Source organism: Rhopalosiphum padi, chromosome 4, assembly GCF_020882245.1.
Source record: "Rhopalosiphum padi isolate XX-2018 chromosome 4, ASM2088224v1, whole genome shotgun sequence".
NCBI lineage: Eukaryota > Metazoa > Arthropoda > Insecta > Hemiptera > Aphididae > Rhopalosiphum > Rhopalosiphum padi.
Genome location: NC_083600.1, coordinates 13030280 through 13174458, shown reverse-complemented (window position 1 = coordinate 13174458; position 144179 = coordinate 13030280). Strand labels below are relative to the sequence as shown.

General features: G+C 31.6%; 1 protein-coding gene across 2 annotated transcripts; it reads left to right on the top strand.

Annotated features, from left to right (window-relative positions):
• The first annotated feature begins 47616 nt into the window (after positions 1–47616).
• LOC132929473 (zinc finger protein 235-like) lies at positions 47617–138848 on the top strand. 2 transcript variants are annotated; one of them, XM_060994850.1, is made up of 8 exons: positions 47617–48341; positions 80650–80791; positions 81047–81202; positions 89523–89834; positions 90912–91081; positions 104758–104923; positions 133044–133127; positions 137272–138848. In XM_060994850.1, the coding sequence occupies exons 1-8, from the start codon at positions 48129–48131 to the stop codon at positions 137508–137510; spliced, it is 1482 nt and encodes a 493-aa protein (XP_060850833.1). In that variant the 5' UTR covers positions 47617–48128; the 3' UTR covers positions 137511–138848. The 2 variants fall into 2 exon arrangements, with proteins under 2 accessions (XP_060850833.1, XP_060850834.1); XM_060994851.1 differs by having other exon boundaries at positions 104758–104927; positions 137272–137414.
• The last annotated feature ends 5331 nt before the right edge of the window (positions 138849–144179 follow it).

The following is a 144179-nucleotide window of genomic DNA, read 5'->3' as shown; positions in this document are numbered from 1 at the left end:
TTGGGGCAAGGGCTATTAAGTCGTACAACCGCTCAGTTTAATTTTAAATACAATATATTATTATAATTTAATCTAGTGGTATATTTTGTACTTAATCAAAATGTGTTTTTAATACCTACCGAATTGATAAATTAAAAATTATTATATTTTTAATAGCTCACATAAAATATACTTACACTGGATTGTTCAACTTTTTTAATCGAAAATAAATCAAAATAAACACTACTTACCTATTTGATTTTTTTAATCGAAATCCAGAAATCAAAAAAAGTACAAATACAACAATTAATATTATGAAGAGTGATTTATTTAATAGCCAACACTTGCTACTGCTCATTATCAGGTTATCTCGAAATGTATTATATTTTATGAAAATATCTTTAAAACCTTTTACATAATCATCAATAAATAATTATTAATAAATTATAACAAATTATTACAAATTTACTATTTTAAGGTTTACATTTTATTTAATAACAACGTACATTTTTGATTTCATATTCTAAATAAGAATATTTTTATTAGAATTTAAATTTATAAAAATCAAAATTCAAACGATTACTGAGTAGTTAATTGGTTATAACATGAGTATTTAACTATAGATAACTATAGTAAAATGATGGGTTGTTGTAATGACTTCAAATTACCTAAATAATTTATTTCAAAAAATGTAATGCTTTTATAATAATGAGTTTCGATTGTTAAAAGTATCGCCTTTATATATTTATATAAATGTTTTAATGTTGTACTTCTCTTTTATTTTCATGATTATGTCATTATATTATTATTTTATTATATATTTGCAAGTAATATAAGATATTATTATATTCAGCAGCAGTACCCTTTGCTACTATAATACAAAAATGAACATAATATAGGTATTCATATTGTACATTTTGTATATTACAAAAAAAAAAATAATAAAAAAATAATAAGATGAAAAACGTGCAAATATCTTCAATAAACCGTAGTAAACATTAACTCAACATCTCTAACATCCATATATAATATCATATTATGCACACCGTTCAGATCTGCCTTTCGCATACCAACATTACCTTATATTACGGTTTTTCAACGAACAACAGTCTTAAAGTCATATTTATCAAACTCTTAATACTAAATTCAAAGTATATATGGTGTGTATATACTTGAGTGAACGTTTTTGTGATATACCTTATACATTTATACAATACCTACATATATACAAATATAAATACCGATATATGTGTGTGTACAATATGTGCCCTGCGGATTATATAATGCGCGTGTCAAGTTCAAAATCGTTCGATATCGTATAACCCTCTGTTCCATTCCGGTATTCTCCACTTAGCCATCACTTTATACATATATATATATGCTTTACCGGGGTTTTTGCGTCATGAAATTTTGTTTTCCGTATATACATCCGGCAATTGTAATGTTTGCGTTGGCTACGTAAAACAACAGTGTACCAAATGAATTATTCAACTACACGGCAAATTGATCAATAGCTTTTGGGTTTCTCTCCGTTATCCTCGCGTACGCGTTATATACCCCTATATCTACCTACCTACCTACCTGACCCCGCTGACGCCACCACCATTGCCGCATCGATAACGACGGCTAACAAACTCGTATATAATATGACATATATTTTTATGATTATATGGCCGCAACCACACATATTGTGATTGCAATAACAAAAGTAATCATGCAAGTAGTGAAAATTGTGGCAAAAACGATGCGAAAAAATGTATTTTTTTTATTTAGATATAAATGACATTATAATCACCGACTTTAAAGTCAAACGATAATAGTTAAATTTTGTTTTAAACATTTTACAGCAACTTACGACTGTAAGTAAGACATAAAATGTTGCTGCCGTATGTACCGTAGTCAATATTTGTACATTATGATTATAATCAATAAATAATATAGAGTAATGATTGATTTAAACCGATTTAAATTGTCAACATTTTGCTAACGACATAGTTTCTAAATTATAACTTAATATAATATAAATATTACTTTTAATTTGTTTTGCATTTAATTATTTTTAATTGAACAAAGAGCTTAAACGATTTTTAGTACTTATTCGAAGTTTTGCTAAGAGATGTAAAAGTAAACTATAATAGTATAATTAGTGGATCCTAATTTTCTTCGCACAAGAAAAGGATGCAAAATTCGATTTATTTAAACTATATACATTAGATCTAAATATAGACACTGTATAAAATGTATTCTATAATAAATATGTTTACATAATAAATTATCTTTAAGCATATCAATATGATTTAAATATATTACTATCAACGTTAATATAAGTGTGTTAATGGGTACAAATTTACATTTATTTTACTGATAAACCACAACCAAGAACATTTTTAACACAATTCTAAATACTGATCTATAATTTATATGAAAAATAAAATGTTATATGAATATATATTATAAAAATATTAAGATCAATCACTAAATTATTAATAGAAATAAATAAAATATCACAAACTCTTTGAATAAATACCACAGAATGAATGAAATTAATTAAATTATGAATAATATTATATTCACGTATAAAAAATAAATTTATTTATTTTATGTAAATTTTTAGTTTTTTAGATTCTAAACGGAGCGATAAATAAATTGTATTAATTATATTATGAACCATCAAATATTAAAAATATATTGATTTGAAGATAGCAACTCTATATTGATGTAAACATACTTTTAATAATAAAAAAGGAACTCTTCCTATACCTACACTATCTACTTATTTGAGTGATATCTAATATATCTGCCACTAAAAGCGATCAATCAACTACCGATTTAGGAAAAAATGTTAGAGAAAATATTATTTTTATAAACGTAATAAAATTTAATATAATTTAATAAAGTATTATATTGAATAAAATTATTCTATTGAAAACATTAAATAATTCTATAATTTAATGATTTACGCAATATGTTTTAATTGTATATAAACCTAAATTAACAGCAGTATGATGTTGTATAAATAGGTTTTATCACTATTATCTATAAATTAATCTACATATTTTAAAAATCTAATTGTGATTGGTAAAATTCATAAAATACATAAAAAGTTCTCAAAAGTAATATGTTTTTAAATTAAAATAAAATAATGAATATAGTTATCCAAAATACCAACTAGCAGATCTAAATTTCTACCATAAAACCATCCTCAAATTTAAAATCGAAGCATTTTTACTGCCTAAAAAGGCGATGACTGACAAAAAAATTAAAAATTAAATTAAAATTAAATTACATCTTGGAAAATGTCATCATCATCATGTAGTAAATCTAGCCAGTAAGTGTTGCCACTAAGTGATTACTTCATCATGTCAATCATTCCAACAAATTAAATTTAAATCCTCAAACATGCTTAATATAAAATTTATTTATAGATTCCGTGTATTAAAAATAAAAAGATGTGTAATAAATAATTATATTGAGATTAATGAAGTAATTAATGAATAATATTTTTGAGTTACAATCAAATAACTAAAATCGTTATTCTTTAAACATCTCATAATATTATTAAAGTTTTAATTTCATAAATCCATAAAATAAAATAATATGATTATTTATTTCTTAGATTTTTTTCGATTAGTAATATATGAAGAACTTAAGAGAGGCCTTGGATTAAACTTGTAAACTTTTTGACGGAGCAAAACCAATTTAATTGAAATTAAAAAAAAATAATAATAATTGTCTATAAATGCCAAAAATATCATAATTAAAAAATACAAATCACAGTTAAACTAAGTATAATCCATTGACACAAAAACACAAAATCACTAAGTACATACTTATACTAAGTACCAATGGTATTTTAGAGAGAAAATAAAAACCATGTCAACAGTCATTCATTACATAATTTATTATATTATTGGTTATAAAAAAAAATCCAATTTAATAAATTGAATTACTTAATAGTTTAAACCAGTGATTCCTAGCTTGTGAGGCGTGAGGGAAATTAAGATTTATACATAATAGATTATGACATATAAATACATAATGAATATTATACCAAAGATCTACTTACATTTTTTTTTTACTATATTTCAATTGGATAATCATTGATTAATACACAATACAGTAGTTAGACATTTTCTTATAATTTGAAATTTGAATTACATTTTATTGTATATATTATTCAGATAAAATTGTACTTATAATAATATATTATTATATATTATATTATTATTATTACTTATACAGTATAATTCTATAGGGTGTGGGTATTTTATTTTTTTAACAACCAACGTTCATTTATTTGAATAGTATTAGCTTTTTTCAAAATTGTCTTTTCGGAAACTTGAGTGTACTCATTATTATTATAATAACAGTTTGCACTGCTCTAATTATTTCCATCCTTGTATTTGCTTTAAAAATGACTATAAATATTATAAAATCGCAGTATATATTTATTATAAACCCAAAATTAAATAAATAATATACAAGCTACAAATAATAATATTTTAGAATAGTACAGCAAGGAAGTATTTAATATATTGTATTAATAATAAGTTATAATATAAATAAATTGTTGTAGAATATTATCTATAACCATATTGATTATAATACGTATATATTAATTTTGTTATTTTGTAGTTTTAGTATTTAAATCAACACAAAAATAATACATTAATTTATATTATATATACTTTGTATGCATATTAGTCATGTGCATTTAAATAATTATAATTATAATTCAAAGATATCGACATTAAACCGCTTCTGACATTCTGACTTTAAAAGCACTATAACTTAATTGACACAAATGAAAGGCCTATAACAAGACTAAAAGATAGAAACGTATCGAATAGTTGAATAAATGGAATTTAGTTAATATTTCCGTCATTTTAATTGAAAGATATTTTACCCAATACCTACATTAACATTATAAATCGATATTCTAATTTTATGAATAGAATATATTAAGTATGAATATGAATAGTATGATAGGTAAAACTACAAAATTCTATGTGTTATTTAAATATATTGTATTAATGTAAGGTCTACGCGTTTTTAATTTACAAAACATTACAATTTCGTTAATTTGTTATGAATCATGATTAAAAAATAACATTTAAAAGTAAATTTCATGTTCACCGATTTTTTTTTTTTATGTAAAATAAACTTTTAGAATTTTTAAAAATGATGTTTTTATCCAGTTTTATTGTTTTAAAATGTATAATTATTATTTTTTTTTTTAAATTATAAGCTAAAATCTTTGTTCACAGTTAATCATATTTATGTTAATGGTGAGCAAACATTAAAAACTATAACTATTCAATTGTCTAAAAAGTTGTCATCAAGTTTTCTTATGATCGTTTTAAGTAAAATAATAAAAAGATCTTGGTTACACAATAAAATTATTTTTTAAATTGAATTAGTAAGTTTTAAGTCAAAATGTTAACACATTTAATTACTAGGTTACTCGTGTGTTCATTACAATATCTTTAATGAGTAATATAAAATTAGTAAATAGCAAACCGAGTTACACCAAAAATTGTTTTTTATTTTTCATATAATTGATTCTTCAGTCAATTATATATACAAAAAAAACAATAAAAGTATTATTATAAAATAATAACAGGTTTATTGATTATTTGATGAATATACATTATACTGTACTGATAAACGCATGGAGTCGTGGGCTACTTTAAATTGACTGTTCGCATTACGGAAAGGTGAAGAATAATTGTTTTAATAATTATAAATCCATTTATAGAAATTATATAATAATATTTAAACAAAAATATTTAAATATTCTACATTGTTGCAATTTTATTATTTTGTTTATAATATAATTTATTTCAATTATTTAATTATATATTTAGTTATGTAGTCACCACTCACCAGTAACGTCAATAACTTTGATCTTAATGTGTGTATTATATAAATAATAATAATAAAAAAAATAAAAATGAAAATAAATTTTATATAACCATGATAAATAACATAAAATTAGTCTAAATTAGTGAATGAAAATTCCATTGTGTGTGAAAGATGATATTATAAAAAATAGTAGAATGTTTCAAGATATTAAAATGAAGTTTTTAGAATCACAGAAAAATAATTAAAATTGTTAGAGTAAAAATCATAATTCATTAGGTATTTCACACATACAAATACATAATTTTAAAATTTCATATGCCTACATAATTTGTACATTATATTAGAAAAATTTATGAATAACTTTGTATTACAATTTCAAGCTTATAACCAAGAAAATAAAATTGTATCAACATAAATTGAAATAAACTAAAAAATTTAATTTACTATAAATAGCTTAAAAAAATTCAAATTATTTTAAAAATGTTACCATATTAATAAAATAATAAAATGCTACATGTTTGATAAAAGTATCAAGATAAATTTCATAATTTATCCCCAAAACAACTTATAGACTAGCAGAAAACTCAATATAAAAGCAAATAATTTAAATATAATGTTATTAGTAATCTATAAATAGGTACATAATTTGTTTCATTATTATGTAACACGGTTGCTTCAAAACTCAAATTTTTATTTAGCATTTTTTATCATTATTTGGCCATTCTGTTGATTTTAATTCATATTTTTTCAATATACTATACAAACTCGGCCTATTTTAAATATTATGTAAAGATGGTTTTCATGATATTTAAGTTGTTTATGTTTAATAGGTTTATCGGGTAAATGTATATGTAGAATGAATTATAATGCCCAATTGATATGCGTATCAACACCATCGTCACATCAAGTCAATTTTAAAATTCCTGTTTTTTATTTTAACAAATTAATAATTATACCTTATTTATAAATTACCAAATTGTATAAAAAAATGATGGGGCATTTTTTAAAGCCATTTTTGGCTATTGTTTAGAACATATAATTCAATATTTGTATGGTTTTAAGCCTTTTAAGGGCATTTAAATCTGGGTCCTAGTTATTACTTATTACTTTATTAGTAAATAAGTTTATTAAAAATGTAAAATAAATTTTATTTTGGTACCTATGTTTAATTAATAAGTTTTCTTTTAAATCGAAATATTTTACTAAACTAATAATTGTATTACCTTTTAATGATTGTTATGAATTGTGATATTGTGCATTTTATGTAAATAATTATTTTTGAATAGGAACTGATTAATGAACTATATTCATTTGAAACAATATTAAAAATGTAAATATTAATAGTTTATATTATATACTTTATTAAAATTATCATATGTTATTGTGGTATACAGTTTAGATTTATATATAGTATATAATAGAGAATAAAAATGAAACGATCCTACTCTAACGTTTTACGAGGACACTTATCCCAGATTTATATGTCAACGTTTGAGGGGGTATAATAATATGTGCTAAGCAGTGGAGTACACACTGCATAGTCACAACATATAATATATAATATATATGTTAATGAATAATGTGTAAATGTGTAATCTATACATGTTTGACAAAAATATCAGCATAAAAAGGCATATTTAATACATTATCACACCACTCAAACAACTATCAACTATAATATTATATATGTTCATCACTCGATCATATAAGTGTTAATTATAACCATTATCATTGATCTTAAAATTATTCAAATAATAAGAAAAATAAATTAACAAAAATATTTTACTATAAAAATAAATTAAATAATTATAAGCAATTTAAAAACTACCATACTTTTTCTTTCTAACTATACACGTTTGAGTTTTTATTAGTTACCTAATTAATTATAATTTTAAGAACATATTCAGTGTCAAATTGTATTTGAAATAATTGAATGGTCTTTACTTTATAATAAATTCAACTTTATTTCCCGTAAATATTTTCAGACGCACAATGATAAGCCTGATAATATGATGTGTACTTGACGTAAAAAAAATAAAAATAAATGAATGCTATTTTTAAGAATCTGTTATCCCATTGGCAGCGTAGAAAAAATTCAACTTTTCAGCTCGAAATTCTACAACACGAGATCTAATTTAAAAATGAAAGTCAGTAGAATAATCTTATTTCGAATTCTTCTGAATAAAGTAAACTTAACTTAGAGTTTTTGTTGGAATTCGCGTCTTTAGGACTACCCAATGTTATAAATTTATTTCTTGTAAATAAAACTAACACATACATATGGAAATAATATGAAAAAATCCATACAATAACATTCAATAGATGAATATCATACTTTAAACTGTTATTGAAGATATAAAGGCAGCAGGCTTAGGACAGAGACTCGTGCTTTTATATGCTATTAGAAAATTGAAATATTTTCTATCCAATATATTATTTTTTTTTTTTTTTGTTGATAAAGATGACGAATTTCACATTTCGACGTCGTTTGCCACTTGACAACTGACAAGGCAGTGAAACCAAGAGTTATTTGAGTGAAAACCTCATGGACAAAAGCTCAAAATATCTGTTTAGTAGTGGTACTTTTTTTAACAAAAAAGTAAAATATACAGTAAACAGCTGTTTCTCTGCCAATACAATTAATACATACATACCATTAATTATTATTGTATCATCACATTAATAGATTATTCATATAAGAGAAATACAACCGTCATTAAAGAGTTTGGAATAGACAATTTTTATAAACATTTGAAAAAAATTTAAATTAAAAATATATTTATATTCTAATTCAATATTAACTTACAAATGATACCATATTAGTATTATTGTCCGTTGTTGCATAGACTATGGTCTGTGGTTCTTATGTAATAAAATGGTTTCGATATAGAAGAGCGATTTCTCATTAAATGTATTTATGGTGTAAAAAATAAAATCGCTACGACATAGCATATAGTGTCTTCCATATCGTGTATAACCTTGGTTTCTCAACTATGGTCTATGGCTCTATGCCGTCTATGGCTGTAGACTGTGGTTATTGTGGTTCTATCTCACCCGAAACGGTTTTCACAAACAATTTATGGGCGTGTGTATACGAGGATATTTAGTATTTACAAGTTCATGGCATAATTGCATTACAAATAATTAACAACTATTCAGACTTCATTAATTTAGATAAAACATTTGTAAATCATATGTCTAACATTTTCATATATTATTATGGTAGTGGTACATACGGTACGAGTAGGTCTACAGTTTACATCATATATACTATTGTAGTTAAACCTTCAATAATTTTCCTGAATGAATCACTATCGTAGCGTCGTTAAAGGCGAATAATTATAATCAATTGAATGCTGAAAGTAAAAAATTGGTGAAATCCCCACTCCGCAATACGCACAAATTCATACAGTACAGAGCTAAGCCGTATAAATTTGGTGTATCTAAATCAACATTTAAACTAGTAGTTTAGAAACCATTCATCATTATATTTGTATACTAAAAATAATAGGCCAAAACTTGAAACATTGAAATGAAAGATACATGGAGTTAATAATGATTTAAACATCATAAAAATTTTTATTAATCTAACTCAATTTTATAGTTTGTAAAAATTGCCTTAAGTATAGGTACCTATATATTATATATAGACATACCTATACAGTATACATAGATCCAATAATATTTTAAGTATATATTTTTAAACAATATTTTTAACCTGATTCTAGCAATATATAATATTCAATGTTATTATTGACAGTTCTAATAAGTCTGTATTACATAGATAGGAAAATAATGTATTAACATCCGACGCAATTCGTTTGTTAGAACTACAAAATGTTGGTTCTCATTTAAAGAAAAAAGAAGTTTGTACTGTCACAAGACATTTTTTAAATGGTATATAAAATCTATTTAATTTAAAATATAGCTCATAAGTATAAGCACTTAAAAATTCCAAAAATCAGAACTTGAATGAATTAATTATTAAAGAAAAAAAATGATAATGAACATACTTGGTGAAACACTCTGTACATATATGACTCTCGAAAAATTGTTGTGTATAGTGGTCCCGTTTAATCACATCACTATCAGTAATTTCAGGACAATTTTGAATTTAATAAATACACTGTACAATTCAGTTTATTTTATTTAATAACCAACACTATAATATTAAGTTAAGTTAAACATTTTACAATTCGATGTGTTTATTTTAGAACTAAAACTATATAATATTAACTTAAACAATTTACGATTTATAATCACATCCAACTAGACAAACTATACTAGAGGATAGAACGAAATAACGAATATTAACTGACAATGTGACAACTGAACTGGTTTTTAAAAATAAGAGACAGGTTGGGCAACTTACTACAATTGTCTGTGTTTAATACTAAATTTCGCGTTTATTCAGGCTGCAACGGAAAATCGACCCGAGACAACGGTGGTAGTTGGAGATATATTGTTATAGTCATATATAATGGCCATCATCACAATAATTTTATAACGCATATATTAGTAACTATTTAGCTAATAATATATCAATACAGTCTACACCTACACTCTACAGGTAAATCGTTAGTGACATATAAAAAAACAACATATTTTTTACGATCAAGCAAAAATAAAGAGTACTGTAACTCCTGTTATTGTATTTGTATAGATATTTTAGGATATGTATACAATTATAATTGTCGGTAAGAAGTATTTTTATTTTTACAATAATGATAATATTGTATCTATGTGACGTAATAACTTGTCAACATTATTTTGTATATGATATTGCTAAAAAATCGATAGATAATACGCTATAAAAAATATGTGGTCAGTACTGGTATTAAAAGATATTATGTGACTACAGATTGAATCGGTTCAAGTTGTTTATTTATTTAAGTGTACACTGTACTGTTTATTACTGCTCAATATATTATAATATATTATATTGTTACTTTAAGTTTTATAACGTATTATTTATTATACTAAATAAATTATTTCTCTCACTCTTAAATTATTATTATGATTACTGATGGGCTAATGTAACCTACATCATTTGTAAGCATAAAATAGCTAAATTTAAAAAAAGTTAAAATAGTATGGTGAATGTTGAAAATTTAATATCTTCTAAATTTGATTATTATAATAAAATATAATAATATACTAAATATAATTATACGATAATAATATTACAAGTACCAACGTCAAACAATGTATTATCATATACCATCGATTTTTTTTTTTAATTATAGAAAATAATTTTTTATTAAATAACAAACTAATACATTTTATAGTGGGTTACTGGAATAGGGTTATTGTAGTTACCACAATATACCCTCTCCCACATTCAACCGGAAACTTATTCACCCATTCCGACCGTTCTGTACTTAATATGATTGACAATATTGGACTAGAAGTTTATCATTAATAATAAACGATATAAAAGCGAGAATCCTGTAAGTCACTTTTTTTTTAATACGATTTCGAAAGACTGAAATATTTAATATCATATCATATTTTACAGTGTATAATAATATTTAACAACCTACTCTACAGGCCAGCTACCGCAAAAATCGATTCATTGTATACTTTTATAAATATATATATATACGTAATATATATAGTACGGGCTTAAGTATATAATAAGAAGACATACCCCACATAAAATACATATATAACCTACAGCTAACCTACGAAACACACCGTTTTATTTTAAATTTTTAATAACTCTCGAATGGAACTAATGATGTATAATACATAACATAAAGACAAAAATATAAAACGGTATGTAGTAAATAATAAATAGTAATATTATATTATATGCTTACAGTAAGTCGCAAGTATATAACATCACACGCCAATATTATGTAGGTAGTGATAGGGTGTTATTATTCCTGAAATATTCGTGTGTACCTGTAGGACGTAGTTCTTTAATATAAGTGGGTCGTTGGCCCACTATTATACAAATTATATTCATAAGTCCTCTGAACAATATAATATTATAATCAAACGAAGTTAAATATATATGTGCATCAGTATTCAGTATTATAATATACATTATAGTTACATTGTGTGGTAGGTACAATACATTATGCGGTATATTATATCATTATCACCCCTAAAAAAAAACCCCGACCAAGTCAATTCTATATATTATATTTACATTTGTTTTGTGTCTAACACACTCAATTATCGCCCTTGAAGTGGCTATCTGCAGTTTTGGTTGAACAATTTTTATTATATTATATTCGATATGGCAAATAAGTACCACCGTCGTATATTATTGTTACCTATTAAATATTATAGAGATATTATAAATTATTTAAAACTAGGTGTTTAAACATTCACAAAAACCGACCTACTCATATTTTATGTATGTATTTTAATGGTATATAAAACCCAAAGTGAATTTAAAAGGTTCGTATAATATTAAAAACTTTTTATTTCTCTCTACGCTTATATAACATTTTACCACAACACGATCATGAAGACGATACTCGTTTGCGAAATTTGTTTATGTTTGTGAGGATTTTCTTCTCGTGAGTTTGTCGATGAATAAATTTTATACAGATAAAATGCAAAATGCGTACCATTTTTTTGGTTATAGTAAATTGTAATTTCTACGTATAACATAAAACATCCTCGTTTATTAAGTAACAACTAAAAATCCTCAAGGCTATAATAACTAATAAATATACTAACTACATTTCATTAACACATTGCATATCATGCTGTACTGTGATGTCAAACTTGAAATTACGAGAACGACATAATGCTATAGACTTTAGTGATTACTGAAATGTGTAACTACCACGCAGACAACCTAATTCGAACATTTTGCTGACTATAGATTTTCTTCGTAGCAAGATAAAAACATAACAGTTAGATTTTTTTTGGCTTCATCGAGAATCTTTAATTTAAGTTATTATTAGTTTTAGCTAAATAAAAAAATATATATACATGACTACTTGAGCTTTTTGAACTATATATAAGTCTACAGACGAGTGACGATGACATTTTCCTATTACATTAATATTAAAAGTATTCAAATTAGAAGGTTCATGAACATCATTAGTACCAATGAGATAACTGAAATTAATAATTAGAAAATATATATTGTACTTTTTTATATTCACCAAAATTATTTAATACAAATTATTGTAATTTTTAAGCTGCAGCTAAATAGTCTATACATATATGATATATATGTATTTAGTATTATTTATAAGTTATGAGTAGTTATATAAAAATATGCGAAAATATATTTTATAAATTGGTTAGGTTTTACTGTTCTTGTCTTAATAATATTAAAGGTGACCATATTATAAAATAACTTTCTTTGCGGTGTACAGATGCTTAAAGTCGTATAATCGTAATATCGTATAGAGTTAATTTGATAACTGCTCGAAAATTTCCCATGGGACGCTATCCCGATTGCCACTCTCAATCATTAGACCAACTGGCACGAAAATGTAACTTTTTCACCATATCACGTCAAGTTATAAATATAAATATAACGTCTACAATTATCACCGGAAAACAATTGTAAAACTGTTAAAAATAACCTCTGACCATCAACAATTCTCTTACTATGAAATTACCACTTAACACTCAATCGTATCTGTATGTATGTCCTAGGTCATTATAATTTTATTATATATTTATAAAAGCAATCTTTGTCTGCTCTAAATTATACAGGTAAATCTCTTTTTTTTTACACAATGTATAAATAATTTTATTACCCCGTCGTCCTTATCGTACTTTTCATAAAGAATGAATCAATAATTTAGTTACTCTATTTTATACTAAAACAAAATAATACTAATCTATATTGATAAAAATTAATCTACACCCACAGACCTGTGCTACAGTCAATAATACAATATACATATCAAATTATAATGTACCTAATACATTTTTTACTATTAAACAGACATCGTTCCTTCACATCAGTAATGAAATATATATATATATATATATATATAATACCTATGATGAATAATTACCTTATATTTTTGTAACGAAAAAAATTTATTTATTAGATTTTGGAACCTGATAATTTTATTTCAACTATGTCTTTTTTTATTCAGTTATTATCATAAGAACTTCAATTAAACATATGAGTACCAATAATAAAAAATAATAAAATAAATTTTATAGTGGAATATTTTGATGTGTTAAGTATATAACCTGAGTGGTTTTGTAATTAAATCGTGTGATATCATATTGTCTTTTGATAGCACCTGGTGAAAGACACGCTGACGCATAAGTACTAAAGTACATAACTACCTGTTGAAATCGATATAAAGGCTAAAGCTGCCTGGCTAAACATTATAGCAGCCAAAACATCAACGAATACCAGACCACTTTTCAGTCGTCTAAATGTCATCTTTTAAAATTACTATAACGTTCATTAATTGTTATCTATGATCGAACCATAAATCATCAACATTATGCTTTTTTCAGATTTCTGACAATAAGTGTAGTATAACATAATAAATAATAATTATTGTATTGAAGCACAATATTTTTATTTTTTATACGTACATCTTTATTCTAAACCCTAATATTGTTAAATATCTATGTATCAAACAATATTGACTTACATGCTATGATAAAACTATAAGTTATAGGTAAGGTCTAATGTTGGTTTTTATGATATTTTCATTTTTAAGCCCACAAGTTCTAAGAATTTTTCAACTGTAATAAATTAGTAACCAACTAATAATTTCCTTAATAAAAATATCAAAAAAAACTTATGTAAAATACTAACACATACAGTAACATAAAATATGTTCTTACCTATATAAGTTTAATAATAAGCCAATTCCCTATAATGTGCAATTTCGTTTTGAAATAATCATTATTTTAGTAAAAATGTTTAGTTAGCTCGTCATTTCATTGCAACTTCAAAGAAATTAATTTTGTTTGTGAACGTGATGTGGGCTTGGAGTTTTAATTAAAAAACGATTGGATTGGATTTTTATCATTAAAACTTTTGCAATTTAATAATCTATACATTATTATTCTACTTCACTTAAAACCATTTTATATCGAAGAACATAAATGCTTTAAATTTTATAATATTTTTAATGTTTATATAATAAAGTATACACAGATTAACTGTGAAACAAACGTCGCTATCTTAAAATTGGAAACATCAATTAAAAATGTAAAACATAGTATGAAATTTCATATTTTACAAAGTATACATATTTTGAATAAGTACCTAACAAAATGTTTAATTAAACAGGTCTACTTATTGTACCTACGGGATGATACTTCAACAACAGAAAATTTCGAAAAGTTACATATTAATTATTGAAACAATGAATGTTCATTGTTAAATTATAATAACCCCATATATTAATGTTTGTGTGGGTAAATTATTAACTCATGACCTCACAATCCTCGCGGAAATATACACTTTGTCTGTTACATTTTAAAACAAACTAGTGTGAGGTTATTTATACATTCATTGTTGTTCACCTTGTTTCTGATAATTTTAGTTACAACAATACGTTTTTACTATTTCCCTGCCTTTTTTTTTTTTTTTTTTTTTTTTTTCCGTTTGAACCGACAGCAGAGGAGGATCTGTGTGAACACTACTACTCCTCTGCTGCCATCGTTTATTAATATTTAATAAAAACATTAATACATGCACATTCTTAACATATAACTAGTTATGGTTGCTTCACCTTAAAAATAACATTAATACAATAGGTACAATACAATGTAATACAATGCGATACAATAATAAAGTCAGTCAGTTGGAGCGGCTGCCACTGGATTCGCTCTTCGTTCGGCCTCAGCTACCCTTTCATCACGCTCCTTGCAGCTTAAAATGTTGTCAACCATGTCATAAAAGGACTGAGTGGCACGTTGGGAGGCAGCCCGTAGCCGGTCGTTCTCGCTGAACGGGACATCAGAGGGGCCGCACAGCAAATCCTGAACGTCTCCCGGAGTTATATTTCGGTTACCAACAAACATCTTCACTGGCAGCCGAAGCGGATCCCAGTAAGCACAATCAAATATCGTGTGTTCCACAGTGTCCTCAGGGTGTTGGCAGTACAGACAAGCCGCATCAGGAGCGCGCTTCATCCTGTGTAGGTAATACCTGAAACACCCGTGTCCAGTAAGAGCCTGTGTTACATGAAACGTGAGGTCTTTGGGGCATCTTTTCGTCCATCTCATCAGGTCCGGAAGAATCGTGCGCGTCCAGGCGCCTCCAACGCCCCGACTCCATCTGTTCGACCAGGCAGCAAGCAAGATGTCTCGCTCTGCTCTCCGGATTTCATCCTTAGAATCAGCTCTGTCCGGGTCGTCAAGTTTACTTCGGACTCTTTTGCGTTCCAAAGCAAGAAGATCACCCGGAGGAGTTCCCGCCAGAAATAAGGCTGCCTCAGCCGAGACTGTGCGGTAGGCCCTCGTGACTCTGAGAGCCGCAATCCTCTGTGCCCGGATCATAAGGTTTCGACAGATAGCGTACTTGCATGCTCTTTCCGCCCACGTTGGACAGGCGTACAGCAGCCTGCTGTTCACCACAGACATTAGCAGCGTTCTCTTAGCCTGTGAGGGTCCTCCAAGGTTGGGCATGAGCCGTCCTATAGCCAGCGCTGCCTGGGACGCCTTCCCCGAAACAGTAGTGAAGTGTCCACTGAAAGTAAGGTGCGAGTCCAGATGGAGTCCCAGGTATCGCAATTTCCTTAACAAAGGAACTGTGTGACCCCCTACAACGAAAACCGGATCCCGATACGCCCACTTCTTAGTCAGCATGATGGCCTCTGTCTTGTGCCGTGCTAGTTGAAGTCCGTGAGCGCCCATCCAGCCATCAATAGCGTCTAATGTGGGGTTGACCACCTCTTCCAAGGTGTCTGAAGTCTCTCCAACTGCGAGTAGGGCTAGATCATCTGCGAAGCCGACAAGCTGAACCCCCTCCGGAACGTCCATCCTGAGAATGTCATCATAGAATACATTCCACAATGTGGGGCCGAGGACCGACCCCTGCGGAACACCCCCTGTGACCGGCCTGTCAATGCTGTTCCCATCGGTTGTTCTAATGGTAATTGTACGATCCTCCATGTATGACCGTAAAATTTTTAGGAGGTATCGGGGGACTCCTCTGCGTCGAAGAGCCTCATCCACGTGCTTCCATGGCGCAGAGTTGAAGGCATTCTGAACGTCGAGTGCCACTAGGACGCATAGTTCCTGATTTCTTGAGGGTCCATGATTGGCCCACTTAGCCAGGTCAAGAACCTTTTTGATGGCGTCCTCGGTGGAGCAACCCCTTCGGAAGCCAAACTGGTTGATACTGAGTCCACCAGCCCTCTCTAAGTGATCGTTAAGCCTGAGTAGGAGGATCCTCTCAAATAATTTCCCAGTGGTGTCTAGCATGCAGAGAGGCCGAAAGCTAGATGGATTAGATACTGGCTTGTCCGGTCCTTTATGAAGAAGTAGGAGTCTGGCCCTTTTCCACCTAACAGGAAAAACTGACTCACTTAAACATCTATTGTACATTTTAACAAATATATCGGGGGACCTATTGGCAATCAGCGAAAGCATCTCATTAGGAATCCCATCCAGCCCGGTCGCTTTACCCCTTGACAGTCGTGAGACTGTTAGCCTGGACTCCTCTGTGGTTATAGGTGGGCACTCATTACCATGATTTAAGTTGTAACCTTCGGCAGTGGTGGTTGGAAAGCTAGGATCTACTTGGCTATCCATCGGCACACATTGCCAATTGATAATTGGCATAGTGGGAAATAGGTGATCAGCAATCTCGTTTTCGCGTCCTATTGCAGCTAAACCTGGTGGCTGTCTGCCCAGCCGCCCCGAAACAATTCTGTATGGCACACCCCAGGGATCGTTATCTACCGATGCGCAAAGAGCAGCCCAGCTAAGCTTCTGTGACTTACGGATGGAAACGCGTAAAGCCTTGCGTGCCTCTCTGAAGGCAATTCTTTCCGCTGTACTGCCATCAGGGCCTTGTCTCTTAACCACTCTGAGATATATGCGCCTATTCCTTATGCATTTGGCTCTAAGGTCGGCAATCTCATGGTTCCACCAATGAACTGCTTTCCGTTTGTGGGCTCCGTAGACTCTTCTGGGCATACAAGAATCGCAGGCATTAACCAGATAGTTGTTGAGAACCTCTGCTGCGTCATCCACCGAAGCAGGCTCCTCCAAAACCGGTGGTCCCTCATCCAACTTTCGAGAGAGCGCAGCATAATCGAGCTTACGTGTGGCCCATCCTAGATGTACACCCCGTCCCATGGGTACGTTATCGTTAAGTGTTCGCGAGTAGGGAATGAGGTTGAATGTGATGTAGTTGTGGTCGCTACCGGAATAGTCATCGAGGACCTCCCAGTCCACTACCTCGTAGGGGCCCGGGCCCGAGAAGGTTACATCAATGACCGAAGAAGACGCCCCTCTCTGGAAGGTAGGGTGGCTTCCAACGTTGTTGGCCCAGAGTCCAAGACTTGCGGCAAAGGATTCAAGAGCTTCTCCTTTACTATCATCTACACTAGAGCCCCAGTACGTGGACTTAGCATTAAAGTCACCAGCAACCAGGAGAGTTTCATTCTCTCTTTCCCCCTGTCTTATAGCTTGTTCAAGACCATCCAGGAATCCCTTAAAGGCATTCAGGCGGTCCTCTGCAGAGTCGCCGTTGGGGGTCCAGTAGCAGCTGAATGCTCTAACATTCCCAAATCGGAGCCATGCAAAGCCCGGGCCAGAACCAGTCTCCTCCGCCACAATGCCCGCAATGGTGGTCAGTGCTATTGAGCACCTCCCGTCTGAACTAGAAGCCCAGCTGGGGTGGTTACATGGGGATCTGTTGTGCTCACTGAGGATGAGGAGGCCAATGTCCATGTTCAGCACGGTTCGGGAAAGTAGCTGTTGGGCAGCCCAGTCGGTGTGGAGGTTGATTTGCAAGCAGTGAATCATTGCTTCGAGCGTGATCCATCTCCGCTGGCTTCCCGCCGAGACTGCGCTTGCGAATTGTGCCCAGCAAGTATCTTGAGCGCCTCCTTCCTGGCTTTGCACATACCTGAACCTGGCTTATGTTCAAAACGTTCAATGCCTGCTCTCTCACATGCAACACATCGGTCCTTTTCCGCCAAACAGTCTTTAAGTTCGTGTCCTGGTTCTCCACAGCGTCTGCAATTCAACGATAAGTCGGGCCCGGAACAATTATCACTCCGATGACCGAATCCGTGACATCTAAAGCACTTTTCGGGTTCAGGACGCCTAGGACGAACGCGGCACATTGTCCATCCAATAGGGACGCGAGTTACAATAGCGGCAGAAGCTCTAGTCATTCTGGCGGTAGCAATTTGCTGGCCGGACATGGTGGACCAAAGGCCAGTGATTTGAACTGCCTGTCGTTCGCAAATTGCAGCTTGGTCATCTTCGGATCCGGGTATTGCCGCCCGCAATGCCGAAAGAACCTCACCCTCGGTCGTCACTGCGTCGAGGTCAACAATCTCAACAACAGTAAACTGGCTAAGCTGTGACACTCCTCCAACCGCATCACCCAGCCTGGTGGCTATGGCCGACGACAATTTCTGGGCTGCTACTACAGATCCCGCACCTTTGGCTAACTCAACCAGCAAGTGCCCATCCCTGGTTTTGCGCATGCCAGTAACCTGAGCTCCCAGCTCAACCAAGTTCACCTCGCTGTTATTCCTTACTGCACGAACGGTGTCAGCGTACGACGAGCCGGCAGCCACCTTGACTAAAACCGCCGGAGGCTTAGCCCTGAACTTCGCCCCAGTCCTCATAGGTATAGGAAGGCCCATTGCTCTTCCACTGTGCGGAGCTGCAGTTGCTTTCCTGCCAACAACTTCCCTCCACCCTTCGCCATCCGTCTCCATCGCCGAATCAGCTCCAGTATCGGCATGATTTTCCACTGCTGATGGCCCCCGTGCACCTGCCTTGGCTGCGCGACGTCTTGACGACTCCTTCTTCCGGCGCTCCTGCTCACTCTCCCACCAATTAGGAGTCAGAACGGTGTCAGTTCCGACGTCCACCATCTCCGGCCTGCTGAGGCCCTTGTCCACTGAGCCGGTCACTAGTACATCTCTCAATTTCTTAGCTGGGGGGAGAAGTGGTGATCTCAATTTACCCTTTTTTGTTAGCATCGGAGCCACGGTGTCATAGATATCTTCAAGCAACTTCATGAGTCGGTTGGACGCCGATTTATCGCCCCCTGATCTCACTTCGTTCATTGCTGTTTTTAGCGAAGATTTTATGTACGCCAGTCCAGCCTCAATCTGGTTCTCACTGCCCCCCACAGTGGAGGTGAGTGTGGGGATTGTGCACTTTCTTTTAATACCCATCACTGGTGTCGTTTCCCCGTCGGTACACGATCTAGCGCCCACCAGTCCGGGACTTGGTGGCCCAGCCATCCCGGCACCCGAGACACCAGATTCAATTTCCATGACGACATCATCGACCTCGAGGTTGCCGTGATTCATGCTCCTGCGGCTCAGAGCTTTCTAACTACGCGTCACCCTGTATAATATACAGTGTGCAGGTAGTCTGAGCGGTTCCGTGTGCTATTTGTTTATATAGCTGTTTCAGCTGCGCGCCGCCCGAAATCGCGATAACGAGCTCGGCGATAGCGGCGACGACCGTTCGCCGGTTGACCTTTGGCCGACCGCGGGCCGATAAGAAAAGTAGTAAATGTTACTCTTACCTTAATCAGTAGTCGTACAAACCTAACTTAAAACTGCCCTTATGGGGAAAGTTCTTATAGGACCGACTCAAAATCGACACCGATCCTCGCGCGCACTTTTCAGGCACCTCTAGGTACAAAAATCACAAAAAACTGTTAACAATTGTCAGCTGGAGGCGCAATAATATTAGAACAGTGCTATTACGCATGCTACCACTAAGACAGCCACCGCTGAACTCTCTATTTCCCTGCCTTGCAAAGTTTAGACATGATACCGTTCAAAATCTGAGAGAAATGTAAATTATAATTTTATGTTATAATAATTACAATGATTGTCGATAGGTAAATATTATTATTGTTCAATAAACAGTAAATGTAAACAGGAAAATGTTGATAATAATATATTAATACTTATATGACTTTATATTATATAATACTTTATAATCATATATATTATTTGCCCATAATGAATACGGAATATAGGTTGACAGGGGTAGGTATTATTAAGCCAAAGCTGCCGAAGCTTATTTTTGGAAAACCATCCATATAGTGTCACCAGTCATAACATAACTCATCAGTGACAGCATGATTACCCTTGAGTATGAATTTGTATAAACACAAACGTAATGAATAGAACATTTTGTCGGGGACACATAATAAGTTCTTAATTCTCAGTCGAATTAATTACTGAAGTAAAAGTAGTTGTTCAATATTCATTTTCATATTCTCAGATCAAGATTAATAATCTTACTTCACGGAGAAAACAATTCAATGAAACTCATTACATAATATGTATCGATTAATAGTACAGTGAATAATTCCATTGTTATTATAATATTATAGTAAGATAACTGTAAAAAAAATTATACAATACGCCTTAAATCATTTTATCGGAAAAAATATTAATAATTATTATACTCCTGTAGTTTTATTTTAGGATATTTAAATTGAATATTTCGATATATAAAATTATTTTTCTAAATACTTAAAACTTCTTATATATTCTCAACAGAATAAGTAAATAGCTCGACGGATTCGTAAATATAATTTTTACTTTGCAAACTTTAAAGTAGGTACAAAAATATTATAATAAATTATAAATAATACTTACAGAAATGTTATTAAAATTAATTCGAGTTTTTATCACATTGATCAATGATTATTTCACTTTGTTAAATTATTATTTCTTCGATGAAAGTTTAAGACTATTATAAGCTTTTGCACTCGAGATTTATTAAAAAGTATTTGCTTTTTTTTTGTTGTTGAAAAAACTACATTATGAATATTATTTTTAATGAAGTTAATTTTTTAACGAATTACTATATGCCGTACTGTAATAAAGCGAAAAATATGCACATAAATACATAATAAAACCATCCGCGGTAGTTATATTGCCATGTTTTTTTTAATAATATATTTACACCGTAAACTGTAGGAAAATGTCATATGCAAATTAGTATGTTATAAATACGTTAAAGCATAAAATAATTTTATTATTTTAGATTCTGGGTGGAACGAGGAATGTATTGACTTTAGAATGATGTTCGATAACAAATAATTGTTATAGTCAGTATATAATAAAAGGCTTGAAAAAAACTTATGTTGAACAATATAATAAAAACAGACTTGATGTTGATGCATTAAGTATACATAAAACGCGTAAAAAACTAGGTATACATTAGTAAATAATATTATGAATAATGTTAACACTAATAGTTTAAATAACCGATTTACCAACGACCAACGAGTAACTACGATTAATAAATGAACGCTATTCAGTTCTCAGTAGGAACCGTACTTTATATTAATTTTGATATTGGTTTGCAAAACACAATTTCATAAAATATAATCTTTACTATTGTAATATTATAGTATTATCCAATTATATACATAAATAAAGGTAATAAACAGCACGCTGGTTTCCGTTTGAGCAATATAATGTGTTGTTATTTTTATATTATATTAATTTCAAAATTGTATAAAATAAGTAAATCAAAAAATAAATTTCGATCAATTATCCGTACAACGATAGAAACATTAAAAACAAAATTTAGATCTAACATAATATTTTTTAACCACAAAAATATCGACTCTTATATAATATTACGTTTACAGTTTACCTACTTATTAGTATTATATAATATAACTCACAGCGGGAGTATATTACGGGAAACACCACAGTCAGAGAAACGATTCAAAAATAACGTTTCTATAAAAACATTATTATTAAAGATAAAAAAAAAAATCCGTAACAGACACGATGTTCATGGCGTTTAAAGTAGACAGAATATAAAAAGTACCTATATGCTTATAATGTTATATAATAGTTTTATGTACCTATAATATTGGTATGCTACAACAGTAGGCGTTTAGTTTTCTTTTTAAACATAATAAACGTCCGTTTCAACTGCATTATTTCACTACGTAATTACATTTTACATACTTACACATGCATATTTTATTTGTATCTTATACATATACTAAAATATATAATAATAATATATAACATGATTAGCCAGCCAGAAATAATTTAAGGTTTGTAAAAACAACGACTGATATATTGTAGTAAAGTAATCCAGTCAAAAACTAGAGTAGGATAGTGACGTCATTTCAAAGTTATGAAAAAGGAGTAAAATTGTACTGGCTTCTTGTTGATTAAACAGTTGTTATTAATACATCAATTTTACTACTTTTAAATAAAAAATCTCTATACTATATTATGTAAATATTAAATATTAAATCTGTAGAAACATACCTCGATAATTGATAATTACATTCAAAGGTGTGTATTAAGTAGTTTACATTTTTAAAAGTTGTTTTAGATTCTAAACGGATCAGCAATAAATGTATTGGTTTTACAGTGTTATTTATTTATTTTTCTATGTATGTTTACTTGTTATAGTAAAAAAAGGACTTTTTAAACATCTGCAGATGGTTTTTGGTAAAAAATTTGAATCTATTTGGTATTTGGAAAGGGGATTTTTATACAAAACAAGTATTCAACTAAATCAATTATGTTTTATTGTTATATTTTAAAAAAGAATAATTATATAAACTCGAAATTTTTATTAATATTTTTTAAACATGATATAATTATTAGTATATTTTCGCTCTATTTTTAATATTTATAAACATTTGAAATTTTCTATTTTTTTTTTTATTTATGCATGGTATTTTATGTCATTGTTGTATTTGCGTAAGAAGCTTGACAATTTAATATAAGAATCCTCGTAGATGTTTTTACCTCAAATTAAAAAAATATGTACAAAAATGAAGTGACATTTTTATTATAAACATTTAAAATTTTAATGATAAAATTCAGACGATTTTTTTATTTAAATGCATAATAACAATTTATACTCTAATGATTCTTGTTATTATTTACAAAATCTACAACTACAGGCTTATTGAGCTGAGCTTAAAATTATAAGAGTAAAAATATCCCTTTTTGATCACTTATCCGCCACCGCACGATGCATAACGTGTGTATAATCGTACCAATGACTCTTCGAGTTATTTAGAATTCAAAGCGACAGAAGATAGTATTCTATAATATATCATCATATTACACATATATTACAACGTCGAGTCTGCGTATTCTGCTTTGGAAAATTTCTATGTATAGTATATGGCACATGCAAGACCCGTCAGATACTGATCGTATAATAACCGTCAATCGTCTCGTGTAAAGAATCATCGACATCGCATAAAAAACATCATTCGAATGTTCCATCACCGATAGTAATAAGTAATAACTAATAATATCATAATAATAATATTATTGATGGCGAGCCTCAGACGGATGTTGAGAGGATCCCGCAGAGATTATCAGCCGGGACAGAAGGGATTTAATGTACACATTATTACCAAATAGCAGCAATGGGGAAGATTCCGTTTGAACCAATATTGTATTATATAAAAATATGACCTGTATTTCGGAAAAAATGTTGTGACAATATTTATTTGTATTTTTTAGGTAAAATTGCAATAAGTATTTAGTATTTGAACCCATTTGGGCTAATTTATAATTAATGCCTATGTCAGCACTGACACAAAGAGTTATGGAAAACTATCGGGAAAGGCTTCGTGAATGTGTTAATAATGGAGGACACCACTTAACCGATATAATGTTTAAAATAAATAATTAAAAATGGCAAAATATTTATTAGTAAAAAATAAAATAATTTTTTCTATTTGTTTGTTTGTGTATTTACAACTGCCTCTTGAAATATGGAGGGAGGTTTTTTTGCCGGACCCTGTATTATTATATTGTTTTAGTAACAATTAGTTTTCTTTTGCTTTTTTCTGTATAAGTTTTATTGCACAATTGTGATTTTGATAAATTTTGAAAGCCACATAGCTCCATCCCCTCACATCGACATAGAAGTGCCTATAAAAGAATGAAAGATTATTGGAAAATGTATATAAAACCACTGTGTCTACTATGCGATCATCTCTATAAGTGTTTATAATTTAGTCAAAACGGGTTGTTTTGAAATCGGTCGATAATTATCGATTGGTCCAAACTCGCTTCCCTCTCCCCACCCATCGACCACCGGAAGCTATGTCGAGGAGTCACGTGCGTGTGTGTGTGTGTGTGTGTGTGCAGAGTGTTTATGCGGGTGTGTGTGATGGGTAGTGAGCACGGAGGTGGGTTTATGGCGGCGAATAATCGCGTTATCTGGGCCTATGCGCGATCGTCGTCGTGAAAGTGAAATCGTGGCAAAAGGCCGACCGGGGAGCGCGCGCGCGCCAACCGACGATCATCACGGCGCAACGCTGTTATATTATTCTATATGTATCTTTTTTTATATATTATTACGACGCCGTTATGTAGGCTTGGGCGTATATCGATTTTGGCGCGCATGTCCGACCACTACACGCATTATTATACTATAAAATACTACTACCGCCACTACCACCACCACCACCACCCTCCATCACCATTACTACTACAACAACAACAACAACTACTACTACTACTACTACTACTGCTACTACTACTACTACTACTACTACTACTACTACTACTACTACTACTACTACTACTACTACTACTACTACTACTACTACTACTACTGCCATCACACGCCGGTGCTGCTGCTGCAGACTGCCAACGCTCGTGTATTACATATATGTATATTTACAGGTTGTTGAACAGATATGTTTCGCATGAAGGAGCTGCAGGCGCATCGTTCGATATTTTTTATTGTTTTAATATATAATACTATGTACTCTTATTCAGACCGACATCATGTATACACGATCGGTTCAAGGTCGTAGGTGCCGGCTGTTGATGGAGGCAAATTTAAACAATGTCGTGATGTGTAAGCTGGTAAACAACCGAGTGCAAGATATCCCCAATTATAGTAATGGGCTTATCTGGTAGTCAGTAGTAATGTATCTATGTCAATATACAGTTTCGTGTTCTAATATAACAACATATTTATAAGATTTATCCGAGTGACGTGCATTTTGTTGACGGACTGGCCACCTGTAGGCTGTGATAGTAATATAATATATTGTTCGCGCAACGGCAAAAAGCCAGAAATCGTAATAAACATAAATAGGTACGGCACCTACTCATAATATTATGATGTATATCTGGGGTAAAGAACTTAAATTTAACAAAGTTCAGCTTCCAAAACTTGAAAGTACCACAGTGCGACTGCGGGCCAAATAAAAAGGGTACGTCGGCCACCTGTTGTTTCCAATTCTTGTAGATGATCATACATTATAGGGTCACGAAAATAGGCAGATCTATATTATTATAACACAAAACTTAAACATTCGACTTTATGTCGTACAATAAATCGAATTCAACTAATGAAATCAGCGACGACCATTTAAAAATCGTATTTTTCGATAGAAAAAAAACGTTGTGCGTTATAACAAAATAGATGAGATGAGTTTTTCAATCATTTTCGCGGGTGGCAAACAGACTTACGTTTAAAAATAAATAAATTACACATCATATACCGCCCTGCCTATAAACACCTGCACACGTTCGAGCGATACAGCCGACGTATACAATTGAAAAACATACCACGACGAGTTCACGAATGAAACATTATGTCGAGTGAGCGAATAAGATATAATATTATAGGTACCTACGCGTGTATAATAATTAATGTCATAATAGATAGAGCACACACGCGGATCGGCGGCGGCGGCGGCGGCGGCATTGCCTTCCGCAAGTTTATGTTTCATAGGCGCGTAACATAAATAACGCGCGGTGACCCTAACCCATATAATATGCAACAACCCTGACGGTCGGGGTGAAACACGCCGCACATAATACGTCGTATATAACAATATCGTGTCGCGGTATATTTGTATAGCCGATGCGATAGTCGCGGTGGTGAGGACACATTATTGTCATCGTATATTATATATATACACACACGACGATAATATCATATTATACATTTTATATTTTGTATTGTTTATTGTGCACGGCCGACAGTGTGCACACATCACGCAGACGTCCGGAGAAATATAAAGAAATGAAAAAATAATAACTCCCCCCCCCACCACCACACGTACGCGTGCCGTCGGTCCGCGGGCCGCCGCCGATCGCGTATATTGTTCGGGCCGGTACGCGGCGGCGCGCGCAGGGAGGGCTGAATCTGACTTTTGCGGCGGCGACAGTGACATTACGCGGCGCGTTCTAGTGCACTCGGCGAAATCAATATGAACGTAACGCGCGCGCGGTGGCTGCGTGGCGTCACGGACTTGTTGCTACGTGCGCGCGCGACCCCTAGGTATGCCGATATCGAGCCGCCCCGGCCGTGTGTCTCGGCCTCCCGATCAGCGCCCGCCCGCCACCCCCCTCCACACCGTCGCGGCGATATAATATTTAATACCGTAACGACGATATTATTCGCAGGTTAGGTACATTATGTATAATATTATTATGTATACTATAATATTATTATTATATACAGTGCGACCCGGCGACGTTTTCCCCGACCGGCATAGTATGATGTGTGTGTGCGCACGCGCGCGCTCCGTATTACACGATACGATAATATTATTATGTATACATATATATATATATATAGTTACCTGTCCACCTTTATATATGTATATAATAAATATATTACGCAATATAAAAAGCAATAACATTGTAATATCATCATCGTCGCCGCGGACGATTTTCGGTGCATCCACCGCTCGCAGCAGCCAGCACCAGGCGCCGCGCGTTTTTCGCCGACCGACATCGTACTTTGTTATTTATTATTAAAATATAACAGGGCCGCGGGCCCGGGCTATATTCGCTAAATTTATGACACTCGCGCGCCAACAAGTAAATATACACGTTATATAATACATTATATATATATATATATATATATATACGCTTTCGAGAGTCGTATTTCTATATAGCTTATTTTATCCCGCCGCCCATCTGCAGCGAATCATGTGTATATTATATATAAAGTATGTATGCAACCACATTTTCCGCCTCCAACGCGACCACTTGTCTTTTGTAATTCGTTTTACGCTTAAAAAATGTTTTGTGTACAATATGGTTTTCGAGTATAAAAATTAAACTGTATAATACACTTTGTGTTTATACGTTGTTTAAACGGCAATAATAATTACATGACGTTATATGACAGTTCTAAAAAAAAAAATGTATTCAAAATATTTTTGAAAGTAAATGCCTGCATTCAAAAAAGTAAAACATTTTGTTTTTTAATCACTTGAAATACTTTTAAAAGCGATATATATGTATTTTTTTTAGATCCAAAGAGTGATTCTCCGTGTGTATTTTTGTGTGTATACATTTTAATACGTAGTAGTGAATAATGTGACGTTAATACTTAATATTCATATAATACTAATAGTATGTAGTAATATAGTTTTTAACATAAATTAAGTTATATTTTTATATTTTGTAACTTATTTTATTTTATTTTCTTAGCTTTAAAAGCTCAATAAAATATAAATGTTGATAATTTAAAATTAAACTCGTCACATAAACAATACATACAAATTAAACTATTATACTGTTAATTAAATGGCGTCTTAAAAAAAATACAGTACTATAGTTCCACATAATTCTCTTTATACCTAACTACCGATATTGAAATTAAGTTTTTACTTTTTTAATAAAAACCATTTAGCGTGAAAATAATATACTCGAGCTCAAAACTATTAATCAATGTGAACGAGTTTTTATTATTTTTATTTTTTGATGCTATCACAATACAAATAAACTTATTAGGTATTGTTTTAAATTATTAAATCACGCTATTTTTGTGTTTTTTTAAAGTTATGTATGTAGTAAATGTAATTTATTTTGTATTAATTATATTAAAAAAATAAAAAAACGCCATCACATAACAAATATTGTCTTATTGTGTATCGTGTAAATATTTTTATTTTTTTTAACTGTAGTCACAAAAAATAATTCTTTTTCGCACGAAACCATTACTCTGTAATATAGTATAATCTTATAATATTCCGCAACGATAAACAAACCATTGTTCGTTGTTGACATGGGACCACTTGAGAGTTACTTTGAATTATTATTTAAATATATACCAAACTTATTATTTATTTATCTAGTAGTATATTCATAATTTTATTTATTTTTATGAAATTGTATTCCATTCATTTATATGTAGCATATGAGCCTTTTAAACAAGTTTTTTCTCAGAAAATATTTCATTATAAGAAATTATAATTAAATAAAAAAAAGTATTTTCAAAATTAGATGAAAATTGCATTTATACTATCATACTCCTTAAAAATCGAGTAAATGGCATTTTCTTAATATATTACATTATTGGATGAGCAAAGCAGATCAGAAATTTTATAATCGGTAATGACATATGTAGGTCTTATGTATATATATATCGATCCAGATGAGATGTAATAATTGTATTAAATATAAATAAAATACAACAAATATAGAAGATAAGACTGCAAGCGCCAATAAATATGGTACCTATAACATATATATTATATAATATCATAAACAGTAAAGTCGTATTATAGGTATTATACGAAAAAAAGTTTTAAATTAATGTATTTTTTAATTTAATTGTTATGGGCTTATGGCTATAATAACATTGTGATTTAACATTCTATATATATATATAATATTACCTATTTATGTCACGCGAGGTCAATGTTAACAAAAAAATAATACATTAGTACGATAAAAAGGAAAAATATTTTTAGTGGGTTATATTAATTTTAGATCTAAGCGCATTGATTGTAGTAAATAGCTAGGCGATAGCTTTTACAACGACAAATATCACCTTAAAGAGTAGTAAATAAGCTAAAAGATTCAAATTTGAAGGAGATTTTTTTTAAGAATTGAATTAAATTATTGGTATTTTGAGAAATACTTTATTTAATTCTCAGTAATTTTCATGAATTGTGAAAAAAACACAATTCTGGTAAAACAAGAATTTTACGCAACACCGGTTTTAAACAAATCTTGGTTTTTTTTATTATGACTCAAAAATGAATAAAAAATATTCAGTAAATCTATTATTTATTGAGTCATTTAAAATTTGTTTATTTTTTTACCGAATTAAGTTAAAAATCTCAAACATTTTACAGAGGATTTCTCGTAAATTATTCTTATGGAATTTAAAAATATACAAATACATATACACAATTTTTTTTATGAATATATTAAATTCAAATGTTGATTAAAATATTATATACCTATAATAGGTAGAAAAAAATTAACTTTTTTGGTTATTTTGTTAAAATTCATAATTTATTTATGGATATAGTTTTAGATTTAGGTATAGCATAGATATACTATTGATACTTTTTTAATAATCAGATGTTAAAAAGTCTTGATATGAAATTGAAGTTTGGTTTAACAGTAAACAGCGCAGCTGAACCAGCTAAACAATTTATTTATTAATTTTATAATTATCTTCTAATGTATTTATTTTTTGTATTGTAGTTTTATTATAAATTTGTTCAGTATATTTAATAAAACATTATATGAAACACAAATTAAATACTGGAGATATTGATGACCTAGACTGTTAAGATGGTTGGTCTGGGGGGAGTGAGATGGCAAAGCAAATGTCTGAAACTATAGTTCGTATTAGTTGAAGTAAATATAACCTAAACATACAGTTTTGTAATTTTGGTAAGTGTATAATACTATATCTGATATGATAACTGCCATTTACAACAAAGCTATTTTACACTAATATACGATTTAATTGTATAAATAAGTTTCAAATAAATCGGTATATAAGTCTTAGTTAAGCATAAGTAAATATAGTATTCATGGCAATAGTTACATATTATATTCCTATCATAAACTTCAAACGGCAGAGATAAAGTAGGGGTGTGCCAAGCAAATGTGGAAAATTTAATCACGATTTTAATATTAATATACGGCTGTGTTGTTTTAACCTGTATACTGTTAATACTGTATCTTTACCTAATTGCGGTTGGAAATCATATACGAATAATAATATCATTCATTCTAACAATAACGTGGTGTGGATTACAATATACAGAACACGTAATAAATTATACTTTTTGTTTGTAATTAATAATTATTATGAAGCTCGACGGAGAATAATAATAATGGCCAGTGGCCACCCAACCTCAAGTTTGTTGCAATTATTCTTATTTAATTTAGATTGTTTTCTTAAATTTATTGGTTTTTAACGAATTGTTGATTAATATTTAATATTTCCATGTCGTCAATAACGCTGAACCGTTTGTAGATGTTCGTGGCTGCAAGACGTGCAAGTTATTAATTTTCTCGACTATACTATGAATTGACAGGACCGTATCAAACGAATAACGATGTTGTCGAATCATATAGTGAATTGTGAAGTGGTATGGACCTCGGTCCTCGGCCTCGGATGTCCGGCTGCCTCGATAATATCTACGGGGGCAAAAGCCTGCACGGACATATCGTGGCGAATGTTCAACCGGAAAATGGATTTCGGAACGTATGCAGTAACCGTGAACACGGATAAACTAAGACGTCGGTCATTGTGGTACCGCGGACGGCGGACAAAGAAATTCGTAAGGCGCATGTTTAACTGCGCATAGTCCAAGCGTCTGCTATTGTGGACCCGAGGTGACGCAGTGATGGTTTATAATATACTACAGAAAATCTATATACAACAAAAATTCTATATTGTTATAATCCCATAAATTACGTAATAAACTTAATATAAAATACATTATTATTATTAATTATATTTAATAATATGCGTAAATTATTAATTGTTTTTTATTTAAATAAATAAAATAAAAATATTTAAAATAATATACATATTTGTGTAAAAAAATATATATATTAAATTGAATTTTCAACGTTGAATAATTATGATTAAAATAAGTAATTTCTAAAATATGTACATAAACATTCAATATCAATAGGTATTAGTGAAACCTCTATATAGCGAATATTATAGGTATAGAAGAGTTAAAATTGTTGTAGGTGTATCCGCTTTTAGCCGGATTATTGTTTCAATTATGAGGAGTATAGAAATGTTCACTTTTGCACTATTGATAGTATTACTATATTGCAAGTTTCTCCATTATCAGACGTTTCGTCTGTATAAGAACCACTAGAGTCAGTACAATATGTTAGTTATGGAATTAAAAGTAAATTAAAATAATTATTTTATATCATTGTATCTTAAATTTAAAAATAATTAATTTACTACAATTGCCAAATATTTTGTAGAAATCTATCCGAAAAATGAACGAAATGTTTTTTATTTGTTTTATTATATTTATGTTTATAAAACGATATGAATTTGTATTAAAAAATGGATAATTTAAAAAAAAATGATGTAGCTCTATTAAATTAATTTTATTTCAATTAAAACTATTGATCAATTTACTAAATTTTAGTAAAAATTATCATATAGAAAAAAGCACTACCTATAAGAATCCATATAGCAAATATAGTTATTATCATTAAAAAAAATAAAGTTGATTTAACTATCGGTACAACCGCGTGTTTAAATTTAAAATGTTAAAATTAAAAACATTCATGCTCAGTATCTAAAATTGCCTATTATATAAAAATAAATAAATCTGTTTTCCAGTTTTTTTTAAATTCCATTTTATTGATCCCTTACCATAACAAAATACTACACGTACAAGTACAACAATGACATACGATACATTTTTTATATAAAATATACGTGTTAGTATTGTTTATAGAATATACTATTTTATAATCAATACCTCAATGGTGTTAGGTATATTATAAATCATAATATAATATTTCAGACATATCGTATAAACAAAAATAAAAAATAATATGTTAAATGCACATCAATAATTTAATTATTTAATTATATGTATTTGTGCTGTATAACTCCTATGTTATTTATTACTAAGAATATAATAAGTTTTAAACAATTTTCATATATTTTAACTTTTTGGTCATTCAGCAAAATAAATTTAGTTTTAAACATTCGTAGAAAACGATATACATACAAATTGGTATAAGATATTCCTATAGTTTCACTTTCACTAGTTCAAAGCAATGATGAAGTCTATACCACATTTTCAATAAACATCAATTTAAAGATTTCGATGTATCTAAGGTAAAGCATATTATATGACTTGTTATTCAAGTTTTGTATTTATATTAAACTATATTAATTTATTATATTTTCATCAATATACAAACGTTTTCTTTGATATAATTTAAACATAATATAGGTATAATTATATTAATTTTTTCGCATTTCTCAGAACATCAATAAAAAATAGTGTTGAGTTAAAAATGTCTCTTTACTCGAAACAGCTGAATATATTAGTTGCAATTTTTATAAACAAATTTTAAGTCATTTTTAAAAAATCTTATATTTTAAATTTTTTGATTATTAATAGTTTTTTTAAATATTTAATTTTTTATAAGTAGGTATTATAATTCCAACCAATAACCATCATTGATAATCTACGCAGTAAACTACGCATGCAAGCAGTGTTAAATATTAATATACATTTTCAAATATATAAATTATATTTTTATAAATGATTATACATTTATACGTAGTAGGATTCAGAAAAGGATTATACAGATTTTTCTCGTGATAAAAATAATTTTGTAAAATACTAAGTCCAATATTATATAAGCAGCAATATATATTACGATAGCTAATATTGGATTTTGCCATAAGAAAAATAAATTATAATTCTTAAATTTGATGATTCAAAATATACTGCCAAGAGTTAAAAAAAAAAGAAAGAATAATAATTATAATAAGTATTTGGGAATTGAGGGTTCAATTTATAATTTTATACATCCACTTAAAAATATAATAATAAAATATAATAAAAAAAAAGATTAAAATAAGATACAGTATATAATATGGTATCCGAACAGATCGTCAAAATAGACAATTCGTTATGAGGTTTATAAGTTAAATCCATAATTTATTAAATAATACAATTGGCCAAATAATACTATTATTTGGTTTGTTTTAAAATTATGCATTCAGTGTTCACATCCAATATAAAATAAAATAAAACTATTTCCTTATCTTCCCATTAGTAAACAGATATATTATAGTGACTCCTTGAAGTAGTTCTATTATATACTTTGACCTATGTATCTAACTGTCCTATAGCTGTTGTTTTATATACCATTTATTCATCAATTTTAATTAGGTACCTAGGTATATTGATATTGTACTACATTAATCAAAAAAATTTACACCAAATTATTGACGACTATAATTTAAAAAAAATATATTATTTATCAATAAAAATATATATTTTTTTATGACATTTATTATAATTTAATTTTAGTGCTACAAATAAAAAACTTTTTTCGAAATTAAGTACACACATAAAATATTTTTATTATTGGTGAATAGGAGATAGTTAGACAAAACGTGTTATTGATAAATTAGTTTTTGACGAATGATGTTTGAAGAATTATCTTTTTTGATGAAATGTGTTTGACTATTAACTAATAATCAATCATATAGAAGTAATACAATAACTGTATTTGGCCTATTTGGGTCATCAATAAGCCATAAAAAATCAATAAATAATTAAATCAATGTCAATAAACTAAAAGAAGACTTAATAATACAATCATATGAATCATATGATAAAGTACATGGTTATTTTAGTTAGGTATACACACCTTATTAGGAAAATAACTAAAAATATCATTCAAAAGCCAAAATTAACATGTCTCGTTTACTCAATTTCATAATTTTGACAAAAAAAAAAATAACGAATCTCAAAATACTTAAACATTTAAAATAGAAAAGTGAACTAATCAAACATTTTTAAACTCATACCTAACTCTTTTTAAACTCATGATTTCCACGCTTATCCTCACTTTCAAAAAGCGACTAAAATAAGCCAAACTGTAATATTCCAAACTCGATAAACCGTTTTAAAACCTTACTCCTCCTAATTTTAAAACTTATCAATTATCTCTAATCCTCAAAATGCTCACAAGAAATAGACCCAACGGCAATGACCATAGGACTATTCATTATATCAGTAATTAATACAACACATACATGATACACCCCTTTATACTAAAAGATTGTTCGAATATAATATCAAAGTGCCGTCACTAGACGGTTCTCCTCCCCCCTCGATAACAAGTCGAATATCATCTAATGATTTTTGTATTACACGGGTTTAATAGATTGTATACGTTTTTAAATAAAAATTTAAAAAAGAAATGTAAATGACCGCGACGATAGGTTGATGGATTACAGTGCAACTTGTTGCAGGAATCTACTGCGAAAAAGTGCGTTGTATAATTTTAGTGTTGACGGTTAACGATCGAACCGAATAAATACTAAGAATTGAATATTGTGATATTTTTAGATCGTTGATTGGTTTTCGTGGAAAATCGACATACGGTGACGTGAAATACTTGGAAATCTCAGTCACGTCTCTTGACATCCGAACATTGTATATTATTTACAAATGTACCTATATAATAATATTATTCAGTGGCCAGATTACAGCGAATCCTGATGATAGAAGCCACAACGACCTCCGATCGCGACAACGGTAATTTCCACTAACGTATAGTAACAAAAAACCGGGTTGTACCATTGGGAAACCGTGCTAATTTGTGTTAATCCATCGGGTTGCTCTATACAGGACAAACAGCTGAACACATTAAGTCGTATAAGGTATCAAGGTTAGGTTAGAATCAGTTAGAAACATTGTGCATATAGGAGCAGAGGGACTCGCGTGTAGATTGGTTAGATGGTTTAAACGTTATGACTTATGACCAAAAATGTTCAAGTATTTTTAAAACCGATTTTTCATATGTGACGAAAATATCGTAAAATATGTCGCCCGGATCCACCGCTTAACCATCCCACTACTTACGTAGGCCCACGACGTTAGCAGTTTCGCATTGTCATAGCTATTATTACTATATATACCTATACTAATTTATAAAAATCCATTTTAAGGTTTAACAAAGTCAAATAAAATTATTTAGAGCGATAGCCGATGGCACTTAAATAGGAGTAGTTTGATAAGCACATTTGGATTTCGAATACTTGTGATTACGCGCGTAATTTTTATTGGACCTAACACGAGAAAAAAATGTTTTTGTTAAAAATCGCAAACGTATAGGTACTATAATATACTTTTACTTACTTACTAAATAGAGGTGAGCACTGAGCTTGATTGGAAAATCGCCCTGTATACACAATAAAATATTATATCAATATATATTATGTACCTACCTATATATAGGTATTAGGTAGATCGTAAATACCTACTACAGATATGGTATTCATAATGACATAATGTTATAAACACAGTTTAACTTGCAATATATTAACTGATTTAGATATTATTAACAAAAATTCGATCGCTATATGGTTCCCTCAAACAAGACTAGCTGCATCGTATTATAGCAATATACTCATATTATTAAAATACATATTAAATACTTTTAGATGGTATAGTATAATATTATTATTATCTCATAAAATAAACAAAAAAAAAAAAGAATAATACTAAGGATATAACGATAGCTGATTATAATAGCAACATGTCAAACAGTAATTTAATTATTTTGCAAATCGTCCAGTAATTATTACTAAAATTGTTAGTTTTACCTAAATATTACACCTGTATTAAAAACAAATTAAGCAACGACAAATTTTAAGATATTTAAAATTTTTATTTTCACAAAATATCTTTGCGTTATTAATAAATTTCAGTTATAGTACAGAGGAAAAAGTAGCATACATTATTATTACTGTTACTATTAATTATTATCATTATATTAACAACCATGCTTCGAATTCGCACTTCTAAGCGGTAATCCCGTAGGCGGTTATACTGATTTACTAGATGTCAATATAAAATTTATCTTATTATTTTGAAAACGAAAATACTTTATTATTCTTTGACGTGTATCTGGTAGAAAGGTTACCTACTCACTAAACATATAAATAGTGAAAATACAATAAATAAAAAACCCTTTTTGTTATTTTCCGCCAGCCTCCGGGAATTGTGACCGCACATCGCGTATATCAACATTTGTGTTATTGTATATTATTATTATTGTTGCAGTATGCGATGCGAGTTATTGATTATAAATACATTTTCATTATATTCCTGTATAAAAATAGTATTACGTAATATGTTTGATACAACCTAAAATTGTTTTCAAATCTACTTGTATTATGTTCAATTGTGTATGTATATGTTACAGTTAAGACCCGAAATCCACCAAAAGTAGTTTCAACAAATCCCTTTTTAGTCAATTCTGGTTTTGACTCGTTAAAACTTGAATTAACCGCAGATTTTAATAAGTCAGACAAATCTAATTTTAACTGAAATGCATGTATTCGAACTTGTTAAGATAATTAAGTAATCTTATTCATATTTTGGAAAAATCAAAAGTAAAAATACTCAGTAATTTTCAAATTAATAGGATATACAAAAAAAAAAAAAATTTTAGAGACTTGAAGTTTTCACCATATATTGATATTACTGATATTAATATAATATATTATGATAAAGTTTTAAAAATTTTGTCTTTGTTTGTCCTATTACTGCTATTTATTATAGATAGTTTAACTTTTAGAATTAAAAAAAAACAAATTAATTTTATGTTTGACCAAATTTGTTTTTGATACTTGACAATTTAACATAAGGTTTCTCGTAAATTTTTGTTTAACCTAGCAAAAAAAAAATTCAAAAAATACAGTCACAATTTTAATTTAATCATTTAAAAATTTAAAATTTAAAATTAAAATTATGAATTTATTCAAAATCACAAACATTTGCAAAGTATATAATATAATATATAAATCTAAATTAATATAAATAAATAGTATATAATATCTAAAATATATAAAATTCATAAAATTTGATACAATATTCCGCATAAGTTTATGGATTGGAAATTAAAAAAATAAAAGTCAATATAAAAAGTGACAATATAATCTTTTGTTTTTTGTCATTTTATTATTATTTAAAAATATTGATCGTAGAAATTTGAAATAATATTCTCTGTTACTTAAGTTATTATTTTCTAAAAGTACTGAGAACAATTTTCAAAATATTAAGACAACTAAATTTAAGCTATATTTAAGGTATTTTAAATGTCTACAATTTTTTAGATTTGTTAAAAATGGGATGATAAAATTGAAGCTGGATTAAAAAGTTTAAAAGTGTAAACAAGATCTAACATTGTCAGTGCGATTCTGTTAGTTATAGTCGTCGTACTTACGTGTTTATTTCTAATTTTCTCTAGTTAAAACTAGTTTAATCTATCAATTTAAACATTACAGATTTTCATTAGATAATCCTAGTTTTCGACAATATTTATTTTAGACACAACTAGTTACAACTAAACAAAAATAATTTAAAACTAGTTTTAACGGTGAGGGCCTTAGTGAATTCTAGTTTTCACTAGTCAAAACCAGAATTGACTAAAGGGATTTGTAAGAACTAGTTTTGGCGGATTTTGGGTTTTAACTGTAACATAATATACATAAATAATAATATGTATCATACATCCATACATTTTTAGAGCTAACAGATGATGCAAGAAGAAAATCTACAACTAAGGTTTTTTATCGCTTCATTCGCTTCTCAAACTTTACCACAAAAGGCTATAGCCAAAATGCTTAAAAAATACGATAATAAGGCCGCAAAAAGATAAGATAGTGTAGATTAAATTAATGTGGTGTATATTTCAACTAGGTATAAAATTATTTAAAAGCAATGGAAAACACCGTAACTGGGTTAATTTTTGGAATTCGAAATTTGGTCTAAGCTCCGATAAGCCACACAGTAGGTTATCTATTGTAGGTAAGGTTAGATTAGATTAAGTTATAATATTAAAATATTTAAACCCAGTATAATTCCAATAACTCACTCATAATATAATTGATTTATACTTAATGTCTAGAATCAAGATGTATAAACATTAACATTACATGTGTATTTTGGTACCGGTTTATATAGTTTCTGAAAAAAAATAAGTACCTATAGCTATAACCTAATGGTGTTTCATAATACATTTGAAAACTGTTTGGACTTTATTTATAGGTTATGCGTGCATTTGTTCACTTAAAAACGTGTATTAAACTATTAAATATCTCCGTGTTAATACCAAATTGGTTAAATTAAACATTGTGTTCACACATTTGTTTATGCAATAATTATAACATGCAACACCATTTTAAATATCGTCTATTATTATCGGTTTTTGTAATCTGAGTTGTACTTCAACTTTAGAATATGTGGCTCCATCTAGCAATAATATTAAGACGCTAACGAGTAGATGATTATAGATATTAACAATAGCAATAACAAAATAATGCATATCATAATAATATTTAATTTAATTTATCTGACAACACAATCTAGACCATCTGGTATTTGTTCTCATTTAAATATGTCATTAAAATTAATTACATTAATTCTTATTAAAAAATCTAATTGATTACATTCTAATAAAGCAAAATATATAAAAGTCAACTTTATTTTTGAACTATTAAAATTGCTGAGGTATTTGAGTTTGCCGATTTCATCATAAAAGAAAAATCAGGTAAGTGTAGGCACTTGTAGAAGTTTTGATTTAAATCTTACAAATTTCTAATTAAAACTTTCTTTTTCATTAATGTCATTGAAAAAGTTTGGATATATCTTTTCCTTTAAATTACGGTACACTTCAAAATCGTATAATACTTTTATAAACTGTGCTGAAAATATTAGCAAAAACAGTTTTAATTTATTGTGAAAACTTCTCACTTATTTTGTACATGGATGTGAGACTTATCAAGACATAAATATCGCAATATACCTAAATAATAATTAAATACTAAAATTAATGACTCACATTTTTTTTGTATACAAGTATAACTTTTTAAATAATGGGTATTCTTATATTCTTAATTCTTTCCACGGAAATGTATTGGATTATTATCTAAGTTGAAGCTTAATTGATTGCTGATAATTAAATTACAACATACTATAGTTCACCCAACATTAAATATTCATATACCTCCTACAGCATTATTTTGTTTATTTAAAAATCTCAAATGTATTAATACTTTATTAATATAATATAATATAATTACTGCAGTACAACAGTATAAGCATGGCCATTCAGAAGGGTGGGGGGGCTACGGGACCATTTTGCCCCAGACCCCGAGTTTGGAATATTTTTAGAGGGCCTCTTTAGAGTCTTAATATAAAAATACATGTCAGGATTTAGGATTATTCGGTGCTACCCATACAATTCATTGGAACCTATTATTTTTTAATACTTTTTTCTTTATGAAATATCAATAGACAATAATACAATTGTATTACATCTCTGTAGACTAGTCTGTTATAATTATAATATGTAAATTGTAAGTATATATATAGATAAACACGCGACCCTTTTCAGTTATTTTAAATGATAATAATTACAATGGAATTTTATTGACTATTTTTGTCGTAGTGCCGGAGTGTCAAGTATGAAGAGATAAGAATAATATATAAATCAAATTACCAATATTTTTTTCGTAGGAATTCGCTATAGCGTGACATACCAGATGGGTTATTTATGTAAAATAATAAGTAAATTAATTAATTAATTCATATTTCATAATATTATATGATATTTACCCATGGTGTACCCCATACCCGTAGTGTCGCTAGCTACTCGTTAATAAAGTCGACATTAGAAACTATCATACTTTTTCTAGAATATCTGCATAATACTGAAGAGTGAGTAGTGAATTAATGAATTATAATTAGAACTCGGGAGTTCATGCACATTTGCATGTTATTATTTAATGAACTAAAAAATAATAAAATTTATAATTATATTTGTATTTCTCAGAGTTCTTATTTTTAGACTAAAATGTATTTTTAGTAAATTTGGTAATATATAGTTAAGAAGTTATTTCAAATGTACCTAACGCATAAAAAATGTACCAATACATAAATTTTAATAAGATTGGTTGTGGTTAAGATTTGAAAAACTACTTTTTGAAAAAATTGTATTGATATCAATGAGTATTTTTTTTTTTATCATATCGTATTATGATGGTCTAAGAGCCCCCACATTAATTTTCCCCTGACCCCAATAAACTTATAGGAACGACTCTGAGTACAAGACACATATTATACCATACTGACTATAATACAATATATAAAATCTAGAATATAGTTGTTCTTAAGTCTATTGTTGTTAGGTCTTGTTGACCAATCTCTTATGAACCACTTATGGAAATATAGTTACTAAGTTATACTATACAATTTACAAGTAGATTTTAAGTGCAAGGCGATGGAACTATACTATAGTAGATACACGACTCTAAATAGTGCCAATAATAATATCACTAATACCTGACCATGTTACACACGTCATCATAATAGTATTTGCCATATTATTAGCTGGTTATTGCATCACGAAAATGCAACAGTAACGGTTTACTCACATTCTACATTTCTGCAAAATATTATATACATTTTAATAAATGACAATTGAAAAATAGAGTGGAGTGGACCCATTTAAAAGTTACTTTGAATCTTTTGCATATATTATTATGTTTGCAGTCTTTTTTTTAGAACCGTTTTGAATCGTTAAAAAAAAACTAAAAGCTATAAATAATATAATATTTAAGGAACATATTTAGTAACTCGGGATATATATGAAACCGTTACTAATACGTTATTGGCAAAAACATATGTTTTCGTCACGCCGATACTTTTTCTTTAAACAATAGTCAATAGATATCTTTAAAAATATTTTATTTTTAATAATCAATATTATTATTGTTTTTACAACGTATCGTGTATAAATACTCGAATAATATTAAAGATTATTAAATCTAAATAGTAAAAATATGAAAATATTATTGTCTATGATTTATTGAAACTGTGTGTAATGTTACATATAGAATTAAAGCTGCACGATTTAATAGTATTTAGTAAGTAAAGTAATATAGTTAGTAGTAAATATAGTAGTTACGGAAATAATTAAACGATTTTAAACATCAATCTATACAATAGAAAACTAGGATGGAGTATGGAATATGTATGTAAACTTCATATTTAAGAACTTGGTTATTGTTTACTCAACAAATAACGTATAATAAAAAAAGTTTTTTAAAGTTGATATTGTGTGATATACGGGGCTAAATATAGGCCACATATAATGCGCACACGATTTGTGGTGTTTTGAAATACGGATAAAAACAAACCAAAAACACGTACTATATTATTATAAACATAGTGCCATAGTCATAAAATGATATTTACATTTGAACAAAAATTAGTATAAACTTTTAACTGAGATACTTCGTTATGGCAGTCATATATTAATTTAAGTTGTGTTACCAAGGTATTATATAGGTATTTTAGTGGACAGCAGTACAAGTTTTAAATTTATAATTAATGGCCTTTTGTATAAATGTAAAAATATTTTTTCATATAAATATAATATATTATAGTTTTCTTTCGCTGTTGACGGTGTTATATATATATATATATATATATATATGTATATTATTGAAACATTTTCAAAATATTCAATTGTATAAATTATTATGTTTAATGGGTAGAAGGCCCCGTCATAATTTCATTTTTCATAACAATATTGTATCATAATATTATTCAAAGATGTATCCAAAATATTCACGCTCCAGTGCCATTTTATTTTGTACCTCCTGCCATACATAGAATTTATTGAATTTTGAGTTGGAATTGTTAAATACATCTATATTTAAAGTCTATTATAGGTAGGTATACTTAAATATGTCTTTTCGCCTAATTTTAGAATTTCGCAAACACACAACTATTTTATTAAGAATTTATTTAAATTGTTTGAGTTTTAAAGAAGTTTCAATCGAGAATCTGGCAGTGCGGCAGTGGCGTAGCCATGGGGTGCAGTGGGTCATGCCCCCCCCCCTAATTGGCTGTATCAACTTAATAAAAAAATGAACTATTATTGTTAATTTTTGATTATGTTTTTTTAGCATTTTAGGTTTGCCCACCTCCCATTTTAAAATCCTGGCTACGTCACTGCCATGTGGCCCCCGACTGTTTTATCAAATAGCGTCTGCTCACTCTGTTTTTCACTTAAGTCGGATTTCCACTACACCGTTTAAAGCTGACTATCATAATATAATGAATCGTGGTTATCTGTGATTGTATAAAATATTGTATCATGCAAAAGTCTTTGATAAACGCGATCGTCACCAACTATTTATTCTGCTTCTATTTTATTGTTTGATTCTCGATCTACCATTTTTACATCAATGTCCGTGAGTACGTAGTAATAAGTAATAATAGTGGTGTACAGCGAAATTATTATTATACTATTTAACTCGTGCATATCATTATCATTTTGTAGTTCATAATATTATATAGTATTTATTAATAACATAATAATGGTATATTTAGTCACTTTATTTACCTAACCCTCTGGTACCGATAAAACCTCCGCCTGTTTTCCAATAACAATTATTGAGAGCGGCACATAGAGGTATAATAATATGCATATCGTATTACCTTATTATATATTATCCGAACGTTTTTTATATAGTATTGTAGTATGTTTGGATAAATAACATACGTTATTCATAGGTCTCGTACGTTTCTAGGTATATTTACATTTAATATAATTTATCGTATATTTATTATATGCTTATATTTATCTATTTATATGGACGGCCAAGATGTCCAATAAAAATAAATTATAAGATGGTCGGTAGTGTATAATTTTTAAAGATAGTTTGTTAGTGGTTACAATATACCTAATAAGAAATAGATTGTACATTATTGAATATAAATTAACATAAGTTAAATTAAACTATTTACAATATAAATATATATTCGTTTGTAAAAATAACTTTGACATAAATTAAATTAAACTATTACAATATAATTATAGCACATATAATCATAAGTTCTAGGTTGTTTCTTACATTATATTATTTGATTAAATTATTTAAATATTGCGTTAAACATATCAAAACTTCCACATGAAAATAAATCAATGTTTAATATATTAAATTTAATTCCATTACTCTATATAATACGAGTATTTTGACCATAATTGGTTGACTGGAATGGTATGTAGAAAGTATTTAATTGTCGAGTATTACGATTAGGAACCAGAAAGTTAAGGTTTGAAAGTAATTCTGGACAATATATTTGTCCATTAAGTACATATAATTTAAAGATAAAACAGAGGTCTAACCTTGCATGTTTTCTCTTGTATCTTTAACGATTCTATGTTTAGAAGGGATAACAGTGGTTGTTAAAAAGTGTAAGGTAGTCGTTGAATGTCGCAGTTAAAGGATACTAATCTCAAAAACCGACTCTATTGTTTGTATCAGACCTACTAGCCGACCAAATAATAAAGTTTTACTATAAAATATTGTATTATAATATTTACATAATATATACAAACTATAACGGTTTATATAATTAATGCTAGACCTTAGTGAAATAATAGCGAGAATATATATAGCTATAAGTAAATATAGAATTTAATAAAAAAAATATATATATATATTAATAAAGAATGAGGGTTGATCAAGATTCACACATACATGTATATTGTATACTGTATATAGTATTATTATTGGAATCTTGATTAAGATAGTCGAATACGTTTAAAAAAGATTTTCAGTAGTATTCATCGTATAAACTAATATATACAGGGTGATTCAAATTTATGTTACAGCCATTTTAACACATCGATATTTAAAATATATAACAATTTATGATACTGTTGTTTTTTGATTTAGAAACATCCGAAATGATTTGTACATTTTATAATTTTTTTTTAAATATTTTAGAGGTTTAAGGGTTAACAATAAAAATTTAAATGGGAACTTATTATTTTTTTAATAGACACAATATAATGGCTGTAATATCAATTTTGAATTACTCAGTATATTATATATATAAAATATAATATTATACATTACTTTTATTATAGTAATTTAACATCTTACATAAATAATATAGAAACAGCAAACTATTTCAGTAAGGAAAATAAACTATTATTTACTTAATTCAATAAGAAATATAAATCAATATTCAATACATATTTACTTAAAAGGTATGGAAATAATTAAAATATGTTTATAAATGTAATGATCAATATATAGGTGTAATAAAGTAAAAATTAATTTTAATAAATAGAAGATAAGCTAAGATTATAAAAAATGGTTAAAAACAGTTATTATATTATATGTTAATATTTATAATTATTTAATGTTTTTGTCGTAAATATGTTCATATAATATATTATCAAAAGTAACACCAGGGGCGATAGTCCGCCTTCTTAATACGTCTCCGATTTGATTATATTTTGTAACATTATGTTCAATATTCAGGTCTTATATAGTTAGCCTGCACTACCAACATACTCATTCCCCTTTAATGCATTTATTCAAATTTTGATTATTAATTATAGATATAATTCTTATAAGTATAGGCACTTATAATAAGTAATAACCAAATTTTCATATTCATATTAATAAGGCTTTATATACCATTAAAGTAATGTAGGTACTGGTGGTTTAAATTACTGTTAACAGTAAGTTTTAAGTACATAGATAATTGTTTTTTTTAATTCTGATCTAAAACATAATTTGAACATTTTGAACGAATGGTTTCTATAGGTTATTAAAATGTTTATACAAGACTATAGAAAAATAATAGTCCTTATAATGATATTACATAAAATATAAAATATTATACCAAGTTTAGTACTTACTTTTTTTCTTCAAATTACAAAATGTTAATTGGTATAATTACATATATAAAATAAATACTATAAATTAATATAATTTTCAAGTTGTCATAAGCAGTCATAACTTAAATATCTTCAATAAATCCAAACTTGTTATCATGAACACATTAATGATCTATACCACATAAAATGTTAAATAACTTAAAAACGTTTTACCCGAATTTCAATTTAAATATATCAAAATTGTAAATAAAATTATCAGCGTAATAATTTTTAATAAGAGGAGTACATTTTCATTAAAAAAAAATGAGTTAATACCCCCATAAAATACTGTTTTAATAGTATAATAAAAAATAATAAGAATATATTAATATAATCCATAAAAATACTTAATAATTTAAAAAATGAGAATTCTGATTTTATAGTTTATTTGTACTTTTTACTTAGAATACTACTATAGTTTCTACCATAACGACTAGGTTACTTATGACTATTACGTATGGAGAACTCGTCTCATTAAAACTAATATTGTCTTGCATTTGAAAATATATAAAACAAGCGAATTGACGCATAAACAAAAACCACAATCCGAAAGCGTTTGACCGTTTGGGGCTGGAAAAACGTAGGTACGTCAAAATTATTGTAACAATAATTAACAAAATAAATTAGAAAATATTGATCTTTAATTTATAAAATTTATTTGTTTAATGCATTAAATATACATGAACGTTTAAAGCTAATAGTACCTACCTATTCAAAAATGTTAATTATAGATTATTATATTGTAGACAAAAAACTGTAATACTCTATATATTACATATTATAATTATATTATAGTCAGTTACAGTCTATATTAGACAGTTAGACGTATTCACAAGTCTTAAATATAAACACTAAAATACTATATATATTTACCTATACTTAATATATCTCTATGGAGTGTCCCAGTGTTATAGTATATTATTTCATCCAGATGACTGTTTATCGAAATTAAAGATTAAAGGTATATCGTATATATGATGGTATAATACTTATATGGTTATCAGGATGCTACTGATTCCATAGTTTAATTTAATTTTTATGTTATAATGTTATTAAAATTTACAATATATTTTATTAAGGTATAAATATTTAAAAAAAAAAATTAATACAATATAATATAAATTAAGTCGTACCGTTATACTATAGGTAGGTACTTGATCTATCAATATTTTTTTTATACGAGTAAACCTAATTTATAAACTAAATTGTTATTCGACATAAAAATAAAAACACGTACCTAAAGCTATAATTATAGTGCATATATACTACATATTATACGGGGCTAATATAAGGTTGAGCCAAAAGCTCTGCAAGTGTGACCCATACCAAAGTTTCGCATATATAGGTATATTATACCCGTGTTTAAATATCGCCTGCTATTGAAGAATTTTGATGTAAAATTACTATATATAGTTATAGAGTTATACTGCTTGTTACTGTAACAAAACGACGTAATAAGACCAGAAGCGATCGCATCAGCCAAAATCGTTTCAAGATAACAAAAAACGCGCATGCACACGAAGCGTATAACTTTTTATCACACTGCAGGTAGTTATAGGTAATAATTGAGTAATTTGTACATTAATTAAACCTATAATATAATATAATAATAATATCGTATTTGTAAGCGTATTATACCAATACCATACGTATACGCACAAAACGCGCGCCACCTCGGGCGGCGGGAGAACTCGACCGCGGCGCGCGGTTGGCCAAGACGCCGGCAACCGGTCGGGGGCCGTCGATTGGCCCACCGGTGTCCGCGCCCACATCTTCGCCGTCTTGCCCTCCGGGGGAGGGGAGAGGGTAATGCCCACGTGCTCGCTCGACGGACCTCCGCCAAGGCCTTGCACTTCTTCAGTAGTCCGATAGCCGGTCGACCGACGTCTCGCGCGCGCGTAACTTCCTCCAGTCGCCGCTGTTTTCTTGTGAAGAAGTAGCTGTTGTCAATATTATTATTGTTGTTGTTGTTGTTGTTGTTGTAGTACTAGTGGCGGTGTTTGTGTATGTGTGTGTGCGTGCGTTCGCCAGTAGTCGTTGCCGCCGCCGCCGCTTCAGTATAGTACAATTATTGCAGACGGGTTCGGTCGGTCACCGTCGTTTGTTTTGATTTTGCGGTTTCGATTTTGAGTTTTTATTTTATCCGCTCGTATATACGCACTATACATTCGAAAAGTATATTATTTTATTGTTGACAAATATTGAATCGCATTCGCCAGTGAGACGAAACCGCGCGTGGACATGGGACAAATGTTCGATTGACCGAAAATAACGTTCCCGGTCCCTCCGCCCGTCCGTGCACAACGCGTTAACCGGATAAACCGCACCACGTGCGATTTTACGACACACAAACTGTACGTTTCGGTTTTTGACATGGAAACGTGCGTGCTCATACCGAAAGAGCTGTCCTTGCAGGCGGTGCCCGTGGCCAATGTGCAGCGGTCCAACAACAACAGGCACCACGTGGAACCGGAGATCACAGTCATGACAAACGTCAACGTGCCCAGGGGCACGCTCATCTACCCGTTCCAGGGCACGGTGCGCATGGACAAGTTGGACGTTTTCTCGTTTCTGGATGACACAGACGTGAGTTACGATCTTTATAATTAGATATATTAACATACCTAATATTATATCATTGTGCTCTTGCTACAATTAACACAATCGCTATAAATACGGCACGACATTTTATAGAGGGCATATATTTCTATATAAGCGTTATTTACCAGTTTCAGTTTTTTTAATTATTATTATCTGTTTGGGTTTCAAAATAGTTAGTTATTATTCAAAAATAAAATATATATATTATTTATGATTCCGAAACGTCATATTGTGTATACGCATATTATACTAATTTATTTTAAACTATTACCATTTTCTCAAATATATAAAAAATAATCAAGTCGTAAACCAGCAGCTTTTGTCCATATGGTTATACCACCTATTATACACATTTATAAATCAATTATATAAAATAGAAAAATAATAATCTATTATTAAATTTAATATACGTAGACAATTTCACGACCAATCTAAAATTGTATTTTTTCATTAAATACCAATCAATATTTAAGAAATTATTAAAAAAAAAAATTAATGAAAATTAAGTGTTATATAATTATATTTTATTAATGGAATATTGTATGTCTGTATTCATGAATTGCAAATTAATAGGTACCAGCTACCTATATTTTGATATCTTGTTCTCCCATGACCTCCTAGGTGGCACATAATATGATAATATGATTAAACAATTTTCGCGTAAGTTCATTTAATTATCGAATCGTGCCATTAGGTATAATAAATTAATATTGGTATTCATTATAAATATTTATATCGTTTATGTTAGTCGGCAATACCCGTAACTAAAACCACGTACGGTATGGAATTTATGATAGCATTACTAAAAAAATAACAAACAAATGTTTATTAGATGTCATAATAACTATTGTACATAATTTATCATAAATTCAATATTACTAATAGTTGCGTATTACTAAATAGTCTATAAATATGGATGTCAGCTATTGGCCGCCCACTGATATAATCGGTCGCGCGGACATTATTTGCGGTGTCATCGCCGAAGCGGTTCAGTGCGTTTCGCTACAATACAGTTTATCTTAATGTAAAAATTATCACCTTACACTTAATACATTACAACAGCTATTAAGTAATACGTATTAATAGTTTATCGTTCCCCTATTTGAGTACGCAGTCATGGCGATGTACACACGCGTGTGTAGGATTTCCCGTGATTAATTGGCCGTGGGATATGCGATGTTGATTCTGATGATGGTTGATGGATAGAGCACTGAAATTAATTTTAATTATAACACGCAATAGATATACGCATATACTATATAAATACACATTTATACGTTTATAGAATATTTTTTTTAAATGATTTTCTCGTGAGGTGTCTATAGGCTGTTGTTAAAAATATATATTATTGTTACATAGTTCTCTATAATAGTCTTGATAAATAAATAAGTATTGTAACATATTTTCACTATTTAATTACCTATATATTTCTATGTACTCGTATTACATTTTATCGCATATGGGTGCAATTATTGATGAGAAACGACCGAGGAAATTTCCTTGATGAATCTTTGTCGGAATTTATTGTCATCAACTATGGCGTGACGCAATGTTATCTTATTGTACTATCGCTTACCTACAGTTTTTTCTCATATTAAAAGAAATATGAAAAAATAAACATGTGTTGTTTAACTAGATAATAATATATATATATATATATATCCATTGATTGATTCATGAGGAAACAACCGCGCAATGGCATTGTTGTGGTTAGAGGCGCTCCCATTTAAAGCGGAAAACACGTTATTACCCGTTCGCCGGAGACTTAAACGGTGGCGCACTATCATTACTAACGAGTCTTCAAATAATATCATAATAATGTAATGATGTAAAATACAATTTATTACTATATTATTTCGATAATAAATTTCTTGTGTATCTATAATTAATACACAAAATTTAATTAAAATAATCCAGTTTTTTTTTGAATTGATATACTCTCATTAATAATACTTATTTTAATAAAATATACGCATATATAATATCAGTAAACGGAGTATTAAGATTATTATAATCGTTTATTCATCACAAATTATACATTTCAAGTTATTAGTTATTACTAATTATTTATAGTACGTATATTTTTTTTAAGAAATACCTAAATGTTAGTGATGTATGAATAAAAATCGTTTATTTATATTTGAATTACTCTAATAAAAATAAATAAATATCTTTGAGTCATTCAATTTTTTTTCAATATATTTATACCCAACTACATTTATATTTGAGTAAAATTTGATACAGTTCATATTAATTATTATTATTATTGTTATTATCATTTACAACTATTTTGATTACCAAAAAAAAATAAGTTGATTCTTATTTTAAGTCTGTAGATTTAATTGATTTAACGAGCTGTTAAATTATTTATATAATATATAGTAAAGCATTAGTCTAATAAAAGGTAAAATTATTTTTTATTGTATATAGTCAAATTTCATAAATTTACATAGAAATTAGTTACTGAATACGTATTAGTTGTATTTATTTGGTTATAATGTATAGTTTTGCGTTAGTATTCTGATTTTAATTAGCCTTTTAATCTAGCATCTATAGGCATTGTTATTTCGTAGTAAAAAGAGAAATTTATAATTCTATGTATGACTTATTGCATGGGTATTTTTATGTCATCTTAAAGGTGTTGAATTAACAAACTAGATCTACGTATGTATGTATTTAAAATAAAAAAAGTTTTCTCACAAAAATATTCTTTCGTTTCTTAAAATATATTATATTATAATAAGTCGCACTTTTTGTGCATCAAAAAATTTAATCCGTTAAAAAACTGCGTGATGAGTAATTTGAATAAAGCACGCACGCCTATATATTATGCCTGCAGCATATTATAATTGACGTGTACATCAAAATAAAAACGGGAAAGAAAGCCAAAATTAATTTTCCCAAAAACAATATAGTAATCAAGGGTCTAGATGCGCGTGTTATGTGTGTGTACATAGTTATATGTATAGTTAACCAGCGAAATCTTACTAGTTTCTCATAATTCTCACACGTGATTACTGTTTTCACGTGTGTACACACTCCGGTGAAACCGCGGCGGTCATTGTAAACGCGAACGAGCAGTACCAGTGTATTTTTTCCACCAGAAATACACGTAATTATACTCGACTTACACGTTTATGTCTTATGTGTCCATGTGTGTGTGTGTGTGTGTGTGTGTGTGTGTGTGTGTGTATGTGTTGTGTTTCGCTTGAGTTCACGCTATACATAATAATATATAACAGGTAGGTATATATCTACAGCTATAGTACTTACTGTAGCAGGTACATGCGCACATTAGGGGAAGATCATTACTGAAAGTGTTTAATTCTTTTATCTAGTTTTCACACACAAGTTGCATAGATATTAATTGCTCCCCGCGAGGTTTATTATGAGACTGCACTGTGAATTATTATTATTATTATTATGTATGTACGGCTTTCGACTCATGTGTGGCCCCGTCGCTGCCGCGTCGTTATTATACTTCCCGTATATTACGTTCCCACGGCGGAATGTTATATTTTTGTCTTCTTCATTGTAATCGAGTATATATTATACGCATTACACACATACATATGTGTATGTCTGTGTATACATATAATATTATGAATCATAAAATAATTACAATTATATAGCCGCGTATGTTGTTAATTTGCGCGGGTTGTCGGACATTGTTTTGCGACCAGCATAATATATTATAGGTGCCTAATTGTGTTATGGGCTCAAAAAACTTCGCTCCTGTAGTTTATAGGTAAATATTATCCTTTTAGTCTTTCAGCAGAACGTTAAACTTTTTATAATCAATAACTACATAATTTCTGTCTTGTTTTTGCTTTATATATTTCAATTCCATCACCGAACCAATAGCGATTTGGTTGGAATTTATTCACACGTACCTATTGATAGACGTATTTCGCGGTTATTCTACGTTTATTTAGCTTCAATTTTTTAAATGTTTAACATATTATTTTGTAATTCTCTGTCTATATATAAACTATCTACATCAAAATTAATTTGATATCTTGCACGATGAGATAAACGTATGAGTCACTTATAAATGATAACATATTATAATATATTTTATAATTTTATAAATTCTTTGAATTTTTCCAAAAAAATATTTCGTGATACCTACAAATCATAGTTTTTAATTTTCATAAATTTGATTCTGCCGTGTTACATTTAAACAGCACCTATACAATATTATAATATTAAGATTATTTAGTATAAGACTCAAAAAGTTTGTTTCTTATTGACCATCGCACAAATTGTATAAATATTATATACATTGTGGTTCAGCAGCGAAGTGTAGTGGAGGTCCAGTTCGTGGTGATTGTCATCGGTTCCGGCAGCCATTAAAATACATCTCATAGATCGAAAATGGTCCAATTACCTCGGTATGGCACGTTATTATATGTTCATGGCTATATAACATATCGGATTTTTTTTCTCGTTATTATTATTATTCTTTTTTGTCGATGATCCTCGTGTTCTAAATATAGAGTCTTCCTTGCGCGCGCGGACAATGATAAAATACAAAACACAACAAAAAAGCCGCATTGACTCGAATGTGTGTGTGTATGAGAGAGGTTCGATTTTTCACGGTCGGTTCGTGTACACTGTTGGCACGTACCGACACGCCACGTTTACTCGCGCGACGATCTCCCAATATACCTACGTTGTTGATAAGGACGCGACTGACCAGAGAATAGAAGACATCACTAACAAAAAAAATTAAATAATACAGAACAAGAAAAAAGACTTTACCGTTTTCATAATATTTTTGATTTTCTTCGTTGAAAATAAAGATGAAAAAAATTGAGTAAAAATGTCAGTATTTTCCGAAACGTTTAACTTTTTTGCCCAATATTGATGTACATTTTAAATATATTTAGTACCATATATTATATAATAACGTGCGCACCACATTCGGCCAGAAACTATACGAGTGATATTTTTTCAATGATAGGTAATAAAATAATATATTTTTCTTACTATACTATTTCATAGTAATGTATAGTTTGATACATGCAAAAATGGAAAGCAAAATTAATCAACATAATGTGTATGAATGTGTAATATGTAAATTAAGATGCTGATAAGCACGTTGTGACTGAACATTTTTTATACTGTTAATCTTGTAGTATAATCGTTTAATACATATATATATATACTATTTATAGTTAAATAGCTATTATTTATGACATACGTATAAAACAAATATTTTTTGTATTCATCTTTAAACCTATACTTTTACGTATTATTTGGACACAAACAATTTTTATAAACATATTTAATGTATATATGACTATTTTTTTTATAATGACTACCTATATTATTTCATATAATTTAGGTACTGTATGTACTAAATAAGTCACTATACATATTAAAGATATGTTGTGAAAACTTTTAATATTATATCTTTTTCTTTATTTTAATTTAAAATATGGAATACGGATTTAATAACATATCTTAAATTTAGCCTCTGGATACGCTGAGTACAAAATTTTAAAAAAGGTACTTTTAATAGATATTCAACTATATGTATAAGTGTATAACATTTAGTATATAATAGAGGGACGCCCAGTATATCATTTGTCAGTGTTACTTATTCTGTGGACGCGTATAACAAGGAGAAAACCAGATGATCTCGATTCGGATCTCTATAGGAACACATGTGATTCGTTCTCATTAAAAAAAACCAGTCCGACGATTTGTTTATTGGATTAAATGACTGATTGTCATTAATCATTAGATTTCTCTTTGAATAAGTAAAAATGAAAAAAAATCTAAGCATTTTGACGATTTACTCGAAAATGAACCATTATGGAGGAATCTTTTGATAAAAATCAAACCAAATTAGTTGTGATTTTTTTGAATTAGTATAACTGGTTATTGTACTCATGTATTTAGAATTCATTTTAATGTATAATCTAAAAACTGTCAATAAAAAATAATACGTTGAAGTCAATAAAGAAGAAAAAGGTATCGAAGAATCGCTGAAATTCTATAATATTATAATTTATAAGTTATGTTTATATCTATATATGCATTTAAGTATTAAACAGAAATTTATGATTTACTAATTTTCTTTCTCTTGAGTTAGTAAGGAATCTTAAAATTAATATTAAACTGCATCAATAATAAATAAGTACTATAGGACTATAAATACGTTCAAATATTAACAATAGTTAGTAATTATAATTTATAAGTGTACCTATTGAAGTAACTGCACCCACAATAATTATCATAATAACAGATATAAATAAATGTATATGTATTATAACCTTATTATGGTGTAAGATCAAAACAAATCAATAATATTAAACAACAATATTGTAATAGCCACATTTTATACTTGTGAGTTATAATATGTGCCAAAACAATTAAAACAAAAATAAAAAATTTTTAATAATTTTTCGTTAAGACCGAATTAATTTGCAAATAAAATCATACATTTCGTCTATTACAACTTTGGTTAAGACTATAAAACTATAATAATTTCCATGTTGGGTGCGCAAGTTGTTCTATAGGTGATTGATGAGTGATATGTCGATTGGACGATTGAAGATTGAAAACAAGAAAAAATATATTTGTTTTTATAAATCGATGCGCCTACAATTCATATAGATTTTTCATGTCTACATAGATTTGGTATATATATTATTTAACAAGAAACTAACAACTGATGCTTATTCACAAATACGATAATTATTAATAAGCATGTTTGAAACGAAAATTAATAAATATACCACGTTACTTTCATACCGTACAGTTTTGATATTATAAGACACATACCTCTTCATATACACAGTACACACGCAGTACACACACACACACACACACACACATATGTATGTATAAACCGATTCAATTTTTTACTCTGGTTTCGTATGGTATTTTATTTATTATTTTTTTTTTCGTCTAATTAAAACGGTCCAAATTGTTTGCTTTGTGACTGCGCACCGGTGTGAGTTTTAAACGCTGAGTGGACACAAGTGAAAACAAAAAAAATCGCCGCCGTCGCCGCCACGGAATGCGTTTTTTTCGCCGCTTCCAAAAACACACACACCAATATAATACGTGTATTTATATTGTATATAATATGAGGTATAGGTATCTCTATAAACCAATATAACTGCTTATAACTATCTACTTATATGTACATATTATATACATACACCTAGGTCTTACACCCTTCCACCAAGCGCGGTGAACATGTTTTTGTCACACGGACATTCTTTCGCGGATGCGTCCATGTGCAGAATTCAAAAAACGTTTTATCGGACCGGGCCGCGCGTAATACGTATCTCACGCGGTATGATATTATTATATTTATACACATACATACTATTATTATGTATACAGAGGGCGGCGGAGCATTTCGTAGACCGATAATGTTTTTTTTGTCGTCTTCATTTCTTTTCGGCTCACCTTGGTGTTAATGGGTTCTTCAACCGCCGCCGCTGCCGCCGCCACCACCCGAAATTCCACTGTGTTTGCGCCTTTTTGCGACCGCCCGGCCCATGCGAAGACAACGATGATGTGACCACTACTCGGAATCTGCGTCTACCCGCTGGATCGTTTATCTTTGTATATCTTCTCTATCACAGCCGTGTCGTAGTCTATGTGTACACACTACACAGTGTATATACAATGCATGTATGATATAAGTATATTATGATCATATAATATTACATGTAGCTACAGTGCTCTGGTCGTCACGATGGCGGTCACCGCTTGCACTTAACCACCGACTCGTGTACGCATATTATACGTATTATTGTAAGATCGCTGCGAAAACCCTCGGCATACACTGTGCCGCAGCAAATAAATCATATACATTATATATAGTATACGCATACGAAGAGACGATGACAACTCGTGTGCAAGGGAGAACCGGGCCAAGTGATGCATGGAGACACGGTGTGTTCATACACACAATAGCATGTGATAATATTGTATACAAAGCGAAGCTTCGGCGTGTTATGAAGTACACGTACACACGCTCATGCAAACGCATACGCACACGCAAACACACACATATATGTATTATATAGATCGAGAAACTGAGAAGAGGAGACGTGATATAAAGTGTGGTCCACGTGTATGCTATATATATGACGCGTGCGATGCTGTGGAAAACATTCTGTGCACAGAACAAATCATAAATAGCCGCCTTCCGTCGGACCACACCAAGAAGAGAGACATTCCTATACGATCTTAGCGCGTGCGTGTGTGTCATCGTACACGTCGCAGCCTCACTGCATTTGTCTGCTCACCTCCGTATATTCTCTCAATATAAATCAATATATACCTATACATACCTACTTTTACTTATAGGTAGGCTGCAGTAGACACACGGGTGTTGGCTCCATTTCGGATCGCTAGAAAACCGTTATAATATATTATTATGAATCACGATGATTATGAGTACATACGTGTTTATGGACGGTGGAATAGACCAAGCTAAAAAATCAGATGATAGAAAGAGAGAGAGAAAACGATTGGGATGAAGGAATGATAATATTAATTATTATTTTATATGCGTCCGACAGAGCTAAAATATACAGCTATATGTTATAATATTATGTACCTATGATGCGACGACTTTGGCACAATGTAAGCTTTTGTGAAACTAAACCACTAAGAAGAGATGTAACGCGTGTATGTAATATATGTAGGCTTGTCAAAAACTATATAGTGTTTACGGCATATTCACGGTGTGTAAAAGACCGTCGACAGCGTCAAAATCACAACATATTATGCGCCTCGTTCAAAATGCCGCTCATGTACTACAAAACCGAAAATACCGATCCGTACATTTTTTTTCTCGTTCCTGCAGAGTGGCTATAATATTAATTCGTACGCATACGTGTATAATATTATAATGATGTGATGTGAAAATACCGCCTAACCGCTTTTGATCTCTGCAGCCGTTGCGCCGTTATTACAATAATATATTATATTATGCACTTGTCGTGCTGCTGCCACTGCAGGTGAATTAAATTCATAATAAATGCAGATGTATTAAATATATACGATGATATTCAATCGCGGTATAAAAACATTTTGTTTATAATATATACGATATACCACTATAGGTATCACAAGCCATTCGCATTATAATATATCTTATAATTGTATATACCCGATATCCAACAAATGTGCAGCAAGTGCAGTGTTTTAGCGATGACACAACGATACAAGCTTTAATAAAAATAATATATATGTGTATATGTATAAACAATATACATATATATATATATATATAATATTATATTTCTCATAATTAATTATAGGTATTGAAGTGACGGTGATGCGCAAATAGCATCGGTAAAGCGTGGTAAATAGTGCTGCATATTGTCGCACGGTTTCTATAATCGTGATTTGAAATCGCGTACTCGTGTCATCCAAATGGGGTAAATTTGAACTCTACAGCTTTAAAAGTTTCACTATCTTTGGAAAAACCGACAAAGCCAAAATTAGATTTATCCCGGTAAGACAAAAACGGAATTTATAGAATATAAAATAAAATTGAAAAACAATAAAATGATCTATACTCGATGTCAGTAGTAGCGGCAGATACGCCCGACGAACAAGAACAAATAGAGCGTAGTGTATAATATATTATAATAATATAATACCGATATACCGTGTGCACCTATGGCGTTCGATTCATGAGAGGATTCGATTCAATGGCCAAGGGAGTGGCGGGATTTTTTTTCATTTCGTTGAAATGACCATGCGCTCGCGTATTACATAGGCATATATATATACATAATAGGTAGTAGTTCGAGATGAGCTGCCGCGCGTTATGTAAATTATCGGCAAAGAAAATGGAAAAAAAATAAAATAACGGCTACCGAACAAAAGCCGCCGCGCGTAGTACCACGCACTCACTCGCGCGTTTATATACATATTATATAAAATATATAAATAAATAAAAGAACGTATTATTTTGTATACATATATGATGTATATTTATTTATATATAAATACCGTTTAATGTATATACTGCATAGTAAAAAATAAATGGAAAGCCGCAGACTGTCAACAGCGCTACACAGCACATTATATATACCTACCCCCCATTATAATCGATTCGTATCCGTGATCTTTTTTTGTTTTTATTTTTTTATTGTATTTATATATAAACTGCGCCATAATAAAATAACATGATACCTATATAAACACAAACAGACCGTTGTTTTTGGTCGATTGGACCTCATTAAACGCCACTACCGCCGCTACCTGTAGTCGATTTATTTTGTTCTGGTATAATTAAAACGCCGTGTCGTTCCCGCGAGACGGGCGCCCGCCCTCGCCCCCGCACACACCGTCGGCACTGCCGCTCGACAAGAACGGTTTTTTCTTCTACTCCTTTTCGTTTTAATTAAATCGGATTTATTCGTATTCGGTTCGGTGGATATGCGTGGTAACCATAATATAGTTATAGTCGGTAACCCATACCTAGCAGCCCGTGATAGGTATACTGAGGTACATATATAATACATACTATCATGGTATACCCATTATAATATTATAATATATACCTACGGAAGACACCAGTGTGGTCGATCTGCATGCTTATAGCGGAAAACAGGCTTCGACATAACAATAATAATGTTATAACTCCCTAGGAGTTGTTTGTTTCGTTATCATACTTGTCACTCATCTGTATAACCTGTAATCAATAATATTATTCTTATATACCAATACTTTGATAATGTCATAATATTACTATTATTATAATGATTACTGAGAACTGCCGCTGAATTCCGGTACAATGAATCGCGGTCTGCGGGGATTAACTAATACAGTGTGCGATGTACCCATACAGCCCGATCAACTGATGACGTGTTTTCTTCGTAGCACTATCTTATAATATTATGCAGTACTCAGTTTCGTGGAAAATAACATAACAAAATAAAGTATAGGTTATAGGTATGGTGTATACGTAGCTACGTATATTATAATATTTTATACGGACACGTTTCCGACGAAAAAGGAATTCAATCGACACCGACATGTATAACTGAAAAAAAGTTCTCACCAAGGTGTCAAATATCCATTGCGTAATGCCGTACAATATTATATCTAATCGGACACTGACAAGTTGTCCAATAACAATATATACAGGCCTAACCGATCGAGGTATATTATCATCGTTCATAACTTAACCCATACATTTTCGGTAATAAATTATGTCGTTTCTAAGACCACTTAAAAAACAAATACGGACTCGAATATTATCGACAAGGGCTTAACCGCTTAACAGCTTATACGTACCATCTACATAACATAATAATATAAATAATATTATAATGCATGCGTTGTGCGGCATGCTTTTTGTATTTTGTACGTGAAAATCAATATGCAAAAATCAAACAAGATGTTAGTTGAAATGTTTAGTTCACTGTTTTTAATAATAATGTTAATACATGTAGAGGTATACTTTTATGAAAGAACAGTTTTTAGAGTTTTAATTTATTTATACTATACAATATGCTTGCCATACCTTTAAAATTGATGATCTGATTTTTATTTCGCCCCGATATCATAGGATATCTGATTGGTAATCTTATTAGAAGTTCTATTTAAAAATTAAAATAATGGATTAGGTTACTTAAATGATTACTAATATCAGGTATACGGTAACAAATAATAATTCAAAACAACTATATACCTAGTCGTACCAAGTACCTAGGTAGTAAAACTAGTAGGTGTACAGATTACAAATTAAACCACTGTTGCCGCGCATAAAAAAAAAAATATTTATTATCTTTGATATATTACGAGTATGTATGTCATATTCCTCTCGTTTATTCGAATTTTCAGTTGGCAATAATATTATGATTTACCAACCGATTCTGATAAGTTGGCAATTAATTTTTCACAAAAATAGTTTTGTTCACGAACGACTATTCTGTAAAAATATCTCGAATTGATCAATAAAATGTATTTATAACCGTTTAATCGAACCGTAATAAACTAATAAGTAGGTACTACATGCTGTCAAGCTTTCAAAAGAATCTTTGAAAATGAATATTTTTCAAGTAGCAACTGTAGTGATGTTTAATGGTGGTCGGTGGCGGTGCAGGTAAGCCCTATATATACAATAATATATTATATAACTCATTAATCCAAGTATTCTAGTATATATTTTGTATGGTAAATTACAATAATAATTATATTATTACAAATACTCTATCATATAATACATCCAAAGGTGCTTTTATTGACAATTCGCATTTACTATAACTTATAAGTAAACGGAAGTAGGTATGCAACAATATATATCGTCTATAATAACTATCAGCTTTACTGCTTTAGTAAATGTTAACTTTATGCATTATGTTAACGACTTAACGTAAAACAACCGCCGGCCTTTATTTTAAGACAAATAAATGCGTATTTTTGTTTGTCAAATGATCGTTGAAAACTTCGCCTCTCGACTATAAACCTAAAATATTATGTGCACATAAACTCTGACTCCACCTGATGGAATTATACGTATAGTCAATTAACAATTTAGTCAAGTTAACAGTGCATAATATTTATTTATTTTAATATCAGAAAAGATAACTGGACCACACTGAGTTTAAAACTCATGCGAACACCTAGGAATTATCTTGTTTACAATATACATATTTTATTATATACAATAAAACAAAAAAAAATCAAAAATATAAATTAAAACAGCAAAATTAAAACAAACAGTTATATAAGAATGATAATTTAACAATTTAGGTATTTAAGCATGGTATATTTGTTGCATCGTATTCATAAAATAGTCAATAGATAATGTAATTTTCACGACACCCTGTTTTTTAAGGCTATTTTAAGGAGAAATTATTAGCTTCATATCTAGTATTGACCTCATGTCCTCATGTTTTATATGAAATAAAAAATTATGTTTTAACCTGTGTATATGAAATAAAACATTTTGCAAAACATTTTGAATATTTTCGTAGCTACCACAGCCCGTGGTACCGTACGTAATACGTACCTATACTATATACATATAGTTACGGTATACGTAATATACATTTTTAATAATTTAGTAAAAATATTATTGTAAGCCCGTACGACGACGAGTCGATTTGTTCATTATCGGGATCGATCAATGCCATGTCACGGCCTCGACGGAGAACTCGCGCGCGCGCTCGCTTCTGGTCAAAGGGGCTCCGTCGTCGACCGCCGCCACCGCTGCCAATGCCGCTCGCCGTCGACCATCGATCATCGTCGGGCTCTCCTTCCGCACGCGTATTATATAGATACACTTTATTATTGTGGCTACGTCGTCGTCGTGGTCGGATATGCAAATATTCCTATAGTGTACGTATATAAAATGGCGTGTAACAGCCACGTTAATTGGTAGATATACGGCGTCGTATATGCCTATAATAATAATAATACATATACACACGGCCGGCATTGCCGATCGCGTTCTTAATTATTTAACTGCAGACCCCATTAGCATCATATATTATATTATGTATATTGTATATATATATATATATATATATATAATATAGGAGTTATACATATTATTATTACTACCTATAGGTATTAGGTACATAATATATGTATATATACTGTATATACATGTTCGTATGTTCGGTGCCGTTTGTATTTAATACTGTGTACCTACAGCTTGTAACAGCGGACGGCGACCTCTGTAAGTTGCAACGGCGGTCGCCGCATATACCAACCTAATAATAATAATAATGAAAACGGCGGCGGTCGATTTTCTTTTCTCGTAACCTCATCAATTACCAAAGCTACCGCCCGATTGCAATATCCAATCGATATAATATTTAATAGTCGGATTATCGTATCCGGTTTACCACGCTCATATATATCACTGCATGCCATATCTACGGGGATAGACGCTATGGGAAACTCAATAAACGACTTTAATTATATATAATATGTATTATCTGTTTTATCGAGCTGCTAAATATTCCAGTCGAATTTCAAAATTCGTCATCAACGGTAAAGTTATTTTTTAAATTGTTGAAGTACTCGTACATCGAAATATCTGTTATGTATAAATATAAATATTATAATAATACATAAGTATTTCGTTTCGTCAGCCAATGAAGTTTGATTGATATTAGCCGTAAAATATTATGCCGTAATTTAAACATTTACAATAGTCAATATAACTATGCCAATGTATAATCACGTTTTTTAAATGCAACGACTATTAGCCGAGATTAATAAAGAAAAGTAAAATCCTAATTGCCCATTCCAGTAGAAATCGTAATCACATCGTATATAATATACACGAGTACAAATATATATATAGTTTAAAAACTGGAGTATGGCACATTGTCCCGATGACCTATTATTGCACCGTGGGTATGACGGGTGGAAGATGCTTACGGAAAGACGATTGTAAAAAAAAAACATTGTATAAAAACCAAGAGTATATAATGTACTATATATAATATATACCTAACTAGTTCTGCACCGACGTGAGTGGACTATATGTGTCCGAGCCGTAAAACACCGTGTTCGATCGCAGACGTTGCAGCATCATCGGTACATTATCGTCGTCGCTACTGTATCGGCTTTCTCTTGTCCGCCATCGCCATCAGTGTACGTATGCGTATATAGATGATTAGAACGTTTATCCGTGTATAAATGTACGTAGGTTATGGAAACTGGATCGAGTGATTATTGTCGTCTACACGCGGCCGGATATCAACTACCGAAGGAAGTAGCCGATTGCTGTTTGAGTCTGTGTATATAATATGATGATATTATATATAACACACATTATTTAGTATAGTTTAATGTATATCTATACACTGTCGGCTGTCATACCTATTCTCGCAGTCCGAGACATAAGCCGAGAAGAAGACACGAAGAATGTCGGAAGCGAAATCACTGCACAAGTGGCCGATCCACGCGAATGGCGCGTGCCTTAACCAAACCAAACCATTTCTATAATATTAATTTAATATAATATCGTGTCTGCACGTGTATAATAATATAATAGGTATATAATACGCATATGAGGTTTAGCTGCGTCCTACTAGTTTTTTTTTATAATATAAACATTTCCTAATACGGCCAACATGTTATTTCGGGTTATAAGTGCACATATTATATTCTCGTATATTCTGCATTACCTGTCACCATCGATGAAATGGATTCCAATGTTTACTTTTCAACTAATTACCTAAAATAATACAATATGCATTTTTTTAATACCATAATCCATTATATACGTATTAGGTATTTCATCTTTGATTAGGAGGCACCTATACTCACTAAATGTCAAATAATGTACATATAATAAGATTTTAATCATAAAATATTATATACAAACCTCAGTAGATATACCTATATTGTAAGTTTATTTTTCAGTTTTATTGTCGGCTGTCGCTATTATTATTTTGCGAAAGTCCATTCAGCATTACAGTCGTTCATTATGCAATATGTTTATACGAGTATGTGGTCAATATGTTAATGTAAATAATATATATAGTATCTTCCATTGTTCTGTTTGAAGAAAGGTCATCGAGAATGAAGTAATACAGATTGCATTTTTTTACATCTCACTTATTGATTTACGGCTTAATTGGTTTAAAATTAAGAAATACGGGTAAATTGAACGACTTGTTTTGTAAGGTATATGATAATATTGATAATCTTAAATAACGTTGAAAACATTTGATTACTTACATTTTTGTACTTAAAAAAAAAATCCATCTGATAATTATACTATTAAATCATAACTCATTCGCCGAGTCTTGCACACAATTTAGAAAACCCTGTTAATAATAGGCTGTTATTAAAACATACTATTGGTATTTCAATTCTGTATTGAGTAATTTAACAGTAGACACTATTTTTATTTTATACTCTATAGTCTATAGGGAATAAAAATGATGTATTAAACTATTAAAGTATATTTTATGTCATCTCCACCTGTCGATGAAATTCATAAATTATATGTTTGCATAGTGATATCTTTTCATTATTTCTCAATATTTCGTGGAATTTGCGACGTTACAGCGATAAACGCACTAACTGATATACAAGAAATCATAAAATATTATCTTAACACAAAGTAATTTAACCTTGGCAATATTTTATTTTGTTTCACTTGTAAACTGAGGTATTACGGATCGATTAAATTGAGAGCTATTAGTGGACGTACGCTTTAGTCTAAAATACATATTATAATTATTACTATTTCTTGTTCATCTACTGTTTGTGGGTTAATATATATAATAATGTATGGTATAATGGTCTCGGCTGTTTTTAGCCACCAGAAAAGCGTGCCTGGTTGCATTACACATAATATGTATAACCGGTGTGCATAGTTGGTCACGTGAAAAATGACCTCCGAGACGTACGTACGACTAATTATACTGGGGACTGAGGAATAAGTTTCAATCGCTTACCCGGTAATTACACTGCTGCTGCCGCTGCAGAGAGTACAGGAAAAAAACGTGGAAAAGCGAAATTACCCACTGGCCGCTGTCATATACTCTTGTATATCTGTGTAATCCACTTTGCTGCCAGGTGCCTTATGCACATCAGGAATACATTAAAAATAGGAATAGGAGTATAATATAGAAGACACGTATGGAAGAAGAGAAGAGAAAAAAAAGGTATACGTTATTATTATTCAAGTAAAGTGGTCCGGCCAGGTCATTCATGACATGAAGATAGGTCCATCGGTGTAGATATATATATATATAACACGCCCCAGGCGCGTTATACTGCAACGCTTGGCGTAGTGCAGGTATAGTAGCACTCCTACTTCTTCTCCGTCTTCTCACCCATAAGTCAACCACCGCTGTCGTGTTATTAAGTGTTATTATTATTATTATTATTATTCTGCTGGGAGACCCCTTCGGCGGGACTACGTGGCCACTGAACGTTATGGTAAAAAAAAAAAATAATAATAATAAAAATGTAAAATTACCTGCGAGACCCTCACCTGTCGCGAGTTGGATGAAACTCTCGGCAAATCTAGTTTTTTTTTATTATATGTCTGTACCTATATATTATGCGTATTTGATACGGTCTAGTATATAATATATATATAATAAATCCAACACGTCAAGTATATTATATATCTGATAAGACACCCGCGGTGAATCGGTAGCGAAACTTATCAGTCGACGCTATACGACCGCCACCGGTAATAACCGTAATTATTGTACCATACTATAATATGTTGCTGCTGTAGTGTCCGATCGCGGTCTTGTCTCAGTCGTCAGCAACTATACAAAAGCGGAATAGAAATAACAGCAGCAACATGGTCAAACATATTATATACCTGCGCCGAGAAGACGAAATCTGGAAAGTGGTCTACTAATTATCGGGTTAGAGAAGGAATAATATATGTAATATATATATGTGTATGTGTATATGTGTATATGTGTGTGTGTGTGTATATAAAGATAGAGAGAAAAAGAAAAAACATCAGGATTTATATACGTCTCAAACCGGTAGTACTCTCAGGCTCGTATTAACATTTCGCCCGGAGGCTGTTGCTTTTAATAGCACGACAGACGCGCCCGTCCGAGTAAAAAAATATTCCGTTCATTTTATATTCATTACTTTTTTTTTGTCTTATGTACAAATTTCCGACGGCTTCTGTGCGTGTGTGTGTGAACTTTGATCATCGATTTTTTTTCTCATTCCATTCAATGCATATAACTATATCGCATCATTGACGTTTCTGTGAGTTTTGATTATATATATATAGGTACCAACGAATAGGCGCTCCTCCTCTAACGTATAATCAGATAACAATAATAATCTTTCTATTGAGGTATATTTAAAACATTATACATACGTGATATTATACGGTCAGAAATTGTTGGATGCAGACTACCAGTCATAATACCGAATTTAATAATAAACGAATCAGCAGTATAATACACTATATTATTGTCATTAATAAAAATATAAATTGTGTTTCAATGTGAACACAGACTTTAATATTACACAGAGAAACGTGCAGCGCGTAGTTGGTAAAACACGTTTCACCTGTTCATTAATAATATTGTTGTATATAGATGCGATCGGTTTTTATAGTAGCCCGATATATTCCATCATATTATATGACTTCCAGCTATTATTTTCCACTTACCGCGTTCAGTTTATCTTTATACGTGTATACTGCGCTCGAACAAGTGGTTTATATAAACGCACCACACCGAAATATTCTAATAAACATAAATCAAACTGTAGCCTCACTGTTGTTCTTTTTTTCTAATCAAAATCATTCGAACCGTCGTGTGGACCGTGTGGTACGTCCTACTAATTATTAAAGTAGCGATAGGGATACAAATAAAATCATTTCCAATAGTTGATGCGCATAACGTAATGCGGGAAATGATTTCGGGGAGTGGAATATCTACGGCATGGTGATAATCATTACCTATATAAATTATGTATAGGTTTGGAAATAATATACACCAACTGTAGTAATATAGGAGGAATAATACATACTTAACGAATATACACTATAAGATTAATATTATAAATTCGTTAATGCTTCTTTTATTTCGATAAAGTCCTGAAGTAAAAAAAATAATAATAATAATAGAAATAAAAAAATGATGTGTGTAATGGAGTATTATATAGATTCGATAAAACAGTTACATATTATGTCGATCTTTTATTCCACGATAGACCTCTGCAGTTTTGCGGTAGGCATTTGACACGTATTGAGCTGCGAACGGCAGCTGTCGTTTTCGGAATCCAAAAATATGCAATACTGCAATCAAGATAAGGATCATCGTGAAATAATAATAATAATAATAATAATAATAATAATAATAAAAATAAAACAAGCCTATAAAATAATAAAATGTATTATTATATTCCGTTCTTATCACGCACGATCGTTGAACGCCGTCTATATATAATATCTACCGGGTCCATCTGCACAAACACACACCGAGATGCGTAGATGCGTTATCCGACCGTTTACAAGACGCGGCCAAAGTTATTGCTTCAGCCGACGGATTATCAGTAGAGAACCCTTACTTTATATATTATAATATATAGGTATTGGCGTTTGTGCGTTTGTGTATGTGTGTGTAATAAACACCGATGGCCGTATAGCTGCCGCCGTGGGAGTCGACTCGACTGTGGCGGCGATCAGTACATACAGGGCGCACAAATAAAACGTGTAAATATTGTATATTATTGCGTTTATAAATTGTTTTAATAAAATACCGATTGGCTACCGCAGATAATGTTTGCTTTTTTATACTCATGACCGACCGGCGACGACAGCGGTGTGGCGGTGGCTGACAAATAACGACCATAAGCCCCGTGTATACAGTTATTGCACTTGCACTCGCACACACAAACACATAATATTATAATAGTGTGTATCAGCAGTACGGAAGGTCGAGTTCATAATGTGTATTATGTTTTTGCGTTATTTTTTTTATACCCTTTTTACTCTTTTTTTTTATTTTTACTTTAGTCTAAAAAATGTTTGATCAATCGTGCATTATTATTATATTTATGTAATATGTTATAGGCAGTAAGCACTAACGCGCTATGCCAAAAATATGAACATGGAAACAAATACACTTACAAACCTATACATATGCGTTATATAGATATTTATAATGGATAAAAAAATTAGTATCGTGAGTCTCTATATCTGTACATATAATATCGTATATATATTAAATATATCCGTTATCCCAAACATTCCGAAACCGACTTTTAGGTATACCTATACCCTTCGTAGTTCTATGTTGTAACTGCTGGTTTTTTTAATCGCTTTTATATAAACATTAGTTTTAAAATCAATTTTCGCCTACAAAAATATTTAAGTCTATACAACTGTGCTGGTGTATATATATTGCTTATCGCATACAAAGTATGAGTAACTAGCTTAGAAAGAAATTTTTATTTTCATACTTTATTTTTGATTTAATATTTACTGATCAAGACGCTATTTTGGCATTTATCTTCGCTGTATAAATATATTATATGCATATTGCATAATATGATAGTATTACAATTTTATATTTTAAATGACGCACAGAATATTATTTACTATATAATTCTATCGTTACACTCAAATATTTTTTCGGAAAGATATTGTTATTATATCCAAGTAAAAATTGAAAATAAACTATCAAATTGAACAAGGTATATTAATTTGGTGTTTGGTAAAAGTGTTATATGGAGACTATAGCGTAAGTTCAACTGTATGCTAACACAACTGTATAATACCAACCTTGAAATTAATTTTGTATAATATGATTTTATTTCATTATATTATATAATTTCTTAATTTAGTAGCGAAACAAAGTAATAAATTATAGAGAATTAAAAATAATATGTTGTGTTTTACTTATCGTTTGAAATTATTGGAGGTGTCATGTAATAAATTCTATTTGTAAATTATTACTAACTCAAATAATATTTTTATTTTAATAATGAATTATAAGTGCGAAGTATAAGAATATCACGTATATGAAACCCACCAGTTTTCCGCATAGTACTTATCCCACCATACATCTATCAAATCATATAATTATTATAATTATTATAAAAAAAAAAAACAAATACAGACGTAATTTTTTTCATTATTATAATTTTATTTTTACAACAATATAATTTTGTTCGTATACAACGACATATTTATCGTCTCCCCGCGCCCGTATCTAATAATTGCAGCAACAGAAGACGGCGTACATGAAAACGTGTTTTATATAATATTGTGTATACCTAAATTCGCGTTCTAAAGTTTAATACAAACGGTTGCATTTAGGTATATATTTATGTTTTGAATGCGATATATGCACGTGAGTTTATATTATAATATATGTTTTTTTTTAACGCTAAGCTCTTGTCAGGTGCCGATTGTGCCAGCGGCTGTGTATAATAATAATAATAATAATAATAATAATAATAATATAAAATGCAGTATACGTGTTTGTATGTATGTACATATGCTCCTTATATATACTGATAAGTCCCGATAAACGTGTTTGTCGAATCAGCAACGGCAGCAACTAGCAGCGGGTAGAACCGGACCGTCGGATGTATCGCTCCCGGGTTACATTTTCAAACCCACGCCGCACGCTGCTGATCGCGTATATAATATTATACACGACGAGTACGTTATGATAAATTGAATGTAGAAAAAAAATAATAATAAATATGAACGAAAAAATGTATACCTATATATGCACGCCGAACAGTTTTTAACTGCCTGTTAAAATTCCGTTGCGTGGCCTATGCACACGACGCTTAATTAAATAGCCCGCGAGATCATTGGGCGTGACCTTAACTATAATATATTATAAATTACTATCGCGTGTAATCCGCGCGTACGACGAATAGGTACCTATACAATAATATTATAAAATAAAACTGCCATGGATAATATAATATATAATATTAAGTGTACCTACGTATGTGCACGTGGTATTCGAACATTTGGTAGGTACCTACTACATTCAGTCTTTGTAGTAGGATAACATAATATATTATATCCGGTCGTTTGCCGCATGGTTAAAATGCCATTACAGAATAATTATTAAAAATTTGATTTTTTTGATGTTTTTGCGAAATTTAGTGAGATTGTAACTGAATTTTAATATTTTTTAAACGGGCGCTTAACGTTTTGGTTAAAATATACATCCAGGTACAGTCGTTTAGGTACTCTCTTATACCATACAAAACGTATAATTATTACCATTATTTATTTTATTTAAACTTATACACATATCAGTATAATTTTAGATAGATTCGTAATATTATTTTTATTCGATTAATAAATACTATAATGTTACCCACTCTGTGTGATGAGTGTTTTGAAACATTTTAACATATTAAATAATTTTTATGGAGATACCTAGATACGAGTATTGCCACAGATCTATCAATGGTTTACTGAAATATTCTGAAATGTCGTTTTTTATTCAGTAACTAACTCGGTATTCGGTCATCCGAATTGTAATATTCTATGTATGAATTAAATGAAAAAAATGTCTACTCCAACAAGTCAATGGTACCTATAAATATTATGCATATCTTTAGTGCCGTGTAGTGAGTGAAATACCCATAGGATAATAGTAATAAATAATAATATTTTAATTTATAATATAAGAATGTAATGATGACTTATGCTTCTGACCGAAATGAAGCGATTACGAAACACCAAACGCGAAATGCACAAAACATCATATTATACATACTATATTATGCTTTTATAACATGTTACGTGCGGGTCACATCTCGTTGATCAGTCTGATAAAAACTTCGGATAACGAATGCGTGGAGAAAATTTTTAAATGATTGACGCGAGCGCTCGCGATGGGTTTTGCTTAATAGCTTTCGGCAGACGTTTTCGTAAATGCAGCGCGCGTGCATTTTACTATTATGGTCCATCAATCATACAATAATATACTGTATATAGTAGTACTATATAGTCGTATATTTATATAGTAAGGCAGGTACGACCGCCAGAAGTCGTTGGATCGAAACTGAATGTTGTAGCGCAAAGCCACTGTAGCCAGTTATCGATCCTCTAGATCATGGCAGCGGCATGCACTCACAAAAAAAATATAAAAATATATCGTCATACCCGCGGGATATAGAGGTTAAAAGTAATAACAATAATTTGATTTTTGTTCTGTCTCATTAAAAATATCGAATTTGTTGCGTGAAATTGTAAAACAAGCCGTATAGAATTTTTCAAATCTGTATTCCCGAGGACCCTCCGTCCCCATCCGCCTATTCAACGTGCAATAATCTGATACATATTTTATTTACTTATAGTATTCTATAATACTTATGTAGGTACTAATACACGTACATAATATACGACGACCCTCGACGGGGGTATATGTATATTAAGTATATGGAAAAATATACATACGCTTATAATAATAATAAAATTGTCGTCGTATTATCTTCGCACGATGTGTAAAATGAGTAATGATGTTTAGTATGATTATTATGCTGCGAAGGTTCATCTGTCGGTTGGTCGGTCGGTCGGTATAGGCACTAGGCAGCCACTACTAGGCGGCGAACGACTGACGTCGTCTGTTAATTATCAACTGCCGCCGCCGATAAATTGAAATTGCCTCTATCGTCTGGTCGCCGCTATTATTACCATTATAATACCCAGCAGCTACTATTGCGCGCCTGTATTTATGTATAATATTATACATTTATACGTGCGCGCGCATACACACACAAACAAATGCGCGTGAGAGAGCCGTTCATCCGCTGAACTCGTTTAAATTGCTCACAAATTGCCCTCCGGACAGAGAGCTGTGTGCAATTTCGAGCACCTCGTCTCTTCGCCGCGTGCTCACTGTGCGATGTATATAATACTTAATATATACCTATCTATATAGATGTATACTGTATAATGTATATTTCACGCATATTTTTCTTCTTCTTCTTCTCCGCCCATATCCTGGCTACTCTTTATAATATAGTTCGACGCGTGATACATATATATATATATATATATATAATAGCATATCATAATATCGTCATGTATACATAAATACATATATAATTCCATTCTCGTTTACCGCATTGCTCTCGTTGTGTCATGTTCTGATAACGAAAAGGTGGTTTTATGAAATTGGTTTTTATTTTTTATATTTCTATTTTAAACCGTATAATCGCAACTGGTAGGATGGGGAAGGAAAAAATAAAACGCACTTAATTTCATGTACGTGTGCAACGCAAGAGCCGAGAAACGAGCATCACGTACAAAATGCTGCACACACACACACACACACACACACACACTCACACATATCTCATCTCCGACCACAGACGAGTGTTCGCGGGCACAGCTAACTACCTAACATAATCGGCGCGCGGGGTTTTGATTGAGCCTCTGCTTCTAATATTTTTACGATCATTATATTTTCGACTTCGGTATATTTGATCACAGTAATGTGTTTACTTTATTATTTATTATGCATATAAACTTCAACATAGTATACATTTCCGTACATTGCATTTACTCTTTACTGTTATTTGTTATTCCGTCAGACATAGTCAATAGCCTGCGTATAATAATATGACATATGACATACTAGGTATTATTTTCACACTATATTGATGAACAGTTATCGAACATGATAAATATACGCACGATGCACAGACGCATAGATCATGCGTCGCGTTCGATTTTCAGACAGTCCATCTCTCTGTTCTAAATACATTTATAACGCCAAGCACGTAAAACAAAAATAAAATAAAATATAAAATCAAGTTATGATAAATATGCGTAAAATAAGTCAAAAGCATGTGAATGTTTAAATGGTGAATATTTTTACATCGATAAGTATTGGTTATCGGTATTAAAATAAATTGTAAAAAATGTAAAAACAATGTGATGTATAATATTTATATTATAGTTATTCGTCAAGTTTGTTATCAATGTTAAAAATATATTATACGGATACATATGGATATCAGAATATATTGATGTATTGAAAAAACAAATTTACGATGAACTTATATGTCTTACCCGAAGGCATTTAAAATGGTTTCGATATGCTAGTTAGGAGTATACTTAAAATAAAAAATACGTATATGTTTATGATGTATATAGTATTCATTATATAGCCTATTAAGATCGCAACTCAATAATAATATTACTCATGGAAATTTACTCACTGATTAAATCGTCAACAGTTGCATGTGTTTATTGTCGATGAACATATATAAATTAACTCTCTCTGAGGATTATAATATTGTGCCTGTAGCTGTGGAATAGGCAAGTGAAATTTTTAAACGTATTTTAGTATATGAGCGTGTTATTGAAGTATAAAATACAAACCGAACTAAATTTGATAACTAATTATCATAACCCGTGGGCCTAAAGCATCAGTAGACACTAGACGTGTATGTACTATGTAATAATAATATAAGAGTAGGAAGTTTTCAAAACCAAAATTAAGAACTAAAATTAATCCTGTTTAAATAATAATGCAGTGTAGAAATGGACAATGCAAACAATTCCTGGTCAAATAAATGATATTAGACTGTTTTGAATAATTTTCGAATATAAATAAATTATTAGACAAAGTAATGTGTACAATATTTATCGATTTGAATTGATTTGTTCATTTTAATTTGTTCTATATGTTATCATTCAAACCAAAGTCATGATTTTTTTTTTTTTTATGAATAATAATCACATCATATACATTTTTTTCTTGTAAAACATGATTTTACACAATAAAAAATAAAATGTGAAATAAATTTTAAATCGTATACACTTCATTGGCTATCGTGTTTTCTATTTAAATCATGCAGTTTTGTTTTATAATTTAGATTCGATTAATATTTACGAACTTGATTTAATCAAACCTTGCATAAATTTAATTATTTGTACAGTACATCCAAAAATTTGCATTTTTAAATAGGTATACATGTTTTAATACCCGTGAAAATTTATAAGCTCATTTCGTAACACAATCAATATTTTAATATTTTTGTTTTGGCATTTAATTTTATAATTTATGAATTCAACGCAAATAATAAGAACCTAAAATTAACAAATATAACATTTTTGTTGAAGCAGATTTACACTGTACTGTGGCAATGTATATTGTGTAGTAGTACCTACATTTTTCTCAACACGCGCGATTGCCAAATAAAATTATGACATTCTTATAACATTGTCAACATAGTCAAAAACCATTTATATTCATCAACAATCATGGTTCAAGTATTAAAATTTTTTACCTTACGCACAGACAATATTCGTTTATTTCGAAATTCTATACAATTTCTAAATAGCCAATAGACGTAATTAAAATGTATTTAGCGATATTGATAGACGAAATACGAACATAAATTATTATACAAGTATCTAGGTATGCGTGATGCATATAATATTCAAATAATACAAATTAGTAATTACGTATTTATCATTCCTCAGATAGTCAATAACATTTTCAGATCTATAAACATTTATTCAAACTCAATATTGATAGAAATGCAAATATAACATTTTCTTGGAATCATAATAACTATTGTGAACTTAAGTTGGTTAAAAACATATAAAGCGCTAATAATATTTTATCATAGGTACTTACGTAGTCTTACACAGTATGTATACTACTTCTATGACCTATATGAAGATATGATATCTTAATATCTTATAGTAAAATGCTTATACAGTACAAGCGACTGGATAAATATAAATAATCGTTATTCGTTAAGGATTGTTATTTGAATTGAGTTCTCCCAATGCTCTTATTAGATACGAGTATAATATTGTACAGTTACGTAGTTTATGTTCGCGCGTGATGTTATTTTCACGGTGCAGAAATCACTAATGTATCCGATTGATGCTGCCCGTGATGACGTTCTTGTATATAATACAGTTGTAATGTATTTACGGTTGGCCGTCCCAGATGAATGCAGGGTCTGAAGGCGATCGCGATCAAATGAGATGGTTTTGTTGTACTCAGTCATCCGGTGGGTCACGCGCGCTCGTCAAATAGCGCGTAACCACGTCCTATAACGCGCGCGTTCTTCTAACGAGAGCCGCGCACGGTCCACAACAACACAGTCTATACGTGTGTTAAAAAAATATATATGCAAATTTTACTCGTGTGTTAAAAAGCAAACAACGGAAATTGAGATAAACTACATAAAAAAATAAAATAATAATAATAAACGAATAAATAATAAAAGCGTTCTGCTTGCTTGGAATCGCAAGTGAGTGCGTATATATATATACAGTTTAATATTATAATAACGTATAGCCATGTATAATTTGGTACAGGTATAAACTATATGTATATAATATATATACATTCGGTACTACGATCGGGGAGAGAAATGAATGCCGCGAAGGCGTTCATAATAATAGAAGAATAAAAAAAAACCGTCCTCAAATCGGAAATTGCGGGATGCATATTATAATGCATACCTATAAATATACCTCGCATAAGCGTTCAACCATTATCGTAGAACAAACATTGGGTGGTAGGTACGTGCGTGAAATTGCTAGAAATATTGGGTGAAAAAAACAACGATGAATCGTGCTCGCATATATAGTTAGATTATTTTTAGGCGGTATTTGTATATATTTATTTAAACAATGATTGTGTGCGACGGGGTGTGGGTAAATAAAAATGCTTTATCTCACGACGGCGGAGACTTCAACGACCGGAACTGCATGCAGATCCAAGCGCATTAGGTTTTTCTCAGTTTTGAAATGGGACGTAAACATTTAAACGGTATTATAATATATATAGCTATTATATGTATACGTATAGATGCACGTCTTACGGGTGGAATGCGATTATTTCCACGGTTAAATATTATTTCAAGCTTGATTTGTTTTTTTTTTTAGTTAGTAAATCAGAAAAAAAATTATCGTTCACTTAATTTATGTCATTTCAATACTAATTGACATCATTATATTTGTATACGCCTGATATCTTCGTTCGTAATAAATAGTTCAAGAGTTAATTAATTTCTTTTTTTCTCACAAATAATGTTCATAAAAAACCAACACGCCTGAGTAGTTATACAATCTACTGCAACGTGTGTTATTGTTTATACATCTAGCCATCTAGGTATATATTATTAATTTATTGAATATAAAATCATAACCATGTATATTGTATACCTTTGATAAGAATGGAATCTATAAAGGTAGCTATAGATAAACGACATGTTGTAATATTATGTCCGTACGTAAATAGCATTATAATATAGGCTACTCTGGAATCTAAAAAAAAAAGAAAATGTCAGATATGGTTATATTATATTACCTATCTATACTTACTATTTGTTTCAATTTAAGCAAATCATTTTATTGTAAAATTTGTTATGACGTTTTGGTTTTTAAACGTGTATAATATTGTAATAACATATTATATCTAAACGTCTGTTACTCTTTTAGCATTAAATAAGTGTCAAACTATAACAAAATTAAACCAAATCATTATAATAACATAAAATAAGGTTTCAACAGTATATACGAGTATATATATGACGATTATGACGGTAAACAATAATATGTTTTCAGCAAATACAAATTTGATTTATATATTGACTAGAACCTGTAAATTTATGAGATATTTTTTTCAGATTGTATATTATATGTTATAAAATTATCTTACATCTTTTTAAAAAATAAACGGTATCTACTTCTGATGGTGCCTATATGTGTATAATATTTGAAATATTTTTATAATTTCAACAAATGCATAAGCTGAGATACCGGTTTATAAGATATAAATTATTATTGACCGTATCGTGAGTTGGTACCGACGTAAAAAAAAGTCGAATTTACAGTAATTTGTCATATCGCCATGGTGTTTAAAATTGTAGAGACAGTCATATTCGAGTATAAGTAATATTTACTTAAAAATACTATAATATTCTCACGGCATTATTTGTCCAAAATTCATTTGAATACCAGTTTTTATATTTCAACGCACTGATGAACTACACTTAAATACTATAATAATATTGTATAGTATTATAGATTATACTTTTTATTATGAAATCAATTTTTCACCGAAGGGTTTCCGATAATATGATCATTAATCCGTAATATTATTAAGATACCTACGCGATGTTATAGCTATAGTAACCAGTATCCCGAACTTTTTCTTCGTTCGTTATAAAGTTCCCAGTAGGTCTTATTACGATTCGTATAATATACAATAATATTATCCTATCTTTCCTAAAACTAGTAGTAGTTTTTGTACCATAAATGTTTTGCGTCCGAGTACACCACATTATATAACGATCATACAGGTAGGTACATACTAAATATATATAATGGTATATTTTTAACAAGCCGACCGCAGTCGGTAACGACGTTACAGCATCGACTCCGAAGTTTGGAACAATGTGGGTTTCTCACGACGATTAATGTGTATAGGTATAGGTACCTATGTCGTGTGAGCGTTTACGTATGTGTTTTAAATTTTTTTTCTACTATATTTTCTTTCTTTTGTTGCTGCATTGTTCTCAATAATTGGGACATCGTGTCTCCTTCGCCGCAGTATATTACACCGCTGTAGCAACCTACTGTGGTAGACTGCAGCTGTTATTATAATTTTTTTATTATCATTATTTCGCAAATTCGTTCTCGTCGCGTCCAATCGAAAAACAATATTTTATACCAGCCAACTCAAACGAACGATGCATGGAATAGTGATATACGCGCCTAAGCATAATATATATCTATTGTGCATAGAACGACAACGCGTTTTCGCAACAAACGTGAAACAGGTGCTATAATGAATTATACCCATGAAAATCTGTACCGGCTGTGGATGTGTCTTATCCGCGGGGTGATGACTTGTGCAATTTGCTTAGGTAAGTGCCCGATTAAATCGTGTACGGGGAGTTTATAATTTATTTATCCGTATCGAGATAATCGTAACCGTATACGAAATATAGATTTAACGTCATTCTAACGAATACAGTGTAATTTAAATTATACATACATATCGGCGTATCGAGGCGGGGAAAAAATTAAAATAAATACGTAAATATCAATTATGACAAACTTCTACGAGTACATATACATAAATGTAGTATGCATGTATATAAATATATTATACTAGTCCAATTAACACGGAACACGCAAACAGTTCTGACACACAACAGGTTTAATGAACAACAATCTGTACAGAGTCTACACTACGTATATAATAATATTTACCTACGACAGTAGTAATTCAAGAATTTTTTTCACCTTTTTCGATTTGCTACTTGTGACGGGCACACTAGCTGGTGGCTGGTCGGTTGATTCTGCGCATTGATCAATATGAATGTTTTTCATAAGAAGTCGTTTAGCACCTACCCACTAGTTAATACGATCGCGTCGCGTCGTAGTCAGAGCAACACCATCAGACGACAGAATAATAATATAATATCAGGATGGCTCTATAGTCTATAATAACCGAACACAATAATATTGTTAACGATGAAACAGTCGGACATGTAGGGTGGCTGCCGGCTGGTGATAGGTCATAAGGCGAGTAAACATCAATATAAACGCCTGGAGCAGGTTCGTGAATATTTATCTCTCTATTGACCCGTCAAACTATTATTATATAAGTACCGGAGAAAGAGATTTTTGTATGCACGTAAAGTCACCACCACTTGGTTTTCCGACACGTGCTATATATTATATTTTGCACGTATCTATATGACAGGTGAACCCCCAGTTGAAAATCGTGACAAAGGAAAATCTCGCAACGTGTGATTGAGTTTTGTTGACAAGAAAATAATTTGCATTGATGACGATATCGCGAAATGCATTAACCTAATGTTCAGTATTAGTTGAAATATTACACACTAACACACTTATAGATATGACATCTATATGACTATATCATACATATGGAAAGAACACACACAAAGCATGTCTATACTAAACCATCATGCATGATGCATCAATGTGTATTATTAGATAACCTAACTTAATCTAACAGTGTCCCTGTCTAATTTTATCTACAGCAACATAAAATAACTCATTTCAAATAATTTACTTAGATTTTTAACAATAATAAAAAACTTATTTGTAATATTATACCGTTTCAAATAATAGTCATCGTCGATGCCATCTCGAACTTGCAATATAATTTGTCAACTACTGCTGGATGTTAGGCATATATATCGTAATATTATTATAGGGTGCACTAGTGTATATATTAATACGCAGTAATCGGATCGAATAATATCTGGTGAAATAATTTAATATTTATATGCGTTATCCAAAGCTATGTATCCGTAATATGTTATAGAATGATATTATCGCCATCGTCATATGTTCGTGTGGTTTATTAGGTTTTATTTCATTTCTTTTTTTTAATTATAATTTAACCTCGTGTTACGTTTGTATGGTTTCTTCATGTGCATTCTCATAATATTACTATTATAAGACTTCGTCAGCCACTAAATTATAAAGTTACACGATGATATACTTAATACTCACCAATATTTTAAATAAATGATTTTGGCGCATACAATATACAACATACAATATAATAACTGTATATTTATATATATATATATATAATATATATACATGTTATAGTGTTATTCACGTGCACTTAACTATCCGTCCTATCTACAAACTCGCCGAGATAGGATAACCGCAAGTTTAATGGCGTATCAGTTGTTCTGGGTTATAAATTATCGGTTTATTATCTCGCTGTAGATAATGATCATCGTGTGCAGCATACGTGTTAATTAATTGGCTATTAATTGTTAGCGTGCGCTGCACACTTTGTCCGTTGAGTTACAGTGCAAGCTTAAAATCGCTTTGTAATTACTATTTAGACGTTGTTGTAGGGAAAAAAACCAAACGTAAACTGACAAACAAGAAAAATATATTCAAGAAATCCTATAATATGTTTTTTTCTTTTCGTACATATACAACGCCCCGTCGCTTCAAGTATACCGCACTGCATATTTTGTCGCTAGTCCGTTATAATTGCACATTCACACCCAACATACACACACCAGAGCTCGCGCGTACATGGGGTAAACACTGTCGGCAAATGTATCGTTTCATCGAATGGTCGGTCGCTGTAAATTATTAGTCAGCCAATTATATAAAAAAAAAAAACCACTAGATTTGTTGAACGTATTTCTAAAAGAAATTATTCACCGTCATATCGTCGTTATATGTTTTTACCTCGTATAATGGAAGATTTATCGAGAAAAACAATTACGAGACAAATGCAATATTAATTTCTACACACATAAATGTATACATTAATAATGTATACTCCATACTCGTACGTATTATATTGGTTTATACCACAACACAATCAATAAAGTTTTCGATAAGCGTCGAACTGCGTCTAATAAACGATTGAAAATACATTTGAAACTCATTAACAAATCTCTTATATTATGTGCATTTCCATTATATATAAACATAAGAACGATTTAACCTACAAGATCAATAGTGTATTATGATTATTATTTTTTATTTTTGTTACTACAGCTACTACATTTTTTGCTATTTTTATTAATTAATTTATAAATTAATAAATCTTTTAAAAGGTTTTAATTTTCAGCTAACTCGATATAATAGATTTAAACGTTTTATAATAGTTATAGCAAGGTCTTGACTCTAAACCGAGTGGCAAATACAGAGCACATAAACTTTGTATAATATATATATATATATTATATAATACATATAATCGCTATCCTAACGAATAAATTTGATCGGACCAGCTTCTTATAATATGTATTTCGTTCACGAACCTAACCATATACGTGTGTGTTTCGATTGTTTCAGATAAGGCACAGATTCGGTTGCTACGACCAGGTGACCGAGGTGAACAGACTCCGAGTGCGTTATTGTAATTGGGTCCGGTTTTTGAAAATCACGCAGCACCATTCCGAACAACATGTCAACGTATTGGGAACCAAAATAAAAGGTACACACATCAACAACCGGTTCGATATATATGTTTTTATTTCACCGAAATACGTTTTTATTATTATTTATTTTTATTCACGACGATTACGCGATTATATTCGGGTATCTTGCCGAACCTGTTCGGGATTTAACACCGTGTGTGGATTTATGGTCGAATCGAGAGCTCGCGCGTGTAGTGAACAGAGACCGAGAATCGTCGTGCATTTCATTGCAGTTGTTTTTTCATGATTATTATTTTGTTTTTCCTAAATAGGTGAACCTATGTACGAAGTGATAAAAAATATACCCGCCAACACGGAGTTGGTCGTACATTACCTGCCGGAGCGACCTGAAGAGATATTCTTCATGCCTGCCGTCCACTACTTAAGAAACACTCTATACAGACGCACGATGGACACAATTCTGGAAGGTAAGTTTCTAAATTATAATTATTTCTATAATCATTACTATCGTTGTTGCCAATAATATCCCTGTCGTAGATTGAATTCTTGCGAGGCCTAGATAGTACAGACGTTGTCGCGCGTGTGTCTCCTGAGTCATGCGCATGCCGATGATAGTCGATAACGCCAGCTGTGTTTATATAATTGTTATTTTAACGCGAACCGCTATCGCTGACTTCAAGTCGATACCAACGAGATAGACGTTCCGAAAGCGGCGAAAATCGCAACGTGAATTCTTGACCTTCCGATAAGGCCGACGGTATTTGCAATGTTTAATCGATCGTGTTTTTCCCGTAAGTTTTTCTCGTAAACTTTTGTATGGACATTTTTCGTATAATCGTATATATATATATATATATATATATATACATATAACGCCAATGATCCATTAAATAGCTAATAGTTTATTCGCCTGATTCAGTGAGCGTTTTGATTAGAATACATCATTTTATCGATAGAATTCGAAATATCTGTTCGACTATTCGAGGCTTATTATTGTTTCACGTTGTTCTTACATATAGGTGTCTCCTATACTTTATATTAAATCGTTGATTTAAAATTATTGTTGTTTCAATGACATCTATTACATGCAATAATACTACGAGTGCACGATGCTATCACGTTTCTAGAATTTTTACGACCAGGAACGAGCAACTGTTGTGCCCGGGCGTCACGCGATCGAGAGCGCGACGGGCTGTTCGATATTATAATGCGATATATTATTATTATACGTGTACATATCCCTACCTATCATAACGTGCGGATCGATATTAAACATAAAAACGGTGGTCCACCGTCGGCAGGCGATCCCGAGCGCGCACGCGCGTGGAGATACGATCTCGATATCGCAGGGAGAATTTTCGATTTTCGGAATTGGCGTCGTTCACGCACGCGCACGCGCACTCGAAACGATCTGGGTTCGGCGTCAGACCGATCTAGATAAAAAAAATTACGTCGGCCGCGTACGAGTGTTCGTATGGCGGCGCGGTGGCGGGAACAAGCGAATTGCGATTGCCGGTAATTGAAGTCGGTATATACCATGTATAATAATAGTAATGTAATATATGCAAATGGCCGACTAATTGAACCGCGGCGGTCCTTTGCGCGGGATCGCGCCCGTCGGTGGTTTTACGCGCGCGCGGACAAACAGAAGCCGGTCGGAAGTATTATTATGATAATATATTATACGTGAACGGCGGCGGCGGCGGCGACGACGACAATAATTACATCGGGATCGCAATACACATATACATAAATATATATATATATATATTTATAAATGCGTATAGTGAGGTACCTATACTTATAACTACGGAGATACGCATAGTTTTATATTATGTGTACGCGCACATATAGACGAATAAACGAACACCGGCGGCGGCGGAAAACAATGGGATCGTCGGCGCCTTTGAGACCCGAGGGGGACCCCGCCGGAATGCCATATTTATCTCTGGCGGCCGCCACAATATATAATATCGCCAAGGTGACGCGGCGGCGACGGGGCCGACAATTCGGTGCATTCCGTCCGGTGACACGACTCCGCCATTATAACCAGCCGGCAGCAGCCCCAGCGGAGCGGTCCGATTGATGCACGCGATGCATTTTTGCATTTTATTCGTACATTAAATGCAATTGTCTCGTTGCTCGTCGTAGTCCACCACAATGGTCGTCGTCCGCGCCATTACACCCCACCACAACCTCCACCGCTACCACCACCCGCAAACAACAACCGGACGTCGTCAAGTGTCTATACACTCCGGCGTACGATCGTCGATATATAGCGTGATTTATCGATACCTAAGCCAAAGTATGTATGTATAATAGCTGGTCGGGGACTTTGCGCTTACCGTGTTACGCGCGACCGGGTTACGATTTAATTTTTCGATCGAAAAGATCGCTTGTCACGAGTGCAGCGTGTATTCGTTCTTGGCGTTCTTGCAATGTATTAGAATTAGACTCATCTCCACCGCACGTCGTAATCGTTATGCATGTTGGCCACGGCACGTTTTGTCATACTCGTATAATATTAATAATAATAGTAATGACATACAAATCATCGGCGGTGTAATTTATACGATTCCTATATGATATTATTTCGAACCGTCAATAATACACAACACCACCTGCTGCGCGATTATCCGTCCGCGGTAGAAAGTCATGTCGCTACCACTATTATACACATATACAACACGCTTAGTTTGTGACTCAAGAATTCATATAATATGTAATATATATTTACACCTATACCTATTATATTTATACCTATTATATATGTATATATTATTCATACATATATTGATATAAAGTATTTATATGTGTACGCGGTTGCACACGTCGAATGTGTCGGTCCAATTAAAATTACAGAGCTCTTAAAGAAGAAATGACAGTTCTTCAAATAATCACCATTACCTATAAAGATATTATTTTTCATCCGTTCCCAATAGTAATTACTTTATAAAAACGTTTCACCTTGTACAAATTGCTGCAAGTATCCGGATGCCAGCGATCTTCTATTACATTCTAGTTTAGTAGAAATAATTTATCGTCGCCGCTGTACAGTGATCTTATTATTATTAATAATAATAATATAAATTTGAAAATGTTAATGCAAAATAGCAGTGGGAATGGGATTAAGCGTAAACAACCAAAATAAATCAAAATTTTATAATAATAATAATAATAAACTATATTATTTGATACCATGGATTGAATTGTAACGACAATTTCCGTAATAGGCAAATCATGAGTCAAGTCAAATCGATATGATATTACGTAGCTACTGTATTTGAAACTGACAATTTAGATACACGCGAGCATTGAGAGAGAAATTTATAACTTTATTCATTCTGCGCAGCTTCCTGTGTCCCGAAAGACCGGCTGACACGGCAGGCAGCTATTGTGACGATCGTCGTGAATCAAGTTCACGTGAATACTGTACGCAACAATAATATTATTATACGTTCAACATATATAATATACGTAGAGTGAAAAAAAATCGAAGAAACGCACGCGCGTTCCGGAGATCTATACGCGAACGTCCGCAGCGTGTCGGTCCAACAGTGTTTTTTCCCGCTGAAAGGAATCGGGTTGGCCGCCTCACAAAAGAAGAACGGTCCCGTCCAAAAAGTCACTGCAATAAGGAGTCGAGTTCTCCTTTCAATTTCAAAACGTGACGTCTGCAATAATGACCCACAAATGCGCGGGGCACACTTCGTCGGCCGGGCCATTGTCTCGGGATAACACCTCGTTTCGTCAATCTCTAAATCTCGACACGAAATCAGTGGCAACGCGTTCCTCGTGCCACCGCACCATCCCGCTAGATCCGCGCGCGATCGTTCGCCGCCACAGGACTCGCGGGTTAATCTCCTCATTCATTCTCCTCTTCCTTCACCGCCATCGTCACTCGGTCACTGTGCTCGACGATGGGAAGAATTACACATCCACTCTGTATAATATTATACTCATATTACACACACACGCACACACACACACACACACACATACAGCGCGATTATACTATCGACTATTGTAAACAAGAGTGGTGTGCGCCTTCAACCGTGTGCGTTATACGTGTGTACCTATTTTTTTTCATTTATCTCTCCTCTCGCGGGGCCGAATCTAACAAGCGTGTACATTAGGCACGCACGAGCCGCGTCCGCATCAACAATGCATTACTATTTCCCTCCCAACACCCACTCCCCTCATTCACGCACCACATCGACGGTCGTCTTGGCTCCCGAACAGTTCGACCGGCTAATTACGTTTGGTGACTGGCGGAGGAGGGGTTCATGCTCGTGTCCGCGAGACTGGCGGAAAAACGGCCGACAAACTATAATATTATAATAGCTGCTCGAGATGCGAGATGTTGTGAAATACTATATATATATATACGTCGACAAACACACGAAATAATAGCATTATATTATATACAGCCGCGGCGAATCGCGTTCGACGATCGTCAGTATTATACGAAACCGTTTTTAGATCGACTATCCTCTGTAACATTGTTAAAATGGATAATATATATCACATTATTTGATGCGATATACCATATTATAATACTTGTTAATAAACACATATGAGTATATACTCTATGCATACGCCTACATTTCTATTATAGTACCTATGTCGATGATACGCGCTCACGACGTTACGAAACGATTTCGTTAATTACGTGTATCCATATAATCTATATACTACAGCTTATGATATAATTAACAAACGTGCAACTAATATACTTGTTTCATTATACCAACGGTTTTGAGCAATTTTTTTCCTATTAAATTTAACAAAAATTGTATGATTTAAAAGTTAAAAAATGAACTTCAATAATTATAATTTCGATTGTCAAAATCACAATATATTCTTTTTTTTACTACTTTATTTATTTTCTTACATATACGTCTTTTTTTACTTAGGTTATGGTAATACACATATATTATTTATTGGTACTATTCTAATGTCTTTATTAATTTTATGTGTATATTATACTTAATATACCTATTATATTAACTTCTCTTACTTTATTTTTTCCTATTTTCCTATTTAAATTTTCGATTTCTCAATGATATTGACATAATACATTATTTTGATTGTTTACCCATCTTTGAAAAAAGTTTGTTAAATTGTTTAATTTTGTATAAAACTTAATGTGGTCGATGATTTACGTACATTTTTTGGTGGGTAGGTACATCACCATTATAACAACGAACATAACTACTTTTTTTAAATTAATTTACATATTTGTTTGCTTTAATCCTTTGAAGGGATCATTGTTCTATCGTCATGAATACCTGTGCATACCATATTAAAAACGAGCGCAACCACCTAAAATTCTACGTTCAATTTCCATTTTATATTTTGGTTCATCAAAAATGTTTAAGTATTGAATAATCCCGCTGATTCCGTGTAATGTGATGCGACAATCATAAAACTATTGTTTCGAACGAACGAGGTCGCTCGCGGACGTTTTTGAGTCGATGCGGCGTGGGCCCAGAGATTGACACGGAGTGACCTTGTCCCTAGCCTTATACGCCGATACCATACAATATGTTGTATTATAATATTACAACGATACGTCGATATGTACGTCGTCCTGTTTACGGCTACTTGAATAAATTAATACCGCGTAAAACGGCCTCGAGCGGCGTGTGAATAAAAAAAAATGCGACACTGCAACGTTATTGCAGTATAATAATGCGTTTATCGGCTTGATGCATAATATTATATTATATTACCATTATATTATATACTAATAATTATATTATTTATATATGTATTAAATATGCTATGCCGGACGGCACAAAACGTAAACACATATATCTGTTGCGTTGGGTTTTCTTAATAATGTTGTATGCGTGTACACTTACAACTATACACGATATAAAAATGGTACATATACACGCATATACAACAATAACGATAGGCCTCTGCATCGAATTTATAATTCGCGGACCCTACCTAGTCATTGGCATGTGCAGTCCATAAACTTGTCCAATATAATAATTATTATATTATTATCATAACTCCGGTGCTCATAAGACGTGTGAGTGAAATTACGGAGACGAAATGAAAAATATATATAACTACGCAGAACCCTGAATGATATACGCGTGTATATCGTGAGAGCATAATATATAATAATATAATATAGTAAGGAAAAAACAGAGAATGAATACGGTCGATACGCGCACATACGCTTACACTCGAACACATATACGTACATGTCCAAAGACCAATATCGTTGTATAATAATGCGTACGGTTTGTCCATTGTTCTGGTGGCTATTGGTGATTGTACAGCGGCGACAATATATATATATATATATACACGAGTGTTATTATTATTATATATATGTACGGTAGACACTATTATACATATATACGCGTACTTGCGTACCTATGTACCTATACCCCGTGGCTGAGGCGGTACTCACTTCCAAACGGTAGCGGCACGTCCTTCTATTGTTTGGCCGCCACCGCCCGATCGTCGTCGAGCGCGGGTATTGTCCTCGGCTCTTCTCATCCCCCGACCCGCTTGTTTCTCCGAGATGGTGACACGGACTTGATTTGCGTCCGTCTCTTCAATGTACTTGTATATATATATATATATATATATATGCGTGTGTATGTGTGTGTGTGTGTGTATGTGTGTGCGCGTGTGCGGGCAAATAGGTATATGCACACATACCTATATAGGTGTATTATAATATGCGCGGTGGTCGTCACGCGACACTGAGACGGAGAAAAATCGCGCGGCGTATCTACATTATATAAAGTATAACATATTATACGGGATGCATAAGCATGCAATATTTCATCTCAGAAAATCGACAAATCACCTAAATAATTGCCATCACCGACCAAAATCCTGAAGAATGAAGATTTACGAAAATTGTTTTTTCTTATCATGCTTGGAGAGAACAAAATCTTGTAAAAACAAAAATATCTTTTTGTGTATGTGGTATTTTGAGAAAAATTTGTTTTTTTGTTGTTGGTAATGTTTGATAAAAGATTTCGTGGAAACAATGCAACACCAATAAACCATTCAGTATACGCACACCCGTCATAAAATGATAAAATGATAATATTAAATATTAATATTATATAGTTATGTATACCACGTAGTTATAATAATATTCATTTACATTATATAGTACCTACCTCCTGATCTAGGAGCATGAATATGTTTTTTATGTTCTATTTTTTACAGGTGCTCCGCTGCTATATTACTTGCGTTTTCCAAGTATGATTCGGAAAAAATATAATAACATGAAAAATGAAATATTATAAAAAATAATAATATAATATAGTCGCACACGAATACGCGCGTCACGTACGATTATAAATCATTATATGGTAGGGTTGTTCGAGTAAGACGATGTGTCATTATTATAATATTCTAATATATAAATGTTATCGTCACTATCATAGGTATTATGTACTATTGAATATTAATAGGCTACTATAATAATCGACCGTCAGTATGTTTTTATAATATGTTAAACCAAAATATTTGTAGTTGTATCTATCGATTCTATCGCCACCACAAATACATTGTTCAGCAATGGTCGTGCGTTCATCTCTAAGACCACTGCAAATCTGAAGACTGTCGGCCACTGCAGTGCATTCGAACGTATGTTTTGTGGGAAGTGGACTGGAAATGTCATTAATTCGACGAACGCGTATCGCAACTCGTGATGGACACTGGACAGTTCCGTTATCGTAGCAGTATAAATACAGTTTTCGGGAACAACAGATGATTTGATAGAGCGCGGATATCTAACCTAACCTCTTCTATATAATATATTTGCACTGTGATCACCAGACGCAACAGTTGCCTTACATAATAGTATTGTATGGTTATAAGGCGGAATAACGTATACGCCTATTCAAAACGGAAATAATCGACAAATTGTCTACCGAATCAGTGGCCTGATTTTGTCACGGAGGACTAACCCATCCACCTAGATATCGAAAAAATATACTCCTCCGGCAGACGCGGACGTATCGACGACGTGAAAGTGCGTATATCGAATCCCGTATCTACGCGTACGGGACGCGACACGAACCGTTTCCATCCAAATACGAATATAAATTGACTCTCGTACGCCGTACGTACCTATATAATGTATGTAAAGAGTAATAATAATAAGCAGTAGAATATAGACGATCGACTTGGCGAGATTATCGTTTTAATTGGAACTATAACGACAGACGAGATCACGGTGGCTTTTGCTTTAGTCCGCACGGTATAATAATAATAATAATAATATCATCGACCATGGTATAATAATATTCACGTCGTCGTAATCACGGAAAATGTATCTAAACCTATATTGTTATTGCGTAGATATACCTACCTAATAACAATATATTTTAATAATGACGCGCGTCGAATCTAATCTAAATATATTCAAGCACAAAGTCTATTTTACAAAATCTTATTGCCGGAGAGAACAAAAACAACATTTAAATTTACTCTCTTTTTTATATTTTGTAAGTATAGACGTGTAATACATTGTCTTTCAATTTGGTTGATCCGCGTAATAAGCAAATTGTGTGTTGTCATTAAGACTATATTACGCGTTTATAGAAACAATTAAAAACTGAAATTTGAAAAGCAAAACTATTCACTCATTCACATATTGGTGTCTATTACAGCACACATACACAATAGTCACTCGAAAAACTTATAGTACCTAATACTATATAGTATATTTAATATATCATCAGATATTTTTGGATTATTAATGTAAAATATAATATATCATTCAATTTTTATTTCTAGATTCACCGTTAGATCTATCCATGTCGTTACTTTCTCGGGCATTTGGTACATCTTCCGCGTCGTCAGCATCTTCTCCACCCAGCGGACTTGATACGGACGAACGCAAATCACTGTCCGGTGAATCGTCTTCAGCCAACTCTTTGTCCGGCGACACAGCATCGCTAGACCACAACGTGAATATGATCGTGTGTAACACAACTCCAGTAAAACCGAGACCATTTCGCGGCGAGCGCACCCTTCTGCCGTGCGAGGTTTGCCGTAAAGCTTTCGATCGACCGTCATTGCTCAAGAGACACATGCGTACTCACACCGGTACGTTCATAGAAATCATTATGTAGTACTGAGTAGTTTATTTAACTTAAATACGGCTACACTAATTTAACGCGTCAATTTTTTGTGATTTTGCAATAATTTGCCTACATGGTTTTCATTTTCCCTTTGTGACATTCCGAAATATCTGAATCGCAATTTGCAGCTGCTAAATTTGACTCTATTACCATTAGATTTCTTTATACTTTGTGTAATAAATGTATTTAATTTTCATATTCATTAAACGCATGTATAAATGTCATACTTATAAATCGCACAAGATAAAATGACATTTATTCATTTTTCCAATCCATTATTTCCATATTCTGTAATATGAAAACCGTTTTAAACTGGCCACAAAATGTCACCCTAGTGATGTTTCTAAGATAATTTACAAACATACACACACAGTACAATATGTACATAAATGTATTATATTAGACATATATATTATACTGTTATGTATATTTTACCGGTACAACAGAGAGATATGGTATTCGTGATATTCCAACCACAATATTAACATATATACTATATATTATATTATTATTATATGTATATATAAAATAATAATAATATATTTCCATAAAATGCCACATTATTATGTGTATAAATCATTATTGATGTACATTTAACGTAATAATCTAACGTATATCAATAAATGTGATGTGAAGATAATTTCGCTTTCAATTGAAAAAAAAAAGCAAAAAGCTGTTGCAGAAAGTTTATATTGCAGCAGCAACTCTGGCTACGCGCGTATATAATAATACTACGACTGGTTCATAAACATCGATTACGATAATATACGTTCGCAATATAAGGCTCTCCGTGTAGCTATTTTTTGAGATCAAATGATGATGTTTTCTTCTTATTATTTTTATTATTTTATTTTTTTTACTCATCTCACTCCTCTTACATTCGATTCTCACGGCCCGCCGATCGGATCAAAGTCTATCATCGCGTGGACATTTACGCGCCGATATAACATATCGTATAAAAATATAAAATATCATACCTAAATATGATGCAAAATTTTTTTCCGTATAACTATTGTTTTAAAACTAACGTTTTCTCATGCAGGTGAAAAGCCACATGTATGCGCAGTGTGTAACAAAGGTTTTTCGACATCGAGCTCGTTGAACACTCACCGGCGAATCCACAGCGGCGAAAAACCGCACCAGTGCGGAGTCTGCGGAAAACGATTCACAGCCAGTTCTAATCTCTATTATCACCGAATGACTCACATCAAGGTAAACTGACTTAGCGTTTTTATTTTTAATTAAAAAACATTTATTATTTTTATATTTTATCCACATAAAATTATTAGAATCCACGGGAAATAATAGTAAAACAAATTTTCCATCGAAATACGACATTTTGTTTTCGATGCTCGCTAAACGATGTTTATTAGGTAGGTACGTATGATATTCAATAGTAATATTATATGTATATTATACGTATATATAGTCTGCAGTAGAGCATAAATTACCCAGTTCGGCCACTATAGAAGGCCAATAAAACCAGACCATTGACCTCTTATTATAATGACGTCTCATACACGATCCAACACATAAAATTGTTCACGACAGATTTTTTTCACCAAATATTATACACCTATTAAAATCGTTTATTATAGTATATAGTCATTATTTCCGGTGAAGTATTATTTAAATTTGGCTTTTAACTGTTATCGATAACAATTTCTTCTCTCTTTCCCTCAGATATGAATTTTTGATTTACAAATTGAATATTATAAATTGAATTCTTGAATAAACCATACAAATACCAATAAAAAAAACTTTAATTTTAAAACACATGCAATTTTAATATCTTTAAATAAAAATATTGTATTTATAGCGTTTATTATACATTTCAATTTTCAATACTGCTATAATATAAAATATGCTTCCGAATAAATAAATCTACAAAACGACGTACGTATATACATTTTAAACACTCATAACAGTCGTACAATATTATATCATCATCATTTTTTTTTATAGATTATCGAATATTATATGTTATTATGTACTTTTTACTAACATGAATAAAAATATTGATAAAAATGCGATAATCAATCATTATATTCGAACAGTGGCTCGTGGTAGAATTGAGTTACACTATTATGTTTTTAAGAGTCTTGTCGTGTACATGTATAATAATAATCGTATTATTAATATTATTAACATACCCATAAACCGCCGGCCGGTTAACAACGTGACTGTATACAAGAGAGGGCTGAAGACAGGATCCACACCGCTTCAGTCGGCCGTATATGTGTGTTTGTGTGTGTGTGTGTACTGTATATTATATATATACGACGTTTTTAATGTTCTAAGACTCACGCAAGATTATGGGTCTTTAATAATACGTCTGAACCAGTCTGTGGGGCATACAGATTATTATTATCTCTGCGCGCGGCGGATTGGTTAGTGTATATAGATTTTTTTTCAAACTCAAATAATTATTATACACGGAATTAAAATTAAAATCGTGTGGAACACGTAACACCGAGCTACTTATTTGTGGCCAGGTCTCTGCGCGCTGAGATGGTGTCCGGATACTGGTAGTTTAATTTCGTGTTTTTCTTTTTTTATTATTATTATTATTATTATTATGTGCTCGCAATTTAAAAAAAAAATAGTATATATTAGTATAATAAACCAGAATGGTTTTTAATATTTCGATCAATTTTGTCGTAAACACGAAGGAAAAAGTGGTTTCAACGTGACTCAAACCTTTATATTATTAGATATATATTATTATAGTGTGCATTTGGTTATATTATAGTTTAAATTTGTAACCAAAATTCATCTCGTATAACCGGTTGACGGCGATAGGACGTATATTATATAGTTGCCGCACTCTACACACAACCACTCATCGCAGGATCGGTTGCGATTCTCTTCATGCGTGTATGGTATATACTGTATAATATACTATATATAATATCATTAGACATAACCACGCGTGAGATCACCTGATGTGTGATTATTTTCCTGAAATTGTTGGTATAATATAAGTATGATATATCAATGGCATATTATAGTATAGATATAAAGTGACGACAGCGTCACGTGCATACTTCCACACAGTAAATCATTATTGTGAGACAAGATATAGTTATTTTAATTATAATTTTGGAAATCTAAACTAAGAAGAGGAAAAAGTAAAAGAGAGAGAATGGTAGTTCTATAACCCTAATTGAAATATGTTATACACCCTTACCGATTCAAATAATTATCTAATTTAAGAACTCCATAAACTCTAAACATATTCGAGTAGTATATGTAGTATAAGCTTACATTCGTCCCGTGTATTTACCTAATCAAGGACTAAATATACCACAAGGTCAACTTGCAACTGGAGCACAGTCGTTACAGTTATAATTGTGTTGTGTCTTGTGTTATACTATACTATTATGTGTACGCTTCGATGCAAATACTTATACATACTTGTTTAATTATCGTAATATTATACTGCGTGAAAACAGTACAAGTAGGAACGTTAAAAAGATAATTTATAGTTTGTACTATCATTTCTATCAAACATGAAACTGATCGAAACAATATAATACTCCATATTATATCTTAAATTGTCTTAAACAACTCTGCAAAATTATCCACTATATTTGAAGTGTTCAAAGAAATAGCGAACGAACGTATTCTTCAGAAGCACACATTTTCAAGCAGAACAAAGCCCACTCAATATACTGACCTAAATGCAAATAAAAAAATAAAAAAGACCAATCGAATGGATTAATTAAAACATTTAAAACATAAAATCCGTCAAATAAATATCCACCACCATCCACCTCTAATCAACTTCCGCCTGACAAGAGAACATAGGCTATAAAAACCATCCTATAAGCAATTGAAATAAGAAAATTAATAACTATTATAGAATTAATTTAAAAACATACCTAGCATTAATACAAACATTATAAAAAAAATAAAATCAAAATATTAAAAAAAAAATATATTTTTTGGCAAAATATGGATAATATTTATTTTTCTTAAAATATAGTGCACCATATGTTCCAAGATATCGTCACGTTTCACACTTATACAGTATAAGTACAATATAATTTACATTATAAGTTATACTATAGAAAAGTATATTAATATGCACAGATAGCGACGCAAAAATTAGTTGATCGAGAATCATTGAACATTGATCGGTGAATTTGTATAATATTGCTTGCATCAAACATAATATAGTATCTACAGTGTAACAATCGAAAACGCAAAGTTCAATAAATATGTATATTATTATACTGTGGTAATGGTTACTAGCTAAACGACTCTGCGAATTCCGGTCTCGTAGACTATAAATTATTATTGTTATAATCACCTTATGGCTTACTATATGTACGAACTGGGAAAAAAACATCGGACTCGAAGGCGACGGCGGCAGATGTGTCGACGGAGTCAGTACATTATATTATTGTACGCAATATATTATATAATATATAAATGCACCTTGGACACGCAACGCGCAGTGATAAAATATAATACGAACAGCACGCCACACGACTCCGCGTCAACAATAATAACAACGACACAACGATGTATTATTATTGCAATTGGTGTTGAGAAAAAAATGGTAATAATTATAATGATATTAACGAAATCAGCGTACCTATTGATTTTACATGGTAAATTATTAAACCCCTAATAGGTGGTTAACAAGAACATATAGCAGATTAAATCAGTAGATACCAACTGTCATGAAGTATAGTAATTCTGTAGAAGGTACATTTGATTGTTCAACTTTCAACCTCTGCATATTATTAAGTTAGGTATAGGTTCATCGAAAGCACAAAACTGTGGAAAACATGCTTAAAAACCCAACATACCAATATATTATGTACACCGTGGATAGACGGGATCGTGATCGATGTATTGTTATTAATGTTATTATAATGTTACAATGCGCTTTATGAAAATCGATTGACCCAACATGTTGTACACTTGTGCAGTTGTGCCGCTTGTGGTCAAAGCGCCGGACGGTCGTGCAGCGTGCGCACTTTAATCGCGGCTATAAAAATATGATCATCCCGTGTGGTGCACCAGTGCAGCTGTGGCGTTTCTTCTCCCGCCACAACAGGTATCTATACCACCCCGCACTCACCCGCCAGCGACGACTGTTATCCGCCGTGGGAACTGCGCGGGTATTTATATTTATACGCATACATATATACAATATACACACATATATACTCGTACGATGTTATCCGGACCGTATCAAGTCTTATCGTCGTCACGTATCTCCATCGTATATTATATTCGGGTGCAAACTACGGTTGTATTCGCTCGTGGCGGGGAGGGCAGCTGATGTCCAGCACACGACCGTTTCTTCGGTATTTATGAGGTATATATCGACTATACACCGTACGCGTATTATGTGTGTGCAACGATTTCCTTATGTCTCATACGCAATACTGTGGTCACCGTCCGCCGATATCAATAACAATAAATATCAATAATAATAATAATAATAAATAGGTAATATTATGTACGAAGTTTCACATCTACTATAACCGTTATTACTGCTGTTGCACGTTGTACACATAACCACGTACCTATATTATAGTCAGAAACGGATAAGCGGCGATCGGCGCAAAGGAGAAAAAAATTGAACCACGTGTAATACGATCACAGTGAATGTCGTATAGAGGTGCATTATGGAAAACGTATGTACCTCTATAATATGTCTAGCGATCGTATATTATATAACCATACGACAAGATCAACGGTGCGGAAATTCAGTGTGGCCCCTCCAGCCGATAAAATTCTTGATACAGCGATATTAATGGTAAACGATCATTTTAAAACATCATTCGCTTGAAACGGAGCGAATATAACAAGAAAAAATATGACTATATCGTAACCGTGGTCGTCGTCAGAGCTGTCGAGTTTATTAAATTTGACCGGTCACAAAGCGCTTACTGTGACTGCAAATATGCTCGTATTATTTGTGTGTATTGTCTTATCACACGATTATCATAAAGGTTTATAGCGTTGATAACCGATTTAATTTCCGGAAACTATAACCGGACGTCTTGCTGGCGCTATTATCGCGGGCGTAGATGAAGGATATACGATTCAGGGGTTCCAAGTCAAAGTCCGTGACGGCCGAAGGGTCGTATACATTTATAATGTATTACGTCCTCCGAATTATAGTTTACAGAAGAACGACATCATTCCGTGCACCACCGACGATCAGATAATAATAAATAATAACTATACGTTTTCCTGACCGCCACGGTCACCTATCCATAGTGTACATGCTCGTATATATAATTAATATGTTGTATATATGTACAATTGTATAGGTACAATGTCGAGGTCGTTAACAAAAACCAGCGAACCGAAGTACACAATATATGTGAATAACGCGTATAGTAATATATAAAACTTGTACATAAGACGCGCGGGAAAAGAAAACGAGACCATATGACTTCCTGTATATATGTACGAGAATACTCGGCACACAGTAGCCACCAGTGCGCGGCGTAAGAGTACATTGTAGTGAACCTACCCTCGTCCGGCTCGGTGCCCGAACGACGCCTGAGCGGGGGCAGCAAGAAGGCCTAAACAAGAGGCGTATTTCAAGAGACGAAAAGTTGCAAAATCATCGTCGTCTATCGTGTGTGCAGTGTCGTCGTCGTGTCGAGTGTAGCAGACGGGTCCATTAAGAAAGAGGAAGAAGTGTACAACTAAAGTATTCATGTATAATATATATATATATATATACAATATATACGTGCGGAGGCCGTCAGAAAAAAAACACTAATGACCGGCTTGCGGTCGGGAGGAAATCGTAATTTGACGGCGCGGCGGCGGGCGGAGCGCGTGCCACTTAAACGCGGGCGCGCGCGCTCGACAGACGAAACCGATTGAATTGAAAACGATTATATTATTATTATATTATTTATTCTATTCGAACAACAATCGTTGGCTGCTGCGTCGGACTGCGGTCGTGTGCGTATAAAACTATATGTACCTATTACGCGTATGCATACAACGGTGGCAGCCGAAGTAGGGATGAGACGTAGTAACAAAACGTTTCCGGCGTTGGTGCAGTAGCGTCTCTACAGGACTCTATAATTTCTAATAATATATACACTGATAATAATAAAAATAATAATATGGCTATACCTGTATTATATTAATATAATAATATAATACGGTCTTTATAATATACTACTCCGTCAACATTACGCTGTAGAAAACACAATGCGACGCGGCGTCGTCGAAAAGTACAAAATTGAAGTTGTTAAATTCTCGCCATTCGTTTCTATACCCAACGTACTAAATACTTGCATTTATATATCTACTGATAACACGCATTACTTTTACAATAAATTGTATTATTTAGAACTGTATACACATCAGAGCAAGTACTTGACTGTTATTTAAAGTCTCAGAAGTCACAGTTTAGCACCTCTCCGCAGTAATTCACCTGAATTTACATATTATGTAACACATATTTCAATTATTAAGCAAATATAAGATATGTTTATCTTATATTTAGTTGAATAAATAATATGATCGTAATATGTTATAAACGCAATAACGAATAGTCGAGTATTCTTTATATATATATTATTATTGTACGTAATTATAATTTAAAAGTTTATAAGTATACAATTAATAATATATATATAATTATTGTTATAATAACCTATTATTAACTAAATTTATTAAACTCTTCGTTACAACGATCAAATTTGAAATTTTATCACAATAAAATTCAGATTAAAATGTGTGGGCTCCCGATTCTTTGCAATGTAGGTAGGTAGGTTATATATGTATACACGCCGTATTGACGATTAATATACATATAATATACTGAAAATCACATCAATATATTAGTATAGACAATATATTAATACTATGTGCATTTTTTATTTCTCTCAAATAGTTTTATTAGTTCTATTGTATTTTTTTATTACTTTGTAAATAAACAGTTAAAATATTAAATACCGATTTTGCGAATTTGGAAACGTTCACATGCATTGCTGCACATGTCTCATACCCACGGCAATAAAATTTGATTATAAATTATGTATTATTATCCTTCCATATACTTCTCCAAGAGTGGTTTATCTGGAATCGAACAATTTTAGCCGACAATATTATACGTAGTTGTCGGCATCATATATATATTATACATAATATCATACGTAGCTGACACGCATATTTTTGTCAGGTGCACCTCGGAGCAATATTGTTATAAGTTCGTATTATTATTTCTTTATTTTTTTGTCGGCCAACTGTCGCGCAACAATACCAGAGAAAAAAAGCAATTACATCACGTGCGTGTTATTTTTTTAAGGAAATGACTGTGTATCGTGTGCACTCCTATGTATATGTGCTGGGCGTTTGAAGAGCAATTTCCTATTTCACAAAACCATATGGCGTTCCCTTGTGTATACGTGTCTGTGTGTGTGTGTACGTCTTGGTCGGGGCGCTGGCGGCGGATCGTAACAATCGCTATTATCTTATTCTTCTACTTCCCTCCAACAATAAAAAAGGGTTTCTGACAGACCGGAACCCCGTGAAAAAAACACTTACTTCTTGGACACGGTCCGAGAAACAATTCTCACAACACCCCCACCCTCTGCAGGCAAGGCGATCAGCGGTGGAAACGACTAGATGCGCGGAAATAGATTGCCGATTTATATGAGTATAATAATAATAGGTAGGTACCTACAGAACACATAGCCCAGTGTATAGCATATAATATAATATCAGAAACCTATGAGCATTTCACCGTACCTAATATATCGTTTTATTTTTATATGTGTGTATTGAATATATATTATATTCTTCTAAATAATAATATATGCGAGAAAAAAAACACCGGCTGCGATGTTTCGATCTCGTTAAAAAGCAAAAAAACCCGTTTTGCAGCCGATGAATAAAATTCAATGTGCAGCACATTTTCATTCCTCCAAATCTTTCGATGTTCGTCTGTTGTGCGCAATAGTATATATTATTTTGCCAATATCACATGAGAACATTATCGTTCTATCCTATATTATTATACTATATATATATATATATTAAGTATACCTGCCGATATATTATATATGTATACAGTAAACACCCACCTACCATATTTATCAAATTAAATAATAATATATTCTCATGTAATCTTGTTCGCACGACAGAAATGACCGATCATGGTATAAAATAATTTACATTTTTTTCCCAGCCACTTCAAATCGTTTACGCGGCGTTTGATATTTTTAATCAAACGCGTGGCTGACGGCGTCGACGACAACGATTAGAGACTATACATAATAAACGCTTGAGTATAATATATTATTTTACTGTAAAAACAGCAAGCGACCAGTTTTTATCCTCTCTTTTCCTACCCTCCCCGACGATCATGTAACACGAGATTTACCATAAATGTGAATTAAAAATATCCAACCATTCGATAAAATTATAATTACACTATCGTAAAACGCGTTTGATAAAACAAATCGACGCGACAACCCGGCGCAACAGTAATCAATATAATAAATACGTGTATATAAGCATACAAAAATATATAATTAAAAATAAATAATATTATATATAGAGGTGACCAATAATATGTGTTCATGAATACTCAAGATACTACATGGGTTTTTAATAGTCAATATTGGTAACACGTACAATTATTATTTCGACAATCAGGATTTATCCACAGACAACGTGTTATGTATATGTCATAATTGCTATATTATAAAGTATCATATTATGGTATTGGCAGCAATCTGCTGTGTACATATATATATATATATATATATATATTATATTACAATAAAATATAATATTATACATTATACGTTCACCATATATAGGTATGCCACGAAGGCTCGCGCGGCCGATCAGAATTGATTATTATTATGATCATTATTGTACAGCGGCCTAATAGTGAAAACATGTCGGATCAGCTCCCATTTGGTGTTGCAGTGCTCGTCGTCGTATTGATCGTTTTACAATGGGAACAATGGTCTTGCGAAGGGTTCTCGCAGAAGTCGTTTTCAATATGATTATCATTATTATTATTATTATTATTATTTGAGAAAGACGCGCGGTCTGTACGGTTTCTTTGTGGTTCCCTCCTATAGCTCCCCGACCGCCCCATATATGAAAAGAAAACATTACTATTATTACTATATAATATGCATGCATTGTTCGCCTTTTGTGCGCAGCTCACACCCTTATATATTTATATATATATACCATCACACTCACAAATACATACATATGGTTATAGGTACCTACAGAACTATACCTATATATATTATATTGATCGAATAATTACTGGGCAAGTCACAATTATTAAATTATTATTACAGTGCCTATATATGCATATATATATATATATTATATAAAATAGTAATTCAGGTATTCGCCTTGTGTTCTGTGGACGGGACGAGTCGGTGGCGGCGGACAGGTGGCGTACCCTTACGATTCGTTCCGACAGTCGTCGCCGGTATAGTACTTTATTCATATGAACGTCGTGTTTACTTCTTATATAATAATAATTATGTTTATATATTGTTGTACTAACGTATTATGTTCAGCTATAACGTTTCGTCCCCGCGCGTTTTCTTCATTAACCGGCGGCGGTCCGTTATGCTTGAAGGCGACCGGGATTGCTACAATATAATATATACCTATACGTACAATATATTATACACGCGGAGTCCCGTAAACAGTATTTGGGTCAGACATCCATTAGGACCAAATGCACCCCGGAATCACTCCACACCCAATTCCCTGAAGTTACGTCTGTTTCAATCAAATTACATGCGTCCCATATGGATAATGATGATGATGATGATTGTATAATGATAATAATAATAATGACGAAGATGATGCGTACCTATCGGAATGTACTAAAAAGTTTTTAGTAAAAACGTTTTAAAATAACTATACGTGCGATCATAACACGCACAAATGCAAACACACGGAAGCTGTGTATAATATAAACATATATACCTGCAGCTATTATTAGAGAATAGTAGATTATTTCCCTATGCCGTCGCCGTGGTACGATGAAGCACTGCTATTAATATGTTTACCATATAAATATATAATATAATTAAACAATGTATCAGTTATATACGCGTATGTAATAATGGTACTATATAAGATATAACAATAAAATATATTTTGTTGCCATTGTATAATATATAGTTTCGTGTCAAAAATAATTGATGTAGTTTTTGAATGTATAATTTATTATATGTAGGTAATAACCTGGCAACAGAAAGAAGTAATTGTTAATATTATTTACCTATACTGAAGCAGGACGTTAATCATTGAAATCATTCGTCGCAAATACAATGTGAACGATCGCCGATAATATAACATGGAGAATATAACACACATGCGTCGTTATTTTATATATTAATTAAACAAGCAGTAGGCAGCTATATCGTTATCATATACACATATCTACGTACAACGGGTACCGAAATATATGTATATTATACCTGTAGTCATACATTTATATTTATATACCTATAATATAGAAGACTTTATTACGTTATTTTTATTAGCAATGACAAAATCTCGACTATATTGGACCATCGACTCGACAACTCGTATCGTTGCAAAACAATCGATATTTAGTGGTACCTATACTTGGTATTGGTATTGGGTATTCCTCATTAGTAAAAAAAAAAGGAAGAAAAAACGCGTCATTGTATTGTTGCAGGGCGAAAAAAATATCAAAAAACCAGACCTGGAGACTTTAACGATGGGTATAGTTACAGTGTCTTCGCATGCACGGGTCTGTCTCTCAGCGTATAATGTTCATGTATATACATATATATGGGTAATTTATATAATTTATTGCACGGTATACTTCGTCGTGTACCATTCAGACCCCGAATCAATCGAGAGGTCGGTTTTTTTCCCTCGTCCGTATAATATAACATCAAGCTATGTATATTATATCTCCTATACATATATATGATGTAAAATATACTTAAACCTCCGGTAGCCCAGCGATACCCATCGTCTTCAATGGACGGCAGCCGGTTTGGTCGGGTGGTTCACGCGAACTGTGTAGGATATACACTACACATATACAGTCGTGTTCTATTCGTCGGATATATTCGTAATATACAAACGTGGATCGCGTGCTGCACGAAATAGTGGGGAAACGTGTATATAGTAATTTAATAAATATACCTATACTGGTATTGGTATAGTCGATCGATACGTCCGATTATTTGAGATTGGACTTGGACGACGTGAACGCACGCGCTAGAACGATACAACGACAGATTAAATATGAAAAACTTCTGTTCGACGAATAATATATTAATATACTCCTATAATACGAGTATTATAATACGTTATATAATAATTCCGTTCTGAAAATCACGTTCAGAACGATTTTCCTAGGTAACAGGTGTACCGCAATCGCGGTAATATCGAAATAATAATATAACACGTACAAGATAAAAAAAAATCAATAATATAATTACGAGCATATTATTTTATTTTTCGTTTTCTCGTTACGATTATTATAAAAAGTGTGTATAACGCGTGCATATATATTTGTATATAGATATATAATATATAATATGTTTAATAATACGCGCGTCAATGTAATATAAATATAATATAATATACGCTCCGCGTGACGTGCACGGAAACCGGTACGCGATGATGGAAACACGCAAGTGCCTATAACATTTCGCGCTCCAGACTCCCCTAGGCCGGATGACCGGTGCAGCAACCGCGGCTGCTTCTGCTGCTGCTGTCGCTGTTACGGTCATCGGGTCTGTGTCGTGCGGACCTCTCGAGCGACCTTGGCGTGCGCCAAACAGGTGCCGACTTAGCTATCCTCCACCCCGCCCAGGCTTCCACAAGTTCACCTGAAATAAATTTTTCCCCATCTTTATATATGCGAGTTCTTCCCGGCAATCAACGGAATTATATTATAGGTATCTAATATAATAGTAGTAATATACAATATTATTACGAGGACGATAGTATAATATTATACCATTTATACCTCTGCTGCCGCCTTCCTAGCTGTGCGCATATAATATGTAAATAATAATACACCGTTTAAATTATATTTGGGTTTTCGTCTGTTTGTGTTCGTTCGTTTTACGCGTATCGTCAAAAACCGTCTACGCATGGTATAATTTAATAGTAATCGCAGGAATCGCGCGTGTCTGTACACCTTTTATCTATTACAGGTATGTATCGTATTTTATGCTGCAGGCTGTGGCTGAAATTTAGTTTTTTTCCTCTAACCGCGTTTTTATGATATTATAACTGGTACTCATACATAATATCAATACCATCACGACCAATGAACAGGTGCCCAGTGAAAGAAAAAAATAAAACATTTGATCACCAATTATTTGTTATGTAGTGGCCAGTAGTTTAGAGAATACATAAATAAATACATATATATATATACATATGTAAATAATTATACGGCGATAATTTCGCATCGTGGCGTGTGCACGTGCGCATGTTTTGACGACTCGTGAGCTACTAAAAAATGATCGTTGTAGTATCTCAGGATATAATACACGGATGAAAACGCGCCAAAGTCGTACCTCGTGCGTTCATCGTGTCTTTATTGTAGACTGAATATTATGCTAAAATAGTTTGTAATTATACATCTAATACCTCTTACTTTTATTTCAAATCGCATTTATTACGTATTAATGTATTATACCGATCGAGTCATAGTCCTTTGCATTATTTATAAGTGCTTATATATTATTATAGATGAGTCCGTTATTTTCTTAAATACTAAAATTCGATCAGTATATTTCCTAATACAATAATACAAAAATTATTTCGATGAAAATTAAAAGCATTAAAATAATAATTAGCATGTATAAAAACGGTCACTTTTTTGAAAATTTGTACAGTTTGTAAGTGGACAAAACCTCCACGTGACTGTTTGAGAGCTTACTCCGGCTTAGTTATAGACATAGACACAGCAAATCATGTAATAATATCATAATATAACGTTTTGGCAATAATGTTATATTAATTTAGTGGTGTACGTTTTACGCGTAATCAACTGTATAATAATATGACTATATGAAACACTCAAAAGTGCAGAACGATGTATACCCAACTGTATTATAGTATACCCATCACATATTTTAATAGATTATTTTACCCGCGAGACCGTAAAATAAATCATTTTGGAATAAACCGTACCTACTTGCATACCTATATAAACAATAAAATATAACACTGTTTAATACGTATAACGAACGTTATGACGCCGCAGATAAACCGCGACCGCCGTTATGGTTTTTATACGATAGGTGTGTCGGTGTGTGTAAAAGTAATATTATATTATTTATTATTATTATCCGAACTCCGGAATGACCGGCGCTCGTGGACGCACTCAAGTCGTAGTAGTTTTTCTTCGTGAATCACATATTTGTATTAAAATACTATATCGTTGATAGTTATAATTTTTTATCGTCGTTTTTTTTACGGATCAATTAAAATTAAATCCATGACATTATTATTATAATATAACCAACCCAAAGTCCGGTGTCTAATGTTTACGATTCAAAATCGATGTCTATGTTAAAATAATAAATCGCACAATATATACCAGTATAATAATAATCATGTATATAGGTAGTAGACATCGCCGTGGCGGCGATCGGTTTTTATGACCTAGACGGTAGAAAACGGTTATTTTGTATTTAACGTTCTAGTTGAAAACTCAATTAATATCGTTCGTAAACGACCGCAACATCGTCCGGCGGACTATATTTATATACCTACCTATATTATAACATCATACGTGGAGGGAAAAATAGAATATAATTGTTTATACGTGCGGCTGGTTAAATCGACACGTTATTATATTAAATATTATTATTATTATCACGTTAATTTGTTTGCAGGAGAAACCACACAAATGCACACTATGTGCCAAGTCGTTCCCGACGCCTGGCGATCTGAAGTCTCACATGTACGTTCACAATGGATCATGGCCTTTCAAATGTCACATTTGTAACAGAGGTTTCAGCAAACATACAAATCTGAAAAATCACTTGTTCCTGCATACCGGTAAGTGAGTTGTAGTTTATTTTTATTACACGTTTTGGTATTTATATATTATTATATATAATACTCGTAATTATATTATGCTTATTATTACACGTAAATAGGTGTATATACTATATATATATTATATAAATCTACCGATACTAAAAAATTATAATATATACGACTTACGACTACAGTGTCAACTACCAGAACAGTATTAAAAAATTATAAATATTTAATTGGCACATATATTATATTATTTACCGAGTTTAAATCAATAATAATAATCGACCTAAATAGTATTAAAAATAACTATAAAACTCATAAATAGAATACCTATACTTTAAGCATAAAAAACCATTTTGGCGTACCCGGGTTTTACAGTAATAATATTTTTCATGCGAGTCATTCAATGACTTCTTAGTAGACATTTTAATAATTTTTAAAAGAAAAAACTATTTTAATTTTTATAGACTATTCGTTAAACTGCGTTAAAATAATAACCTTGAATATACATTGTATATTGGCTCATTGAATATAATATTATAGTTGTCATATTTTTTTATTGCTGAGTTTCAACAGAATCATTATAGCACTACTTTTGAAATGCCAAAACCTTTATTGTTATAATATATTTGTTGTGATTCTGAAAATATTTTATAAACTAGATTTATAAATTATAAGTTATAATATTATGCCTTTATCTAATACATAACACTGTTGTGAGATAGTCGTCATCGTCATCAGATATAATATATTAATAATATGCACCTGTACTAACATTAGGACGAATATTGCCCTCGTACATACTACTTGTATAGAAATATTTTCATTATGTCAGAGCCCAGAGGATCGTATGCCGAGGGCAATTGGTATTTTTATTACGATCATTATTATCATTTTTTTTTTTTTTTACTTCTTGTCGTCTCGACGGTCGCTACACGCATATATAGTGTATATACTTATAACATAACTAAATATACCATGCCACGTTGTCCAGGTAGGCGATCGTCTTCGTCTTCGTCGCCGGATGGACGGGATTTCGGGGATCCGATGTTTTTTATTTTTATATCTCTTTAATCCTGCGCGTTAATGGAATTCGTGTTTTCGCCTCCCATCGCACATATACACACGCGCGGCCTCGACAGAAGTAGAGACTTCTCCATATGTATATAATACTATATGTACTATATACATAACGTATAGGTGGGAAGGTATTAGGTAGACAGGTATAGACGGTAGGTATTTGGTACATGTTTATAAATATATATATATAAGTGTATGAGTGTGTCTGTGCTTCGGGGCTGCCCCGAAATGATATGAGACCAGGTCCACGCTGCCACCTCCGTCGTTTTTATATTTTTATTACGGTGGCAGCAACAGTAGCTCGAACTGCAGCGCCCGTTGATATAATATATGTATACTGTAAATACTATAGGTATACACAATACGAGGCTCTCTGGATACCGGAGGTAGAGGTTAAGGGAGAATGAGTGTGTGTGAGTGTGAAAGATGCATTTTCAAACGTGCGTAGTATCGACTGTTGGGCTTTTCTGGTATTATAACGCGTGTGTTGGTCGTATTAAAAATATTTTTTTTTATTATTATTAATTATTGACTCTGTTAGTTCTCTCAGGCTCTACTATCTACCACGTGCGACGTATGATATTTGCACCTCTGCAATAATAATGCATTATTATTTCACCCAATCTAGCTGCGTACCCTACTTGCGTTGTCACTTAAAACAGGGTTAGTACAGTGTGCTAGTTTAGGTTTAATAGGTTATAGGTTATAGTATAGATCACAACGATGTATCTCATCTGCAACAATAAATGTCATCATATCATTAAATCGTCAAGCAAAATTCTGCATGTTTGATATATATAATATATTTGCTTGTTATGTAATTTCAAGTAGAACGGTACTTATATTTTTTTTGTGAAAACTAGTTAAATGTTAATAATTGATGATTTTGCAACGGTGCACTATTGGCAGATTAAACTATTCATCTATATATATATGTATATTTCAGCAAGTATACATATATTCATGACCGTATATTATAATATTATGTGTACGTAAATATTCAACTATTTATATTTAAGCGCACGTTATTAAAAAATATTCTGACGCCCTTGAGGCTAATCACTTTAAGGCTTTTATAATATATTGAGTTTTTTCTTAAATATTATTATTCATACACGCATAAATAAAAAAGACGTTCTTAAATTGTATTTAATCATAATACATTATCTACGAGTCACGTTGGAAACTATATTATAAAGTATAATAATGTTAAAGGTACCGAGAAAAATTTTCATTTCAATATATGATCATTAAAAATACTCAGTCTAATTTATTTTTAAAAGTTTTAAATTATAATATTATACTATGTTGGTATAAAATATAATATCGTGATTAATATAACATTTACACGACGGTTACGTACCGTCATTAGTAATTTATTTTTTTTTTGAACAACTGCAGTTACGATTTAGCATAAACCTGTGGTATTAATTAAATTAAATTATATGACCATTACGATGTTTTTATAGAGTCGTACACGCGTCTCACATAGGTTTCACTGTACTTTTTATATAAGTCATATTGTAACAAGCGGATATACTTGTACCTACTGTATCTACGATAGCTGCTACTACAGTACTACTGCCGGCTAAAGTGTTATTAGGCTATTTCTTCATATTATTATTTCTTAATCGCATTCAGTATTGACATAAAAAAATGTATGCATTTTTACATGTGTATATCATAAACATATCACGTAATAATAGATTCGATAAATAAAATAATCCATATAGGTACGTAACCTTATAGAATAATAGGCGCATTTCCTGCACATAGTACCTATATTTATATATATATATTACCTAAATAATATATGTATACATTATGCACAATAATAAAATATGTAAGATCGGTTTGAAACATTGAGACCATTTTTACAACAGGTGTTATTGTTTTTTATTTTTTATTATTATTTATTGGGTTACGTTATATTATTATAATCATATTATGGGCGCGTGCCTGCAACCCATGTGGTTGACAAGTCGGAATGCAACATGGCGCGCCAATAATTATATTGTTTATTATTATTAGATCCACATAATTCATAAGTATAACTTATAACTTATAAACGTTACGTAGGTATACGCGTGTTGCATTATTACATACATGTATGTGCATATACACACGACATCGCTGCACTTGATATCTGAATATAAATATATTAATCGTATTATAGGTAGGTATTGTAACACTTGCTTGATGTGTTTGCGTTTATATTATTATTATTATTATAGCGTATGTATATTGATAATTTTTTTCAATCGACGCAATTTTATTTTTGCCATAATATAATTGCCCTCCGGCCACCACAGCCGACATTATGTGCACATTGTTTATATAATCTATATGTATAGTTTTACTTTGCTGTGGGTACAAGTGTTGCGTACCATATACCTATCTATATTATGTACGGACATTTAGACCTTGACACTGGTGTAGTGCAAACAGGCGCGTGTCAGCTTTCGAGGGCACGCCGGTAACGTTTATACCTGTGTATAAACATATATTACCCGACTGCTGCACGCTATATAAAGTGCACGTAATAGCTTTGGCGTTTTGCGTTCAAACCCGTTCTTGAACTTGGACGAAGAATATATTTTTTTCTCGCTCGGTCTCACTTACATTTTGAAATCGAATTTCAATACGTTATATCCATGTATTAATATATACTGTACGTCATAATACTCATAATATGGTTGTATTATATCGGGGCCAGTATTTATTACTACTGCCATCTTGATGGGATGGACTATGTAGCTTAAGTTTATTAGAGTTTTTTGAAGAATTGTATTTGATCTTTTTTATTTTTTTTATCCCTTTATTGGTGATTACTGATTACTAATATTACTATATTTACTCGCAATCCTGTTTATATTTTGCATATATTTCTGGTGTTTTCACCTTTAATTTACCATTTTACCAAAGTTTACATAAATAGATTTTGGGCTTGCCATTGAAATTCTAAAACGGTTATTACGCGAATAATCGACCGATTTTTATGCCTTTTTCGCTTATACTGCTAATTTTTTCTGCAGAACTACATGTCGTAATACAAACATTATATAACTATTCTCACTGAATTTGTCTCATAAAATGAAGACTTCCATAGCCGTTCGCGAGACGCTCGCATTTATATCCGTACTAAATAAATTAAGCTGTTAACGGTTGTATTTTACTCGTTTTTCTTGAATAAATTATTTTATTCGCTTACGGGTATTATTGCAACAGGGCTATAAAACCCAACCAGTTTCGTAATTAATAAAACAAAAATATTTAATACTCACTAAAAACACTATAATATATTGTTTTGATACTAAAAACGACAATTCAATTCAATTTATTGTCCTCTTAATTCCTCGGAGACCTACTTGTAAAGTTGTAAAGTAGAACGTTGTTACTAAAACAATAATATTATAATACCTGAAAACATAATATTTATGTTAGACATTTTAATGGAGTCGATTGGCTTTTATTACTGATTAATTATATCGATACTACACAATTGCCATGGCATAAAAATACATAAGTATATGACTATAATATAATAATATGTAGTATGACGATATTTACTTATACGCGCAGTCTTGTAATCATACTCTATTCATTAATGCGAAATTTTACTTATTAAATTATATATAAATATATTTATATATGATATTTAGTATATAATATTTATTTTCACTAGACAATAATATGTTTATCAACATAATAAAATTCACAGTAAAATAAAGTAAGTTTTTATAGTAAATCAAATTACAGTTTTCATGATTTGATAGATATTGGTTCAATCTTTTCAAATATTAAAATATAACTGTGAAATGACGTATATTACCACGCTGTAGTCTATTTGTTACAGAGTATAGTTTAAAAATATTATAAGCGTCTAACAATTATTACAAACGAATAATATATTATATACATAATATTCTATAGGTATAACTGCGGTGATCAGTAGATGATCTTATGTTTATAATATTTTTATTTTCTTACTACCGATTATAGCAAACGATGTGTTTGAGTAAATGAGAGTTGGACTTGATTTTGTTTTAATTTCAAACGATATTTAGAATTATTCCCTCCCGTGGATAAGACCGTTAATAATATACAATTCTCGCGATTCAAGAAAAATAACCGTATCATATACATTTTATATTATTATATAATATATTATAAATATTATATTTCGTCCATGACTTTCGATTCGATTGCGCCACCCTAAATATAACAATATATATATATGCACTTAATATTTTATTATTATACCGAGTTTTCTGTTTCAATTTACTTAATGATGTTCTTTGATTAAAAAAAAAAAAAAAACGAAGAACAGATACACTAAACACAACCGTTGGCGGTTGAAACGCGCTTATATTTGACGAGAACACGACCGTATCCCGCCGCCGTCAACAATGTACTTGATCCCCCCCGCAGAGGTGCCACTCCTACCGTAAATCGTGTAATTCCTTCTAAACGTTCCTCGATGTAAGAAAAAAGAATAATAATAAAAACACCGAGCAAAAAGGTGTCTACAAGATCATTAATCTCGCAAACACCTCCGCGACTCGAAACACACCGCACTGCTGGTATCACAATATTATGTATTATTGTAGTTAATTCATCGTCGTACGAGTTATTACATATTACTGTATAGGTTCATGGGTACGAATGTATGTTGAAAACAGTGATATAATTTTTTGACTCAGCTGATTTTTTAAACACAAAATGAATCGTTATTATCATTACTACATAAGATATCGATATATATTTTATTTTTAATAAATAGAAATTTATTCATTTATGTATATATTGTATATTCAGTGTGAACGAACACGTTGATTGTTCGTAATAATAATATTGATCGACTGGGAGTAGGTATACCTACTTGGTACTTACTTACCAAGCAAGTGTATCTGTAGTAACTATATATAATATAAGAAATACTTAAATTGATCCAAGCAAAAATAAATTAAATTATCGTAGAACAATATTATTGTTTTCATGTAAAATCAACAATAATACCGTTTTTGTAGATTATGATGGCGATAACTGTAGTGGTGCTTAAATTAATAAAATTCAATATAACCCATAAATTAAGAAATAAATTATCTATTTAACAATTCGCATGTATATGCGATATGATGCCTAAATAAATTATTACACACAAACATTTAATAATTTGATTTTAACAATAATTGGACATAGTTATAAATTTATAATACTTTATAATTTAACAACGTACATTATACGAATCACATGACATTATAAATTATAATATTATAAGCAGCCCACAGCCCAGAAGTGACCATATTATATATAATATGATTAAATTATGCATCCATGCGTGCGCTATATGTGTTAATTTAAACCGATTTGTATGCTTTCGAGGTGAACAGATTTAGGTTTCGATCGGTATTTTTTCCCTTTAGGATGACCATTTCTTGTTGTTATACGCATATATACATATTATACATACACACATATAGATATATTATAATATATTGTAAAAGCGTCTCAATTAAAAACGAAACCGTGAGTATGACGTGTGAGAGAGTGTATGTGTAATATCCCACGAATTTATCGTAATCTTGAATCGGAATATCAACGTATACGAATAATAAGATGATTAAAAACTAGTGTACTATTAAAAAATTATCGTTTCGTCGAACGAAGTATGAGAAGAAAAAAACAGTGGGTAACAAACTGAAGGTTGGATAAATATTATTTTCCATATTAAAATATGTATTTTTATACATTCTACCAAGTGGTAATGGAGAAAGTTTAAATTTCCTCACTAAACTTTGACATTTCCGGATTTTTAAGTCTTTAACCCATTTTGAAAAATAGGAACTTCTTTCATCAGAATCTTCATCCAATCCCTTATTAATAGTTTAAAACATGTAAATGTATCAATAACAATTGTTATTACTCCGAACTATGGATTCTCAAAAAAATTGTCGGTACACGTCAAAAACACTGAAATCGTGAAGACGTAAAAATACAATTCAATTATGTACCTATTTAATACCTACATCTTAATATAATATTATAATATAAAAATGTTTCACGTTTGTCGTAGTATCATTATAGTATACTATAGCCTGTAGGGTACCAAAAATCATAATTATTAATTTATATCAGATATTTTATAATCTTTTTAAAAAAAGAGCGGTCTCCCGAGACTGCTTTACCAATCTGATCTGAGCCTCTTTCTCCTCACTCAACTTTATTATTTCTTACCATTTTTTGTATAATCTTATATCATACACGCATTCCATGTAGATATTGTAATACTATGATAGTCACAACTCACAATAATAAATGATAATAACTTCGATGCACAGCAATTTTATTTTAGTTATAATAATAATATTATAAATAAAAGCTCAGGCAATATTTTATAATATTTATTTTAATATATGTACTATACGATATTAGCCGGTCGGCGGTGACTATGATTTACAACCGGTTTTCAGGTTATAATATTATTTCCCATTAGTCTGAGCCGTGTCGCTACCTAACGTACGCGCGCAAGTCTACCCGTTCCTCCCATAATATCGCCGAACTTGAAACTCGTCCGTTTGCCACCGTATATGTCTGTATGGGTATGGCTGTTTATATAAATATACTTTATAGATATTATAATAATATAATATATAATATTAATAATATTATTAAATATGTCCGTACAATAGGAATAAAAAGGAATAAATAAATAAATATAGGAATAGGCTGTATAATAATGATATATAAGCAAATGTAACATTTATATATATATTCTATGAGTTATATATATTACTATTAAACTATAGGTATTGTACCTGTATATAATACACATATTAGTAAATATAGTGTAACATACATCAAACACGACCGTAAATCCTACCCGGCACATTTCCATAATATTATACACACGCGCGCGTAAGCAGTTCCGTATCACTATCTGTATGATATATATTCATGTTTATATGCGTTAAGTCCTATATATAGTAGATATAATATTATTATACCTAATATACGTTTTCGTGAGAAAAATCTACATGTATAGGCGCCATCGCATTTATGATATTTTCACACCAAATTAATTAAATAAATACAAATCGAATATCCATTTTTTTTTTATTAGTCGTGTCACCGCTGTGCAAGTTTTTTTTTTATTATTCATTTTAGTATTTTTATTTTAGTTTTTTTTTACTACTGCTCGCGTATACAGGTACATAAAACCATATATACCGTTCCCGTGAGACGCGCATAAATAATTACGGAGTGGAAAAGACGAAGACGAGGAAAAAACTCGTTTTAAATAACTTCTTTTTATCATTTTTTTTTCTTACACACGTGCATGTATGTGTTTGCGTTATAAAATTCACCAAGTTTATTTTCGTAATCGTTATCGACTGTCCTACAATACATTATAATATAACTAATGTTATAATAATGTCATCGCTGCGCCATTTTCGTCGAATTCGCCATAAACGCTCTACATAACATAAATTATACAATATCATACACAGCGCTCCTGTAATAAGAAATGTAATAGTTAAAACTATATAATACTGCTTTGCACTTAACGCATACTTTGCTATATCTATTTCTGTCTTTAATTTTATTATATTGGTGGGTATTATAATAATAATATGATACTGTTATATGCACGCGACCTACTTGCATGTTTTTTTTATTATTATTTGTTAGAAAATCGGATGATTTTACCACTTTTGACACTGATCGACGACAACGACGCAAGCGGTTGGTTCGTCACGCCAATCAATCGTCACGGGACGACGGTGGCCGTCACATCGCATTGTTGTTTTATTCGTCCGGGTAAAACAAATTATAACGTCTATAAGAAAGAAAAGAAGGAATCATTGTTATTTCGGGGTGTTCGTAGATCACAGTGGCGGCGGTGGTTGCCTGTCCGCTACGTTTCATTCAAAAAACAAAAAATAAAACGTCGGATGTTATTTTTCACCAAACACACACACATACACACACACACACACACACTCGCGTATAATATTATTTTGTATATAGATACCGACATTTCGACAATACCGTAATTTCTGGAACAAACAGATCACCGCGGCAGATGTTGCCGACACGAAATACAATTATATTATATATAATATCTATAATAACCCGCCGAGACTAAGAAATTTTTCACGAAATTTATACTGGTACACCCCATCAACAGGTAGCAATATTTTTTTTTTCTCGTTATACCTTATAATATATCTCGAATGACTCTGAAGAGTGAAGAGGGTGAAATCGCGTGTATACGTAATAATAATCATAATATTATATAATATGGTATATGTATAGGTAATAGTAGCTAATGCGTGTTTCGTACCTGCTAAACCGGTGCAGCGTGGGTGTTATAATACGATGCAGTAAATTTATATATTAGTCGAAGAATTACTATGAGGTGCACCGCGGCAATGCGCATTGTATTCAAGTCAAAAAACGCGTTTCTACACTGGGCGCTTATGTTATTTTATTATTACACGGACTCTACCGTATATATTATGTATAATATTATATACTTATATGTTATACATACATCGCACAACTAATGCGCGTGTGGGAGACTCATCACATAATCGACAGTCGTGTCTTAAGGGGAGATAGGAGATTTATATATGTATTATGTACGCGCATTGGTATAAGTAACCGGATTTTTTCGCTTCGGGTAGTAAGTAGTTCTTTTTGTCGTTGTTATATTATCATCATCGTCATAATCATCATCATCGTGTACCTATAATATTAAATATACCTGCATATCGTGTGCATGAGTTTATATATGCGCACACTATGACGTGATGATGTGTATTAGCCACGGCCATAAGACTATACGGACCGCGTCCTGTAATAATAATATAATAATAATTGAACGCGCCGCCACCTTTTTATAATAAAATAATAAACCACGGTGCAGTGTGTATTGTACCTTATGATATACACACACGCACAAACACATACATACATACCAACCAATGCCCCCCGAGCATTATTATACTACAACGTCGGATGCATTGATATGACGGTGTTGGCGGTGTTGCCTCCGTGTGAGCGTTGTGCGCGCGTATATAATAATATAATATGTATGTGTATACATTTCGTTATTTCGCCGCCGCCGGCGGCACGTTGCTTACCGTTTTAGCCGGCGCCAAGACCGGAACGATTGTATAACAATAATAGTAATAATGTATATGAAAAACACTGACTGTACTTGCAGCACGTCGTCGCCTCGGCGGATCATCCGAATATTATCGTCATTATATATCGTTATTATATACTGTACACTATAATATCGTCTGCAGACAAATGCGTTTGAAGACGACAATATAATATAATATAATAATAATAATAATTATAAAACAACAATATATTATTATTGTGCGATCGTCTCCAGACGCCCTTAGGACGCGTATCGCTCGTAATACTTCGTCTCACTCCCATCACGTTATACGTATACTCTGATATAGCCATATATTATAATAATATGTATTATTATTTGTTGTAATTATTATTGACATTACGCGCGCTACTATCGGTTTGTCGCGAGTGTATAAAAAATTTAAAAAACCAATATCATAGTTTAATCTTTTCTTAACCGCCAGCGGTACTCGCGTACACCTGCATTATATTGTCCAAGTGAGTATGTATGCGATTCCACGTGGGAACATCGTGGTCGTCGTCATTTGCCACTGAACTCCTTCGTTGTCCAGCAGAACACATTATGGTCATTACGGAATGCAGTATTGCAGTATAATATTAATATTATATTCAAACGCTTGACTACGATGCGTGATAATATTGCGGTTTATCATGTTATCATCGGTAACTACGGTAACGTTATTTCTTTACGAGCATCAAAAAACTTCATGTACTCAGACTCATGTTAGCGCAGACAGGCCTGTTCTCTATGTAAAAACAAAACGATCATTATTTATCTTCATTTATTGACGAATTAATAAAAAAAATATATTATGTCTACGTATATTGTATTATAATATTATAATTCATACCTACTTTATTATCTCGGATCGAATGCATTGATTATTCGTTTCGTCATCATTACTTACTGTAGGTACTTACAACGCACATCGCACCCGGCTCGCTGCAACAGAACCCATATTGATGATTTCACATAAATGGACTTAGTGAATAGGATCTATTTATAGCTGAAAATCAATTTTTTCTTTTCATAAAATGGTTCACGTGGAGTCTTTATTCCGGTCAAAATAATGCGATGATAGTTCCGGTCACTATACATTTATATATAGATACACACATCTATTATATTATATTAAACACAGATAAATTAATATTTATGGTGTACCTACCTATATTGTATATAAGCATATTATATGTTAGATTTTCCGTAGCAGTCATAATACCGGCTATTATAATTCGTTATCCTCTCGGACACTGATATATACATCGACGTAACGGTATAATATATATATATATATATAGATTTCGGAAAACGTTTCGCCGATGAAGAGGTCACATCGCGTCGAAACAAGGATCTGGTCGCGGACCATAAAACGACTTGATGTTTTCATCGGTAGTATAAATTCGATATTTTACGGCCTCCGTTACGCCGGTCATAACCATCATAATAATATATAGGTATGCGTCCGTGCAGGACCGGTCGAACGTTGGTTTTCTCTATATACACGCTATCTTTTTGACCGACCCTTTAGACAGCCGGAGCGTTCTCTCTGTCTGTCTTTCTCTCTCTATCTATCTATCCGTCTTTGGTATTTGAACGTTATAATATTATAATATTATTGTTGCGCGAACGTATGTGATCTATACTAGCAAGCGACTCATGGGAACCGTGTCGTAAACGTCAAAGACTGCCGGTTAAGATCACTGTATGTCTGTATAATATGCATTTGATTAAAACGAATAATAATAATAATAATAAAATATTATATTATACGTGTGTAATAATGTAATATACGGATCATTATATGGCAAAATACGTATTACAACCACGGGTGCTCGTGTCGCCCGGTAAGGAATTTTAGAACGACTGTAACACGCGCGCCAACGATTGACCGCGGGGCCTCCGAGTCAGGTAAACCAGTTGACATGTCGATACTCGGTATTATAACGATACGGTCTCTTCTTCTACTGCGCGCTTTCGTCGTGAGGTCGTGGCTGCCGACACGAGTAATCGAATCAGGCTGGCGTGCATTACTGACTATAGTTGTGCGATCGTCGTATACGATTATTGTTCGGCAATGTCGACGAATCGCATTCTAGGTCGGATATCATGTTTCGGTATTATACTCTGTCTGCGGTTTCAAACGACCGGTATGCAAGGGGTAGGAGTGCGAGAGGACCCGGAGACCGGCTACTGTACTTATATTATATAAAGGCGTTACTCGATAATATATTACAAGTTTAGGGCTCGAATTTCATAAACGCATTTGCATTTTTTTTACTTTTGAAATACTTGACACAATGCTTTCAAAGCTACGCATTATATAGTTTATGTGCAATTACTATTCTGATAACAAAGTTAAGGCATTTCTAAATTATTATTTTTTTACTTATTTCTAGGAATATGAAAAAAATTGTTTTTACATTTTTGTTTCAGATTAAATCACCCGTTCTCACGAGTAAAAACAATTTCTTTCCAAACATTTTATTTCTTATAAAATATTTACCGAATATAATAAGTGTAGAGTACCTATTATACGTTGGATAATATTATCAAAAATAAAAAGGAAAGATTGTTTCATATGCACTTTTTAAAGTTTTTATATAAACACATTTGTTTACATAATTAGAACATTACAATAAAATATCTAAATATATAATAAATAATAACATGTTATTTTTTTGTTATTTTGATGCATATATTAAAATAACCCCATTAAAACCATCTTTGATAACATTTTATTTATATATTTGAAATAAATAACACGTATTAGATGTTATTTACCATTTAAGTATTATACACTCTTGTAGCAAGTTGAATACGAATATTGTACGAATCAATTTGAAATTGTCACCCATATGGAGACCCCTAGTTGGGGCTATACATAAATAGTAAACAAATTGAATTTGAAATCTTTTGACATTATGACAGTTTTTGAAGGTTTCACTGATACAATATAATATATTTTATGAACAATGAACATTGGTGTTCGGATCCAAAATAAACAATACGTAACCCCGAATAATATACACAATAGTAGCCAGTGTGTACTTAACTCTACACCAGGGTGGTATCAACAACACGTTGTACAATATATTAATTTATAATGTGCATAAGGGTTATCGAGGTTTTTTCAGTGTACCATCAGTATTTGATATGTATTTTAATAACGTCGCCGTCGGTCAGGACGAGATTAGAAAAAAGGTTGTTATTTTGATAATATTTCAATAGCGGCGGATTGCCATAACTAACCTAATGAATTTACCGGGAGACATTTGCGTTCCCTCAATTTAACGCACAACTAGTATACCTAATTGCTTGTATAATATAATAATATAATATACACGCACGAACTGGCCTCGTTAAAATTCGGAAAGTTATGGCCTCTGTTGCGCTCATTCGCCGCGTTACTGTATCAGCTGCAAACAGCGAAGCAGTCGCGTGCCTGAACCACCGTGCCGCCGCCGTCTTAATAGCATTTTTATTTTAAATCAACGGGGACAGGTGAATAATAATAATATATTGTATAGGTAAAGACGATTGCGACGCGCCGGGGCAGGTGCCTCTGGTCGGCGATAGCAAGTGCAACCTAGATTAGTATCTCTCTCTTACCCTGCTGCAGTATTACGAATATACGGTACATATGCGGTATCTTATGCGGCCCCGAACCGCTAGTTAAAAATGCGTCCGTCCACAATTATATACGGTCCTTCTTATTTTTTTTTTTGCCCCGTCTCCTGGATATTATTAGTTTTTACTCCACCACCGTCGCCATTATTTATATCTCGTTTTTCTCGGTACTTATTACATATATATATATATTACATGTTCACCGCTGGCTATTATACATAGGCGGCCGCCGAAGCACCGGTGTCGTTTCTCTATCCGATGCAGTTTCAGATATTATGTGTAATATTAATATATATATTTATTTATGGGTAGTGTAGGTATTCGTACTCGGTTGAATGGATTAACTTTTTTTTCTCATTTTAACGATCTATACTCGTAGATACTACGACGGGTCGCATATCTTATAATACATATATTTAATAATAATATCACCTGCTTGGGTTGTAAAAACAAAACTGTACGCTTGTAGCAAATCGTAATAATATCGCATCGGGTGAATAGGTCACCATTGTATACGCGCGTACTCGTAATCCAACAAATATACATTACAATTATTTATAAGAAATTCACGTCCGGTTCCACTAAAAAAAATAATGTACACATTTATATTTTCATTAATAAAAGGTGTGAAGCCTCTTTTTGTTTTGTCCAGCGTTTCACTGGAGTTATCTCTAGTGTTATATGATATACATTATATCATTAATTAACTAAAACGTGTGTCCGCTACAATGTTACAAGAAACAGATTGTTCTTTCAAGTTTAGTTGTAATAGGCCCATCAAGTTCAATGCATTTAAGCCTTACTTAATATCATAATATTAACGAAATTGAAAACGAGCTTATAGATACGAGTTTGATTGGGCGAAAAGCGCAGTAAAAATATTTTTTAAGAGGTGATGATCAATATTAAAAAATAATAAAAGTTGCCCTCAACTTAACATTTTAAGATTTACCTAAGATTGATAACGACTTTTCAATTATATTAAATAAACAGAGTAGCAAGTTTTGAGTAAGATATTATACTACCGAAGAAAAAAATAAAGTTATGTTTTTAAATGTCAAACAATGTATAACTATATAAATATCTTATGTAAAATAAATTATGGCACAGGATTATCTTAATTGTTCTTACAATCTCGCCTCTTCTCATTACAATATTGCCAAAATCGAATTATACTAATATATATATATTTATATTCTAGTACAAGAGTCTCCAAACTTTTATATTCAAGAGCCACAAAAAATATCAAATGCCCTTAGTGGGCCATAAGTTTATTAACACATATAATTTTTAATTATCTATATAATAATCTATATTTTATTTACCGTCCTATGGGTGCTGCGGGCCGGTTAAAACTTGTTCGCGGGCCGTAGTTTGAAGATCCCTGTTCTAATATATATAGGGACCGTAGTACTTACACTTAAATTGCGCCATTGTGATAATTGCATTATGTGTTACGCAAAACGACTAACGAGCCAGTATGTATATAATAATATTATTATTTAGGTATTACGAGTATTGGTCTTAACACAAGTTTTGGGTTGAATATATTGTTAATTAAATAGAAAAGCCGCATTCTTCAGAGTGGCTGTGAATCATGACCGTATGAAACCATACAAATAGTATAACCTAATACAAGCCAAATGGGCCCAAAAGATTCTTCCTCTTTGCCCTACTATGTTGAACCGAGGCTACCGTGGCCATCATTCGCGAAGGTCATCGTATTAATAACAACGACTTATGTATATAAATACCTAACGTTATACGCTGCGCGCGCGGAAGTAGAAAACCAATAGAATCAAAAAACGAAATATACCAACTTATACCTAGTCTATTAGAATAATACGAGTTCGTGACCAGTAGTAATATACCATGTTAACGTACGATATACCTGAGTTAAAACGCGTGCGTAATGATATTGTATAATATTATTATGTACGGTCGTGATTATGTATTTGGTTATACAGAAGAAGGCTGCGTACTCGCGGGGAGGCGCCATGCACGCGTAATGCCGGTCGGCGGCAGAGTATTGTGGGGGTGTCCGATAAAAAATAAGAAAATAAATTCAACCGACGTGCTGTTCGGATTTGGCTAGTTTGGCGGTGCAATGTAGTATCGATCTCGATCCGAGATAAACGCGGGGCTGCTGCACGTGGATTATTAGCTCAGCAGTGTGGCGTATTTCTTTTTAGATTATTACTTACGTAAGGATCGTCTGCGATAACTTTATAATTATTATCAATGTCGCCGATGCATGTATACCCCACGCACACATACAAAATTATATATAGACGTATAGTTACATATTGGAATTGTTATATGATATGTGATTTGGTAGGTAGGCGATTTTCTCTCTCCTCGTATATACGGAGTGATATTATTCAACTGACTTTAGTTAAAGTTTAGTCAGTCATGAGCAGAGTATAATTTTTCTATTGCGGCTTTATCAAGGTACACTTACACATATTTGTTCACTAAACGTTAAGCTAAAACTGTCCGAAAAAAGTATTCTGTTAATAACGATTATAAAATCCAACATGATATTATATCATCATAAGAAAGTTTTAACTAAAAATAGATATTTTCGCCGTCTAAAACAATACGGTGGTAATTACAACAATAACTCTGTAAAGACATTTTTTTTCACAATAATGTATGTTGCTTTTTAAATGAATCACTCCGTATAATGTTGTATAGTTATCGTTAATACGTGTATATTATTATAATAGGTATAGCTAGATGCAATCGACGACTACGAATGAAATATTATTCGATTTTTTGGTTCACGAACCTGCGCGCGATAGTCTTGTCAGGTAGATATGAGCAGCGTAATATATTATATTATAGCCGTGTGTTTTACCGCCCTCACACACCCCTCTTCAACCCGCCACAGATCAACCGTCACCTGCGGAATGCCCAAGAACAATATCTGACGATCGAATCGTACACATGTATATTATATATACATAGGTAATGATTTATATAGATCGTTCGCGTTCGGTTCGTTTTTTTTTGTTTGTTTCGTTATTGAAATTAATTCAGAAATATAAACAACGCAATTACAGGACAGGTATTATTATTTCGCCATGCATTGATTGTTATCATGGCAAGCAGATATCTACCTGTGTTATAGACCTACCCGTACATACGTCATTGTTACAATTACAGTTAGTACTACACATCATATATTTTATTATGTTTTATTGGAATTGTACTTCGATGGCACGGCAGCGCAAAAGTCGGTCATCCGAGTGCGTTATTTTCTACACTCTCTAGACGTTGGTACGTATATACCTGATAATGTAATAGGTAGTTGATATAGTATTATAGTAACATTATTATTTTTTGGAATTGGGAGTTATTGTATATTTATATGTAATAATACGTTATATAACTATTATATATCAGTACGATCGGAAGTAACACGCTAATTATTGTTGACTGTTGTGATTAATATAGCGTCGAAATAGATTACAGGTACTCAATACTGTATACTGAATGTACAATGTAGTGAAATAATATAAAACGCTAGATATTAACGACTAGCAACTACCTACCTACCTTTACTAGCCTACCTTTATGCTGTATCACAAATTACATATATTATATTAAAAACTAAAGTCACATCTTACATATAGTGATTAGATATTATTACCAAATATGAACTTTTAATAAGACAATTTTTAATGTTTCTACAAAAAATACACCACATAATATATGAGATAAATACATGGAAAAAGGCTGCTATCTGAAAAAAAATCAAGAAAATAATGATGACCTCTTACAAATAATGAATAGGTAAATGCTTATAATAAGTGAATTAATAAAGAAAATTAAAAATACTACATTAAAAATTAAAACAATAATGTTAAAAGTATTGCATTACATAAAAATAAGTGATCAGTAGAAATATCAAACTAATTTTTTGGGGGTGGAAATAACTGCTGTAGTGTTAACATTAAACGTACTACATAATAAACAGTAGGTTCCCGACCACTGCACTTTATTGATCCAATGCGCAGAATTATATTAGACGATGAAACACCTAATAATTTAAATCTGAATCGCAATCGACCTACATAATATAATTTATTATTATATAATAAACGCACCAGCTTCCAGTTTAATGTCCGGGGTAAAGATATACTCGCACGACGTACACCCATATTATGACGCATACCAAAAAATAACATATTATTTTCTTTTCGACTCGTTATAAGATTATAATATAATATTATAATATACGAGTATTTGACCAACTGACACACGTAGGACTGAGAAAATTATATTATACAGTGTACGAAAGCGCGTGTTGCGTATATTATCACTTTTAAAAATGAATTAGCTGCAAGTGCATCGTTGGCAACTTCGTCGCATATGTTAATTATATTGACGTACCTAGCGATCGTTTTCGTATAGATCATCATTTTATTCTCCGAAGCGGTATTTTTATTAGTCTGTACACGTACGCGGGCGCAGACGTCCGCAGAGAGTGTGAGTTGTCGTTGCCGCGTATTATTATAATTGGCTTCGTGTCGAAAATGTCCGCGTATGGTGTACAATATTATCTTTATTATTATTATTATTATTATTATTAACACGATATTTCTTGTCCATATGGCCCAATTACTGCAACGTTCCGATGATAAATGGCTAGATTGGTTACCCGCGGGATCCCAAAAAAGTATATACCGATTATCGGGTTGTAATAAGTCGGCGGCGGCGGGTGGTCGATCGCGGCCGACACGTCGTTGCCGACTCTTAAAACAATACAACTAATAAGTAATTTTAATTTTTCGTTTTCAACAACGCTTTCTACATGGCTGATAATTATAATTATTGACGATGGTGAGAATTACAATATTACTATGGTTATTATAATAGGTACCTAAAAAAGGTATATAAATATATATATCACGCGAAACGGAGATGGTAAAAAAGCCGGTTCATAAATAATGATCGTCAAGCGTGATTTATGTATACATTTTATTTTTCGTTTAAAGCGCGTCGACTGTCTTTGTTGAGTCTGATTTCGATAAAAATTGTTCAAAAAATGCGCGTTGTATTCATAAAATAATTTGATTGTTTACCGTACTAAGATATATTATTGAAAAGACTTAATTATACGTATTTGATAAAAATTTGTTTGAAATCCTATAGTCATATCATATTTCATATGATTAACAACCATCAAAACCGTATATAAATAATATTCATAATTCAGCTGTATATAAACTCGCAAATACATTTTATTATTTCGCATTGTGCAAATAGTTTACGAGTCATCTTAATCAGTACGTATCATACTCTACTTTGCTAATACGAAAGACGATTAAATTGTTGTCATCATTCAGGTCAGATGTTTGCATAATATTCATTTTTGGTAATAAAGTCGATAATAATTAATAAATAATAATTTTCTAGATATATCGTTTGTTTCAACATATCATACATAAATACTGTACTGTGTTATTATATTGTATACAAGACCAAACCTGATGATGTAGGACATGTAGGTGCAGGGTTACAATACTATGATAATATGAGTAAGTTTATACCACGCTACTTATTTTTTATAAAATAGGTAATATGATTTGAATTTGTATATATAATTTACATATTATATGGATCTTAGAGGAATTGATTTTTGAGTAGTTTGTTAGTATTATGGTGATGAGGTGGGTGATAGAGTGGAACACAGACGATAGTAACCGATATGGCCTGACGATGTCAGTAGGTACACGCGACACCATAATATATTTTATATCGAGTGAGATATTCGATTAAAACGCACGTTTGTAGGTAATATTATTATTATGTATGTATGAATGCTGTCAAAACCAGTTTTTCCGGGAGCTTATTATAAATATTATATTATATCGCATGATATGGTCTCGTCGCGTGCCTGGGGATCCAACTGCGACCATAAAGTCGGTATTATAATATTATACTATGATATTTGTATATAATATTACAGTACCTAAATACATTCTTCGCTTTTTTGGGTATGCTGTATTTTTACGTCCACCTGCGCATATGCATGCCATACGTTTGGTGTGGTGGAGAAAAACCAACAGGAAACTCGGATTGCGTAAACTAGATATTGAAGTCGATAGATTTCATTCGCGGTCCATCACGATTTCATTTCTTTCGTATGCGTATCCTGGTTGATTGATAGAGCAGCGGCAAAGATCGACGCATCGATGACTGTCAATTATTTTCCTAGAAGATTTTCATAGACTCCGATCGAAATCTGGCGATGGCGCGCAGCCTAGAGAGAAATGTTACTGAACTACGCGAATAATATACCGTTTTCGCGCTCAATTAGTAGAGACAAACGAAAAGCCCATTTCTGTATTCTACCTACGTCATGTGTAGCTTGCGCCGGCGCGCACCCCGCGCAATAATTGACATTGAGATAGTCGACTTATCAGATGGACGTATTATTGTTATATTGTCGTTCTACTGCTGATAGATCCCTAACACAATAATTGAATCATATAAATTATACGAATACCTACAAATACTAATATAATAATAATAATGATGATGATGATAAAATTCTAAAAAAATGTATACAATGTATTCGAAAATGGATAGAAACATGTTCAGAACCGCACGCATGATAACCAATAATAAAAATTTAATAATATAATAACGATAACAATTATAATTACAACCCGAAACAAAAAGGAAAAAAATGCATGATTTATGACGAGTGTGATGTACGACAGTTACATTTGTGTGGGAGGGATTTTTTACGATGATTATAATGTATCCGCGTATATACAAATATATATAAATATGTACCTATATTATTTATATATTATATAGATCTATAGAATACAAGCTGGCGGTAAACTGACTTTTGTAATTTATAATGTATTAAATTATATTATATGCAATACAGTCAATGCTATATATAATAGCGACGTATTGGTATATTACAGGTATATATTACTGTATCAATGCCTATTATAGTGTATTATTATCATCATTCGAGTCTTTGCACTGGGTGACAAATTAAATCTGATAATGTTGTACGCGTGCATACGATTGCAACTGAGCAACAAACTATTATATTAAAGCCATGATTACTGGGACTATACAATATTACGATAATATTATAATATAATACTATTTTTTCTGGATTGTGATTAATTCATGGTGACGCGTTTAGGTCTGAGACATTATTTAGACCTCTTGGTGGCAGCGTGCAATTAAATACATTTACATATTATATATAAATACCCAGAGGCCTGTATGCAGGTATATAATATGTACAAAGGTCAGTTTTATCTGATCTAATAGTCACCTCGCTTAATATGTATAATAATATATTATTTTATTATATTATTTCATACAATAATCGATGAACCAAACAGTAATTATGTGAAAATGCCATGTATACACATAATAAGAGTGTGTGTATACTGTATGTATGTGTGCTAAAGACTGAATCTGCAATAAAATAATAATAATCATTATGAATAAATATTGCGTTGTATCACGGTGGATTCGAATCGCAAAGATTCCATCAGAAACATTTTTATTTTATATAACAACAGATAACAGAAAATGTATGTCAACTGCCAAGCACAGCTCACTTATAATAATAAACATATGTATTGGAATTTTGTGAGATTTTCGCGAAAAAACCGATCGCTGAAAAACAATCCTGTGCGTGATGCACTTACAAGTACGTCTAACATCGTCACTGTCATACCAATAAGTACATGCGTATGTGGACGGTAGATACAGGCGCGTTGTACAGCCCCAAAAAGAACGTCTCAAGGGCACTATTGAATTCCATAAGCCGCGCGTGTGACCTTTCCCGGTGTATCCAAATTAATTTTGAGACTCTATAGTATATAAAAAAAAACACACACACGCGCTCGCGCGATAATAATATAACGTTACAACGTCTAGACCGGTTCATTCTTCTCGTTCTGTGTCTCGAATGCGTATAACTCCGTATAACATTATACATATAGGAACAGCGGCTGGTATTTTTTTTTCAATTTATACTCTCCTCCGTCCGAATTGACCGCAGTCATTTGTCATGTGTCCTGGGCACGCGGTCGACGTGTTCCGTCTTTGTCACAACGATTTCGGTATTCGTCATCGCCGACGCGTAATCGTATATACACGTACAATTGCTTCGTATAGTCGATACCGATCGCCGTCGTCTGAGCATCAACCATATTTTAATACAAGCATAACATACCAGTTTATTTCTAAACAGTAAACAATATGTATGTATCATACAATCATCCTCGGATTTTCCGAAAACCTATAATATTGTCTTGTACAGGTGTTTTTAAGGGATGTTGCAGAGCATCACCACCAACAGATGACAACGACGATGGTATTAATATTTATACAAAATTATAATGATATATAAATCGTGCAAATGTTGCTTTTGTGTTAATAGCACAAAATTTATAATGATCAATATGTATATACTAAAATCTCATTATCTAACCAACACTACCCCATCTATGTAGACACCTATTTTTTATTTAATATATTTTTGTCATGATATATATACTTTTCAAATATTTTTTGTAATAGTGAAAATTATATAATAATATTATTATATAGGACAAGCTATAGACAAGCTATAGACAAATCCACACACGAATAATATTATTCTGTTACACTGACGGAGTAACTCGGAGTAACTATAGTAGGATAAAAATGTTGTTTTCTTAAGTGTTTTCTGAACTTGAATTCGGACACAGTAAAATTACCAAGAATACAATATTGTACATAATTGCAACTTACAGTGCAGGTTAGGATAGTATTGCTGATTAGCTGAGGAACTAGGAGAACCAGCTGAGCCCTATTATACGTACTTACTTATAAAAAACGCGAACTATACATAACTACACCGAGACGAGATAATAACAATAACAATAACAACAACAATGGCGTACCTATAACATATATATAATATTATGTGTATGTGTGTATAATAATTTATCACGTGTACGTATCGGTCGCAACTTCGCGAGTGTCTTTCGGATACGAAAGATAGTAATAATAATAATGATAATTATATTATATTGTTAAGCAATTATATAATAATATATATGGTTATATATTTAAACAAAAAATTGGGGCGAAAAAGCACGAGTACTATTTACTGGGTAAATAATAATAATAATAAAAAAAGTGGTTTATAATAATATCTTATTGTGTGCACGCGCGGTATGTGTCTCTCCTCATAGTCTATGCGGTTCGGTTCGGGGTGAACACTGCGCAGTAGTCTCTCGTCGCATAACCGTAACAGCGGTGCTTGGGCAAAACGAATAGTAAAGAATATAATAGATGTATGTATATGCGACGTGTCGTATACAGAGCTATTATTATATGTATATATTTATCAATCGAGCAGGAGCCCCGCGAGTAAATTAACTTGTAATTGCAGTAGGTTCATTAACATAAACACGGTCGTGCACCGTTCACTTATCTGCCGCTTACATCTGCCCTGCGTCCCATATAATATATTATACACAGAGAGAAAGAGAGAGAACTAGCGATGAGAGAGGTATAATATAGGTACGTGTGTATTTTAACGTCGCCGTCGTACACGCTAGTCGGTAGATTGTTATTGGCCGGGGCTGATTTACGCGTGACACACGACCCGTTCTCGTCGCCGGGTAATTATTATATATTTAAATATCGTTCATCCTGCGCCGTCAATGCTGCCACCCGATGGAATGTTTCCTGCGTCGTTTGAGGAAGTTTAAATTCTACTTACAATATCCTATAACCTATGCACTTCATAAGTTAGTTCTTTAGATAATTGTCTCTCGGATTAGTCGAATTCAAAACTCCGTTTGCTTCCCTATTATCACATATTTTAAAATTAAATATTTACGTACAATAAACTGCAACTGCAACTGATAATACACAGTATGAAACTTTGGCGGATGCTTCCAAAAAGTCGCATTTCTCTCTAGGGCGACTGCTACTACAGCAGGACCAGCAGGTGTCTCCTCGCTTTTCGTGACACCTGCTACTCGCACACGCCCCGACAAGAATCTAGTGTCCGTTGACTTATTATTATTGTTTTATTAATAGAAATTACCAGTATATTGACCTCGTCATATGTTTTTTCCACCCTATTCCGTTATTATTAATAAATTATATAGGTTCTAATTAAATTTTAATTATGAATCCACGTAGGTATATGCGCGTACTTACATCTTTGGGGTGGCCAAACAGAATTTAAATTTGCAATTATATTATATTAACTTAATGTAGTGAGTGTGTCTGCACAGTAAGTATGACTTTTAGGAGCTTAACTTGACTGAAACTGTTTCGATATCTTTGCGCAAATCGACATTATCAATCGAAACCAATGTCCATCATTGGGATTACGCCCGTCGACTACACCTTACTTTATTTTAATACTATAGCTGAATTACCCGACTTCGCCCGTGTGCAGTTTTTGCTCTCTCTAAATGAAATTCTTAAATCAACACATGTTGTGTTTTAAAGAAGAAAAACAATTATTTTACTTAATTCTATGAAGTGCTAAATAGTAGTAGTAGCTGAATTATAAATAAAACAGAAATAATAATAATAATATTTACAAATGATTCTAATGATTTTATACACATATTGTTATTAAAAAATGATTCTATAGTTATAATTATAATTTGTATAATTTAACTTTATTTATGAATATTTACTAATGATTCTATACGTAGTTGCTCAATTCTAATATGGCTTAAGTCAAACCTCTTGGTATACCACATTCAGAGTTTTATTTTGTGGTGCATATTATAGTATTATTATTTTTTGATAACTCAATTTATTGAGTTATATAGTCAGTGTTTTACGCCTCGGAACAATTCATATCTAGTATCTACACACCGATAAAATACACACATAAAAAAAAGTTCAGGCTGCAGGTAGCTGGAAACCCTTGGGCCGCACCATATTTCTGTATTTTCCGTATTTTCCGACTACTATTGTTATTATTATATGAATATAGATATACAAATTACACGTAAAAATTTATTTTTACCGATTTCAACCCTTTAAAATCAAAATTTTGAAAATCGGACGACGTGGTGACACTCAGTAAGGTATTTAAAACAACTCAAACAACTCTGTGAAAATAAAATGGAAAAAATTTAAATAGCGTCGTCACAAAATGAAAACATAAAAAAGGCCTATTCTTTTATATATATATATATATAAAGGATTACATAATAATATTTCAAGCATAAAAAAACCTTTAACACAGATAAACGCTCTTTGTTTGGATTTATCGTTCTGTTTACGCAGCGGCGCTTTACCACACACACACACACACACACACACACACATCCCTGAACGGAAGACGTCCCACGCGCGGCTACCGTGGTACCTTGTTCGATATCTGCAGTAGATATAGTAGCGGGCTGACTGCTGCAGCTACCGCTGTTACAAATTATGCACGCGCGTGATTCGAAGGCGTCCGCGGCATATGAGGGGCTGGACAAAGTCATCGGACACATGGGTGTGATGGAGGGGTTGTGGGGGGAGGGTGGTCAAACCCGTTCTCCCCTCGGAATAATAATTACCGTCGTAATTTAGCTATACGTATACGCTCCGGCCCGAGCGATCCGACCTGTTCTTGTTTATATTCCTTATATATTTTTTTATATACGTTTAGGCACTAGCTATTACACACACACACATACCTATGCATAATATTTATTATAATAATATAATATAGTCTATCTTCTTTTTTTAGCGTGTACCTATATAATATAGTAGCCGTGTACACGTAATGAAACGTTATATTATTATCGTTATTATTACTATCGGCCGGTACACAACAGCAGCGTACATTTATTACACGCATATATTATTATAATATTTATAATATTATTATTGAAATAGTATTGCGCGTGTGGAAATAATATTGATATTAAAAAAAAAAACCTGATACTAACACTCCGACTGTTTCCGCGTCCGCGGTGAACATTCGAGAAATATATACTGGTCACGTAGGTATACGATAGCGATGATGATGTGCGTGGCGGTAGGTCGACGGGTGAACATAAATAATTATAATAAAGCATACAACGTTAGTATAGGTGAAAAATCAAAGTGAAGAAAAACACGATCGTTTGTTACAGCCAGATGATAGTAATGCGATTATGAGTCTTATAACGTTGACGTGCTGAATAACGCCTATAACATGATATGTATATATACGAATATATAATGAGGACGAATATATACGAAGACAAAACGAATATATCGAATGCTTAGGCATACATACGTATTATTATATATTATTATTATTAATTATACACTTCTCAGATCCCACTCACAAATATGTTATGAGTTTAAGACTGATTATTTGCATGTTCACATAGAGTCATAGACCGAGCGATGTCTTTATTAATAATTTAATTTCGTTTTTAAATAAATTTCGCACGAAGGTAAACCTCCATATCACCCCCACCGGCCCCACCGCTCATATATACACCACTGCAAGTATCATATTTTGTATTATGATATAGTATATACTATATAATATTATATTCTGTAATATTGATGAAAGGACAATATGTGACCGACCGCAAAAACGGATAACGATCGTTATTATCATTACAAACATGCATTTATTTACTAGTTGCAATGTTATTCGGAAGTTTACTGTAATCGTCTGTGTTGATATTCCACATTGTAAATACTTGTTGAAGATGGACATATATTGAAAAATCGAAATTAACGTGTGCAAAAAGGAAACAACCAGCTAGACGGTCTTGCGTATAAGATATTATGATGGCGTTTGTGTCTACCCAATACCTATACGCAAATACACTGACAATATGTATATATGCATATATATTGTACTATGTATATTGGTAGTTGGTACTTTGTAGTGACGGCGGTGGAGGCTGCGACTAGTGCCATTCAAAACGACGACGATATAGCGCTGGGGGCGGGACGCGGAAATTTCTTCGCCTTATTATACGGCAACCGGCAGCGTGACGTTTGAATTGAACAATGCGATGTCTAATTAAAATCCTCTTGAAACGACCAGGACAACGGCGGTGGTGGCAGCGAGCGAACCGGCCCGATCGCAAATAATAATAATATTATTAATTGTTATTATTATTTATTATTGTAATATACTCTTTCACTGAGTTGATCACGTAGTGAAGCATGATGACAAATTGTTAAACAGATTTTTTTCTTTCTTATACACACACTATCTTTCTGTACTTCATAGTTCATTTACAAGTAAACTAGCAGCGCAACACCCATTGACAAAACATTGTATTATACACACATATATATACACTAGTAGTAGAATTCGTCTGAGAAAATATTAATAAATATAAAATATGGTGCTATATATGTATATATATATGTATCCTAGACTCTAGTCTTAATGTATACTTTATAGTTTAGGAGACAGGGGTAACTCGTCATCGGTTAGCTATATGAATTAATTTTACACGGCTTAAAGCTATACATTAACTATCTCTAGGAAAAATGTCTGAGATTCTTGTTAAAATCGATGGAGTAGTTTTTGAGTTTACACGCTACAAGTATACAAACACAGTAATCAATGACAATAAATTATGTAAAATAAAAAAAAAAATCAATTTTCGTAAGCGAAAACGATATTCATGTGTGAACTACCATACGTATAACAAATTAACAACCTATATGAATTGAAATGCTATAAATACTCTCCGAGTCTCGAAGAATTTTAGCGTTAAATTTGGTACCAGTTGGATCAGTAGTCTCTAAATCTATAAACCTCATCCAAATATACATTCGTTTTAATATATATATATTATGATGTATAGTGTATACTATATATATATATATATATATATATAAATATACAGAGAGAGAGAGAGAGAGAGAAGCCTATTCCATGTGTATATTCCATTATTATTATGGACTATGGTCCACCACTTTAGGTTTTCTCTCGGCGTGGAATCGTGATTATTCCGATCGGGATAAGACGATTCGACGACGGTATAATATTCTAATATATTTTAATCCAAATTAAAGTTTCGCCTAGCTCTAGTTTATATAAAATACTCATCACGTAGTATTATCAATTATTTTTATTGACATGATGATAAATGCAGTCTGTAGGTTGTTCGTAAAGTAGATATAGTTATCTACTTTAGACAAATTCGAACACGTAAATAATATATAATATTATATCGAAAATAATAGGTATATTAACGGTTGTATTTTTGTTTGTTTTAGGGGACAAACCGCACGCTTGCGAACTATGCCAAAAGAAATTTGCTCTCGCCTGCAACCTGAGAGCACACATGAAGACCCACGAGAGTGAGTACATATATTATCTGTAATAATGACCACATCATCGATTTTAAGTTACGTCTGACTCCGCCGTTCGCGATTTGTTACCTATATTATCTTTAAATTTGTTATAACATTGGGCCCCCTTGGAGTTGTAAATGGAATGGTAGCAATTCGAGTTTCGACGGGGTCCGTAATCCATCGTATGGAGGGGATTGTCTTTGCTCCCTTTATTTTTCTGTTTATAACCTACTTTATTCGCTGTGTGCTCGACACAATCGTTGTATATACTGCAGTATACACATATCTACCATGCTATACTCATAATCTAATTGCCCTTATATACGTACGTATATAGTTTATAATATATATCCATCTCTCCAGCCAAAATTACCAACCGATTCATTAGAGTAGGTAACAATATATATATATATATATATATATAAGGGTCGACGCCGTCTTGTGCCGCGCGCGGTATAACATGTAATTTCCGCAACCCAATAACCACACTCGTGAAATATAAATACGTGGTACCTATATTATATTATAACTATCAGCTATACAATAGAGTTGAATGTAGAAGTATAGCCCTATAGCCGAATCCTAGCTATTATATATAGTTACAGTATTATTATATTATAATTATTGTTATAACGTCGCCTCACAATAATGTAATGAATAGTCGTGCGATGTGTTATTATAATTTATTTTATTTTTTTGTATCTGGCGTAAATTGGATGGTGCAAATGTAGCGCTTATACCATCAAAAAATCATAAATAGGTATATATATAATTTCTATTTTCAAAAGTTCTATATTTGTTTATTAAACAACTATGACAACTATCAAGTATATACTGTATACAATTATAATTTTCGTACAAGTAACTTTTTTATACTAATTAGGTACCACTATAGGTAAACAATTTTTGAGTGACACACATGACTTGAAGATAGAGTTGGGAATTTTTAATAAAATTTTTAATCAAAAATATAGCAAAATTTCAGTATTCAGCAATTAAAAGCAAACATAGAAAATATAAGACAAAATTATATTTAAAAAGGTTTTCCATTAATAACAGTCATTAAAAATGTTCTTAAACATACCAACGAACACAGCCAGTGGTAAACGATCGTTTTCTATATCTTAGAATACTATCTAACTAATATCTACTTTACAACTTGAAAAAAGTTATAACATTAATATCAATCGAGTAATTGATAAGTTTAATGCAATATGTTTTGAAATAGGACACAGTAGTTGAATCAGTTCAAAACAAAAATATTTAATTTTTTTTTTTTGATGTTATAATAATAAAGTTTTTACTATTAAAATAATTCAATATTTATTTATTTATTTTTTAAAAAGAAAATTTGATAGAGTAAAATAAATTGTTTATTTAGTTGGTCGTGAACATGTTTAGCGGGAATTTATAAAGGAAGTTGGACTATTGGTGGGTTAGAAATTAAAATATTTCTCTGCACCATCAGCAGTTGAGACTAATTTACAACACTCGTCGCCTGTGAGTAGTGAGTACGATGATGTAGTTACAGCGGTTACTATATAATAGTCTCGAGGAATCCGCGTGATCATATGGTTTATATTGCACATATTTTTATTATTTCTCATTGAAAAAATAGGAGACTTACCACTTTTAATATAAAAAAAATAATCACTATGTGTATTATAAATTATTATATTTTATCGTTTTCACGTAGCACAAACCCGGTATTGTCGAGCCTGCGTGCAGTTTTTACGCCAGTTCAACCTGCCTATAATAATTATATACATCGCACGTAATATACACGATTATCCTTTCAGTTAGTATAGGAACATTTGGAACTATAATAATGTATGTTATATATTATATACGATATATTTATATTATATAGAAACGACGATGTTGCCGAGTGTAATAAACAAGCGCGTTAGGAAAGTTCAAAAACTTATGTGTAATAGTTTTATAATTTTTTTTCTCGTGTCTGTATGTAGGTACTTTTATTGACTGCAGACTATATAATTATTATCATATACCTGTATAATATACCGGGGAGATCGAGTTTTGGCCGCGACCGAAGATTGCTTTTTGATTTTCGATCGACGAACGATCGCGATCGGCGTGGATAAAGCGGAAGAGACGGGCGCAGGTAGTATAGGATGTATGATGACGACGATGATAGTATTATCATTATACCCGCGCAACTGTAACAGGCGGGTGCGGTAAACGATTCACGTATCGAATGTGGCGAGAAATCCTAGTGGCGAGTGTACGCAAATATATTTATTAAAACGGAATATTAAAGCCGACGGAATGACGACGGACGGGAAATACATACACAGATCCGGGTCGTTTACATATATACGCACAGCATATTAATTTATTATGATTTATGTAGATTATCGTACCAAATGCATACAATTTTCTATACGCATTATGTATCCACTATCCAGTATTAAAAGCCATAGTAAGGAAAATATTATGTAGTGCGTATCATCTAACACCGCCGATACATCAAACGATTTATTTAAAATGTATATTATACCTATCAATATTATAACGAATATCTATAGTTTTACTTTTAATCCGTGAATTGCAATTTCAGTCATTTAATATTATACATCAGTATTCAAATGTACAGGTGATTACAGTTATCATCCGATTTCCACAAATTCGTGGTTTAAATCTTAAATTGTTATTAATTGTATTAGGCGTATTAGCCATTAGGCAATACGTGCGATTTTCGTTATTGCTGAATTGTGATTTCTTTGATTAGATCAATAATGGCAAAATTGGATGTTTTGGAGTGTGAATATGTAAATTTATACGCAGGCATAAACGCATGACTTTGTTTTTTGGACTATGAATAGATAAGAAAACTGAGAAAAAAATGTTATTACAAAAAGACTAGACAGAAAATTCGTATATAAAATATTATATTTAATCCAACCTACTAAAGGAAATGTGCGTCATAATCGATATTGTTAGTTATTAGTTTTTGTTCATATACGTTTTTTGATATTTTTAGGATTTATTTTTCTTTTTTGACAGCCACCTGCACTGTCTGCGTCACTATCATGAAACTCAAATCCATTATGTCGTTTAATATTTTTCTTGAAATGAATTTTTTTTCATTTTTTCCCACCGTCACGCTGCCGCCATTCATATACACGCTTTCACGCAAACGATATGTTATTATTATTATTTTATATTATATACAGCGTGTGGGCGTCGTTTGCCCTCACGTAAACACACGTTACGCGCATTTACGTGCGGCTAAGTCTAAAACCTATCGTAATACACCGCCGAAACGATATGTACCACGCACGTTACTGCCCGCAAACAGGGTGGTTCGAGCCTTTTTTATACACCGTATTGGCGAAATCCGTATTTAAGGTATTACCTTTTCCATGAACCGGTCTCATGTGTTCGCCGCGAAAATTGTCGTCGCATTTATCTGTGGCGCCTGTATTTTATTACTAATAATAGTAATAATACTACCCAAATTAATAGACATCGGCGTACATTTGGTCGTCCTATTATACACGCACTTACGCCCACCGAATTACCCCCTTTAGGTATATAGGCGAACGAACGGCGACGGATAATTGGCGACCTATAAAAAACACTTAAACCCTTATAATAATATAATATATATAATACACTATACATATAATGATATATTTATTTTATATAATAGCCGAGGATCACAACAAAGGCCCTATATAATATATATATATTATACATATATATCCATTAGACTCTGTCGTCTGGTGGGACTGTAGTATACAATATCTAAAAATGTTTTCCAAAAATCCCTGATCTCTACAAAAATCGACTAAGTAAAATTGATCAGAAAATGTCGCATTTATAAACATTATTTATATTCTATATGAATATAGAAATGTTAAAACGTTGTATAATATGTACCTATTTTATGATATTATAATAATATACACACGCGTTACGAGGTTTTTTTAAGTATTTCAGTCCCGTCGAACCCCAGTCCTTATTATAAACCATTATTCTTAGGTATAAAGATAATATATACGCTCACACCGCAGTAACTGTTAATAACGACAACATAATATATAATAATGACGTTATCTCAACGAGATCTCACGTGCAGTCAAACTGTATATTAATATATTTTTAATTTGTTCGTTTTCTGCAGGTGAAACGCAAGAGGAGTGCAACAAATGTGGTAAGGTGTACATGGCACCGGAAACGGACAAGGGTCGCGGCGGCGCGTGTCCCGAGTGCGCTCCGTCATCGCATCACTCCCCGACCGACGCCGCATCGGCCGCTGCGAGGAGTTCGCCGCCGGACGAGGAGCGGTCTTACGGGGGCGATTCTGAAGACTGTTCGTCGATGGGATCCGCAGACGACTGTAACAGTAGGGGCTGCATATAAACGGCTGCGATGGTGCTGTGACGTGGGTGGTAGGGCGTCTCCGACTACCGTCTTCACGGATGTCGCACGCGCACCCTTAAAACACGTTAATATATTATTAATTAAAATTAAAAAAATACCGATACGGAAAAACTATACACAAAAATACGATTCGTGTGCATCGCATCGCACTTGCCGTCGTATACTTGTTTCCACATGTAACACACCTTGTCGACGACGAAAGCGACATCAACGGCGACAGCGATAATATCATATTATTATCTATTCTATGGATAAAATAATATCAATAATATCGTCATAAATTATGCGTATGCTCGACGACGGAGAAACAAACAAAACATACAATACGCAACAGAGCACTTAGGCTTTTATCGATTTTCGTGATTTTACGACCAGGTTGAACATAATATTATTATTATTATTATTATTATAAGAACGAAAAAAATTTTACGAGTTTTCAGAGTAACAATGTCGTAAAACAAACTTAATTAATGTTTCGGCGCGTATTTTTATTTTTCGTATCGTTTACTCATCGTTAATTAATCTGCTATCTGCAACTATCGCATATTTTTGTATGTTTGCTGTGTATAATATATATATATATATATAAATATTATATAATATTATTTAAATGTTATAACGCGCCGGGCTAAAAGAACGAGCGTTTTGTATTATTAAATTAAGAAATAAGATTATTACTATTTACTATTATTACTTATCATCATTATATTATTATTATAATTATTATCTCATTATCGGTTTGTATAATTTAAGGAATTGACGTAATATGTCTTCGTTTTTTTTAATTTTTTTTTTTTTATCACAACCACGGTGTACAATACTCTGCCACTCTAATACAGGTGTAGTGATCTTTTGACCGTGATCGATCTACAATTACAATGTTATAATATTAAACGATTAATGTATATTATTTTTATAAGTGTCACAGCGAATACGTTCTAAACATACGTATTACTGCGGAGTCGCACTCGTGTGTATAATATTAAATATTATATTATTATGTATATTGTAGTATTTTTAATTCTAGTCACTTTATTATTATCATCATTTATAATTTTTTTCATGATTATTATTCACTATATTTATATACAGTGTATATTTTATTTGTTGTACATATCATATTATATATTATAATAATAATATATATATACTTTTGAGTTAAGTTTTTAGTATTACTCATATGAAGAATCTGTGTTTTGATGAAAAAAAAATTGAAAATAATATTTATTATTCACGTGTAAAATCTATATACTTACTAAATGTATGTCTTACAATACATTTATAATATAATATATTATATACATTTTTATTTTTTAACATTGCGTGATTTTTAGTCGTCAAGTACTTACCTATTATCCACTTGCACCAAGAACGTCCTCTATTTTTATGTTTTCTGTCGTCAGTGCAATAACAGAAAACGTACCTACATACATATATTAGGTATAATATGTATATATATATATATACACACATAAATTAATATATGAAATCAAGTCGTTGCTAGAATTCCGCGAGCAAACCGATATTCTACTGAATGAAGTATACCAAAATATACTCGTAAACAGCAAAGGTCATATTTCAATATTTCTTTTTCGTATCCAAACCCCAAGATGCAAGCGACGATCCGTACACAAAATCATCAAAAATATATATAATATATATACAACATATTAAAGTCATCCGGTAGATACATAACAGACCAGACTATGTGACAGTAAGTACATATATATATACCAATGAATATACTCGTCACGTTTACATATAATATGTATTATATTATAACGTATAATGAATAATATTACCAGTTTTTTGTGTTTTGTTGCCGTATCGGTTTCGAAATTTGAATCCGATCTGTCGCCGAATTATATTTTTTACGCGTCGTCGAATAGCACGCGTGCGCGTCAATAACGTCGACATACATGAGAGAGTTTTATAATAATATTATTGAGAGTTTATTATTATCTAATAGTAGTATTAATAACATAACACATATATATTACATTTTACATGAATTTCCTCTTGAGATGACACAAACAACGTTTTTCTTTTACACGCGTTTTGGGGGTTTTAATCGAGAAAAAATGTAACTTTTATTCTTACCGTTTATTTCTAAATTTTGAATTCCACTACACATCGTCTGCTATATTACAACATTTTTACTACAAAATAAATAATTGTAAAACTAACTAATTATTCAATTAATTATAATATTATTTCTATAATTCTATATTATATTTTGAAACGAACGCCACCGAGAAGAGGAACACCCGTATTAAAATAAGGATTCTGATCAGAGGAGCACAAGATGCAATTGTACGATTCTAACTTTAAAATATAAAATAAAAATAATTAAACATTAATATAATTTTCACTATATCCCGAGCTTGAATTCTCTGTACATGAAATGCTACATAGCGCTACATCGGTCTAAATAAATGATTTTTAGCGAACACGGATGATTATTATGATTATACAAAGGCTGTGAGTTGAATGCATTACAACATCAAAAATAATGGCCAAAATTTCAGTTTAAAACGTAATAATAAATCCAAAAATTCAATAAAATAATTACTAAAAAAACCCATAAAAACTACAAAATAAAAGTATCAAAATTGAATTAATTATTATATGATTCAAACCTTTCTAATAAGAAATCTACGTTTTCATATAGGTTAAAAAAATACACTTTACTACAAATTTACAGGTTATTCCATGATCTTAGTTTTCTGTTGACCATTCGTCAGGAAACCTTTAGTGTCTGTATTCACAAAGAGAGAGATAGACAAATGCAAATATTAGAAAAGCACGCGCCTGTGCATATGATGGTCCGACGAATGACATTACGTCATTACGAAGATAATATACAGTTTAATATGGTATTATACGCATAATAAAAACGATAGTAAGCTACTAAAGTAAAGCCAATGTATATCAATATTTAAGAGCACACTAAATGTGGTAAGTATAATTTAATTTTTAGTAAGAGTAGGATTATTTTTATATAGGTATATTTAAAAATAAAATTTTTATTAATATATTTTTAATATCACACTGTTGTAGAATTTCAAATGTGATTCCTATAAAACTTCAAATTTGAATATTAATAATAGAATGTTAAGAACCATAATGGAACCAACAATAATTCAATATAATTGTAGAAGATTTCTAAAGTAAGCTGTTGACTTTTTAATACCAAATTCACGGACATATCGTGTCTTGGCTTGGCGTGATTGACTCCGTATCCCGTCGGTGACTTTTATCCCAACTAATATAATATTTTTTTAACATACGATTTCAGAAAATCATCTTCACTACTTAGGTATAATAATTGTATCATAAATAATCACAATATTATATAGCTGAACACAAAATATTGTTAACGAGAGTTATATTATATATTATATTTCCAATACATATTAAAAACGAAACTACCCAAGCACAATTATTGAACAGTTAGTAATTCATATTAATACTTTATAGGTTTGCACACATTTTTAAAGCAATAATTGAACAATCTACATGAAATAAAATGAAAAAACACATTAAACCAGTGGGCTTAGATTAGGTAAGAAAATTCAAAATACTATTGTGAAATCTATAAAGATTAGCGTGTATATTATTGAATTTATCACGCCATAAAATGAAAATTTGTCCGAATAACATATTTCATTCCAATGGATAATATTTATATGACCTGCTTTATTTTGGACAGACTGTTTTTAAACACATTAGATTTAATAACATAAATAATAGGTAGGTACATACGTATCTAATACTTCCTAAACATGCAGTAGTGCCCGCCCGAATACTATATAATAACCCGTTGTATCTGGAATCAGACTTTCTCCCTCACCCCAAAAAAATTATAGATACTAAAATTCAATAGTTATTTTTAAATTAAAAAAGTGTTAATAACCAAAATTAATAAGTGAAAAACGTGATTGGTTTTTAAATCAATATACTCAATAATCTTATATATTTGCAAGATAATTAGTCTTATGTATTTAATAATGATAGACTGTTATCAACCAACAGCAACTTCTGTTGACCTCGACCTTAGACATTCAACGTCCTTAAGTATAAATGTAAAACGTTTGTTTATAACATATTAGGCATAACAAAAATAATAGATATTTAATTTCAATAGTTATAACGTGTACTTGCTGACCAGTAAGTTTTAAATTATTATTTTTTTTTGTTTTAACTAAAATTATACCTTATAAAGGCTTTGTTATATTGTTGTTGAACGTAGCGTTTGATATTTCATAATGTGTTTTACAACTTAAACATAGTTTATTTTTCACATATTGTATGTACAATTTACTATCTTATTTTTTTAAATTTGGTTAAGCAACTCTATTTTCATAATATTGTAAACCATGGACATAAGTGAAGAATTATAACGCTCTAAATGATTCGTATTCGTATTTAAACACAATTATATTTGACATAAAATGTATGAATATTTCTTAGTTGGTGAAATAATTTGTAAAATAGTTTTGTTGGTTATTCTTAAAGAATTACAGATACTAAGTTGTATATTGGTGGTATTAACTAAAATTTTGAGAACACATTTTGACGCTATCTAATATTATTTTGTTGTAATCTATTTTTATAATAATATGAATTTCATTGGGTATATGCCACGTACACCAGTTTCTCAGCATATATAAACGTATTAATATTATTATTACTATACCTATTGATTATAGGCTACATGCAGCTATGGTAAGTCGTCTCGAGTTCAATAGGTTTTATAGATGGATAATGATTTGGCATGAGTTTAAATTGAAATATTTTAATTTTTTATTACACCAGCCATATATTTTATATTGTTACCTAGCTAAATATAACATTCTATGTATATTATGTACAGAATAATATACATACATAATGTATGTATTAGAGGAGCGGCGTGTTGAGGTACCGGTCCGGACGCCGACAGCGAATCATATTTCATCGAGAAACGATGTAACGGTGAACGCTGATAAATAATATTATATATGTATTATAATAAAATAAAACGCGATCTATAACGCCTTAATTATCCGCAAATCCGATCGTAACAATATTTTAGCCACGCGGAGCATAATATAATATTAGAATAAAAGAGAACATAAGAATAACGATAAAGCGCAGTAGTTTGGATCGGATGAATAACATTTTTTTTCACGATTTATTAACTCAATGCTCATTTTGTACTATTTAATAAAGTATTATCATATTATATACTTTATGTGCGAATTGCAACACGTCATATTACATACGATTATTGTAACATTGTACGAGATATTATATTTTGTGAGACGGTTTGAATGGTTTGATTTTATAATTTTATAAAAGCAATCAGAATACGCAGTAGTCTGGTACATTGGTGTTCGGAATGCTGTACCTACTGTTATAATAATAATCAATGCGATCAATTATTAATCGCTGCGATTATAATAACTATTTTAATGGTAATGGAATGATGATGGTGTTTGCGATTTTGCATTATTACGATTGACGTTTATCCTACTTTAATCTCGTGCACATAATATATAATTTATACGACAATATTATTATGCTGAATTAAATCGTACCCTTTTTCATCCAAAAGTGCAATTGAGATGATATTTTACAAGAACAAATGCAATGTCCCATAATGTATTTCGTGACAAAATATGCGAGTAGGTACTTTCAATATAATATGTTAATGAAAAATAAATCTATTAGTTAGGTTTGGAAGGATTCATTTTTAGTGGAGGGGAGGGATTATGAATTTCTAACAGATATTTGGAATTTATGAGTACAATTTAAAGATCACAAATTCAATATGTTTATTTTTTATCTATATATGAAGTATATTTATAAAATATTTAAGGTTGATAATAAATTATATAATTTATACTTCTAGTCATATAACAATAATAATTTGCAATGCTTTGCCATTTTATTAAAAATTATTACTTAAAGTATATTTATCAAATTATTCAAATTTGTTAAAACTTATAAAATACTAGTCAATATAACAATATAATATAATATATATACATAGGCGTAACTAGTCCTTTAAGTTAGGGGGGGGGGGCTAAATACCTAAAAATGTTTTATAACAAATTTTTGTTAATTTGTTTATTATTAATTTATTGTTTCTATTAGTGTTTACAATTGATTTGAATGATTATTCGTTTATATGAAACATTATATTTCGTTATATATTAAGCAAAAATAAAGTTAATACTAATATGTTTATAATGTTAATATGCATATACATTTACCCAAAAATTCTGGGAGGGGCGCTGAAGCTCACCCAAGCCACCCTAGTTACGCCTATATATATATATATATCATATTAAATAATTATGTATAATGATTTAAATCATATTTATTTTATAGTATTTATGATAAGTTAAATAAGATTTTTCAATGAATATTTATTGAAATTCATCAATTTTATGTTTTAAATATAATCATTATATATTTTGATCGTCGATTAATCAAAGATATTTTTCCCAGCACAGTGTAATAGGTCTATATTCCGACTGCAAATCTTAATAAAAATAGTTGCTTATCTATTTTTGCATGAGTATTGGTGCTAAAGTATCTAACCTAGTATGAAAAGTACCACTAAAACAGTTTTTATTATAACTTAAATTTTTATATATC

Excerpts from the sequence above, each read along its gene's own strand:
- LOC132929473 (XM_060994850.1), top strand. The coding sequence starts at position 48,129 with ATGGAAACGTGCGTGCTCATACCGAAAGAGCTGTCCTTGCAGGCGGTG. Across the intron at positions 48,342-80,649 it reads CGTTTCTGGATGACACAGAC|ATAAGGCACAGATTCGGTTG; the intron begins GTGAGTTACGAT and ends CGATTGTTTCAG. Across the intron at positions 80,792-81,046 it reads ATTGGGAACCAAAATAAAAG|GTGAACCTATGTACGAAGTG; the intron begins GTACACACATCA and ends TTTCCTAAATAG.